The sequence below is a fragment of the Mercurialis annua genome, linkage group LG7, assembly GCF_937616625.2.
Source record: "Mercurialis annua linkage group LG7, ddMerAnnu1.2, whole genome shotgun sequence".
NCBI lineage: Eukaryota > Viridiplantae > Streptophyta > Magnoliopsida > Malpighiales > Euphorbiaceae > Mercurialis > Mercurialis annua.
The window spans coordinates 45503792-45642479 of NC_065576.1; the positions used below are offsets into that span (position 1 = coordinate 45503792).

The 138688-nt window shown below is 32.9% G+C and overlaps 19 protein-coding genes across 25 annotated transcripts; 10 read left to right on the plus strand and 9 right to left on the minus strand.

Moving 5' to 3' along the window:
• The first annotated feature begins 7533 nt into the window (after positions 1-7533).
• Positions 7534-15101, plus strand: LOC126654924 (auxilin-related protein 1). The gene is made up of 8 exons (XM_050348927.2): positions 7534-8558; positions 9774-11472; positions 11554-11689; positions 11775-11875; positions 11975-12040; positions 13542-13631; positions 14013-14189; positions 14591-15101. The coding sequence occupies exons 1-8, from the start codon at positions 7864-7866 to the stop codon at positions 14627-14629; spliced, it is 3003 nt and encodes a 1000-aa protein (XP_050204884.1). The 5' UTR covers positions 7534-7863; the 3' UTR covers positions 14630-15101.
• A 204-nt stretch (positions 15102-15305) lies between these two features.
• LOC126654743 (uncharacterized) lies at positions 15306-18655 on the minus strand. Of its 2 annotated transcripts, none has more exons than XM_050348707.2 (6): positions 18373-18655; positions 18156-18248; positions 17850-18075; positions 17272-17363; positions 16054-16161; positions 15306-15596 (listed from the first exon to the last, which is right to left on the minus strand). In XM_050348707.2, the coding sequence occupies exons 1-6, from the start codon at positions 18493-18495 to the stop codon at positions 15417-15419; spliced, it is 822 nt and encodes a 273-aa protein (XP_050204664.1). In that variant the 5' UTR covers positions 18496-18655; the 3' UTR covers positions 15306-15416. The 2 variants fall into 2 exon arrangements, with proteins under 2 accessions (XP_050204664.1, XP_050204665.1); XM_050348708.2 differs by having other exon boundaries at positions 15306-15578; positions 18373-18648.
• A 686-nt stretch (positions 18656-19341) lies between these two features.
• On the plus strand, positions 19342-28559 carry LOC126655415 (homeobox-DDT domain protein RLT3). Its single transcript, XM_050349597.2, has 18 exons — positions 19342-19447; positions 19617-19752; positions 20407-20766; positions 20988-21046; positions 21161-21391; positions 21543-21605; positions 21682-21898; positions 21991-22091; positions 22792-22878; positions 22991-23122; positions 23488-23628; positions 23769-23891; positions 23997-24464; positions 24894-25313; positions 25452-26069; positions 27221-27325; positions 27409-27634; positions 28239-28559. Exons 2-18 carry the CDS (start codon positions 19695-19697, stop codon positions 28283-28285), a joined length of 3456 nt encoding a protein of 1151 aa, XP_050205554.1. The 5' UTR covers positions 19342-19447; positions 19617-19694; the 3' UTR covers positions 28286-28559.
• An 815-nt stretch (positions 28560-29374) lies between these two features.
• Positions 29375-32623, minus strand: LOC126656551 (glyoxylate/succinic semialdehyde reductase 1). Its single transcript, XM_050351141.2, has 7 exons — positions 32347-32623; positions 32148-32258; positions 31778-31879; positions 30843-30944; positions 30268-30383; positions 29915-29993; positions 29375-29841 (listed from the first exon to the last, which is right to left on the minus strand). Exons 1-7 carry the CDS (start codon positions 32449-32451, stop codon positions 29587-29589), a joined length of 870 nt encoding a protein of 289 aa, XP_050207098.1. The 5' UTR covers positions 32452-32623; the 3' UTR covers positions 29375-29586.
• A 1159-nt stretch (positions 32624-33782) lies between these two features.
• Positions 33783-38552, plus strand: LOC126657548 (adenine DNA glycosylase). The gene is made up of 8 exons (XM_050352254.2): positions 33783-34319; positions 34387-34446; positions 35012-35131; positions 35201-35298; positions 36052-36593; positions 36790-36896; positions 36978-37061; positions 38440-38552. Exons 1-8 carry the CDS (start codon positions 33933-33935, stop codon positions 38473-38475), a joined length of 1434 nt encoding a protein of 477 aa, XP_050208211.1. The 5' UTR covers positions 33783-33932; the 3' UTR covers positions 38476-38552.
• LOC126657549 (2-hydroxyisoflavanone dehydratase-like) lies at positions 37091-39084 on the plus strand. The gene has a single exon (XM_050352255.2). The coding sequence runs from the start codon at positions 38099-38101 to the stop codon at positions 39005-39007; it is 909 nt and encodes a 302-aa protein (XP_050208212.1). The 5' UTR covers positions 37091-38098; the 3' UTR covers positions 39008-39084.
• A 664-nt stretch (positions 39085-39748) lies between these two features.
• LOC126655370 (uncharacterized) lies at positions 39749-41466 on the plus strand. Of its 2 annotated transcripts, none has more exons than XM_050349526.2 (5): positions 39749-39965; positions 40254-40332; positions 40484-40707; positions 40814-40883; positions 41174-41466. In XM_050349526.2, exons 1-5 carry the CDS (start codon positions 39870-39872, stop codon positions 41311-41313), a joined length of 609 nt encoding a protein of 202 aa, XP_050205483.1. In that variant the 5' UTR covers positions 39749-39869; the 3' UTR covers positions 41314-41466. The 2 variants fall into 2 exon arrangements, with proteins under 2 accessions (XP_050205483.1, XP_050205484.1); XM_050349527.2 differs by having other exon boundaries at positions 39752-39965; positions 40257-40332.
• Positions 41467-41516: 50 nt separating this feature from the next.
• Positions 41517-46574, minus strand: LOC126655371 (uncharacterized). 2 transcript variants are annotated; one of them, XM_050349529.2, is made up of 6 exons: positions 46307-46574; positions 46193-46224; positions 44025-44174; positions 42657-42707; positions 42019-42083; positions 41517-41933 (listed from the first exon to the last, which is right to left on the minus strand). In XM_050349529.2, exons 1-6 carry the CDS (start codon positions 46402-46404, stop codon positions 41826-41828), a joined length of 504 nt encoding a protein of 167 aa, XP_050205486.1. In that variant the 5' UTR covers positions 46405-46574; the 3' UTR covers positions 41517-41825. The 2 variants fall into 2 exon arrangements, with proteins under 2 accessions (XP_050205486.1, XP_050205485.1); XM_050349528.2 differs by having other exon boundaries at positions 44025-44216.
• A 690-nt stretch (positions 46575-47264) lies between these two features.
• LOC126657255 (uncharacterized) lies at positions 47265-50036 on the minus strand. Its single transcript, XM_050351922.1, has 4 exons — positions 49965-50036; positions 48443-48531; positions 48368-48389; positions 47265-47594 (listed from the first exon to the last, which is right to left on the minus strand). Exons 1-4 carry the CDS (start codon positions 50034-50036, stop codon positions 47265-47267), a joined length of 513 nt encoding a protein of 170 aa, XP_050207879.1.
• Positions 49983-53042, minus strand: LOC126656012 (uncharacterized). Its single transcript, XM_050350447.2, has 4 exons — positions 52655-53042; positions 52234-52450; positions 51784-52102; positions 49983-50626 (listed from the first exon to the last, which is right to left on the minus strand). Exons 1-4 carry the CDS (start codon positions 52996-52998, stop codon positions 50142-50144), a joined length of 1365 nt encoding a protein of 454 aa, XP_050206404.1. The 5' UTR covers positions 52999-53042; the 3' UTR covers positions 49983-50141.
• Positions 53043-53138: 96 nt separating this feature from the next.
• On the plus strand, positions 53139-56314 carry LOC126656013 (geranylgeranyl transferase type-2 subunit beta 1). Of its 2 annotated transcripts, none has more exons than XM_050350448.2 (9): positions 53139-53264; positions 53341-53491; positions 53590-53706; positions 53930-53996; positions 54103-54251; positions 54877-55010; positions 55095-55193; positions 55293-55368; positions 55995-56314. In XM_050350448.2, exons 1-9 carry the CDS (start codon positions 53211-53213, stop codon positions 56087-56089), a joined length of 942 nt encoding a protein of 313 aa, XP_050206405.1. In that variant the 5' UTR covers positions 53139-53210; the 3' UTR covers positions 56090-56314. The 2 variants fall into 2 exon arrangements, with proteins under 2 accessions (XP_050206405.1, XP_050206406.1); XM_050350449.2 differs by having other exon boundaries at positions 53157-53242.
• A 23245-nt stretch (positions 56315-79559) lies between these two features.
• LOC126655322 (photosystem I chlorophyll a/b-binding protein 3-1, chloroplastic) lies at positions 79560-81323 on the plus strand. The gene is made up of 3 exons (XM_050349447.2): positions 79560-79798; positions 79931-79992; positions 80601-81323. Exons 1-3 carry the CDS (start codon positions 79652-79654, stop codon positions 81214-81216), a joined length of 825 nt encoding a protein of 274 aa, XP_050205404.1. The 5' UTR covers positions 79560-79651; the 3' UTR covers positions 81217-81323.
• A 371-nt stretch (positions 81324-81694) lies between these two features.
• Positions 81695-85278, minus strand: LOC126655321 (elongation factor Ts, mitochondrial). The gene is made up of 9 exons (XM_050349446.1): positions 85176-85278; positions 84764-85015; positions 84517-84689; positions 84327-84416; positions 83658-83832; positions 83286-83470; positions 82775-82900; positions 82591-82679; positions 81695-82135 (listed from the first exon to the last, which is right to left on the minus strand). The coding sequence occupies exons 2-9, from the start codon at positions 84993-84995 to the stop codon at positions 82090-82092; spliced, it is 1116 nt and encodes a 371-aa protein (XP_050205403.1). The 5' UTR covers positions 84996-85015; positions 85176-85278; the 3' UTR covers positions 81695-82089.
• Positions 85279-88468: 3190 nt separating this feature from the next.
• On the plus strand, positions 88469-91426 carry LOC126655451 (transmembrane 9 superfamily member 12). The gene is made up of 2 exons (XM_050349647.2): positions 88469-88658; positions 89125-91426. The coding sequence occupies exon 2, from the start codon at positions 89183-89185 to the stop codon at positions 91154-91156; it is 1974 nt and encodes a 657-aa protein (XP_050205604.1). The 5' UTR covers positions 88469-88658; positions 89125-89182; the 3' UTR covers positions 91157-91426.
• Positions 91427-94651: 3225 nt separating this feature from the next.
• On the minus strand, positions 94652-97513 carry LOC126655042 (cell wall protein AWA1-like). The gene is made up of 5 exons (XM_050349044.2): positions 97443-97513; positions 97261-97309; positions 96451-96526; positions 96256-96331; positions 94652-95598 (listed from the first exon to the last, which is right to left on the minus strand). Exons 1-5 carry the CDS (start codon positions 97488-97490, stop codon positions 94831-94833), a joined length of 1017 nt encoding a protein of 338 aa, XP_050205001.2. The 5' UTR covers positions 97491-97513; the 3' UTR covers positions 94652-94830.
• Positions 97514-106372: 8859 nt separating this feature from the next.
• On the plus strand, positions 106373-115624 carry LOC126655039 (uncharacterized). Its single transcript, XM_050349038.2, has 22 exons — positions 106373-106533; positions 106649-107209; positions 107328-107551; positions 107639-107728; positions 107914-108048; positions 108162-108283; positions 108599-108763; positions 108873-108978; positions 109439-109544; positions 109640-109750; positions 110083-110246; positions 110326-110443; positions 110792-111016; positions 111138-111328; positions 111657-111824; positions 112093-112198; positions 112268-112405; positions 112751-112909; positions 113132-113338; positions 114727-114921; positions 115010-115081; positions 115273-115624. The coding sequence occupies exons 1-22, from the start codon at positions 106486-106488 to the stop codon at positions 115429-115431; spliced, it is 3570 nt and encodes a 1189-aa protein (XP_050204995.1). The 5' UTR covers positions 106373-106485; the 3' UTR covers positions 115432-115624.
• A 328-nt stretch (positions 115625-115952) lies between these two features.
• On the minus strand, positions 115953-123013 carry LOC126655040 (flowering time control protein FPA). 2 transcript variants are annotated; one of them, XM_050349040.2, is made up of 5 exons: positions 122853-123013; positions 122399-122776; positions 117914-119094; positions 116955-117286; positions 115953-116876 (listed from the first exon to the last, which is right to left on the minus strand). In XM_050349040.2, the coding sequence occupies exons 1-5, from the start codon at positions 122853-122855 to the stop codon at positions 116122-116124; spliced, it is 2649 nt and encodes an 882-aa protein (XP_050204997.1). In that variant the 5' UTR covers positions 122856-123013; the 3' UTR covers positions 115953-116121. The 2 variants fall into 2 exon arrangements, with proteins under 2 accessions (XP_050204997.1, XP_050204996.1); XM_050349039.2 differs by having other exon boundaries at positions 115953-117286.
• Positions 123014-124658: 1645 nt separating this feature from the next.
• LOC126655043 (vacuolar cation/proton exchanger 5-like) lies at positions 124659-130266 on the minus strand. Of its 2 annotated transcripts, none has more exons than XM_050349045.2 (12): positions 129822-130266; positions 128975-129235; positions 128600-128667; positions 128270-128298; positions 127916-128112; positions 127578-127790; positions 127103-127237; positions 126657-126773; positions 126523-126576; positions 125928-126044; positions 125652-125748; positions 124659-125248 (listed from the first exon to the last, which is right to left on the minus strand). In XM_050349045.2, exons 1-12 carry the CDS (start codon positions 129879-129881, stop codon positions 125223-125225), a joined length of 1374 nt encoding a protein of 457 aa, XP_050205002.1. In that variant the 5' UTR covers positions 129882-130266; the 3' UTR covers positions 124659-125222. The 2 variants fall into 2 exon arrangements, with proteins under 2 accessions (XP_050205002.1, XP_050205003.1); XM_050349046.2 differs by having other exon boundaries at positions 127103-127234; positions 129822-130264.
• A 5438-nt stretch (positions 130267-135704) lies between these two features.
• LOC126655044 (60S ribosomal protein L5-like) lies at positions 135705-138680 on the plus strand. Its single transcript, XM_050349047.2, has 9 exons — positions 135705-135812; positions 135928-135997; positions 136096-136187; positions 136280-136406; positions 136502-136581; positions 136670-136786; positions 137465-137599; positions 137693-137862; positions 138402-138680. The coding sequence occupies exons 1-9, from the start codon at positions 135810-135812 to the stop codon at positions 138505-138507; spliced, it is 900 nt and encodes a 299-aa protein (XP_050205004.1). The 5' UTR covers positions 135705-135809; the 3' UTR covers positions 138508-138680.
• The last annotated feature ends 8 nt before the right edge of the window (positions 138681-138688 follow it).

Here is a 138688-nt window from a genome sequence, read left to right on the forward strand (position 1 = left end):
TGAAGTCATCTATAAAGATAATGAAATATGAAGCACCATGTCTTGCTCTAACATTCATTGGTCCGCAAATGTCTGAATGTATAAGTTGCAAAGGAAATTCAGCTCGTTTACCCTTTCCAAAAGGTTTTTTAATTGTTTTTCCTTGTAAGCAAAACTCACAAGTGGGCAAAATGAATTTTATGTTTGATCCTAAAAGACCATCACGTGCCAGTCTATTCATTTTCTATGTTGCCCAATATATCCTAATCTAACATGCCATAAACAAGCATCCATATCATTATTGCTAGACTGAGAAAATAATGAAAAACGAACATCACTATTATTATAATAACATTTTGTGTTTAACGCCATAAAACCATCCACAATGAATCTACAACCATAATACAAATTACCACTAGAAATCTTAACATAATCATCCTGAAATTATAAACCAAATTCTAATTTGAACAAAGCAATAACGGAGATCAAATTTCGTTGGATTTCAAGAGCATAAAGGACATCATGTAGATAAAGAATTCGGCCTTCTTGCAAAATCCATTTGCATGTACCAATTCCTTTGACTTCAACTCTTGCGTTGTTGCCAACATTATCCATTTAGAGCGACTCGGAATTCGATGAAATTCCACAAATTTATTTTTGTCTCTAGCTACGTGGTCAGTTGCCCCTGAGTCTACAGTCCACATAGGATGAGATTCAGTTAGCAAAACAAAACTAGAAACAAAAATTTTAGAAATAAAATTTCTTTAAGAAGAAGTAAGATAAGACATTACATTTTTAGGCTCAATGCACTCACGAGCATAGTGGCCCATTTTCCACAATGTAACAGGTCGACTTAGTCTTATCCTTTTTTCCACCGCGCTTTCCTCTTATTGCGGTTTGGTGCTTGTTTCCACCTTTAGGTCCCGATCCAGCTACATCCATTTTGCCTTCAATTTCCAACTCCTTTAATACCACTTGCGCTTATTACCATCTTGTTTGAAACTAGATTCCGCAACATATGCTTATATTAGGCTTAACAGCCTCAAGGCGCTCATCCTCAAGTTCCAAATGGCGCGCGATGTCACCAAAAGTCTTAATATTTTCATTATGAGTCATATCCACTTTCATGTGATACCAATTATTAGGCAAAGATCGAATGACTGTTTGGACTTGTTATTCATTAGTGAGGTTATGTCCAACTGATTTCAGCTCCATTATCATATTCGACATATCCCTCAAATGTTGTTTCATTGACTTATTAGGGACTTTTTTTATAAGTGCCGAATTTGATAGTCAGCTGCCTAAGTCTGGAGACAGTAGTTCCTCCAAACTTCTCATGCAAAGTGACCCACATGGCATTAGCAGTAGAATACTGCTGATACTCATACACCAAATCATCATTCATGGAACTGATAAGGATTCCTCTTGCAGTTGAATCCTTTTTCTTTCAAATAGTGTATGAAGCCATGTCGCGCCTAAATTGCGCATCGTTGACATTAACCTCATCAGCCGTTGGTTCATCTATTGCATTATTAGCAGCATCAAGAGCTTCTTGCTCTTCAAGAACATAATGCATTTTTAAATGTCATATGTTATAGTTGTCACAATTAAGTTTTTCACCCTTATTAAACTCAGATATGGTGTTTTTCAAAGCCATTTCAATTCAATAATAACTACAAAGAGACAATATTTAATACAAAATTAATTTATTATGCAATCATACACATCATTATATTAATCTAGTCGCAATTTCAAACTAAGTCATTGAAAAAATATTCATATGAACTAGAACCAAAAGTTCACTATGTTCCCAATCAAATTCATCATTAAAATGTTAAATTTTCTTAAACTTAATTTAAATTTGCGTCATTTATTCGTAGACGAGAACAACAAATTCTACCAATCAAAAAATGCCCATTTCATAAAATATTTATTAGAATAATACTACAAATAGTTCACATATATTTCAACAAACATAATAAAACAATAATAACAAATACATTATAGGCGTAATGCCTTAAAAACCCCCGACATTTTAGCCCCTTCTCAATCCTACCCTAACGTTGAAAACTTTTCAATTTTACCCTATTTTGTATTTTTTTGTGTTTCAATTGTACCCTGAAATATTAAATTACCATCTTTTTCATTTGGAAAAAATTTAAAAACATTCTCCATGTCTAGCATATATTAATTGTATGTTTTTAAAATTTATTTAAATTTAGTTAAATTAATTAAAAATTAAATGAGTGTTAATTTGATTATGGGGTTTAGTTAGTTTTTAAAAATAAAGGATTTATTTATACTTTTTTGAATAAAAAGGAATATAATTTCATATTTAGATTTAGTTAATTGAATGATTTCATCATTTAAGTAAATAAATTAACAAAAATTAAAAAAATGAGGCACAATTGAAAACGGAAAAATCAAAAGTGGGTAAAATTGACAACTTTTCAATGTCGGGGTGGAATTGAAAAAAGTTTAAAGGTGAGGGATTTTTGAGTGATTGTGCCTACATTATACTATCCATATTTAACTATTTTAGGAATCGATTTTCAACCTTTTTTATTTTTAAAATATTAGAACTCATATTCTTTAGGTAAGGAAAGCTACTAAATTTCTAGAAGTCCTTAAAGTGAAGCTAACAGACAAAGTCGAAGACTTGTTCAAAATCTTCCAAGTATAATCATCTAAAAATAGATAGACCAATCTTTCATAATTGTTAGTCTTTCCATTCAACATGTCTTTAGAATCATTACGAAAATGATTTAAATCTTTATTAAATTCTTATGACCAAAAACTACAAAGTTTCTGTTGAAAATACTCTGGAAGTGTCTTACGTAAGTCTTTATACTTTTGTTTGTCACTTAAAACTTCTCCACTATGAGTTATGGTCCGAAGCATTCCATTAACAATTATGATATGATTAATGTCGCTTTTTGGTCCCATATTATAGTTTCCGAGATTAATTTTAATATGCAGTCTATTTTTTCCCGTTTGAAACCTCAGAACTATAAGAGTTCTTTTAATTCTGCTCATGCCAGGAACTCATTTGTTCCGATGATCTCTCCTATACTTTTCGAGTCCTGCAAATCTCCTCAAACGAGACATAATTCTCATGAGAGATATGAGGAAAATAGACTTTTTATTAAAACAGATTTCAAATTCCAATTTAGAATTTATACACACAATAACTCAAGAATATTCACCAAAAAATAATATTTATTACTGTATGGGTATAAATCAAGTTTAAAAAATTACATTAAATAATTTTCCAACACTTATATATAATTTTTATAATTTTCCAATTGAATTTTTTTAAAATTTCCATTTAATCAATTAAATGATTATAAAAATTCAAAACACATAGGTAGAAAAATATTTTTCTCCCACTAAAACTCAACATTATTTAAAATATTTTCTGAAATATATTATATTTTTCTATATTTAATTTCTGTTAAAAATAATTTATTTTGAATTTTTAACTAATAATCAATAATAAATCAAAATTAAACAATCTATACTTTCGAAAAATATGAATAAATATATAAAAAAATTCAGAAATTAATTTTAAAATTTTTCAATGGTTTTTCAGATACATTTCACCTCCGGAGTCATACGCACGCGCTGCCACGCGCCTCTTATGCGCGTTGGGGCTGTTCGTTGCACTGATTGCATAACCACGCGCGGAGGTGGCGCTTGTAAAGCACGCGCTGCCTACGCTTCTTTTTCTGTTTCCAAGATTTTTTCTACCCCCTATTTATGGTTATTCTGAGTTCAACGGTGCAATCAGATTTAAATTCCGATATTGTTAGACAGGTGTTTGAATATTAAATCCAAATAAAGAGAGTGTATAATACACTTCATCTTCCACAATAAGAACCCTAATCTGAAAATTTCCAGATTTTGTTTTTAAAGTAGGCATGTTGAAAAATCGTAACTATCACAATATATGTCGGTTTTTATGATCTCTATGATGACATAAAGATGACATTAGAAGTTTTCATATATATAATTTATCAGTCATGTAAATAGTCCAAAAATTATGCCAAAATTTCTGAAAAAGTCAAAACTTCAAAATTTTCAGAGTTGATTTTTCAACTACCCAACTTCAAATAATCATAACTTTCTCTATATTAATCCAAATTTTGTGTTATTTCTACCGTTTTAAATCTTGAACAACATACTTTAAAATTATATGAGTTATATACTATAAAACACGATATTTAAATATTTAAAATTCACACAAAGTATAGCGAATTATGATGCATTTAATATAGAAAATTCATTTTTCAAATATCATGAATAATCAATCTAAGCATGGAAATCAACATTATATGGTCTGATACTAATGTTGGAATATGCAAAAATAATATAGAATCATTAGACGTACTTCTTGTCGATTTCACTAGTTTGAATGATTGATTATTTCACTAAGTTCAAGTATTATTACTATGAATAATACTTATAATCCACCACCTTGTGTACTATCTCTATTGTATATATTTTGGGAGGGTTTAATTATGAATCAAAAGTTATTTTTTTTTCAAAGCTAGAATTCATTTAAGAAGATGAATGTACAAATAATGAAAGGCATATCACAAAGGAAAAAATGTGATCTTTCAAAATTAAAATACTAAATACTAAACAACAATCCAAGATAAGCAAAAAAATTAATCGAAAGTAAGAAAAATCTATGACATGGATCCCGAAAAATTAACTCAACAATGAACTACGTTCCCGTTGGATGGGGTACTTGGATAATTCTTCTTCCGATTTGACAAACAATCCGCTCTATCCGATGGAGTCTGGTATTTCCGATTTTCATCTTCAACAAGATTCTAGAAAGAAAGATCTACAAACCTCTTAGTTTTATTAGATCTAAAAGAATTTGGATCTAAAACTCGAATGAACGCTAAAGTTTCTTGAAAGATCTAACAAAATCAAACATAAGAGGATAAAAGACCATAGAAATTATTCAAACATGATAAGCAAAACACAAATCTAAGGATAAACCTCCTAACAAAGACTTTATTGAATGAGAAATATTAAAGATCTATAGATCTACAGTATATAGTATTATAAGCGGAGAGGAGATGATCATTTTCTGGCTAAGGCCGGTAAAATCATCTTCTCCAACCTTTAAAAAGGATGAAAAAGAGTGTTTTTTACATAGAAGTGAGAGAAACAAGTTTTGGAGAGAGAGAGCAAAGAGTTGTAGTTAGTTTGCTATGTAGTATCACACATATACATAAACATACAATGGGTACCATGAATAAGTGGAACTTTCCAATAAGTTACCACTTTTATGAAGTTGCAACCTAACATGAAGTTGCAACCTTTCATTAAAGGTTGCAACACTCTTCCATGAAAATCCGTATAACTAATTGGGTTCGGGTCAATCCGTCATGGGTGACCCGACCTATATACCGATATTTTTCATTAAATCAAAAAAGTAATATTATTTATTATTGTTTATTTTGAATTTTTGAAAAAATAGTTTATTTATAGTATTATAACATTAAATGTTATTTAGAAAACATGTTATGAAGTATTTATTTTGAATGTTATCCAAATAAAAGAATTTCAATTTGATGTTTTAGAGTGCTATTTAAAGTCAAAAATACGAAAAAGATAAAATTGACGAAATTATAATATCAGAGTGCTATTCAAAATAAAAATTAAAGGTCAATGATTTTTCAACCTATTAGCCAATAAAAAAACATAACTCAAGTGTTAATCCCTAGAGTTTAATTACACCTAATAACAAAACCACAACAAAAATATTAAAAGAATTTATGGTAAGATGATTCAAATAAAGCAATTTATCTTAAATAATATCATCTTCGTCTTTGTTCTTTAACTTCTTCGATGTTCTTGTTCATGGTGGAAAATTAAACTAAATAATGTAAAACTAATAATAAAAAGTGGTATTGGCGAAACAAATCCCAACGTTTCATTCTTTTTAGTGATTTAAGACTAATGTTTAAAACTTTACAAAACAAATCCTAACCTTTTCAATTTTAGCAAATTGTAGCCCACGTTCTAATTACAGTTAGGATTTGTTTCTCAAAGTTTCAAACGTCAGGATTAAATCGCAAAAAAAGTGAAAAAGTTAGGATTTGTTTTGCCAATACCCCTAATAAAAACTAGCTTACACTCTATGCCATTAGCCTTTGTCTTATAAAATTAGGAGATTTTCTAGAATAAATGTGGGGTTCTGCTTCTGGCGGCAACATGCTATGGGGTGGTGGTTCCGCTTATCGGTAAAATCAATACGTCTAGGAACGCACCGTTCTTATATAGAAAGAGAGGCGCTTTCACATCTTTTTAACCCGAAATGAAATGGATTGGAAGAGGAAAGGTTCCTCTGCTTCTGGCGGCAACATGCTATGGGGTGGTGGTTCCGCTTACGAGGTTAACTCAATACGTTTTAAAAAGCCATTTTTGAATACCGAACTATATTTGGGGATATTTTTTGTAAATTTTATTTAGAACAAGAGCCTCGAGCCAATAAAGACTGAGAAGATTGACTCAAAAATAAATTTAATTAGAGACTCCATCTTAAAATTAAGACCTATTCTTTAATGGAAAAACAATGGAAACGAGGAGACCTCTAAATACATAAGATTTTACTTAAAACAAGCCTTAATGATTTATTAGAGGGGATAGCGAAAGGAACGAGAGGACAACCCATTTATTTTGTATTCTGAAGATATAGTGTTACTTCACCATTAATTTCTTAAAGTTCTTTTACTAGTGTTTGAACGAGGCATTCTTTTCTTATACAAACCTGTTAGAAGTCTATAAGTATAGCAAAATCGTCAATTACTGCATACGGGTCAAAATCACAAGTATGAAATTGTTCTGTCGGTATCTATTTTCTTCATAAATTCGCATGATTTTCTACTATACTTCAATTATGAAGTCGATGACTTGCATAATGCTCAAAACTCCTCGAATTGCATCCATACTGTGTCTTACATGCTCAAACATACAATGATTTTAAAAATGTCTAAAACAAACACGTACATGAAATATTTTTACTAAAAGAACATAAAAAAATAGGAGTAATTCAACTCCTATAAGTGTGTTGATTCGCTAAAAGTTGAAGGTCAATTAATTTTGCTAAATTTTAAAATTTATTTGTAACATATTCTAATCGTAAAATACGTTAAAATTCATAATTGTTTTTAAAATTAATATTTTAAATATTATGATCTAACTAATGTAATCATCATTACCTCATAAATTAATATTTTTGGAGGGAAACTTATTCATTTTCACTTAATTCCCATACGAAAATTGTCGGTATTCATTGCCGATGGAACATTAATTTTGAAAATAAAAATAAAGATTCGTTGCTAATAATAATACTTTGGAGCTATCGGTAATTCATATATTCGATTTATTTTCGACTAAGCTATCATTAATCTTATAATTAAGGAGACACCTTTTCTTGAATTTATTTCCAAATTACAAAAATTCACCAATTTTGTGGGTCCTTTTTTGTACCACCAAAATTGAAAAAATAATAAAAAAGAATTTCCGGCTCCGCTGAAAAGCAGAAACATAGATAGAGAGAAGAACAAGAATAAAATAAAATTTGCAGAAACTTAAAAATTTCAAGATTTAGATCTTCTCTCTGTTCTTCATCTCTGTTAATTTTCATAATATTTTGTAATTTTTTTTATTATTATTACCAATTTTTTAATTTTTTTTAAAATTAGTTAACACTCTTTGATTAATTTTTTTTTTATTTTTCCATTTCATAATTGACTAGTCATCTCTTCTTCTTCATTTCTCTGTAAATCTGTTGTCTGCTTAGATCTAATCTGAGTGAAAATTACTAAACGACGTCGTATTTTACAAAACCAGTGAAGATCTATGGATGATGATTTCAATTCGTTATTAAGCCGCGACTTTGGTTTCAAACCACAAGGCAAATCCGCTCCCATGGCAGCACCTCGTACCAGCGGCGGCAACAGCTTCGCTTCTTCCGTTAATTTCGGACTCGGATCCGGTCCGATTTTCGACGATCATAACGGAAACGGTAAAGGAACCGGCGGTTATGGTAGTAGTAGTGGAAGAAGTGAGAATAGTTTGTTTAACGATGTGTTCGGTGGTCCACCTAAGCAGAACCACCACCAGCAGCAGCAACGATCATTGTCGTCGGATTACGACTCGGTTTTTAAAACGACGTCGTCGTCTTTGCCGGTTTTTGATAAGCCGGTGTACGATGATGATGATCACGATCACGGTAATATTGATATATTTGATGGATTGCCAGGGTTAAGAAGTGCATCTGTAGGTCCACAATCTTCTGCTAATGATAACAGTTTTAATAATGTGTTTGCTTCGATCGGAACTAGTTCTTCTTCGCCGCCGAATCATCGGCCGGTAAATAAGAACAGTAATGATAAAAACAATAGCAGAAGCTCGCCGTCGCCGCTTGATGATCTGCTGGTGAATTTAGGTAAAAAGGAGAAGGAATCGTCTAAGAGAGAGACCGGTACAGATTCCGCGGCGTTTGATGATTTGCTTTCTGGTTTTGGTCGGAGTAGCTCTCCCAGTATTAGCAGGTATTGCTAAGATCAATTACTTTTTGTTTTCAGATATGTTTACATAATTTTAGGAATACTAACTAGAATGGGAGTAATTGATTAAATTAGCTTTGATATATTGCTTTGTGTGCATTTTAGTTTATGTTTTTAGACAGTTGATTTTGATTGAATTATGTAATGAATCCAATTTGGTTTAGATGTCAATTGTAACTTCATAATGTCGTAGAACTAAGGATCGTAGCACACAAATGTTTCAAATTGTTGATAGCTTTGATGTCTGTAGTAAAGAGATTGAAGAGTTAGAACTTTATGTAACTTGTGTTGTGTGCGTTATGCTGGGATTTTTGATCATTAGTGAAGTAATTAGGTTGATTTGGTTAAGTTCGTTTAGCTGAGACTGCATATACATTGTCAAGATGTTACTTTCCTTAATGCTGTTGTGCCTCTGAGTTTTCTGTTGTGGCCTAAAATTTAGCTGAATTGACCTTAAATCTGGTGACAAATTGTTTTTATTATTAATCGATAGAAGATGACAAGTTGACAACACCAAAAAGAAAAAAGGAAAAGAAAAGAGAAAGAAGTGGTTTGTTGCTTATGGTGTTAGAAGAGTCAGAGTTGAACTAGATTTATTGTGTGTTGTGGAAGTATCATGTAATGCATATAAAATAGGTGACAACTTTAGCTAGTGCATTAAAATGAAACCTTATTCTACTTTGGCTTTGTTTATAAGGCTAGTAATACGTGCATATGTATTTCAAAGATGAACCCAAATGATCATGACAGTTGGCACATTTTTACTTCTGATTTTATCTTTTTAATGTCAACCGCGCACAATTCTTAACTCAATATGCCCGAATTTATGTCTTCTGGTTTTCAGCTAGTTGCTGTTTTTGTTATTGGAGTTTTTCTGTACTAGTAATCAGCCTCCTACTTGTATAGTTTATTATTGCTCACAAGCAAACATAATAATGAGATGTTGTGTGAACAAATATTTTAAACCTATTTCTTTTTCTTTTTCCTTTATGTTCTCTAACATTGTCTTATCGATCCAAATGCTACTTCTTAAATGTTTTTCATTAGCAAAATTCTTGAGCTACTATGTGTCTTGTTAGTTATAAGAAGAGAACTTTTATCCACATTAATTCCAATGGATTGGTTAAAAAAATTGGATCCTCTGCTGTATTGATTATACAAATGTCAGATGACTTTTTTTTGTATAAACTGCTATCCCAGATCAACTTCAGAGTCTAATCGGCCCCATAAACCATCTACAAATTCGGCCAGGACAACCTCCAGTATGATGGATGACCCCTTTGCAGACTTAGGCACAACCTCAGGCCCTACAGCTTCATCATCAGGGTTGTATGCTGATCCATTGGAAGAAATTAGCAAATTCAGCAGCACTGGAAGCACAAAGGCTGATAATAGTTCATCAATAAATAGGGGATCATATGATGATGCAGACTCCTTCGATGATCTTGGAAAGTCCATACCTCCATTATCATCAGGAATCAATAAGAGAGGAAAAGATAAGAGCCCTTTAAGAACAGGACCAACTACAGGTGGCGCTTTTTCTGGTGCTAGTAAAGAGTCGGTTGACAATGTTCATGCGGATGAAGCTGAATATCCCTCACAGAAGAAGATGGCTAATGATAATTTTCGGGAATCTCAAGAAACCTATTTTGATATGCCTCCTACAACAGATTTTCATAGATCTATGGGTCAAAATGTCACTTCTTCTTCATATGTCAATGCTAGTCCTAAGGAGGGAAATTCACCTCCTAGATATGAAGATATTTCAGAAGCAAATGATGATATATGGCTTACTGTATCTGAAATCCCTCTTTTTACTCAGCCCACAAGTGCTCCACCTCCTTCAAGACCCCCACCTCCTAGGCCACCTAGGATTTCGAAGTCAGAGATGGGTTCTTTTTCATCAACAAGCTCAAAAAAGAAGGCGAATGAATATTCTTTCTCTAACTCAACATCCTACTCTCAAAGCCCTAGATCAGCTCGTGCAGGAAAGAGCTCAACGCCTTCACAAATTGACGAACTTGAAGATTTTGCTATGGGTAGAACCCCAGGTAATGCTAATGAACATGCAGAGGTTCCTTATGGGGAAGATATGGATGCGAATGCATCTTCTGCTGCAGCATCTGCTGCTGCAATGAAGGATGCCATGGACAAAGCAGAGGCTAAATTCAGGCAAATGAGAGAGAGGGAATATATAAAGGCTGCTAGAAGTAGAGAAGTAGATAAAGATATGCAAGAAGTTCAGCAGAGAGAATTACGGGAAAGACAAGAAAGATTGGACCGTGAGAGGCTTCAAAGGGACAGTGAAGAGGAAGATAGAGAACAGAGGAAACTTGAGAAAGAGAGGGAGAGAGAGGAGAAGGAAAGAGAGCAGAGGAGGCTTGAGAGAGAGAGGGAACGAGCAAGGGAGATTGAGAGGGAGAGGGAAAAGGCCAGGCAAGCTGTAGAAAGAGCCACCCGAGAGGCACGTGAAAGAGCAGCAGCTGAAGCCCGCCTAAAAGCTGAAAGGGCTGCTGTAGGAAAGGCATCTGCTGAAGCTCGAGAGAGAGCAGAAAGGGCTGCAGTTCAGAGGGTGCAAGCTGAAGCCCGTGAAAGGTCAGCAGCAGAGGCAAAAGAAAGAGCAGAAAGGGCGGCGGCAGAAGCAAGGGAAAGGGCAAATGCAGAATCAAGAGAGAAGGAAGCTAGGGAGAGAGCTGCTGTTGAAAGGGCTGCAGCTGATGCAAGACAGAGAGCAGAACGAGCTGCTGTTGAAAGGGCTGCTGGAGAAGCGAGGGAAAGGGCAGCTGCTGCAGCTAGAGCTAACCAACAAAGGAACGATAGCCAACAAAAGAACGAAACTGATTTTGATTCATTCTTCACTTCTCGAGCAAGCAGTGCGCCAAGGCCTAGGAACAATTCGGTGAGATCAATGGCTGCCAATATTGTGTGATTCATTGACTTTCTGTAGTGCAAGTGGTTAACTCCTTAAATTACAATGCAGGATCCTCTATTTGATACCCAGTCTAAAGGAGGGTCTGAAGCTGCTAAAAGGACATCTGTTGGACCTACATCTAATAACATTAAGAAAGCATCTTCAACTACAAATATTGTTGATGATCTATCTTCAATTTTTGGAGGTAGTGTTTTTTTGGAATGATAGTTGATAACCGTGTGATTAATCATTCACTTATATGTTGAGTTATCTTCTTTTTGCTCTCAAAGGGACTGCTGGGACAAATGAGGATTTTAGAGAGATTGGAGGGGAAACTGAGGAAAGACGGAGAGCTAGGTTGGAACGCCATCAAAGAACTCAGGAGCGCGCAGTAAGCTTTTTTGGTTTTTGATTTATGAGTTATAGTATAAACTTTTAACAAATTGCTCATTTGATTGGCATCTTTAATAGCTAAATCTGATGTATGCAGGCAAAAGCACTGGCTGAGAAGAATCAACGGGACCATCAAGTACAGATGGAACAAGCAGAGAGACATGTAAGTTATCCACTGTAACTTAGTTTGGATCATTTCTGTTCTGATTCTTTTAGTACTTTTCTTTTTTGTTTTCTTGGTTGGGAAAGGGTGCAATAAGCTTGTTAACTACCTTTAGTTTGGGTTATCATCTTCATCTGAATAAAAATACTGATTATGTTACTAAATCAAATAGAGGCATATTAGTTTCTTACAGGAGTATTTTTACTTTAACAAGTAGAATTTTTTATTTGGGGCATAAAAATGAGGTGCCATCCATTTGGATTCAGAGTATAAGATATTTCAGGAATCACCCTAAACGGCTATCAACATCTGAAAGCTGTAGCTAATCAATTTACTATTTTAGAGTATTATTTATAATTTCATAAAGCTCTAAGTTTCTTGTTTCTATTTGTGCATGAAATAGCCAAAATAAGAGCCTTACTTTCTCGTTTTGTCTTGCTCTACAGTGATAACCTGCTTTGAGCAGTATGCTCTTATCTTTTTCTGGGCAGTTCATTATTCAATTTCTCTCTACTGTCTAGAGCTGCATATATCTACTAGGAAAAAGCTTGTCGCCCATATATATATATTGACGCATCTTTCTGGTTTAGCTGCTTGCCAATGCAAAAAAGATATATGCAAAAAGCTCAAGAGTTTAAAAAGTATTCATTAGAAAAATTGCACGAGTTATGCAAGCTGCATTACGATTATATGTATTTTGTGTATGTTTGTTTAGCATGTTGTTCACTTTGAACTGAAATAGAACTGCAATAGGTTATTATCAATATTAATTCCTTTTTTGAACCAAGTCAATGAACTTTATCTGATCTAAATTACGTTGTAGTAATTTATATCTCCAGTAAATTGGCAAATAAATTCAATGCAACTGTGATTCTTATTACATGGAGTTGGGTGTTTCCCCTGAATGATAAAATTACTGTTGATGCTTTTTCATCACCAAGCCTCGAGTTGTTTCGGAGCATGAGTAATTATATATAGCTGATTGTATTGTAGAAATAGGCATATAATTACGGTTCAATAGACATAACTTAATCATGTTTTCTTAACTACTGAAAAATGAAATTGTTTGTGCTCCTTTGATATTATACTTAGTTTGATACCCTAGTTTATATGTGCTACTTCATTGCTTGAATTCGTTCACCCATATCAGATGTTGTCTTGAACTATGCCGTGAACAAACAACAAATACTACGGGATATCCTCTTGTTTCAGCTCAAGGCTTAAACCTGGTGTAATCCTATTCTTCTTGTCACCTCTATTAACCCACGTGCGCCCATGTTGCGACTGGCTTGTAGCTAATATCTTATTAAACAAATAATTTTCTTCATGAAAATGAATATTTATCTCTTTCCATTTATTCAAAGTCTCAAATGATGAATATTTTAGTTCAAAGGCTGTGCTTGCCTTTTGTACGGGTTTTAATGTGGAAATGATCCTTGGTTAAGTTGCTTTCTTACCTGTTGGCATGCCGATATATAATATATTTGGATGCTGATTTCAGAGAATTTCCGAAACATTGGATGCTGAGATCAGGCGCTGGGCTGCAGGGAAAGAGGGGAATCTACGTGCTCTGCTCTCAACAATGCAATATGTATGTCTCTTTATATGTTGCTTAAATGCGTGGTGTCTGCTCTTAAGTGATACATATACAGGCTATTGCTGTTGATCTGTATCTTTTGTGGTTTTATTGCATTGTATTTATCATGGTAATTTTTGTATCACTCGTGCATTTCTGGATTTGTCTTTAATCATTTTGGAATAATAATCCATGCATGGCCGAGTTTATTATTTTTATTTTTATTATTATTTGAATGCCGTAGCAGAGTTTTGGGACAGGCAAAAGTTGACATTTTTATTCAAAATTTGGACAAACATTGACATCAATGATTTGTGTTGACATTTATTATATCCGTCTTAAAGTTATTTATATATTCACTTAAATCCCTTCTAAAGTTTATTGTACAATGTTCAGGTGCTGTGGCCTGAATGCGGTTGGCAGCCGGTTTCCTTGACGGATTTGATTACTGGCGCCTCTGTTAAAAAGTTTTATAGGAAGGCAACTTTATGTATCCATCCTGATAAAGTGCAACAAAAAGGTGCCAATCTTCAACAAAAGTATATTGCTGAGAAGGTGTTTGACTTGCTGAAGGTAACGCTTCATTCAGTTTTTTAAAAACTAAATGGCCACCTGTTAACGATTCAACAGGTTCATTCACTGGTTCAACCAGTTACTTTATATATATATATATATATTGAAAATTAAACATATATATAAAACTAAAAACTCTAATTAGCAAATAAATTTAAAAATTAGTTAATGAATCAGATTCTAACTTGGAAGTGAAGAACTGAACCGTTTAACCAGTTCAATGATTTTCTGTTTTTGCGATACTTGCCTGTTCAAAGCGGCTGAATCATATTCTTAATTTTTAAGGAAGAATTGAATCGGACCAACCTTTGGTTTCTTGTTGAACCGACTGATTCGGTTCTGAAAACACTGATTTCATTATTGATGCCACAGAAATGTAATTTATGCTTGTGTTGAAATAGGAAGCATGGAACAAGTTCAATTCAGAGGAGCTATTTTGAGTTCAATAGGGTGGGAAATATTTTGCTACAAACAACTACATGATTCGGTTATAACTGTATTCGTCGGGAGTGGAAAATGCACCACTATTCCAGCAAATGTACTCTCGTATGTGCTGCAGGTTGTATTTGTCGTCTTCTCTGATAGAATAGGCCCGTGCCGAGGAGATCGAGATTCAGATTCGTAAATGTGAAGCTCTCCTGCTGTAAACCAATGTTTCATCTGCACAGGGCATCAAACCTGGAATTGCTGCTCCCTGTAGAGTATAATTCTGTATACCCCATTTACGTTGGGTCTTTTTTGAGTTAATTCTTTCCTCTAGTTTATATTATTTTTTTGGTGGTGGTAGAGCATGATATTATATGATGATTTAAATACAAATATGTTTATTGATTATCAAAATGACGGTACTGGCTTTGTATGATTGTTGAGCTGATTGTAAGCTTCATACATAAATATAGTTCTCTTTTCAAATTTTATGTTTATTTTTTTCCTTTAGGTATAATACTGTAGATTTTCTGTTTGTGTATTTTTTTAAAAGTGCATATATTGCAAGGATTTATTGTTTATCTTCACTATTTTACATTAAACCATGAATGATAAATATGTAGAAGTTATGTATATATAAAGATTATGAATATCCGAATTAATAAATCAAACAATAACAGCTGAACAATATTGGAAGCTTAAGAAAAATTTGACTCTCCCACTCGTCATTTCGTGAAATTGAAAAAAAATAAAAAAATGAATAGTGATGTATAATGAAAATCTGTCTGGTGATGATTAAAGCTACATTACTATCTCCAATATTCTGCAAACCTCACAAGAGATGTATAATGCAGTTAAACCGAATCTAGTTTCCAAACAAAACTTTGGTTTTACTTTACAACCCCGATCGAGATGTTCTGTATGGACTTCCGCTAGTCGAGTCTCCAATGTCTCCAAATTAACCTGCATCGGCCAACCAACCTACATATCAGCTATCGACCATGATTAGTAATGCTCTTAAGAATTTCAGCTGTTCAGCCATGCAAGATGGGAAACATAGACATGTATATTCTAACCTATGAGAAGAGTCTAACACAAATTACAACAAATTATCAAAATGGTAAGTTTTTTTTCTGTTGGAAAGCAGTTGGAAATTGTTGTACGGGTCATCAAAGGCGATTTTCTTTAAATGATGAACACAAATCAGAGAAAAAATATCAGGTATCTGGTATACCACATATCCTAAATATCTACAAAAATGACATCTAATTCAGGATTCCAAGAACGTTGTTCCAACAATTTCTACAAACAGTCACTTAGGCACTTCGGTCAGGTATGTGGTCGAAATGATAAATAATTTCAGTGTAAGGTGAAAAAAGTAATTCAAAACAAAAGGTAAAAAATGTAATGTGAAACAAAAAGTTATCTGCATAACAACCTCATCGCCTTTGCTGAGTTGAAGTTTACAAAGGCTACAATAAATGAGTTGGTGGTTCTCTTGCAACTGTCCTTGCTTGCAGATGGGACACCAGGTCTCCTTGCGCACCTACAAGCAATATCATAAGGCTTCGACAATTTCATGCGAGAGTATAAAAAAACCTTCAAATATTGATATCCTCATATTTTTCTGTTACATGTTTCGCCATAGGATGTCTAAAATTTCTTATATCTTTGCAGACAAGTCATGGACGACACAACTGAGTAAGCATACATCTCGTATTGCAAACATAAAAAGCGCGTTTGAGACTAATCTCATCATTCTACTCATGAACTTCCTGTCGCATAGTGAACGTGATAGTACCAAAGTCATTTGGTAAGCTCTTCGGATTATTTCGGGTTAAATGCAAATTAAATCATGATCTTTATCGTGTTTAGCAATTATAACACGAACTTTAAATCTTGGAAATGTCAGACATGAACCGTCATTTTTTTGCAATTCGGAACACCAAGCTATTTTCCGAGAAAAATGCAAATATGAATACTGGAATGTACAGTGTTCCGACATCTACATCAGTATTTTATATCAAAAAATTGCTCGGTGTTTTAAATAGCAAAGGAAGTGATAGTCCATGTCTTGCATTACCAAAATTTAGAGTTCATGTTGTTATTGCAAAACATGCGAAAGTTGATTTTTGCAATAAACCAATTATTTCATCAGGTTTTCCTTCAATAAATTCCGCTTTTTACTCATCTTAGCAATTTCAAGGCTTGGTAGACAAGCTGAATACCAAGTAATAAATCCACACATAAAGCAGACAGCTCGGGGCTCCTCAATATACATGTGCCCATTTAGGTGTAAGTGTGTGACTTACTGAAACATGTTTTCTAATTGGGGAAATGCTGAAAGCTGACGAGTTCTCCAATTCTAATTCTACCTCCAAATCAAATCTATTAATGCATTTAAGGTCATGTTTGGTTCATGGAATGAAATAACATGGAATGGAATGACTATTTCCTTTTTGAGAGGAGTGTTTATTCCACAAAATCATGGAATAACAATTTCATAGAATAACCATTCCATGAACCAAACCCAAGAATAGCCATTCCATACGGAATAACTATTCCATTCCGCACCTATTCCATGAACCAAACATGGCCTAAGTCATGCATTTTCACTGGTTTGGATCGAGCAAAATTCTAACAGGGTGCATATTACCTGCTTATCATTCAATTGCAAGTTCTCGAAAACCGCTTGAGCCAGATACTCATCTAATTCATCCTCCCAGATTTGAATATGGTTTTCAGATTCTGCAAAGAGCTAGAGTAAACATTGAAGCTCAAAAGGGATGATACAGTTAAATTTAAACTAACAAAGATTCTAAGAACTTCTCAATTAGTAATAAAAAATTTGCACTTTAGATGGACAGCAAAAATAAGAAAGCCATGGTAAAAAATCCTTGCCAAGAGAACAAGCACACAAAAAAAAAACACAACTAATTTCCTTGAACTAATCGACTATGTAGCATGGACTCGGATACGGGAAAACGGGACACTTGGACATAAACACACACGTGGTAAACAATGTTATTTTAAGGTTTCCTATGTTAAAAATGAAGTTCCATGTCTGGAATGCCAAGTTTCCAACGTATTTCCAAAACGGGAAACATTGATTGAATGAAGTGTCCGTGCTAATTGAAAGGTAAAACTATTGGTTGAATGAAGTCTCCGTGCTAATTGGAAGTTAAAACTAAGAGTCACTAAATAGAATCTTAATGAACAACATACATTATATACCTTTCCGACCCGGTTCGTCCCTGAGATCCTCATAGAAAATCCTCTGCATTTCCAACAACATCTCCTCACGATCACCTTCGTAAGCATCATGAACACCATCATATTCCCATAATATATCAATCGAATGAGGTGTCGAAATTGGCATCAAGTCATCATCTAATGATTCACACTTCATTTTTTCCAGTTCATCAGAAAATATATCCTGGAATGCAGATTTCATAAAATCCTGCAACACACAAAATAATATTATTAACCAACAGATAATAAAATTAAGAATTATAAAACAAACAAACAAAATTGAAGGACCTTATCATTGATAGATTTTGAAGAAGGTAATCTCATTTTCCAAAGCAATCGATTTCTATCCTCTCGAACCCTTTTATAACAATTTTCCCGCAACTATACATAACATTAACACCAAAATAAATCGGAAATTCATACACAGAACTGGAAAATAACAGCAAAATATAATTATCAAACGAAGAACAAAGAAATTGAAGCAAACCGTAAAATTAAATCAAACCTTGTTTTTCCAGAGAGGGTAAGTATTGAAATGGGATTGCGATTTAATTGACTGTCGTTTTGGTGGCGGTGGTGTCGTTAATAGCTCATTGTTCTTCTCCATTTCCTTCTCCTTCTCCTCCATTTTTCCTTCTCTGTATGTAACCGCAAAGCTTGATTTGACTACGAAATGTAAAGTAATCAGTTAATTGATAGAAATCAACCCAAACCGAACTGAACCATGGTCTGGTTCAGGTGGGGCAAGGTTGCGCCTAGGGATGTCACCGAGCCAACCGCGAGCTACTCGGGAATGATTTGAAAAATATCTGACATCAATTCGATCATATCGAGTCGAGTTACTCGAGCTAATTATTGAATCGAGTTCGAGCTCTAAAATACAAGTGAGTCTTAATTAATTTACTTTTTATCCTTTATATCGATATATATGTTTACAACAATATTTTTATTTTTATATTAAAATAAATAATCACGTCGAGTTTCAATTATTTATTGAGTTCGAAACGAAGCTCGATCGCGTTTGGGTCGAGTTTCAAACTTCAAATATTTTACCCTTTATATTTATAATTAAAATAATACCTTTGTTTTATATTAAAATTTAATTTTTAAATATTTTTATGGATAACCGGATAGTGTTCGAATTATTATATCGAACTTGAGTTCGAACTTCTAGAATGAAATTCAATTTAACTTGAGTGAAGTTTTAAATTTCAGATTTTAGAGTCGACTCGAGCTCGAACTTAGCACCGGAGACTCAGCTCGACTATGGCGCCTACTACTCCTAATTGGCGGGAGAATTAGTTGGGCTGTAATAAGCTAAACTTTGGGCTGCATTTTGAAGCCCGTAATTGCAAAAAAGATTGAAACTCTAATTTTTGAAAAGCTGAGATATTCGACGGTAGATATTTTTAGTTTAAATTTTTAGTGAATGAAAAATAAAATAAAATAAAAATAGAAAAAGATGATAAACCCCAAAACCCTACAACTGACTAAAATCTGCTAACCCCTTTATTTCTTCTTCTTCTTCTTCTTCTTCTTCACTACTTAGCTTCCATTTCCATTTCTTCTAATCAAATTCAGTAAGCCAGCCATTTTTTCTCTTCTTATATACACTCACTCCACGCAGCTCAAATCTCGGCTTTTATTAAAATTTTCTAGTCTTTGAATTTAGTGTTATCTTGCTGATTTTGCGGTTTTTTCATTTGTTTAGCTTCAGGGTTTTGGGTAATTTGATGTTTTTTTTTGTAGATTATGGATAATCCAGTGTTTTTGGATAGCTGAAAGTACAGTGGTGACTGGTTACTTCATCGGTTGGTTGGAAGGGGAATGGAAATGAAGAGGAAAACACCACTTCAGCTTCAAGCCCTCGACAAATTCTATGCTGGTAAGCTTTATCATTATGTTTTTCGCCTTTTCTTTTTCGTTTTTGTCGATGTTTTCCGATAAAATTTTAATCTAGTAAATCCATGGTTACCTTTTTGATAAGGATATTATGATAACTACTTTCATTGTTTGTCTGAAAGCTGAACTAGTTGAATTAGGGAAACACATAGTTAATCATGATTGAAAATTATAATTTATTATGTTGTTTTGAAGGTCTGAGAAGTAATTTAAATATATAGTTACGAATTGCATGTAATTCGGTTTAATTAGGGAAACAATTAACTGAATCATTGTTGCTGATAATTTCCATGGAGTCACTTATTGAAAGGAATTGCCTAAGTAGTTAAAATGGCACTTACTAGTGATGAGTAAGAATAGAGTGTTTATCTCATGCACGGTTGTGTCATGTCATATTTATAACAAGCCAATGAGCATTTGAGATAGGAAATCCTTAATTACTACATACCTTTTTTATCATTAGATATTCGAACATTGAACGTCTCATTGGTTTGTTGCACAAATGACATGACAAAACTGTTGTGTTGTATAATCTTCTGTAAGAATAACATTATTCTATCATTTGAATTTTGATATTGTAATTATTATGTGTTGCGTATTATTCGGTTTTTAAGGTGGTTGTGTTTTTGTGAAGCAGAACAGAAGTATCCTTCACATGCAGTTATGAAAGAGCTTGCGTCCGTTTTGGACTTAACATTCAAGCAGGTGAAAGGATGGTTTATAGAAAAAAGGAGGAGGGATAGAAGTAGAGATATATTGATTACACCACCTAGTTTGAGCAAGAAAGTCTCCTTTTTTAAAGGGAGGAATTGTGTGGACGTTTTGACTACGACTAGAAGAAATAATTGTAAGAAAAAGAGAAAGGAGAAGAAGTTGATTCCTCGGCAGACTGTTTTGCCTGCAAGTTATATTTTAACTAAGATTTTCCGGAAAGATGGTCCTTCCCTTGGCACCGAGTTTGATTCTCTTCCTTCTAAGGGATTTCAAAATTCTGAAGGTATGGACATTCGGTTTGATATGATTATAAATATTTTTTAACTGTTAAAGTAGTTGTTGCCCATTTGAAATCATATTAGTATCAAGATGGTTTAGCTTAGCCAGAGCTGTCTTCTGTTCATACCAAAACATTGTGCTGTTGGATTTTTTTTCTTGTTCCTATGCTTGTAATTCACTTCATTTTACATGTTCGTGGCACTAATACTTCTGTCTGATATTTAGATTCCAGAAGTTCCAGTTATGCAAACCAGGAGAACCAAAGAGCAAACAAAAAGAGAAAGGTACTGAGACAAATATGTGCGTGCTAGAAAAGTTTGAAATGTAACGAGAAGTAGAGCCTTTTTCAATCTTGGGACTTTGTTTATGTTCACATGCTTTTCTTTCTTTGTCGTAAGGTGTCCAAGCAGAGCATCTCAACTTGTCTGGATCACAATAACAGTGGTCCAGCAATAAAACATGGAATGGGAAAAGGTTTGATGACAATATGGCGAGCAACAAATCCAAATGGTGGAAATTTCCCTACAGGGATTTCATTTGCTGAAAAGGAAATAGTAACGCAAGTACCAACTCCTGTTCCACGAAAACCGCAATGCAGGAACAGAAAAAGACCATCTGCTGCTGTTATGGTTAGTGTAGATTTCTGAATTGTCTCCCTTAAGACAAATATATAGTTTCTTGTATATGCTTTACTTGAGCATATATTCCTCTGTCCTTTGACCTAATGATTCTTAAATTTGGGATGTTGTGAACCACTGCTGACTTGGTGTACTCATTCAGAGACACAGACGGTTGAACGATAAAACTCATCAAAAGCGGAAGCCTTGTCTTAAACAGAGAGAGGTAATTGATTGATTATTTCATCAGTTTAGTTCAATTTTTTCTATTTAAGCAATGTTAACTTTTATGTTACTTTCAGGTGGAATCTAAAAAGGAGGAGTTCCATGAGCACTCACCCAGGGAAAAATGTGAACTTGCTTTGAAAGAAATGATATCTCAAGAACGTATTAATCAGTTTGCAATGCTAGCAGATGATGAAGACCTAGAGCTGAGAGAGCTACAAGCTGGACAAAACCCACATGCGTGTTCTGATCATTGTGCAACAAACAGTCAGCATGGTTGTTCACTTTGCAAAGGTTTGGTCTTTCTGCATTGCTTCAACAGATCGATATGCATTTTATTGTAAGTATGCTGAAGTTCCTTTTACCATAAACTCATGATTTTTCAGATTTGCTGCCTAAATTTCCTCCAAGTTGCGTTAGGATGAAACAGCCGTTTGCTAAGCAGCCTTGGGATTCCTCTCCGGAGACAGGGAAGAAACTTTTTAAGGTACATAGAGCATTACTAACTTTTCCATTACATGTGAGGTGCATCATGCATGAGAGGCGTCCTTTTATTTTTGGCGGAGAAAAATTCAGTTTTCCATATTAAGGAAGAAGTATCTTGCAGTATTTATCTAGAGATAAATCATTACTAGTATGTTGGACAATTATATTTGACAGAGCTCTCATTTTGTTAATTTTACTCCTATAAGCCTATTTCAATGTGTTAAATTGTGTAACCTTTAATTAGAGTCTCTAAACCTCGACTTCATAAACCTCGACTTCATTGATTCCTATCAAATAAACATTTCACCGAAATTAGTATTATCTTTAACACACACCCTCGCGTGAATGCCCATTGAGCTTGAAGTATGAACAAACAAACAATTGAACAAACATGCCCACCTTATTTTGTACTCAAATATTTTAATTGATCAAATGGGGGTTGCCAATAATCGAACTCTAGACTTTTTGATCATAGTGCTAATTTGGCTATCATGGTTATAAAAGCTGCTAAAACCGATGATGATTTTTCTTCTTCTGCTACTATTGGTTTACATTTTATTGTGTTGGGAGCATACTAGAACCTTATTCATCATGTCTAATTGCAAGCTTAGGTTTTTTTTTTTTCCCTTCCATATTCCTCTTTCCTCAGTCTTTCAAGGATTGTAAAATTCATGCTGAAGTTATGCCGACATATTTTGCAGGTTTTCCATTTTCTCTACACTTATTCAGTAGATGTTGATATATGCCCCTTCACTCTTGATGATTTTGCTCAAGCATTCCATGACAAGGTAGCGCATGTTTTTTGCTTATCTTGTAGTTTATCTTAGTCAATTACAATTTTGAGGTGCTCTGCACTTTGAATTCTCGCTGTTACATTCATCTTTTTGTGTTGGTCTTCAGGATTCTTTGTTACTTGGAAAAATTCATGTGGCCCTCTTGAAGCTTCTCCTTACTGATGTTGAAAAAGAGATGAGTAGTGGATGCATGCCTCATTTGAGTGTGTCTTGTAAATTTCTTGCTCTTATTCATTCGGTGAGTACATGACTTTGCAACTAGCGGCTATTAGCATAAATTTTTTCTTGTGATTCTGATACTGTCTCTAAACATTGCCTATTTGCAAACCTGAATTATGCAAATACCAACTTTCTGTGGGCCTATGGCCTATGCAGATCCTTATGTCATATGTAATGACATCAGGAATATTGTGGCGAAGAAGAAATATAGGATTTGCAATTGTTTTATTTCTACCGGACTATTATATATATAACTTTTCCTTGTCTTGGGGGAGCTGATGGGGATCACAAAATGCAATCTCCAACTTTCTTGATATTATAATAAGAAATGATCACATGCTTATATGATTATCGATCATAATCTCTGATCTTTACTTTTTGTAGGTTGAAGATCAAGAGTTCCTTGTGGAGTTTTGGAAAAAGTCTCTTAACCCTCTTACATGGATTGAAATACTGCGTCAAGTTTTGGTTGCAGCTGGTTGTGGTTCAAGGCAAGGTGCACTGCGTAGGGAAGCTCTTAGCAAGGTAATAATTGTTTAGGGTTTCACTATTTGTACTTCAAAAAATCTCTATATTAATCTGCTACACTTGACATGTACCTTGTTGCTATTTGTTCTTTGTATAACAACGTGCTGAAAAGGTATCTTATTTTTCTTTCCCTTTAGGAGATGAGCGTCATGGTGAAATATGGTCTACACCCTGGAACTTTGAAGGGCGAATTGTTCAAAATTTTGTCCAAGAGAGGAAACAATGGATCAAAAGTTCCCGACCTAGCAAAGTGTTTGCAGGCAAGTAGCTTCTATTAAAGAGACTTGCTCTATTGTCTTATTGGCAAAAAAATTATGTTGTGTTTCTACTTTTTGTATTGATGAGTTATGGTTTTTGTTTTGTAGATTGCTGAATTAAATCTCTCAAGGACAACTGAGGAACAGACAACTGAGGGACTGGAACTTCTAATAAGTTCTACTCTTTCAAGTGATATCACTCTATTTGAGAAGATCTCGCCATCTGTTTATCGTTTGCGCATCAGTACTCGTTCAAAGGAGGAGGAGGATTGTCTATCTGACACTGAGGATTCTGGAAGTGTTCATGATGACTTCAACAGTTGTGGAACATGCAGCAGCAGCAGCAGTGATTCTGAGATTGAATCAGAAAATCCCAACTCAAGAAAATCTAAGCTATTTAAATCTAAAAAGAACATGCTTACAGTTCAAAACGAAATTGATGAGAGCCATCCTGGAGAAGTGTGGTTGCTGGGACTCATGGAAGGTGAATATTCAGATTTATGTGTCGAGGAAAAGTTGAATGCTTTAGTGGCTTTGATTGATCTAGTCAGTGCTGGGTCCAGTGTTAGAATGGAGGTAATACAACTACCGAGCATAGTTATACATTCTGGGTCCTAGCATTTATATATTCAGGTTTAAGCAGTTCCATATCTCTCTTTCTTTCCCACACACTCAAAAAAATTCCAGCATTTTACACTTTTCTGCAAGGAGATATTAGATTATTTCTTTTTCAAACGTTGTTGGACAGGCTGTTGCATTTGAAGATATTAATCATTAATCTCCATTTAACTTAGATCGTCTTATCTTCTTAAGCCAACATTCTATTGTCTATGCATTTATTTCTTAACTTTCTATGATTTGCATTATCCTTAATTTTGGTAATTGTGGTCTTTGTAAGTGCTATATAAGACGGATAATCAATCACATGTGTCATAATTTAGCTTGTACAACTTTGATTTTGTTATGTGATTCATGTTTCATTCTGCTATTTCTCCCTATTTTCAGGATGCAACAAGAACCACAGTCGAGCCTGTTCCTAATACACGACATTATGGTTCTGGGGCAAAAATTAAAAAATCATCATCACAGCAGCATAGTCTGCCCAGGCCATCTTGGGTACATGTTGGACAACTCAATGCTACAAATGAAGCATACACATTATCATCATCTCGCCCATTTGATTCTTCAGTGTCTTTCCTGAAGTTGAATCAAACGCAAAATTTGTCCAGCCAAAGGAAGGACGCACAAGGGACAGAACATGAAAGCTATTTGCATCCGATGCAGTCTATCTTTTTGGGTTCTGATCGTAGGTACAATAGGTATTGGCTTTTCTTGGGCCCATGTAATTCACATGACCCTGGCCACAGGAGAGTTTATTTTGAATCCTCTGAAGATGGTCACTGGGAAGTCATTGATACTGAAGAGGTATCTTTTACAACTTCCTTATGATACCTATTTGAATGTTGACCTTTAGGTTGTAGTCAGTAAAGAAAATGTTTTACTTTGTAGATTCTTTCTTTTTTCTTTTGACACCCTAATCATTGGATGCTTATTCAAATACAGGCTTTACGTGCATTGTTATCAGTTTTGGATGATAGAGGAACACGGGAGGCTTTTCTTATCGAATCCTTGGAAAAGAAGGAAGTGCTTCTCTGCCAGGAAATGTCAACTAGCGTCGCAAATGATGCTGAAAATAGGCAGTTAAGACCATCAGATCATTCTGAACGGGAAATAGTGAGAGAAGTTAGCACTTCTCCAGTGTCTGATGTCGACAACAACCTAAACCTGACTGGGATCACAAATGATTCTTCCCCTCTGTCCGGTGCAATAGTTCTTGCAGCAGGAAAGAAAGAGGAAGATGAAAATCGGAAAAGGATCCGTCTTCAAGAGTTTGATGCATGGATATGGAATTACTTTTACTGTCGTCTTAATGCTTTCAAGCGTACCAAAAGATCTTATTTTGAATCGCTAACTAGATGTGAAATTTGTCATGACTTGTTCTGGAGAGATGAGAAGCACTGTAGATTTTGCCATACAACATTTGAACTTGATTTTGATCTTGAAGAAAGATATGCTATTCATTCAGCAACATGTAGACACAAAGGAGAGCATGAGATGCGAAAATATAAAGTTCTGTCATCGCAATTGCAATCACTAAAAGCTGCAGTTCATGCAATTGAGGTGTGCTGTCACTGTCCTTTTATAACATCTATTATATGTTATTTTTTAAATTAAATTGCACTTTTAACATTTTGTTATAATACTAGTACAACTTAAAATCAAACTATTTTCTTTGTTTCCGTTATGAGAAGGATTTGATTGTAAGACTCTGTTGATACTCGCACAGAAACAGGAACACATTTTAAAATATCACCTTAAGTTTGATGTATGTATCATCTTTCCAAGTCTTGTTAAACAACCAAAATATTTCTTGCATGCACCCATCCCAGACAGAGGATAGCATTTGTCTGATCTTGTAATAACCAGTGCTTATAAGTATATTGCTTGCAGTTTGGTGGTTGAATCTTGAAAATGAGAGTATTTTAGGCAGGATGAACCGTCAAGTGTCATTATGTGCCTAGTGTTCAACTCATGTTTTTCTAACCCTGAAAATGACCAAGAACTTGTTTAATGAACATTAGGGTATATTTCAATTAGACTATTGTTAGATAAGAGTATAAACATATAGGTTTTTGTATAGTCAGAATATTTTGAATAATTGAAACTGTCTGGAAAGTCGGAAAAATTAATGTAAATTATACTTTTACCGATTGACCAATTACTTTTGAGGTGGAAAAATCACAAAGAATCCTTATGATACTAACTAATGCTTTGTTGTCATGGTTGGAAATATTATTTATATTTTGAGTTCTGCTTCAAAAATTGGCAGTCAATGGTTTTTGAAGAAAAACTAAATCCAATCGCCCGTGTCTGCGTATGGGTATCTCAATGTGAAGTTGATTCCTATGTGTTTGCATTTTACCTCTTCTTTTCATTCTAAATGCTTTGGAAGCCACAGGTCAACTTTAATAGCCTATAATATGAGTTTAGAAAGCATGTCAAAACAGTAAGCATTAATGCTACTGTAGATAGATTTCTCTTTCCTATTTCTTATCAGGAGAACCAGACAGTGCCCATGCATGCTAACTCAATAGGTTATGTGATCCTCTCAGAATTTCTGGTTTTCTGCTATGATGTTTTCTTACTTGATAAGGTGTTATTTTGCGTGCTTAGAGTGAAAAATGTCCGAAAATTATGCATAATACTATATTAAACACCATGTGCTATCATTGTCTTTTATTCATGAATATCTTCTTTGACATCACATGCAGTCAGCTATGCCCGAAGATGCATTGCTAGGTGCTTGGACAAAATCTGCTCATAGGTTGTGGATCAAACGGCTAAGACGCACTTCATCTTTGGCAGAGCTTTGGCAGGTAGCACGAGTAAATCTTGTTGTGGCTCTGTTTTGATTCTGTTCAAACCAGAAGGTTAACATACATCTTAATTTTATTTGCAGGTTGTTGCTGATTTTATTGGTGGAATAAATGAGGATTGGTTATGCCAATACAATGTTTCCCAAGGTTCCAATAACTCTTTGGAAGAGATTACTGCTTATTTTCCAACCATGCCGCAAACATCATCTGCACTCGCTCTGTGGTTGGTGAAATTGGATGACTTAATTTCTCCATATCTCGAAAAGGTTGAAGGAGAAAACAAGCAGAACGATACAACTAATCATACAGGTATCCTTCTATCGTCAATAGGTTAATTTGCTTTGTTTAAGATAACAATAAATATAAGCTTTATTAGTAGGACATGTTTTTTCCTTTGGCTATGATATTTTACTGTAGCACGTAGTTGATTAACTTTTGGTTTCATGTGATTATCATGAGATACTTCTGAGTAGATGTTATGTAATTGTGATGGTAAATAGCATGAGAAACTGATTTCATCAACATTTGCTGAACAACAAAAGTTGCCTAAAGGTTATATAAGTAGTTAGAGGTGCTAACGGGTGCCTCGGGATCTTATTTCTTTTCTCTATCTATTATTAAAGAAAAGTAATTTGTTTTTCTTTGGGACAAGATTGGCCTAGGGATTTACATTTATATCAAGTGACTTGTTGTTTTATTGTATAACGAGGAAGCATTAAATTTCATTTTGTTTTCGTCTTGAATGGCTTTGTGGTGTTGCCGTGTAATCGGAATACAGTTTCATGATTTCATTCTCTCAAGGGATTGAAAAATTGCATGCCTGTTAGTATGTTACAATTTTCAAATTTATGTGTCGGAAAATTGCATGCGTATTTGGTTCAAATTAAAACGTAATGGTTGCATGCTTTTTCAGGTACGCAATGCTCCACGGTGGATCTGACCCTCGAAAGGAGCTCATAACATCAGAGCATTGGAGCGTTATAAACCGGCGCGTGTCAACTGTTAACTGCCCCTGTCGAAGAAAATGGTGAAGCAATGATCAGTTTCACCATCTTTTGATTTTGATTCCGAGTAGAAGGCATTAGATACAAGTTTGTATAGAGCAGAGCTTTGTTAGTTTTTTCAAAATTCTTTGAGCTCTGGTTGTACCCTCGAGAGAACTATATGTTGTACAGCATTTGATAGGACATTTAAATTCAGGAAAATTAAAGTTTCAGTACATATTGCAAAATAATCTCCATTCCTCTGTTTTCTGCTTTTTTTGAAGCTGGAATATTCAGCTCAGCTTACAGTTTGGGTGGGGCAGAATAAAATGTTGATGTACACTATCAAACTATACAAAACCTGGAATGAAATGAAATGAGGTTTTTGTTTTTTCCCTCAGCTAGTTTTTTTTTTTTTACTTGACTCTAATTTATCAGTTAGTCTTTCATTTGCTCAAAATAATAACCTGGTTTGGCTCATCTTTATAAGGATTATAAAAAGCTCAAATCAAACAAAATTGGCCACTCGAATCGGCCGGTTCAACTTTGGTTTGGTTTATATTATAAGTGAATTGATTTTTTTTCAAAAAAAATTGCTGCCAAAAACTATCTTGTACCCTTTTGATACAAATTTTATAGGCATAATGATTTTAAAAAATTCAAATGTTTAATGTTTTTATTAATTTTAATAATAAAAATAAATCTTATTAATTATAATTTATTTAAATTCCACTTTAATTATAGGTAAATTCACTCAACTATATCAATTGTGTTTGTTATCTTTAATTCAATTGGATGGATTTAATTTCAACACACCACCATTTAATTACAATTGCATGTATTTCAAAAAAAAAAAGAGTTACAATTGCATGAACAAAATCATATTTAATTTATTTAATTAATAATAAAAAAATTCAAATCATGTTTGCTAAAATTAAAAAATTTAGTTAAAATTAATAGAACCGGTAACTGTTTAGATTTTCCTATTCATATTACATCTACCATTTTTTAATCAGGAACTTGAATTCACTCTTCATGCAATTGCCAATTACAAGAGAGAAAAAAATGCATATAAACGTATAGCTTGATAGCACCTTTCATAAGAGCTACTGAATGTTTATTACTTCTTCAACAGAGTTTCAGGTTTATAGAGAATAAATTATGCAGAATAATTCTACTTTATCACAATGGGCAGCTGACGATGATAGGTATGTTCACCACCTTGACACACTGCTCTTTAGTCGAGCGAAACTCGCAGACAAATTGCCCTAAGCGAGCTTAATCTTTGTGCATCTTCACAGTCTCGTAAACAGCAGAAAAGTCGAGGTCCCCTAGTCCAATGCTTCTTGCCTTCTTGAAAGCCTCGTTTGCTGCAGCTGCAACTGGCATTGATACGGCATTTTCATCCCCGAGGGAAAGAGCCAACCTCATGTCCTTCTGTTGATGTTTTAATGGGAATGCCGGAGAGAGATTGCCCTTGAGCATATTGGGGCCTTTCCCCTTAAACATTGGATTGGCAATTGCACCGAGATCCTGCAATCGACATTGACAGTTATCTCCGATGTTAACACAAGTTAGCTTAACATTTTTGTTTTTGCTATCTCACCACAACATCGAGGAGGTCGTAAGGGTTGAGTCCACTCTTTTCTGCCAGCACTAATCCCTCAGAAAATGCATTCATCATACTGCCAAGGGCAAAAAACCATAATTTATTAGCCTTTCCAGATCTTCTTTGTCAGCTCATATTAACTAATATACAAAGGTATCTTAAAGTCACTTTATCACTTAATTAAATCAGGAAACTGCAAAAATGATAATACTTATAATTTATTATGATAAAAACAGTCTCAATGATGTGTAAAGCAAACTGTTAAGGAGCTTAAAGGATCACATATTCACATCATATTCTCTCCACGTAATTTAGGCCATTGAATGTTCAATTCAGAAGGCAACAATTACCTGCCCATTATCATGTTAACCACAAGTTTCATTTTTGCTCCATTCCCAATCTCCCCTAAGAAGAAAGACTTTTTCCCCATGACGTCAAAAGCTGGGATTGCAGCGTCATACAGTGCCTAACAATTGAAAAAGAGGGGAATATATTAAGCAGTCAACAATAGAGGGATAAAAAATTCTTATGCAGTTTTTGCACAATGATGCAAATATATTATATTAACAAGATAATTACAGTGTAAAGCAGGTAGCGAAGAAGATGATGAAATCATATGAAAGATGAAACTCAACTTTCTGCAATCGGTTTATAATTTTATATGCAAAGCATTGAACATGTGTTGGCCAATAACATGTTATCCATGCAGTGTTTATTTGATGCAAATATTAAGAAATCCTATGATCTTCCGATGAAAAAGAAGTACCAAATAGCATTGTAACATGCCAGAGAAAGCGAAAAATTATGCTGTCCTCAAAATCTAAAAAATGCGTCCAGCCAAAATTAAGTATAAAAGCTAGAAAAATAGGTTCACTCCATATAGATATGAGACGACTCAGCAATATAAACTTATTTGTCAGTTTACCTTATCTCCAGCAGCAAGGATTACTAGTTGACCAGCTTCTGCAGGCTGCTTGCTGCCTGAAACGGGAGCTTCAAGAAATGAACCACCCTTTGCTGTAATTGCCTGTAGATATCAGCAGTAGATCTTAGCAAACAATATAATTTGGCTTTAAAATTTTGTTTAAAACAAAAGAAGCTACCTTTTCCTTATACGACATTAACAATTTATAGATATTATGGAAAGAATTATCAGTTTAGATCTTAGCAAACAATATAATTTGGCTTTAAAATTTTGTTTAAAACAAAAGAAGCTACCTTTTCCTTATACGACATTAACAATTTATAGATGTTATGGAAAGAATTACCAGTTTATATCAATAGTAAGACAAAACGGAAAACGGAAAAAGTCGATAATTCAAATACATCTCAAAACCTTAGATTGTAATTTCTTCACTCGAACAAATCATAGTATGGCATTAGCCTAAGAAGATATGGTCAAATAGATGAAACAAGTATATTATGATTGCCCTATAATCCTCTTCTCAAGGTTCAACTTTGATGCGAAGTTATAAACAAGATAATGTACAAAAACATAAGAACAATTTATTTTGTGCCATTCATTATTTAGTTAAATGAGAAAAAAGCAAATAGAGGGAAAAGATTCATCTCAAATCTACTAAAGATGCTATATTATTTCCACATAGACAAATATGAGTAATTTGCATCTAGCCGCCTAGTCAACCATTAGATGATTGGACGCATATTGTAAGTGTTTTACACTTGGAAAATAAGAAATTAACATATATTCCACTACCTAAACTATGCAATTTACCCTACATATAGGTATACCAAGAATTATGCATATCTCTAAACTAAGGCACCATTAAGATTCAAAGATTTTAATGATTAAGACTGATCTGCAATCATACAATAGAAACTAGAGAATTGACTACAAACCTCACTTATCTTGATAGAAGTTTCAGGAGAAACTGTTGACATATCAATATAGCCTTTCCCACTGCCAATTTCTTCAAGAACTCCATCTTTGTCCAAAACCACCTGAACCGTTAATCACCCATTTCATAAACCCGAAAAATATAAATCTTTCGACCTTGACATAATCAAAAGGGAACAACCAAAGTGCAAGATTGAATATTTTCACACAAACACGCATATGGTAAAACGGAACACTTGGAAACAGATACAACGAAACCGTGTTATTTTAAAGTTTTCTATGTTAAAAGTTTCATGTCTGAAATGCCAAGTTTCCGACCCCTTTCGGAAACGGAAACATCGATTAAATGAAGCTACTTAGATTCACACTAACCGAGAGAGCAGCAGAAGGATCAGACAAAATAGCAATGGTAATCTGACATTTCTTAACCACAGCTGCTGGAGTTTCTCCAATGGAAGCTCCCAACTTTACCAGTTCATCACACTGCAATTTCAAGCACAATCCAAAATTTTAAAACTTTAAAATACCCATAAAAAAACTAACCAATAACAAAATATAAATAACAAGTTACCTTAGAAAGAGTTCTATTCCAAACAGTGACCTTAAATCCACTTTTAATTAAATTAGTGGCCATGGCCTTCCCCATTATCCCTATTCCCAAGAACCCTACCTCCATTGTTTTTCTCTGAAACTCAACTTCTATCTATGATTGGTGGTGTTCTTCACAGATTTACTCTCAACTATTTTATTAGCACAATACAAATACAATGCCTTTGTTTTGTTTTGAATTTATTTAGCTATCAAGTAATAAAAAATGTTTATTTGTTTGGTTTTTGTTGGTTTTTAGTGCTACTTCAAAAGTTCACTCTCTATGTCAGCTTTCAGCCTAAAAGTGATCTAAAATTAAAAACAATTATTCCTAAAAAAATTTAAAAAAATATTGTATTTTTTAATTGAATTGATTAAAAGTTAAAAGTGAATAAAATAAAATTGATTTAATTAAATTAAAATAAATATTACTAATATGAAATTAAACCGACTAAATTAACCGACTATTTCAATTAAATTTATAAGTAAAAACAAATAAAACAATATTTTTAATTGATTAACTTTAATAAAAACTATCATATAAATAAAAAAGTTATTAATTAAACTAATTAAATTAACTGAATTAACTAAATGTTTTTTACTTAATTTAACTGAAATGAATAAGCTAATTGTCCATAACCAATTTTTTGCTACCACAAAGATGCACCCTCTACTCAAACTTTATCCACGAAATTATCCAAAATTTGATGAATTTTAATTTAATGACAATGACATTATGTCCAGCTATAATAAAATTTTAAATTCAACTTGCTTTCCTTTTTATGATGGAAAAAATGAATGGCATCTGAAACTTTTAAGTTAAATTATAACATCTCTATCATTGATTTATGCCTACTTATAAAGTAAGCAACATTTATTTTACACACTTATTAAAAAATCAACCTTTTTGTTTGAATTCATCAAATTGAACATGGAACAATTAGATTTATAAAAAAAATTCAAAAATTTAGACCGGCAACTTAAACACGATATAGACATTTTTACGCTAACACCCGCTTTTTAATTTGTATATCTACTTAGTAAATTATCAATTGTCTCATTAATAGAATGTGGCTCTCTAACACTTATAAATTGATTTATAATATCATAAATTACAGTTATAATTCACCGCCTCAATAACTCTTTAAAGAAAAATAATATTTAAGAAATGAGATAATAATTCAAAATAATTGATGGCAAACAATTAGAAAACAATTACCCATTCTGTCCTATTTTTCTAATTTTTATGAAATTAATTTAGCAATGTGAAAAGGAAAAGGTAATATAGCAAAGGAAACTTTGTACTTAACTTCTTACAAAAGAATCAGTGGCGAAATTTAATAAGCTTCGTTCAATTAGACATATAGAACAAAATAGTTGCACCAAAATGTAACTTTATCCAAACGAATAAGAAAAGGCAGAGAATTAAAATCTTATTTCCATGTTCACTCTCTCACAACCTCCAAACTCGAAGTGCGCGTATTTTGTAGATTCAAATTCTCAAACCCAAAACTCCTCCAAAACCAAACCTTCACCCAAACCCCACAATTTTCTCCAATTTCTTCAACAATGGCGGAATTAAAAGACCCCAAGAACAACAAACCCAAACCGATTCTTCAACCAAGAAAAAAGAGAAAAACGACCCAAGAAGAACCAGACCAAGACCAAGAATCACTCCCCGACATTGAAGATTTATTCAATAACCAAGAAACCCAGAAAATCAGAGACTCACTCCTCCAATGGTACGACAAAAACCAGAGAGTATTACCATGGAGAAAACCAAAAACAACAGACCCATCTCAAGCAAACGAAGAAGACAAAGAAAAGAGAGCTTATGGGGTTTGGGTATCTGAGATAATGCTGCAACAAACAAGGGTTCAGACTGTCATTGATTACTATAACCGTTGGATGTTAAAATGGCCCACTCTTGGTCATTTAGCTCAGGCTTCTCTTGAGGTAGTATTTGGTAAAGTTTGAGTCTTTTTTGTTTTTTAATGATTTGGTTGTTTGATGGGTTTCGCAGGAGGTGAATGAGATGTGGGCTGGTTTAGGGTATTATAGGCGCGCTCGTTTTTTGTTAGAGGTGAGCTTTGTTCGGGGAAATTATGAATTTGAATTGTATTTGAATAGAATGTGTAATTTCATGTGGTTGAATTAGTTTCAAGCTTGAATCTTTATATTTTTGTTTGTTTATGTAGCACGGGAACTTATCGGTTTCTTAAGTTTTTAGCAATTTATTTTTCGTTTTCGGAAACATTTTTGAAACTTATAGCTATTCTTGTAAGTTTCGGCATTTGCGTTTTCGTGCTGCCTAATATTTGCTTTTCTTAACCATCGTCTGATTCTAATTGTTTAATTATGGGAAAAACTTTTTGGCTGTTGTGCTGTTTATTAGCTTCTTGGTTGTTTGAAACTTTGAATAACTTGGTTCATAAGAATTTTTAAGTAATTGAGAAATTAAAAGGCGAATAAGTCGAGTAAAACGATAATAAACTGAAAAAGGCATGTGCTAATTCATATTTACTAACACTTTATTAAAAGATATGGAAAGTATTGTCTTGGTGGGGAGATTAGAGGCTCCGGTCTCTTCTTCTGCATTACTCTTGTAATTATTAGTTTAAGATGAGTGAATTCTCGTTGTGTATTAGGGAGCTAAAATGATCAATTGCCGGGAAGACGGATTTCCAAATACGGTGTCTTCCTTGAAGAAGGTTCCAGGAATAGGAGATTATACAGCTGGTGCAATTGCTTCTATATCATTTAATGAAGTGAGTAGGTTCTGCATTTTGTGCTTATGAATGATGCAAGGGGCAGTTTTTCAAGGTATGCTATGCCAGGTCGTGCCCGTTGTCGATGGAAATGTAATAAGAGTGCTGACTAGGTTGAAGGCCATTTCTGCAAATCCAAAAGATTCTACGACTCTCAAGAACTTATGGTGAGCCTTTGTTTTTTCATAAATTCTTTTGCTTCAATTATAATTTTAGCCTTACATTGGATTTGAAGGTACAATGCTTTATACTAGTAATTTTGGTGCACCGGAATAGAATGTGAGTCGCACAAAAATGGTAGCTTTAGAAGGATTTTTTATGCATAATATAAATTTGCTTTACTTAATTTGGTGTTTTTCAAAAAACATCATTTATGACGAGTGGGTTTGAATTAGGAGTGAAATCCTTTTATCCTAATTTAAAATAGAGAGAAAAAGAAATGGAACATCATTTATAATTTATTTATGCATGGATTTCGAAAGAACTTGAGTAGATTAGCAACCATCCAACGAAGTGATTACGTTATTAGAAGTACTGACACACTTAGAAAATGTAATTGTGTAATCACCTTAATCTCTCTGTATTTATCTAGCACTTGTTCATAAGATACGGAGGTCTTAGCTGCCGAGTGGAGTGACTATCTGGCCAATATATTCTTGTTCAGCCTCATTACTGCAACTTAAGTATTTTGAAGTAGGTGCCTACCCTTTTACGGAATTACGGGGCTTGCAGTTACATTCAAAACCTGTAAAGTTTTTTTGTAATTCAATTAGGGTCAGATTGTAACAGTTTTGAGGATTACTTGTTAATAATTATCCATAAGCTTCTAATGGGGTTCTTAATTCAGCTAAATGTGCTTATCTTCGTTAGTAGCGTGTTTCTGCAACTGCTGTACTTAGTTTATGGACTCTCCAAATCAGGAAATTAGCAGCACGACTAGTTGATCCATTTCGTCCTGGTGATTTCAATCAGTCTCTGATGGAACTCGGTGCAACAGTGTGCACTCCATCAAATCCAAACTGCGCTTTATGTCCCGTTTCCAGCGAATGCCGTGCACTTTCAATTTCCAATCTGGACAAATCAGTTTTGGTTACAGACTATCCTATGAAGGTTGCAAAGGTGAAACAAAGACATGACTTTTGTGCGGTTTGTGTGGTGGAGGTATTTGGAACCCAAGGTTCGGTTGAAGATGAGCAAACTGATAGCAGATTTCTTCTTGTAAAGAGGCCAGATGATGGTCTGCTCGCTGGTCTTTGGGAGTTCCCGACTTGCATGTTGGACAAAGAAGTTGATTTATCGAAAAGGAGAAAAGAAATCGATCACTTTCTAAAACAATCATTCAAACTTGACCCGGGAAAGACGTTTAGCATAGTTCTGAGAGAAGATATTGGAGAATTTGTTCACATTTTCAGTCACATCCGTCTCAAGGTTTACGTGGACTTCCTCGTAATACGTCTTACAGGTAAGATTCCTAACCTACTATACTTTCTTCAATTTCTCCCAGAAACCGTAGAGACTCGAGAGGCAAAAATGTCTCCGAGTCCGACTCATTCATGCGGCGTCTTTTATGTTTAAGCTGTGCATTATTAAAATCAGGCACTCTAATTCTTGTTTCTGAGTAATATTGTATCATTTAATTGCTCTTTTTCGATGTGAAGGCGGGATGAGTCGAAATTTTTATAAGCAAGAAAAAGAAGCTATGAATTGGAAATGTGTGGACAAGAAGACCCTTTCAACTTTGGGATTGACTTCAGGAGTAAGAAAGGTAATTACAGTATGATGATTTAGATTAACATTATATGAGCTAATAAAATGTTAGTGCTAACATTGTGTGCACAAAGTGCAGGTCTACACAATGGTTGAGAAGTTTAAACAGAAGAAATTGTCAACTGATTCTGCTCCAGCAAGAAAAAGAATTAACTCCAGGAAAGTAAAGTCTGCAACTGAAATTTAGCTCTTTATTTGGCTGTTATTTAAATTCATCAAACAAATATTAATTTATAATTTTTTTGACATTTTGGGCTAAACTATGACATAGTATTAGTTGAAACTACAATTTCTCCGTGACGAAAATTCTTAAACTAAAGGGAGAAAAGCTAGATTTCCTTATATTTTTTGTTCTGTTGTTAATGAAGAAATAGTATATTGTGTTGTTTTGTTCAAAATGTCAAGGATATTGAAGTTGGAACGGTAACGGAAATTCCAATTTCAACTAGTCTACTGTCCAAACATAGGAAGTAATTTCCTTTTTCTTTTCTGTTTTGTCTATTTGTTTCCCTCCATATGGACAAAAGTGTGTCAATTTCTGCAGGTTAGAGTGATTCATAATTAACCAACTACCACCAGCAGTATAGTTAATATTATTTTCGTCCTTTTTAAGAGTTTTTTGGATTAGAATTTAGAACCTCTCGAGTTCATTTGAACATGAGAGATCATATTCGGTGAAATATCCTTGTAGAATAAAAAGTGCAGGTCGAAAGAGTCTAAATTAACTTAAGTGAATCTACACCTTTCATTTTGCAAGGAACAATGTAAGTTCCATGAACATGATGACCTTTCATGCTTAAATGAATTTGAGAGTATTGTAATTCCAATTTCATGAGAATTATCCCAATTTAAATGTCTTTTTCCTATTTTCCGTAACATTATAAATTATTTTTTTACTTATACCTCTTATTTTTACAAGTAAATTGCTACTACTTTGAATATTATTCCGAAGAAAAAAACAAGTATAAAAAAAAGAAAAATAATTGTACACTTATATTCTGTTTAAATGTCTATAAAACACAATGGCTCTTCTAAAATATGTTGTTTGTTGGTAAATTAGCCTCACCCTCCATAGACTTTGAGTGTACTCATCTTTATTGCTTATATATCGAGTTTTATCTCTCAACTCAACCATCCTCCTTCAAATAGCTCACACCAACAAACAACACTTACACAAAACACCTCTAGTTTCTTCTCCTTATGGATTCAAGCTCTAATGAAATAACCCTTGATTTCCCACACTTTTTCAAAGTCTTTAAGGATGGTCATGTAGAACGGTACATGGTCATGGACTATGTTCCTGCAGGCGTAGACCAAAAAACCGGGGTCCAGTTCAGAGATGTTATGGTCTCAAGTGACTCCGATTTGAAGGTCCGAATCTTCCTCCCGAAACTCGAAAGCTCGGGTCAGAAGCTTCCGGTTTTAGTCCACTATCACGGTGGAGGTTTCTGCGCTGGATCATCCTTAGACATTCTAACAAAAAAGTATCTTGTTTCCATGGTTGTTCAAGCTAATGTAGTTGCAGTTTCGGTTGACTATAGGTTAGCCCCAGAGCATCCCCTACCGATCGGGTATGATGATTCATGGGCTGGGCTTCAGTGGATTGCGAGTCACTCCAACGGGCTGGGACCTGATCCGTGGCTCAACGAGCACGTAGATTTCGGGCAGGTATTCTTGACGGGCGAGAGTGCCGGAGCGAATCTTGCTCATTATGTTGCAGTTCAAGCTGGTGTTATTGGATTGAATGGTGTTAAGATTAAGGGTGTACTAATAGTGCATCCATTCTTCGGAGACAAAGAGGAAGATAAAATGTACAAGTATTTGAGTTTGTCGAGTTCCGGGCGCGACGATGACCCGAAACTTAACCCAGCAGCGGATCCGAATCTGTCAAAAATGGAGGGTGATAGAGTGTTGGTTTGTATTGCAGAGAAAGATTGGTTGAGAAACAGAGGGATAGCTTATTATGAGGCTTTGGTAAGTTGTGAATTTGGTGGTAAAGTGGAATTGTTTGAGACTAAAGATGAAGAACATTGTTTTCACTTGTTAACAACCAATAAAGAAAGTGATGTATTAATCAAAAAAATTGTTGATTTCATCATTAAGGAGTAGGTTTATTTGCTTGTTATGAGATACATGCTATATATACTTTGTACCTAAATATAATGAAATAAAACATTATTAAGATATTATATATATATATATATACATTGGGGTAATTGATTTTCAAAATATTTCATACTATCTAGACACGGGTTTGATATGTAAAAGGGATACTCAAACTATTACCTTATTGCATTTTAATGACCGAATTTTAATTTGTCTTATTTTAGTTATTAAATTTTAATTCTATTTCAATAGACAATTTTTCAGTTAAAAATGCATGGGTAATAGTTAATTTTTTTAATTTATTTTAAAAGTGGCTGAAAACTTTAATTTTTTAATTTTAATAATAATAGAAAACAAATAAATGATATTTTCATTAATATTTCATTACACTCAATATTGCATTCTTAAGTTTTAAATTTAAAATAGTATATCTAATAAAAAAATAATAAGATTTTTATTCAACTCAATTTTCTTTTGTATTTTCATCAAATTGAGTAAAATGTATGGAAGTTAAAAATAAATTGGTGAATGAGGGACCACCAGGAATCATAAATTTTATTTTTCTCCAATTTCTCTAATTAATTATTTTTGAATTTATATATAGCAAAAAAGAGGCAAATAATAACAAGAAACCAGTGGCATAAATTTGTCCAAACTGTGTGTGGATTAGAATACTAGTTAGTCTCTTCTCTTGCCATTCTAAAGTTGTATTTTTGTTTACTTTGCTTCTTATTGTTTCACTCTTAAATTGCAGAAAAAAAACTTAAAAAAAGTAGTGACTGAAAAGAAGAGAAAAAATCAGTTAAATTTTGGAAAATTTAAATTAGAGTTATCATAAAAAAAAGCTCAATCAAAATATAAAAAGATGGCAAGTAGAAGTGGGACTATGGGAGTTTCAAGTTTCCCTTCATCACCTTCTCATTTTAGTAGCAAAGCAAGAGCCTCTTCTTCCATCTCTTTGGTATGTAGTACAAATCTTTATAGTTTACGTATCGGTTATTCGATATGGTATCATAGTCTCTATTATCGAATCTTGCTAACCTTCATTTTTGCCAACATAATCAACATTAAAACACACAATCAAATGGATGAATAATCCGTGTTTACGCTTCTAGCAGTTCGATTTTAAATATATAATTTGGGACAAATTAAATTAAATTAGTGTCTATCGATTTTTGACGGAGGGAGTAATGGACTCTGCCTGAATTAATTGCGAGTTTTTATATTGTAATCTTGTGTGTGTATGCAGCAGATTCCTAGTAGGTTGACCACATCAAGAAGAAGTATCACATGTTGTGTGCAAGAGTCATCTACTTCCACTTCCACAAGTAAGTTCATATGGGAAGAAGATTCGGGTAAAACATACACTTCTCGGAAATTAAAAAGAGCGATTTTTCTGGTATTTCGGTATTTGCATTCTTAGTCACTATTAATTCATAAATAAATATTACTAACAATTTTTTAATTTGGACTGTGTAGTTGCTGCTGATGCAAAAGAAGTAAAGAGCGTTGAAGAAAAGGCGGAAACACCACCGTCATCACCACCACCGCCGCCAGCAAAGGCTAAACCGGCGGCAAAAGCGAAAGCTGTTGTGAAGCCTCTGCCTGAGTTGATGGAGGAAGATGTAATTCCTTCACTCAAAGCAATTCTTGAAACCGAGCAACATCTTATTCAACTTCAACTATCTTTCAATGACAACACAGTATGTTAATTTTTTTTTCTTCTCTCATTTAATCTGCCGTAAAATATTACTCAATCATTTAAATTTTGCCTTTGTTTTTGATTCAAATTATATAAAAAAATTACAGTTGGAAGGCTCCTTTAAAAAGAATGAGATTCCATACTCCTTTTGGGCATTCTTCCCAGATGGACTTGCAGGTATTGCTGCTCTCTTGATAGCTTGCATTAGGGGTAACCAAATTTTTTCCTTTTTTTAAAAACCGAACCAAAATTATAAGGACGTAATTTCTCCAAACCAAGTTAGTTGGTTGTTGATTTTCATAGTTCGACTCAGTTTGCACTAAACTGAAAAACCATATTTTTTATATTATCAAACCAAATTGAACTTTATTTGCAGTTTTAGTTCGATTTTTGCTTACTCTGCATTTGCCTGCCCTGATGAGCAAGAAAATAGATTTGTTTGATTGTTGTGTTTAAACTTTGAACAGGTCCAAAAGGGTTTGCTACATCCGCATATGGCTCAGAAGTGAGCACGGTCGAACCTTTTCTTATTGACGAGAAGAAAATTACAGGAAAACTTATCGTCTTCTGGGTGCAAAAGCGTTTGGCAGCTCAAGGGATCATCTGATACATAGTGTAGAATTTTCACATTCTTCCCAGACAATGTCAACATAATAGATAACCATTGTAACAAACCCTTTGTCAGGCTTAATCAATCTCTTGATTACATGAAAGACAAAAGAGCAAAAACCGAAATAAACCGTCAAATTTAGTTTGAGCAGAGTACGCATTCTTAATTTTTCGTGCTAAACAATAAAAATTCATTCGGCATGAATTAAACCCCGTTGAGTTATTGTATTACTATATCACACAGAGGTAATAATCTGAATGCAATAAAATACAACACAGGAGATTTGATTGTTTGTTTGTTCACATTTGCATTCTTAAAAACCTCTATGACATAAATTACATGACTATGCAAGTAGATTATCTTGGGTCCGAGTAAACTGTCACATAAATCACTGTTTTTTTTTTGCATGAGTTACACATTTTCGGTTCTAACACAACTAGAACATGCAATCCAGACTCTCATACTCACCAGTTTAAGATACATCATCAATCTTCAGTAGAGATGCCTAGTTAGTGGTCGGGATTGGCATTGGCACTCCGCATTGCACGGCGAAGTTCACTCAAGAAATCCATTTGTGGGCCAGATGATGGTCCGCCGCTGTTTGCCTGTGGCATAAACTGAAAACACAACCAGCAGAGAATATAGTGTGAGAAAGCAGGGGGTGAGTATATGAAATAAGGAAGAAGAAGATTATGTGTTCACCTGATGAGGAAGCTTAAAGTGCCCCCATGCCGCCGCACTATTCCCCGAATACATTAATGGTCTTTCTGAATAATGAAAATTCAAGATTAATGATGTGGCAAACAGATACTGGAATAAGCTTGGTCTCACAGTTCTATATAGCTTGCAATCTAGAAGACAAATCTTTCCTTTCGTTTCTTCATATTGATATCACAGGTCAGATGGTCCATTGGCAGGAATTGACGGAACGGTTAAAAAGCAACGGTAGGGATATTAATGTTACAAAATTGAAATTGAGGGATTTTCTAGTGCATATTAACGATTGAGATGGTAATGTTAGTAAAAATGACCCAACTTTAACCATATACCATACGGTTTTCACTACAACCCTAGATAAAAAAAAAATCATTTTCCAGTTTTTCTATTCTTGCTATGAGATCTTACAGTCTTCATAAATGCAGACTACATTAGAATGCTTTTCGACATTAATGAACATTCTTAAGTTATCTACACTTGCTTGCCATACAGAAGCAACCATGCCTACTGCTTTTGCACAAGCAAGCAGTTCAATATAAGGAAAATGAAAGATGCCCATGCGTCACAGGAGAATTACTCAAGTAAATGATAATATCAAAAATTTCAAAGGCAACTACACTCACCTGATAAATCTACAGATGTATCATTGTAATTATGCATTGCTAATGCCCAACCTGCACTTAAAAATGAAATATATAGGTAAATGGATCACACAATAACAATATCATAAATGGGGGGCCTAGGATTTCTCAAAATAAGTCCAGCCTATCTTATCATTAAGTCGACAAGACAGAAACTGACTAAGATGCCAAACAAATAACCAGGAACCTCATATAAGTGTGCAACAAGAAAAGTCATATAACACTGTTTGAACAGAAATTCGAAAAGAAATAAAACAATTAATGAATCCCAAGTTTTCACATTCAAACCGAAATAATGGAAAAATCTCAGTTCGGTTCAGTGCGGTAACCAATAGATAATAAATCTAATAGAAAGAAACACTCCGCGTCTTTAGCACAGTGGAACGGAGAACTGTGAGTTATAGGATTCATACCTTGGACCTATATGTGCTTTAGAAGCATCATCTACCACTCAATCACCACAATAACTTGTCTATACGCTGGACTGTTTGATATATATATTATAATTGGGTCGGTTCGGTATTCCCGAACTTCCCAACACAGAAATCGAACTGAAATTTAGAACCGAACCGAACCTATATATTCAGTTCGGTCCGGTTTTTCAGTTCCGGGCGGTTTTTGCACACCCCTAATTGCAATCCCAATACCCGGTCATTAAATTGGCTAAATCTGTTACCATTTTGTTAAGTTGGATTAATTTTGACAAACTTAAAAAAATATTGCCTAGATAAAAAGAATTAAAAAGCATACAAAAAGTATGGGTAATTTGACTAGCAGCTAGCTTCATATTTATTTATCATTATGCCAAACTTATACTTCGAATGCAACTTCAACATATTTTTTCTTAAATGACCAACATAAACAAGCTCTACTTTGCCTATGTTGAGTAAATTCATTCCCTAAGAGCCTGTTATTGTAACTATTACTCCCTCCGTCCCAATAGAGTTGTCCACTTTGAGAAAAAAAATTGTCCCAAAACTCTTGTCCACTTTCAAAAAATAACAACTCTTACACTCATTTTTCCTATATTACCCTTATTTAAAATCCACTAATGAGTAAAATTGAAAATAAATTGCTAGTGGACCCTATATTAAATAAGGGTGTGGCAAGAAAAGTAAGAAAAAAATTTAAAAAACCCATAACAATAATTACTTTTCTTAAATTATGTGATAAAGGCAAAGTGGACAACTCTATTGGGACGGAGGGAGTACATAAATTGGTATTTCAAAAAAAAAAAAATGGTACTCCAACCATTTAACAACATGATTCTACCATAGCAACAAAGTAATCAGTATAATTTATTCATGAACATAGCTAAATCCTTTTAAAGGAACTATAGTATGCACTTACGATCATTCAAAAGCTGGGCCACCTCACTGCGAGAACACCCTTCTAAAGCTACTAAGCATGGACGAGAGTTCTCATTCAGGGGATTGCCGCCCCCTACATCAAAATGATCTAGACCAGAAGCAGTTCTTGAAGGAACATGTTGATTCTTCTCTGCATCATTTGCAAAAAGACTGTTACTTCGATCTAATCGGTCTGCAAAATAGAGAAAAGCTTAATTCCTATACTGTTTAGGTCCAAAGCTCTAATAAGCAAATATATATAAGGAATTTTCTACAATTTGAAGCCTAGTTGTGGATAGAATATTCATTTTGGCCTCTAAAACCATTATACATATGAAGCAGGGTAAAGATATTCAAAATCAAGAATGTGAAAATGAATAAGTAATATGATAACCAGCAAGCCGACCAAAACAGAAATTGACAACAATCTTAATAAACAACAGAAAATTTAATAACCAGAAGCACGCTTCAAATTATCCAATTTCAGAAGAAACAAATGTATGCAAAGGGAGCATAACAGAAATACTTAATATCTCAGATCTAATAAATACTAATTTTAGGGTAACGCCTTTTCTTCAAGAGCTTAAAAATGTCAAAAGTTAATAACCACACATGAATGGGAAAAGGGAAGTGAGACATGACCCAACGATGGATGAATTACTGATAGAATGGCCACCATGACAACATATTCTGCTCTATCTAATAATAATATTTTTCATATAAAACAAATAAATAACATCCAGAGCTTTGCAATATCACTAATTATACAACCTTTCTCTTCCAACCTTGAACAAATTTTTAATAAAAAAACTTTACCACTGTGGGAGGAGTTCCTCCTAGAGCAATAGAATCTGTATCCTCCTCACATCTAAATTTCAATGCAGCCGATACAATTTTAAAGTATCTATCCCACACCATTAAGTTCCACATATGTTCATTAATATATATAAGCCACCTTATAACAATCACAAGCCAGTGAATGAAACAAAGAAGAGAACAATAACTATTGTACTGTTGCCTGCCTGACAGAGACTTCAGCTACTACTAAACGGCCTCTACCAACAACTAAGAAAACGAGAAAGAGAAAGCATAGCTATATAGATGCCATAAGGTTATGTCTTTAAAAAAAAGCAAACTCCTGCACCTTTCAATCCTTCTGAACAACCCACCCCTTTTCAGATTAATCCACAAGAACTCAATCAATTGCTTTGAACTTCTCAACTTGACTGCCTATGCATACTAACCTGTACTTTGCTACATCCCTCTCTCAAACAGCTACCCCTTTCCTACTCTGGAGTAATTCCCACAACCCCGACTCTATATGGCAATCAAAATCAGTTGAACCTTTATAGGCGAACAAGAAAACAGAAGCCAAACTATCGCTATTCAATAGCCATGTAAAGTTCAACACATTGACTTTGAAAATCTTTCCAACATCTAAAGGAAAACTCAAGAGTCTTACCTAAGTGCTAAGACGGCACAAAGTTGCACACCGCCAACAGAGTCATCTTTAAGCCACTCTATTCAATGAAAATTGCTTGTGTCATTAATACTGTAATTCAGTAATTCTAAATCAAATGAACAGTTCCGCGATTGCTAATGCATCCATCATGTTCAACACAAACCCATTCCTTCAAAACCAAAACAGTGTCTTCCTTTCTTCCTTAACCTCCTAGCACACTTCAAAACCAAAGGGAATGGATAACCAATTCAAATTTGGTCTTCTGGAAGAGGACTAACCTACTTAATCAAGTTAATTATTATTATTGATACACACCTATCCTCCGAGAACTCACAGACAACAACTCAGCATAAATACAATCCTTATCCAGATTGGTCTCTGCAATAACTTTGTTTTCTTCTATTTCACTCAATTAAGACTTGCACTTCTGCGCGAAAACTCAAAAAGAACGCAGATCCTAATATCACATGTGACATATCCAATAATGACCGACTGTAAAATTTCTTAAAAGTAAATAGAGAACATCATTCTTTCAAAATCAAACAGGTAAATTATCAAGTGAGATAAATGAATTCTGGAGGACTTCAAGCTAATTTTTGCCTAAATTAATACTGAAATAAATGCATTTAGAAGAAAATTTACCGCATTTTAGACAACAGTATCAAAAATTTGAAACCTTAAACATAAGATAAAAGAGAGAGACAGACCTCCAGATTTTCTCCGGTTAATTGAACGATTCCTGCAATTTTTTCAAAAAAATCAAGGTCTTTGAATCCAAATCCAAAGCAAGGAAACAGTATTAAAAGCACAAAATAGGATACCTCTGATTGGGAGGAGCATAGCGCTTGACGGTAGCGCTAGAATCAGCAGGAATAGGAAGAGCTGCCGGAGCAGGAGCAGGTGTAGGGTTTTCCAGCATCTTTCTCTTAATTGGAGAATGAGAATCTACCGCTACACCGCGGTGAGTCGGAAGGTTGTTGGTTCCGGTCGGTCGGTTGATCGACGATCTACCACCACCACAAGGCAAGGCCGGTGACGCTGAGGAGTCGCCTTCCTTCTACGCGCCTTCGCTGTACAAAAAGAATAGTTTAGCCCTTTAACTAGCCCGACCGGTTCATCCTTTAAACTTTTAAATTGCATTTACACCCTCTTCTATTTTACTATTTTCTACTTTAGTCCCTCAATCGTTAAAATTTTTCACAAAGGTAACGTGGTTTTTTACGCAGACATACCGATCATCTACTGCAAAACTATTATTACAATTATTAATTGTATTAATTAAATCAGATTTGGAAAACTAAAAGTGTTTTATAAATATTTAAAATATAAGTAATAAACTTATAAAATGCGTTGCAACCCGAACGATGAATAAACACAACATTTTACTTAAAATATTCACTTTAATATCATTAATATTTAATAAAAAATAAAAAATGAATTTAAAATTATATAATAAATAGAAATCTGATAATTAAAAATGAGACATCTAAAAGATGTTACTGTTTAAATAGAAATATAAGAATATATGTTTATTTATTTCATTTGTACATCCGATGAGTGAAATCGCTACCTCGGACCTATTCAGGCGACAAAGCTATTTCGAAAGGATTTTAAAGTTGTTATATACCCTGGTTTCGATCCTAAAATCTGAGAGAGCTTGTGCCATTCCATCTCAACCGTGGTAATCCATTTTTTTCATTAAAGCATATACACATTAAAGCTAAAATTTAAAGATATAATAAAATAGAGAAGGCAAATATAAATAAAATAGATTTTTAACTATTTCACTAGATGATGATCAAAGCTACATACAGCTTGTAAAACATCATAACCTTCTAAGCTATCAAGCAAGATAGGCTCAGTTTCATCAACAAAACTTCCTAGACCAAGTCTCCCATTCTTACCGCAGCCCCAAACCCACACCTCGTCTTTAAATGTGATAGCAATGGAATGTACTCGTCCCCCGGACACTGAAACGGGATCTTCCTCGTCTAGACCCTCGACCTCCGATGGGATTTTCCCGGATCCTACCTTTCCGAGCTGAGATCTTTGATTCCATCCCCATAAAACAACGCGTATGGCCTCTCCTTCAGAATCCAACAATGCAGCCTTGCAAATTGCAAAAGAGTGTACGAGGCATGTTCTTAAACTTCATTAGTTTGAATTATAATGTAATCCTACGTTGCATACTATGCATTATGATTATATACAAATATAAGTGACTAACATTTAAAAGAGGGTTTTAATTATTAAAAATATTGTTCAATTCTTCTATTCTTAAAGATTAACAATTATATCTACATTTATAAACAAAATTAATAATTTTAAGGAATTAACAATAAAATACTTTTTATATAATGTGTTACTATGATAAATACTTTTCATGCTATATGTATGAAATTGCAGTTGTATGATTGCATGCAAATTGCACTGTTGATGATGTTAATACATAAATGTTTTGAAATATTAGTGTTTTAACTTTTCCTTTTCTTGAGATTTTGGAGTAAACTAAATTATTTGTTATTGGGTTATTTTTTATACTAGTTTTTATTATGAAATACTTGTTTTTAGAAAGGTAATATTTCTACACATGTAGAAATTTATTGTCATTTTTCTTAATTACATTATTTTGTTAGAAATCGTCAAACCTGATACTGCCCATACAATCACCACCTCTTCAAATCGTATGGTCACTAATCTTACGTTTCAAAATAAACAGTTTCACTCTGATCTTTCAATTGAAAGAGTAGTCAATCGCAGAAGAACTATCACATCTCCAAGAAGTTGAATGGAGCATATCATGAGTCGTCCATGATAAGTACAAAATGTAATTTTTTAATAAATAATAACTATTATTACTTAAATGAATCATGAAAACAAACCTGAAGATCTAGATTTGAAAGGCTGGATGAAGAATACTCAGACAAGACTAGTGAATACAATTACTTTTTGGTTACGGTCGGTCGGTCGGTAGGTCGATCGATGATCTATCACCCCCACCGCAGCCATAGGGCAAGGCTGGAGGCGCCAAGGAGTCGCCTTCCTTCTACGCATTGTCCAAAAAGAACTATAGATTAGCCCTTTAACTAGCCAGACCCGATCACGATTCTCTCATCTCAACTTTTAAATTGCATTTACACCCTCTTTTATTTTCCAATTTTCTACTTTAGTCCCTCAAGTTTATCGTCACATCAACGTTGGGTTTCTTATGTCCACAAAGATAACGTGGTTTTTATGCAAAAATACTTATCTTTTGACGCAAAATTAATTATATTATTACTATTATTTATATGAACAAATTAGATTTGAAAACCGAAATTGTTTTATAAATATTTTAATTTAAAGTAATAAATCAATACCAAATTTTACTTAAAATACTGACTTTAAAGTTAATAATTCATAAGGATAAAAAGTGAATTTAAGAATATTTATTTATTTATTTCAACCATTTTATACAATAACCAACATACATTATTTTAAATTTAAACACTGACATACATGTTAAACTTTCGATACTATACATACACATAAAACATGTTATGAGTAAAAAATTCAAGATTTTATTTCAGCGATCTATTTTGAAATTTTGTTTAATCTATTTCCGATGTGTTAAATTACTACCCTAATTAATTCTGACCGAGTTATTCAGGCGACAAAACTCTACCGAAAGGATTTTAAAGTTGCTATATATCCCGAATTCGAGCTTGAAATCTCGAAGAGCCAGTGTCACTCCATCTCAATCGTGCGGAATCAAGCTTTTTCATCAAAGCATTTACATATTGAACCCAAAATCCAAATAAATAATAAAAAAGGAAACAAAAGAAATATAAATACCAATAAAATAGATTTCTAACTAATTCACTGCCATCATTGTGATATCAAAATTAGATTTTTCTTAATTAAATTATTTTGTTAGAATCTGTTGGTTTGTTTTAGCTTAGTAGGAATGAAGATATTCTAGACATATAATAGAAGAATCTCGCCATACGGCACGAGCTTAGAAATCGTCAAATCTAAAACCACCCATAAAATCACTACCTCTTCAAATCGTACGATGACTAGTCTTATATTTAAAAATAAACAGTTTCATTCTAATCCTTCAACTTTACCCTAGACTTGGAACACAATTCTCCGCCCTTTCAACACTACGTTCCAATTCTCCGCCCTTTCCATCTTAGAGCTTATAATAAGGAAGGATGAATAACTTCATATGCAGATCCTCAAACTTTGTGTTTCTCACATTATAAATGAAACTTAATAATATTTTAACTTTTGATATGATATAGCTTTGTGATAATGGAATGGAAAGAATAGTAAGTCATCAACTTGAGAGCATCGATGCCATTCAGGGTCTCTCTACGCATATGAGGCTGGCATGAAAAGAAGCGATGAAGCTGACAGAAAAAGGCAGGCCACATCAAATTTAGTTGACCAGAGGCAACAAAGCTCTCTCGAAAGGATTTTAAAGTTGCTATATACCCGAATTAGAGCTTGAAATATCAAAGAGCCAGTGGCACTCCATCTCAACCGTGCGGAATCAAGCTTTTTCATTAAAGCATTTACATATTGAACTCAAATTCCAAATAAATAATAAAAAAGAAAAAACAAAAGAAATATAAATACCAATAAAATAGATTTCTAACTAATTCACTGCCATCATTGAGATATCAAAATTAGATTATGATCGAAGCCGGACACAGCTTGTAAAACATCATAACCTTCTACACTATCAAGCAAGACAGGCTCAGCTTCATCAACAGAACTCCCTAGACCAAGTCTCCCATTCTTGCCGCAGCCCCAAACCCACACCTCAAGTTTGGATGTGACAGCAATGGAATGTACTCGCCCCCCGCACACTGAAACAGGATCTTCCTCGTCTAGACCCTCGACCTCCGATGGGATATTCTCGGGTCCTACCCTTCCGAGCTGAGATCTTTGATTCCATCCCCATGAAACAATGCATGTGGCCTCTCCTTCAGAATCCGACAATGCAGTCTTGCAAACTGCAAAAGAGTGGCCGAGGCCTGACGCTATAGAGAATGGATGAAATTTTACATCGACGGGAAACAATCCTATTTCTTGATTTGCTCTGCCTAACTGGCCGTATATATTGCTTCCGCAACTCAATAATGTTCCATCACCTAAATAAGATGAAAGCCACAAAAGTTACTACTACACGAATTTAGGTATAAATCCAATTATGCAAACAACCTCATTATTAATGCAGAAAATACCATAAGGAAACCTAAAAATTTACATATTTGTACTTATCTATTTAACCAGTCAAAAAATTTACTTATCTATTTAATCTGTCAAAAAATTTACTTATCTATTTAATTTGTCAAAAAAATTACTTATCTATTTAATCTGCCAAAAGAAAGCTTATCTATTTAATACTCTCAACAAGCTGTTAACCATAAGATAACTAATTAAATGCACCATTTCACAATTTATTTGCTGAACATTTAACTAGCTCAGATTCACAACTAAGCTTATCTAGTTCTACCAACTAGGCTCATTATTTACCAAATTTAGCTTAAAAAATACTATCTTTACCTACTTCACGTCTAAGAATCAATGACATCAATAAGAAAATGCTTAAAAAGCTCAAACTAAGACAAACTGATAGCAAATTAAGTTCAAAACGTTCTGTTTATATAAGTAATTTTAACCAGAAATATCAATTTACCCAGCTAAAACAGCATAAACTAATTTATACTCACTTGAAATAATCAGAACCAAGATGGTATAAACAGTTATCACTGACATATTAGATCTCTTTAAATATTATTTTGAGCATTTATAATTAGTATTATACTTTTATTTTTGTGCTCCAACACGTCTTTTTAGCATTTTTTTGTCTAGTAGACTAAGGTTCTTAGAGAAATATTTGCGCCAATTCATTTCATTTGCTGTTTTCACTTTCCTCTTTGCTTGTTTGTTTTCTCTTCCAAAAATTACATGTATCAAAGAACTCATTTTGATATCTTTTAGCAGTCCACAAAATGGGTAATAATAATTACAGTCACTTTACAAAGTGTGGTATTTCTTTTTATAAATTAGCTCATTTTACCTAAATAAACTAAACTTTTTAATACTTGTGTTTGTCTTAAATTGCTTATCCATTTCAGAGAAGAGGAGTAACTTTTTAACAATGATTGTAATTTTGAAAATGTTAAGGCTATAATTGTTCTGCCATAATTTGTTCATAATGATCTACTATTTTTAGTATATTTGCTTAAATAACTTGGTGAGGTAAAACTAAACATTGACAACAAGAGTATGACGCATTACTTACGGAAAAGCACCAATGAATGATCAAGCCCACAGGCAATATCTACAACTTCAGTTCCTTGCGATTCTTCCACTAAACAAGGATCCCAAACTATTGGCATGTCGTTTTCCTTTTCCATTCCCTCCAAAACCAATCTTTCAGTAGCTTCCACCGTTGATCTTGGGACTTGTTGGTTATCTTTGACTAATGCTGAACTAGAATCCAGTGCTGAAACATCTACACCTCCGGCAATTCTTCCCAGTCTACCATCAGCTGAATAACCCCAGCCAAATAGTTTTCCGTCGTCTGTCAGAGCAAGTGCATGCCCCCAACCAAACGATACCTGTGGAAGCAAAAAGGTTCTCCATTCAATCGCCTAATATAAAAGACTTCAGACCCATCACATTTGCATCAACTTAAACTGTAAATCTGATGTCGCTTACTATAAGATTATCTACCTTTCCGAGTGTCTACCTTAGCTATCTTCTCTCCAGCAAGTGCTTCGACTTTCGAAGGTACCAACGCCTCTGTGATTCCTTTCCCGAGACCAAGCTGACCCCTCTTAGACCTTCCCAAAACCCATAAAGAACCATCATCTGCAATGGCTGCAGAGACAACCCCGGACGCAAATGCGGAAATGACATGAACTTTATTTAACCCTTCAACTCTCATCGGCTCATTCCATGTATCTCTGCAAAAACCAAGACTCTCTTGTCAATTACTCGCACAAATATAAAACTCAATTGAACTAATTTTTTTGTTCACAGCGGCAATAAAACAAACACTTAACGAGCACACAAAAACATAACTTAAACTCACCCCAAAACAAATTTAAAAAAAGTTTGAGCAATCTATGGCTAATCAAAGTCGAATAAAGAACGTAATTCGAGCCAACCTGGCGGCTAGAACGTCACGGCCGAGCTGGGCTTCATGGTTACGACCCCATGCCCAGAGCTGACCAGAAGAAGTGACAGCAAGAGAGTGGTAATGGCCAGCGGCGAGTCCAACAACATCGGCGGGAAGTCCGGGGACAATGGTAGGCTCGTAGGCGTCGGTTCCGACGCCGGTAAGGGAGGTGGGTAATCCAAGAGCTCCGTGGCTTCCATCTCCAAAGCTCATTACTCGTGTCACATTATGATTGGCAGAACGCTGACTGCTCATAAATCTTCTGATCGTATTAATGGCTATCTGATTCAGAAAATTCTGCTCCTTCTGCAAAAATTCTCGAACTCTCATCATTAGGAGGATTCAAACGGGTCCTGTTTTTTTTTTTTGTCAGATATAGCTAAGATTAATACTTTTTATCTTTAGTGTAAAGTTGAAGGGGCAAACTGACCCTTTCTCCAAATTGAAATTATTTTTCTAGACGAGTCATTTGAGAGACTCTCTCTTCTTCTATAATCGTCACTGCCACTTGCCGCCGTCTCTGCTTCCCGGCGCCGCCTCTTCAGATGGGGGAGTTGGCTGTTGATAAGCATGTTCTGTATATTTCCTCTCTTGAAAAGGTTTATTCTATTAATTTTTTTCTCTTTGCATTATGCAGTTAGGGTTACTGACTTTTTTTTTAATGATCAACTGAAGAAAAAGGACAGTTTTGAATCATTGGTGATGGAGCACTTAAGAATGAGTGGAGCCTACTGGGGATTGACTGCATTAGATCTTTTGGGGAAGCTTGATTCAGTTGATTCTGATCAAATCATTCAGTGGATCATGCAATGCCAGCATCAGTCCGGTAATTCTCCGTTACGAACTTGATTTAATCATTCGAGTTAACCAACAATTTTACGATTATCGGAAAAATAAATGATGATTCATTTTAGTATTGCACAGGTGGATTTGCTGGTAATGTTGGACATGACCCTCATATTCTGTATACCCTGAGTGCTGTGCAAGTTCTTGCCCTTTTCGACAAGATAAATGTTCTCGATGTCAATAAAGTTTCAAATTGTATCCTTGTTATATCGTATGCTAATTAGTTAGATTGGTGATACTTCAAGTTTGTCTTAGTTTGAGATTTAAAAACTATAGGTTTGGGGTCGGAGAAAGTTCCTATATGTCATGACGGGAATTTCCGTTAAGTGAGTGGAATTGACTAACTAATTAACTAAAAATCCGTATCAGTTTACGTTCATAGGTTATTTGCTTCTTGTTTTACTTAATTTTCAGCTAGATGTTGCTGAGCTACAAAATGAAGATGGATCTTTTTCTGGTGACATGTGGGGTGAAGTTGATACAAGGTATATTTTTAGTTACATTCCTGTTTTTATATCATGTATTTGGTTGGAAACAAATAATGAATTTCTTATTTATTATAGTAACAACGTTATTGATTTCTTGTTCCAGGTTCTCTTATATTGCTTTATGTTGTCTCTCTTTGTTGCATTGCCTTGATAAAATAAATGTGGGGAAGGCTGTGAACTATATATTAAGCTGCAAAAATGTGGATGGTGGATTTGGAAGTACTCCTGGTGGGGAGTCTCATGCCGGACAGAGTATGTTTTATCCTGCTAAAGAAATTCTGTAGAACATTTTTGACAGTATAGGCATTATATACGTCTTTCATATTCTTTTGACTATTGCTTGCAGGATGGATAATCTATTTACTCTTTTGAAACCAAACTCACTGTATTCATCGATCTTGACTAATTTCCACCAGCCTTTTTTAGTTTCATATTGTACTTCCCAGTTTATACTCACATGGTTGGCAGAAAATATATTCGCTTTGTTTGCTGAACAATCAGCTGTAGTTCATCCTTGCTTTGAGTGTAACACAAACAATTCGAATTGCTTTTTCATTTTAATTATATAAAGGCTCTCTGCATATGCATAAAAGTTAATTGAGTACTGCAGCTTAAGTATTTCAATTACATCTATATCCTCCTTTTTGGAGTTTACCTCCAGAATCAGTAAATTTCACTTTGTTAATGACAGTTATTTCATTGTATTTAATTTTCTCCTAATCTGATCTTACCTTAATTACTTACCTAAACTTCCTGCCTTAGAAAGTGCCCTGTCGTCTCTCTTCAGTTTCATTTTTGAGCCACTGAACACTCAAATTCGTCAAATTCGAGAAACTATCAATTCACTTCAGTAATGTTCTGTTTCTTTTCATTGCAGTTTTCTGCTGTGTGGGAGCGCTTGCAATTACAGGGTCTCTGCATCATGTTGACAAGGACCTACTTGGGTGGTGGTTATGCGAACGTCAAGTCAAATCAGGAGGTTTAAATGGTCGCCCTGAGAAACTTCCTGATGTTGGTATTTTTCTCAAATATAAGTTGCTTTATCTAAATATTTATGGAGAAGATTTTAACTATGATTAGAATTAACCACTCCAGGTTTGTTACTCTTGGTGGGTTCTTTCTAGCTTGATAATGATTGATAGGGTTCATTGGATTAGCAAGGATAAGCTTGTTAAGTTTATCTTAAACTGCCAGGTTAGTATCAACTTTTTGGAATAAACTAGAGAACTTTAGACTTTTTTGTCGCCTTTGAATTGTTATTTAAAGACTTCTACTCAATTGCTCGCATTGCAGGACACAGAGAATGGAGGAATTTCCGATAGACCTGATGATGCTGTTGATGTCTACCATACATATTTTGGAGTAGCTGGTAAGCTACATAGTTTTCATTAGATTTTTATTTTTCGTTTCCATTCATGTCCTCCATTGCTGACATGTCAGTCTACTAGAGCCCCTGCTCGTATAGAGGCAATCGTTATCTTTGTTTCAGTGTCTTGAACAATTCTATCAATGTGTATTTTTGCGTTTATTTATGTTTTATTTTTCCGTCTCTCCAAACTGAAACTTCTTTTTCTCTTCTGTTCATTTATTATTTATTCTTTATTATCATTCTGAAGTAAGGGCAAAATGGTTGATGACTTGATGATGCAAATCAGATGTTCTTTAGTTTTCGTCGTCTAAAAATGCATGCTAGCATCTTTCTCACCCCTACTACCCGATTAGAATAATTTCTTCTTTTGTATGAAAGAATTTGCGTTGAACTTGGAAGGATATTGAGTGTTTTGTACTCTTCTCGGAAAAATAAAACCTGACATGAAAAATGGTGAAATGATTCTTTTTAATTGTAAAAGTAGGTTATACATATGATAAATTAAAAACTAGAATTCGATAAATTTCCGTGTAACATAGATGATACTTCCAATGGCTAAAAACTTAGCATAATCTACATCTTTACTGGCTTGCTTCCTTTTTACATATCTCTGCTATTTTACACAGGTCTTTCACTTCTTGAGTATCCCGGATTGAAAGCCATAGATCCAGCTTATGCATTGCCGGTTGATGTTGTGAACCGGATTTTCCTTGATCGGTGATTTCTAGCTTGATTTTCACTATATTATTATTATCAATATTACCGCGACTGAAATTCTCAGGTTACTCTGTGGACAGACCTCTGCTATGTTCTTAAACTTTATTATTTTGAATGATAATATAATCCTATGTGCACACTATGCATTATGATTATACACAGGGATCAATGACTGACATTTAAGAGAGGGTTTTAATTTTTTTAAAGTATTCATCACACTTTTGAGTTATTCTTCAGTTCTTAAAGATTAAATAGTGGCTATCGTCCTGAATTTCTATGTGCATTATATCTACAAGCATAACTGGTTTTATGTTCATATCAATATGTCTAGTAGAATTTATTAATATAAACAAAATTAAAAAAATTATATAAAAAATACTTTTTATATGATCTATGATGCCATGATATATACTTTGCATGCTATCTGTATGAAATTACAGTTTTATGATTGCATTCTACATATATGAAATTACAGTTTTATGATTGCATGCTATTTGTATGAAATTGCAGTTTTATGATTGCATGCAATGTTTATGATGTTAATAAATAAATGATTTGAAATAATAGTGTTTCAGCATTTTTTTTTATCTTGAGATTTTGGAGTAAATTAAATTATTCACCATTGGGTTATTTTGAATTATAGTATTTAATATGAATAAATTTTTGAGAAAATAACAAAAATATCCAAAAATGGCTTGCAATTTTACACATTATCATCCAACTCACCTATTTATCATTCCTATCAGAAAACACACAAAAGTTTACATCACCACCATTCCAATAAAATGAGGGCACGTACGCGTATGACATCATCACTCACAGAAAATTCTCTGAAGATTCCAAAGAACCAATTCCCTTATGACTCTTGGCTGTCTTCAGATTCATAACTAATAGCATGAAATTCTTTCCTTTTTAAAAAGCTCAAATAGAAAAGATCTCACATACCTAGTGATAATGTAGTCATAAATCACCCACCAGACTCCGTACTCCGAGCTACCTGATTCATCAGAAAACAAGGACCATATTGAACATCGATGGGAAAATGAAGCCTTTAATATTTCTCCATGAATGGACCCAGTTTCAATAAATTCTTTAAAATCCCCTAATCATCAGTTTGCTTATCATCTTTCACTTCTATTTCTATTCAAATTGAAAAACAAATCTAACAGCTGGATTTATTTTGAGAATCTCCCAAATACAATGTCTATTTATTGTGGGTCTGTTTTTGCTCTCCCTCAATTCATGGCTTCTCCAATACTCTATGGAGCTGGAAATCTATTTTTTGTGAGCGACCATACGCCGGAGGAGAGTAATGCGAGGGTGGTTGTAGAAGAGCTGAGATTCAAAGCTTTGGGTAATGAGTGATTATGGTAGTGAGAGTTAAGGAAAGAAAGAGAAGAAGTTAGAATACTGACACACGGAAAGAAAATGGTAGTTGTGAAAAGATCTGATGAATTGTGGTATAGATGATAAATTAACAAAAAAGATGGTAATTGATGTAAAAAAGTTACATATTTTGGCTTTTCTTGTTATTTTCTCAAGAATTAATATGGTATAATTTTCATAAAAAAAATTATTCAATAAACTTTTATATTTATATAAAAAAATAAATGGTATTTCTCCAAATTTGATTATTGGCCTATATTTTCAACCTGTGATATCAGATAGACATTAAAATTTAATTTCATGCGATTTTACGGGCATAACGTATATTGTATTTTTGTCCAAAAAAGGATCTAAAAATCAAAATAGATTAGTATATAGACTAGATAAATACAGAATTTTTAAAATTGACCGTATAAATAAAAATTTTAAATTACAAGAACATAAAGATTGGTTTGGCCTTTTAAATATTAATTTTATAATAAAAAGATCAATTCTTCCCCTCAATTTGGCACAAACTATCAAAAAAGTCATTTTAAAAAAAAAATCGGTCAAAAACAACCAAATATTTTACCATTTTGTATCAGTTCACCTTTCTGCGAAGGAGTGTATTTCACGCACTAAAAAAGAGAGTAGACATTTGATTAAAAAATTAATTAACCCTAACCAAATTCCAATTAAAATCCTAACTAAATTTAATTACTACTGCATTTCTAGCACCATTTTCCCTTCAGTGCCTACTTTTCTTCAAAAGTGAACGATCACTACTACCATAATTGAAGAACTTAATAGCAAGATTATCTAATGTTACATCAGCATGACATTTATGCTCTCCTAGGATTGAGGAACCTCCCTCCAGAAACTAGCGGTTCATCGGAAAAATCGTCATTTAGAAATCGTAGATCACTGTACCGACGTAGGTCATAGATTGCTGGTGTCGTAGGTCGTTGCAGCTCCACCTAAAGAAGATGGTAAATTGATAAAGAAAAAAAGAACGTAAAAATATTCCTAATTTTTACTTTAAAATTGATTTGATTTTTAATTTTACTTTCAGATTTTAAAAATGTAAGGATTAAAATTAATATTTTATAATTTTAAGTGTCAGTTTGAAAAATAAAATAAATATTAAGAATATTTTTGAATTTTTTCTATATTTTATTGTTGCATGGATTAAATATATGGACGTGCAACTCGTAGGGGGGGATTTGATACAAAATGCAAATATTGGATTTTTAACTGATTTTTTTGCCTAATACCTTAAAAAAACCCGGCCTTTTAGTCCATTTTCAATATTACCCTAATGTTGTAAATTGGTAACTTTTATCCTATTTCGTATTTTATTGTTTCAATTGTATATCAATTTTTTAATTTTTGTCAATCGTTAAAATGATAAAATCATTCAATTAACTAAATTTAAAGATAAAAATAAATTTATTTTCATTCAAAAAAGTACAAATAAATCATTTATTTTTAAAAAGGCAAAAAGTACAAAAAAAAAACTAAGGTTTCTCCAAAAAGACAGTTCAATCCTTTTTGATATTTGGGGTACAATTCAGCCCCTCGGTTTTTTTATTGAACAAAAAAAACTGAGGGGCTGGATTATATCCCAAAAATCAAAACGGGCTGAACTGATCTTTTGGAAAAACCTCAGAGTTTTTTTGTACCTTTTGCCTTTTAAAAACTAACTAAAAACTATAATTAAATCAAAACTAATTTAAAATTCTTAATTAATTTAACTAAATCTAAATAAATTTTAAACACATACAATTAATATATGTTAGACATGGAGAATGTTTTTGAATTTTTTTAAATGAAAAAGACGTCAATTTAATATTTCAGAATAAACACAAAAATGTGAAATATGGTAAAATTGACAAGTTTTCAGTATTAGGACAGGTTCGAAAAGGTACTAAAAGTCGAGATTTTTTAAGGCGTTAGATTTTTTTTATTCATTTTGTGACAAGTTGGGAAGGTGAATTGATCCTTTTGTTCTTAACTTTATGGCTATCATCTTGAACTTTTTCAATGTGCTATATCTAAAAGTTATAAGTGTTCCTAATATGTTTATATGAATATTTCTAATAGAGCTTGTCAATAAAATAAATAAATAAATAAATGTAAAAACAATAAAATAATTTTTATATGATACAAGTTGCTAAGATAAATACTTTGCATGCTATAAGTATGAAGTTGGAGTTTCATGATTGTATGTGATTTTTATGATGTTAATACATTAATAATATAAAAAATAGTGTTTCAGTATTCATCTTTCTTGAGATTTTGGAGTAAATTAAATTATGTACAATTTGGTTATTTGAAATTTTAGTATTTATTATGGAATTTTTTTTTCTAAAAAAAGTAATACTTCTCAACTACAATTAATTGATGCTTATAGCATTGTTTTACAAGAATTTAGTGTGGTGTTTTCAATTATCTAATTCTCAACTTCTATTATATTTTACATGATTTCTCTCAGCTAAATTTTCATTTAAATTGATTCTCGTGCAACTAATTTGTGCTATTGATGGATTTTACACTAAAATGAAATTTTCTTAAACTAATTGTACTATTGATTTTTAAGATCTATTAAAGAAGTCGATTTTTGATTTATTTTGAGTTAATAATTATTGATTTTTAATATTTTTTTAAAAAACAAGTGGTTAATATTAAATTTTTAAGATGTCGTTTAGAAAAGTTGAGATTTTTGATTTTTTAAGTTGTTAATTTTCATATATTTAAGATTATGCATATCTTCATATATCTTCGATTATTGATTTTAAGTAAAAAAATTGAGATTTTTTTTTTGTTACAAGGAAGTTGAGATTTATGGATTAGGCTAATCCTCTAAAAATCCCCTCACCTTTCAACCCCCTTTCGTTTGCACCTTCACTTTTTAAAATCTCCAATTTTACCCTAATTACCACCTTTCACTTTCAATTGCACCCTCGAAATATTAAATTGACCTTTTTTCATTCAAAAAATTTCGAATCAATATTTTTTATTTTTACTCATTTTCTAAATAGTACTAATGTTAAAATTTCAACAATAAAAGCATCTTCTCTAAAAAAATATTTCAAAAATTACTAAATTTCACATTCACTTTTATTTAATTTTACCGTTTTAATTCCATAAAATTAATTAAATTATATACTATTTATAATATTTGTTGAAATATAAAGTATTAATTTGAACTTTTTGCAGTAAAAATAAGTCAATTTAATATTTATGGGTGTAATTGAAAGTGAAAGGTGGAAATTAGGGTAAAATTGGGATTTTTAAAGGTGAGAGTGCAAATGAAAAGAAATTGAAAGGTAAGGGGTTTTTCAGAGGATTAGCCTATGGATTAAGGTAAAGAAAAACTCAAAAGGAAAACAATAACAACATGTATTTACTTGTTCAACTAATAATTAATGACAAAAATAGGAAAAATAACTCACGAAAATATAAAAACTTATCATTTGATGGTCTTTTCTGTAATAGTCAACTTATTAAGTAACTTTTCTAGTATAGTTAGGAAGCCATTTCCACTGAAATTTACTACTTTTAAAAGAGAGAGTTTATTGATATGAGACTGCCCAGTGCACCAATTAATAGCGATTTGAAAGAGATGATTTCGAATAAAGTTTATTGATCCGAGAATGCTCCACCATTAATCCAATGTAGAAAAAGCCTACAATTAAGAATGTGAATCTGGTTTCAGATTGATTAATATTAAAAAATTTCTTTTTGCAATATCGAACAGAAATTTTAAAAATGTCAATTTTTTAATCGAATCATTTTGATCGGTCTTCAATTTGATTCGGTTATTTTAAAACTTATTTATGTCTAAAATCAAATCAAAAAATATTTTATAATATTAAAAGTTAAAACATACTGAACTGAACTAAATTTATCGCTTTATGAGTTATCTTAGGCGCTATTACTTGTGGTTTCGTTCTTGAGCTATGTAATATGGAGCACTATTGCCATATTACATTGCTTTAGTGGATCTCAACAAGTTTGAGCCATGAAAATTTACCAACTGTGTAAAATCTGTTAAAATATGGTTTTTTGTTTATTTTTATCAAATTTAATTGTTTAAAGCTGTGGGTTGTTGCAGAGAGCTAAAATGAGGAAAAAGAGAAGTTGGTGAGCTTGGCGTTCATGGGTTTAATTTTGACAGTCTCTGAAAATAAACATGTCAAATAAAGAAGATGATGGCAAAATGACATGTTTACTCTATATATTTTGTTTTTCACTTTTTTTATCAAGTTGTATTTTTGTAATGAAATAAGTTCTCAAAATTGATGCCATGTAAATCTTAATATATGAAAAGTAATGCCACGTCACGATTTTCTATTAAATAACGGAGAGTGGAATTCACTTGCCACTTTTTCGTCAGTGTAAGGGTGTCTAAATACGATTTTTAAAGTAAAAGGACCCAGACGTGAGTAATTTTGGAGTAGGGACTTATCGAATAAAAACGGTATAGTAGTCTTAGCATGGGTTTTGCCTAAACGAAAATAAATGTTATAATTAGACTTTTCTTGTTATTTTCTCTGAACCTTTCTATTATAAAGGTAATACTTCTCCACATGCATGATAATATTTTTTTTGTAAGGAATTGAGTGTAGACTGTGTAGTATATGTCTTAAAATAACTGAGAACAATTAGGAATTAGATAAGTGAAAGAAACGAAATTTATGTTATATTTTTATTTTGTAAGTTATTGAAGAAAAAATTGACTATTTTAAATTCTTAAAAGTATTTTAGTTTCAACAAATAAGAAAACAATAAATTTGCATATTTAAAGTAAATATAATAATATTTTGATTTTTTTATGTTTAAAAGTTGTTTTTTTTTTTAAAATTAAAAGACATTATTTTGAAGATGCATCAAAACTTTGGCATGAAACAAGTTTGTAATATTTTGAAAATCCATTATTATGTAATTAGTTCTTTGATCATTGACTAGTTAATTATAAAATTAAGATATTTTCAATTAGTAAAGGCATACTACAATTAAAATACTAAATAAACATAACTATCACTATTATTTAAATATTACTAGAGGACTAAATACTAAATTCATCATCAGTACATTAACCAAAGAATTAAATACATTCTGTTTTTTGGCAACTGGTTAGAGTTTCTTCAGTCTAATGGGTTTTTTTTAGTAATTTTTATAAAACAAATCAAGTTTTAAATAATATAAATATTTATAATAACAAATATTTAATAATATTTTATTTTATAAAATTTAATTAATATTATATATCAATTGGACTAATACATAAAAATAAAGTTATTTTTGCGGACTGAATTTTCTTCGATCGGTGATTGGTTGCTTGATTTTCACTATATTATTATTTTCAATACTACCACCACTGCAATTCTCAGATTATTCTGGGTACAGACATCTATCATATTCTTAAATTTTATTATTTTGAATGATAATATAATCCTATGTTGCATACTATGCATTACGATTAGATATAGGGATAAATGACTGGCACTTAAGATGCCAATAGGGTTTTTATTCTTAGAAAAACGTTTCGTGTAATTCTTCTGTTTTTAAAAATTAACTTTAAGGCCTAATTACTTAAAAAAAAACCCACCTTTAAACATTTTTTCGTTTATATTCCGATTTAAGAAAAAGTTTATTTATACCTTTTTTTTTATTTTTCGTTTTCAACTGTACCTAAAAATTTCTTTTTTGACAATTTAATTAATTAATGGATGAAAACATTAAAAATAATTAAATAGAAGAATTATATTTTTTTTTATTTGAAAAAATACAAATAAGTCCTTCAACTTTAAAAATATTTAAATAAATTCAAAAAATAACTTATATTTAATTTTTTTATTAAAAAACTAAATAAATTAAAAAATACTTCCGACAAACCACCGTACCTCTTCCAATTTATACAACGCTACGGATTTTTTTATAAAAAAAATTAATTTTTTTTTTCGGATCCCTCGAAAAGAGGAGCAAACTTGCTCCTCCTTCACATGGAAGGAGGAGCAGCGCGCTCCTCCTCCGGACGGAGAATTCAATTTTTTAAAAAAAAAAATTATATATTTTTACGGTTTTATGTTTTAAAATTATTAATAATTAATATAAATTAAATAATTATTATAAGTTTAATTTTATAAACAAGAAGGTATTTTTGTACTATTAATAATATTAAAGTCTATTTAGAATATAGGTTAAAAAATGAAGGATTATTTTAAACTTTTTTTAAACAAAAAAAGTTCAATTTAGTGCTTTAGGGTAGAATTGAAAATAAAAAAATCAAAAAAAAGGGTGCAAATGAAGTTTTTTTTAGGTGATGGTATAAACGAAAAAATATTATAAGGTGAGGATTTTTTAAATAATTAGGCCTAACTATATGGCTCTCTTCTTGAATTTCTATGTGCATTAATATGGCTGTTTCTAACTTTCTATTATGTTTATATGAATATTTCTAATAGAACTATTAGTAAAATAAATAAATAATTTTATGTAAACACAATAAATACTTTTTATATGATATAAGTTGTTCATGATCATGATAAATACTTTGCATGCTAACTGTATGAAGTTACAGTTTATGATTGCATGTGATATTTATGATGCTAATATATTAATAATTTGAAAAATTAGTGTTTTAGTATTTCTTTTTCTTGAGATTTTGGAGTAAATTAAATTATATAGTATAGAATTCCTTTGAATTTACGAGTTTATTATGTAATTATTTTTTCTTAATGGCCAATATCTCTTGTCAGCACTTACTAACTGAGATATTATGTGTGGGTATTTTTTTTGTAAGAATGGTAGTTTTTTTGTAATAAGAAATGAGTTGCACTACTATTATAGAAATTTTATTCTTATCTCAGTGGTGAAAGTATATACTATTCTAATAAAACTTTTGACCTATACATGTAACTGAATTTTTACTATTTTAAAAAGGTACCCAACTTTAATTTATTTCTTAAATATTACTCAACTTTAATTTTATTAACACCGGGAGGTTTTTTAATATATTCCATTCATCCGAAGCACATATGGCAAATTTTAGTATATCGCCCGCCAACTAAGCTCCATATCATAACTGTTAACTGATGTATTTATTAATCAGTTAGAGTTAGTTAGCTAGTTAGTTAACTTGTCACTGATGTGGCTAATTTGTTAGTTAGTGCTGATGTGGATAGTTAGTTAGATGAGCTGTATATTAGCTGTCACACACTATAGGTGTGTTTTCTTCTTCTTTGTAGCTTGTATAAATACTCTTCACTGTTCTTATCAGTGACGGTTATCAATAATAATTCTTCTTCTTCTTCTCTAAATTTCTGATTCAATATGGTATCAGAGCTCTTAGGTTAATGATCTTAGAGTTTCAAAACTTCTTCAAATCGAAGAAGAAAGAATTCAGAAGTTGAATTAAAAGTATTGATCAATCAAAATGGAGAATGCTCCATCTAGCAACAGCACAAACAATGGAGCGAATCAAAGCTTCGGAAGAACTTTCAATCTCTACAATGGAGATCCTCTTCTACTGCAATCATCTGATAACCCTAATATTACTCTGGTGAGTACTCTTTTGACTGTGAACAATTACTTCAGCTGGAGTAGAGCTGTAAAAATCGCCCTAGGTGCTAAGACCAAATTAGGGTTTATAAATGGAAAATGCCCGATGCCTGATGAAGATTCAGATGCTTATGAGCAATGGATTAAGGTAGATTGCATGGTAATATCATGGTTGCTTAATTCAATGTCTAGAGAGTTATCTGCTGCATTTCTTTGTGCATCATCTGCTAAAGTACTATGGGATGATCTGAAACAGAGGTTTGGTCAAAGTAATGGTCCAATGTTGTATCAATTGAAACGAGAAATAGCATTAGTTTCTCAAGGAAATGATGAAATTTCAGTTTACTTTACTAAATTGAAAAGATTGTGGGATGAATTGAATTGTATGATTGTAATGCCTGTTTGCACTTGTGGAGCAATTAAGAACTGCAGCTGTAATTTGGGAAGGGCACTTACAGATTTTAACTCTCAAGACAGATTGGTTCAGTTTTTAATGGGATTGAATGAGGAATATGAATATACTAGAAACCAGATTCTGTTGATGGATCCTTTGCCTAATGAAAATAGAGCTTATTCTATGCTCCTCACTGTTGAAAAACAAAGACAAGTAATTGGGCAAAATACTTCTACTGTGGAAAGCACAGCTCTTTTGGCCAATCCACAAGGGTATAACAAAAATAATTGGGATAATAAGAAAAGATATGGTCAGGAATACAAAAGAGATAACAAAGATAAGGGACACTGTGATTATTGTAACAGAGATGGACATATAAAATCAGGTTGTTTCAAACTTGTTGGGTATCCTGAATGGTTCAAGAGAAATAAAGCAAAGGGGCAGAATCAGAACACCAGGATGGCAGCACAAACTCAGTGTGAATATGATGAGACTACAGAAAACAAAGCAGAAAGTTGGGAGGCACCAGAACATTTTACTAACTATGAGCAGCTGGGAAATACACTTGCAGGAATGTTAAAATTCATCAAAGGAAAGTCAGCACTGGATTCATCAAATTCAGTTGGGAAATTTGCTGGAACAGTGGAAAGGGCATATGGAGATCCACTCACATTTGCAGGTATTTTTCCATCTTATGCTCTTAGTGGTTTTGAATTATGTAAATATGGTTCTTGGATAATAGACACTGGGGCCTCAGATCATATGACATTTAACCCTAGCCTACTTTCAACCAAAACCAAACTTCTTAACCCAATCAAAGTCTGTCTACCTAATGGAACAGTAAACTCTGTTAATAGTGTTGGTAATGTTGTTCTCAATGATAAACTTACTCTTAAAAACACTTTACTAGTACCAGATTTCAAATACAACTTACTCTCAGTTAGTAAGCTTGTTGAGCACAATCCTCTCAAGGTAACATTCTTCTCTAAATGTTGCCTTATACAGGACCTGAAGACTGATGCAATACTGGCTCAGGGACACCAGATTGCTGGATTGTACAAACTAGATTCTACTAGTTTTTCACTCAAATCTGTTCCAGCTGTGTTTAATACACATGTTGATACTTCTGTTGCTTTATCCAAATTCAATAAAGATGTTTTTTTGAATCCTTTGGATTGTTCTCTTATGAATGCTTCTTCTACTGATAATTTTACAATCTGGCATGCTAGACTTGGACATGCTAGCATTTCCACTCTTAGTCATATCCCTTCTGTCATTCATAAGATTCCACAAAACTCAGACTGCATGATTTGCACAGAAGCAAAACACCATAGACTTGTCTTTCCAAACTCTGAAATTAGAACCACACACTCCTTTGAATTGTTACATATAGATTTATGGGGACCTTACAAAACTACTTCAGTCCAAGGTTCTCATTATTTTTTAACTATTGTGGATGATCACACAAGGGTTACCTGGACTTTTCTTCTAAACCAGAAAATTCAATGCACACAAACTCTCATTACTTTTCTTAAAATGTGTTGCACTCAGTATCAAACAACAGTTCAAATTATCAGAACAGATAATGGACTGGAATTTCTTAACAGTACTCTTTCTTCATACCTACAAGATCATGGCATCATTCATCAACACACATGTCCCTACACACCACAACAAAATGGTGTTGTGGAAAGAAAGCATAAACACTTACTTGAAGTAGCTAGAGCATTAAGATTTCAAGCTCATTTGCCTAAAGAATTTTGGGGTGATTGTATTTTAACTGCTACCTATCTCATAAACAGAATGCCAATGAAAATTCTCCATTGGAAAACCCCATATGAGAAATTCTTTTTCAAACCACCTGATTATAGCAATTTGAGAATTTTTGGCTGTCTTTGCTATGCCAAAAATACATGTCCTTCAAAAGACAAATTTGACACCAGAGGTATTAAATCAATATTTCTGGGATATAGCTCTACACAGAAAGGTTACAAACTACTTAATTTGTCCAATCATCAGTACTTTGTCAGTAGAGATGTCAAATTCTTTGAAACTCACTTTCCATACTCTACTATCTCAATTCCTTCTTCTGATAATTTTGTCCTTCCTTCCATTTCTTCCAATATTGATAACTCTTTGTCTGACACAAATTCCTCTCCTCACACATCATCTGATTTACAATCTCTTCCTTCTAGTTCATATAACCCACCTGCTACTACTGCTCCTGAATCAAATGATACTGTAATCACTCCCAATCCACCTAGAAAATCTACCAGAACTATAACAAAGCCTGTTTGGTTTAAAGACTACCAAGTTAATGCTGCTACTCTTTCAAAACCCCCAAGTGGCAAACCTTATCCCATTCCAAAATTTTCTTTTCTTACCAGTTCTTCTACCCTGTCTAATGATCCTGTAGGCCCCTCTAGTATCAAAGAACCATTTTCATATAATCAAGCTCACAAAGACTCTAGATGGGTAGATGCAATGCAATTAGAATTAGATGCCTTGGAGAAAAATGAGACTTGGGTGTTGACTACTCTACCTCCCACTAAGACTGCCATAGGATCTAAGTGGGTATACAAGATTAAACACAGACCTGATGGGTCTGTAGAAAGGCTCAAGGCAAGGCTTGTAGCCAAAGGGTATAATCAGATTGAGGGCTTAGATTACAAAGAGAGATTTTCTCCAGTAGCTAAACTTGCTACCGTCAGACTTCTAATTGCTCTAGCAGCCTCTAAAAATTGGTTTCTAGAACAACTGGATGTGAATAATGCTTTTTTACATGGTACATTAGAAGAGGAAGTTTATATGTTGCCACCACAGGGTTATACTAAAGCTCAATCTAATCAAGTTTGTAGGTTGGTGAAATCCCTATATGGTCTTAAGCAAGCATCTAGACAATGGAACATTAAGTTCACTGCTTCTCTTGTTTCTATTGGTTTTACACAATCTGCTCATGATCACTGTTTGTTTACAAGGCAACAAAATGGTCATTTCACAGTTTTAGTTGTATATGTTGATGATGTGCTGCTTGCAGGAGATAACTTTCCAGATATTTGCACAGTTAAACAGTTTCTTGATTCTCAGTTTACAATAAAGGATCTTGGTCCTTTGACTTATTTCTTAGGACTTGAGGTTCATCGTACTTCTAAAGGGATTTCATTAAACCAGCACAGGTACATTTTGGACATCCTAGCTGATTCTGGTCTCACAGGAGCAAAGCCTGCTTCTTTTCCCTTACCTGCTCATGTTAAACTCTCAGCTTCAGATGGTGATCTGTTAAATGATCCTAATCAATACAGAAGACTTATTGGCAGATTATTATATCTGAACATTACAAGACCTGATATCAGCTATTCTGTAAATGTTCTCAGTCAGTTTTTGAGTTCTCCTCGTTTGCCTCATTGGGAAGCTGCACTTCATGTTCTGAGATATCTCAAAAGTTGTCCAACTCTGGGACTTTATTATTCTGCTACTTCTGATTTAAAGCTTCTGGCTTATAGTGATTCTGACTGGGCATCCTGTGTTGATTCTCGCAAATCAGTCACTGGTTTCTGCATTTTCTTGGGTGATTCACTTATTTCATGGAAGAGCAAAAAGCAGGTCACTGTGTCTCGCTCCACAGCTGAAGCAGAGTACAGGTCTATGGCTTCAACTACATGTGAATTACTATGGCTTCGTTATCTCTTGACTGATCTACAGGTGTTAGTTTCCTCTCCAATTCTGCTACACTGTGATAATAAAGCTGCTCTTCATATAGCTGCAAATCCTGTTTTCCACGAGAGGACTAAGCATCTTGACATTGATTGCCATTTAATTCGTGAGCACTACAAGTCTGGTTTTATTCTTCCCACATTCACTCCCTCAAAGCTTCAGTTGGCAGATGTTTTTACAAAGTCTCTTGGCGCACAACCTCATCAGTTTCTTGTGTCCAAATTGAATCTTGCTATTCCCCAAGATCCAACTTGAGGGGGGGATGTTAACTGATGTATTTATTAATCAGTTAGAGTTAGTTAGCTAGTTAGTTAACTTGTCACTGATGTGGCTGATTTGTTAGTTAGTGCTGATGTGGATAGTTAGTTAGATGAGCTGTATATTAGCTGTCACACACTATAGGTGTGTTTTCTTCTTCTTTGTAGCTTGTATAAATACTCTTCACTGTTCTTATCAGTGACGGTTATCAATAATAATTCTTCTTCTTCTTCTCTAAATTTCTGATTCAATAATAACATCGCCAATTTAATTGAATACCAATTAAAAAAATTCTATAGTTCATATCCCAAGAACGTAGTTTCTAATCGCTCTCACGAACCATGTTCTCTCTCCTTTTTCTCCATCTCCTCAAGCCTGCTCCATTCGCCTATCTGGTCACCATTGTTCATTGATAGACTGAACAACTTTATCATGATTAAAGGTGAAGAAATGATAACTTTTGTTATGTACGTATAGAAGACAATGAGAATGGCCAGAAAGATTTAGAGAGTTAAGGATTTCAATTAGATTAGGGCTTTTGGATGGCATTTGTGATTTTATTAACATGACGTGGAGCTTGGGTGACGAAATATAATATTATAATTTGCCACATATGCTTTTGATGAACGGAATATTATTAAAAAAAACTTGCCATTGAAGATAAAACCAAAATTTGATAACTTTCAAGAAATAAATTGAAATTGGATATTCTTTTTGAAATAATGTGAAGAAGTCGATCATATTGAGATTTAATCAATGTCTTACAATTTGATTGGATTTTTGCACAATTTGAATAAATTAACCTCTTAAATAAAAAGAATTGAACAATTACTTTTAGAGAAGATTAGGATAATACTCTATTTTCTAAAGTAATTTGATTTCCTACCTCAATAAGGAAAAAATAGAGAAAATACCTCATCATTCTAATACTTTTATTTTTTTACTCTAAAGCATGTTTATATTATGATTATACCTACTTTTTATTGATTTTTTACTCTAAGTATATATTTTTACTCTAACCATATGACAACTGTCATATTTTTATATTTCTTTCTTTTTTCTTTCTCTCTCCTCTCTCCTCTCTCTTCTTCTTCTTCTTCTTCTTCTGTTCTTCGTCAATTTTTTCTTCTTTTTTATTTCTTCTTTTCTTCTCCATTTTTTTCTTTCTTCTCTATCGTTCCTTCATCGCTCCACCGTCGCTCCACCGTCGATCCACTGTTCTTTCATTTTTTTTTATTTTAGCGAACTTTTCTTTAATTCATGGCGATTATTGCGTTTTTTTAACATTCAGATATAAATAAATTACTCTTGATTTTTTTTTTCAATTTTAGATCTAAAAATCTGCATGAAAAAATAATATTATGATGAAAAAAACGATTTTCTGCACAAAAAACGATTTTCTGCAAAAAAACAGCATCTGATTATCATATGATTATCATAACACTACATAAAAAATGATTTTTTATAAAAAAAAACTCTCAGATTATCATATGAGTATCACTGTATTATCATAATGTTATCATAACACTGCATAAAGAAAGATTTTCTACAAAAAAAATTGATTATCATGTTGTTATCACTGTATTATCATCTCGTAATCATAATATAATCATATGGTACCGGGATGATAATGTATTATTGTACCTAAATGATAATGTTATGACAACGACATAATAATAAAATTATGATAACAGTATGATAATATGATACCTATAAGAAAAAAATTACATAAAAAATATGATAACGAGATGATAATGTGAAGAAAATAGTATTACAATGAAGTATAATAAGGTCATGTTATCATACTATTATCGCCACCTTATCATTTTATAATCATAATTTTTTTGTAATTGTTTTTTTCATACATGTATAATATTATCATACTGTTATCATACTGTTATCTTCACATTATCATCTCGTTATCATAATTTTTTTGTAATTATTTTTTTCATAGATATCATATTATCATACTATTATCTTTACATTATCATCTCATTATCATAATTTTTATGTGATTTGTTTACATATAGGTATCATATTATCATACTATTATCATAACTTTATTATTTTATTATCATCTGGTTATCATACTGGTGTCATGAATCTTTTTGTAATTCTAATTTAACGTACGTTATCATCCAGTTATCATAAGCTTACCATAATTCATTATCATCTAATTATCATACTCCAGTGTTATGATAACGACATGATAATCAGAAACTATTTTATCATACATTATCATAGATATTATCATATATGTAGCATAAATATTATCATCTCGTTATCATATGATAAAACATTATCATAGGACACTATTTCTGTAAAAAAAATTCCATGTAAGTATCATATTATCATACTATATAAGCTTATCATTATATTATCATAAAAACATTATTGTACTATTATCATTATCGTACATTTCTATTATCATAACCTTATCATAATCATATAATGTTATGATAACGATATATTAATACAGTGTTATTCATACGATAATCAGACACTGTTTTTTTAGTAAAAAATTAATTTTCTCTGCAGTGTTATGATACTTACATGATAATGCAGTAATGATACTCATATGATAATCAGAAGCTGTTTTTTTTTGCAAAAATCGTTTTTTTTGTGCAGAAAATCGTTTTTAATACAGATTTTTAGATTTAGAATTGGAAAAATTCAAGAGTAATTTATGTAGATCTGAAAGTTAAAAGAAATCGTATTAATCACCACGAGTTGAGAAAAATCGCTAAAATCAAATATGAAAAACGGCGGAGCGACGGCGGGATGATGGCGGAACAACGACGGAGCGATGAATTAACGATGAAGAAGAAGAGAATAAAAATGAAGAAGAAATAAAAATAAAGAAGAAGAAGAAGAAGAAAAAAATGGCGGAAAAAAAGAACAGAGAAGAAGAAAGCCAATGGAGAGGAAAGAGAGAAAGAGAAAAAGAGAGAGAAAAAAGGAAAAAAAATGACAGTTGTCACTTACAAATCCCTAATAATATAGTTAGAGTAAAATAATAATAATGAATAGGTATAATTATAATATAAATAGGTGTTAGAGTAAAAAAGTAAATATATTAAAATAGTGAAGTATTTTTTCTATCTTTTCCTTGTTGAGGTAGAAAATCATATTATTTTTAAAAAGAGAGTATAATTCCTAATTTTCTCTTACTTTTACAAATCAGCCTGATCAATCACCAATTTAATTGACTAATTTAGCATTTTTTAAAATCAATCTGACATGGCTATCTATTCAAAGTTCAACTAGTTTAATCACATGTTGAACCGTTTAAATAAAAAAAAAATTATAATTTTAACACTATAACTACACCAATGAATTATAACTGATCAAATGATATAGGTGTTAGGCAGCAAATTGTTATGTCGTAAGTTTAAATTCTCCCACAAATGTTCCTCAGGCAGCCCTTCGGCTCCGATTATATATATAAATATAACATTATAACTGTAATGAAAAAATAATAATATTACCCAATTAAATGTATTGTACATTATAAGACTGTTTTAGAATAATAAGAAAAGAGATTATACATCACCTTATACATGAGATTTTGTAGTTTAAAATAAATAAAATTATAATTAACGTTATAAAAATCAATCGTTTTTTATGGTTTAATCTATTCAATGGGTTGCCAATTTGTACGGTTGTATTTCGTTTAAAGTGGTTGATCACAATTGCAGTTATTAAGAGGAACCAAACCAAACACTATTGCGCAGTCGCGCGGTCAAGTGGTTTAAAATTTTTCATGTTAAACATGACAAAAAATTAATATGGTATAATTTTCGAAAAGCAAATTATCCAATAAACTCCTATACTTATATAAAAAATAATTGGCCCTTCTCCAAATTTAATGATGTGGTCTATATTTTCAACCTGTCAAATTAGATAGATATTAAAATTCAATCTCATGCATGTTTTACGAGCGTCCTCTTTGTTGTCTTTTTGTTTAAAAAAGGACCTAAAAATTCAAAATAGATTAGTATATAGACTAGATAAAAATTAGAAGTTTCAAAATTGACCATATAAATAAAATTTTGAAATTACAAGAACATAAAGATTGGTTTGGCCTTTTAAATATTAATTTAATAATAAAAATATTAGTTCATCCCCTCAATTTGGCACATACTATCAAAAAAATCATTTTAAAAAAAAATCGGTCAAAACAACCACATACTTTACCATTTCGTATCATTTCATCTTTTTGCGAAGGAGTGTATTTCACCCACTAAAAAAGGGAGTAAAACACTTGATTAAAATATTAATTAACCCTAATTAAAATCCAATTAAAATCCTAACTAAATTTAATTACTACTGCATTTCTAGCACCATTTTTCCTTTAGTGCCTACTTTTCTTCAAAAGTGAACGATCAGTACTACCATAATTGAAGAACTTAATAGCAAGATCATCTAATATTACATCAGCATGACATTGATGCTCTCCTAGCATTGAGGAACCTCCCTCCAGAAACTAGCGGTTCATCGGAGAAATCGTCATTTAGAAATCGTAGATCACTGTTGTACCGACATAGGTCATAGATTACTGGTGTCGTTGGTCATTGCTGCACCACCTAAAGAAGATGGTAAATTGATAAAAAAAAAAGGGAATGTAAAGACGTTCTTAATTTTTACTTTAAAATTGATTTGATTTTTTATTTTAATTTCAGATTATAAAAATGTAAGGATTAAAATTAATATTTTAAAACTTTAAGTATCAATTTGAAAAATAAACTAAATATTAAGAATCTTTTTGAATTTTTTCTATATTTTATTGTTGCATGGATTAAATATATGGACGTGCAGCTCGTAGGGGGATTTGATACAAAATGCAAATATTGGATTTTTACCTTTAAAAAAATCTGGCATGTTAGCCCCTTTTCAATCCTACCATAATGTTGAAAACTGGTCACTTTTACCTTATTTCGCATCTTATTGTTTCAGTTGTACTCCAACTTTTTAATTTTTATCAATTTTTTTTACTTAAATGATGAAATCATTCAATTAATTAAATTTAAAGATAAAAATAAATTCATTTCCATTCAAAAAAATATAAATAAATCATTTATTTTTTAAAAAGGCAAAAAGTACAAAAAAAAAACTGAGGTTTCTCTAAAAGGACAGTTCAACCCTTTTTGGTATTTGGGGTACAATTCAGCCTCTCAGTTTTTTTATTGAACAAAAAAAATTGGGGCTGAATTGTATCTCAAAAATCAAAAAGGGATAAACTGTTTTTTTGGGAGAAATTATTAGATATACTCGGTCCACCACGTTATCTATAGACTAAACCTATCATATTATAACACGTCATTAAAATAAGGATTAATTACATATAAAATCACCACCTTTACATGAATATTCAAAAATAACACGACCTTTAAAACGTGTCAATCAGGGCATCATCTTTCATTTCTTTTCAAAAACAATATGGGCATGTTTTTTGATAAAATTTTTCTGACTTGGACACCCGATGAGAGTGCCACGTGTCACGTCACGTTAGTAAAAGTGCCACTAAAAATGTGCCCGTGTTATTTTTGAAAAGAAATGAAAGGTGATGCCCTGAATTGCCACGTTTTAAAGGTCGTGTTATTTTTACAATTTCGTGTAAAGGTGGTGATTTTATATGTAATTAACCCTTAAAATAATGGCACTATCATAATATTACTATTTAAAAGTGTAAAAAAGTAATAAATAAATTACGATAGTGCCACTATTATAATGACGTGTCATAATATAATAGGCTAGTCCACGAATGACATGGTAGACCGAGTCTACCTAATAATCTCTCGTCCTTTTGGGAAAATCTCAGAGTTTTTTTGTACCTTTTGTCTTTTAAAACTAACTAAAAACTATAATTAAATTAAAACTAATTTAAATTTTTAATTAATTTAACTAAATCTAAATAAATTTTAAACATATACAATTAATATATATTAGACATGGAGAATGTTTTTGAATTTTTTCCAAATAAAAAAAACGTCAATTTAATATTTCAGGATAAACATAAAAATGTGAAATATGGTAAAATTTATCAGTTTTTAACGTTAGAGTAGGATCAAAAAGGTACTAAAAAGTAGAAATTTTTTAAAATGTTGCCAAGTTGGGAAGGTGAATTGATCCTTTTGTTCTTAACTTTATGGCTATCATCTTGAACTTTTTCAATGCGCTATATCTAAATGTTATAAGTGTTCCTAATATGTTTATATGAATATTTCTAATAGAGCTTATCAGTAAAATAAATAAATAATTATTTTATGATGTTAATACATTAATAATGTAAAAAATAGTGTTTCAGTATTTATTTTTCTTGAGATTTTGGAGTAAATTAAATTATGTACGATTTGGTTAGTATTTGAAATTTTAGTATTTATTATGGAATTTTATTTTCTAAAAAAAGTAATACTTCTCCACTACAATTAATTGATGCTTATAGCATTGTTTTTACAAGAAATTAATGTACTCTTGTCAATTATCTAATTCTCAACTATTATTATTTTTTACATGATTTTTCTCAGCTAAATATTCATTTAAATTGATTCTCATGCTACTAATTTGTGCTATTGATGGATTTTACACTAAAATGGAATTTTCTTTAACTAATTTGTACTATTGATTTTTAAGATCTATAAAAAAAGTTAAAACATTTGATTTTTGATTTTTTTGAGTTAATAATTATTGATTTTTAATATTTTTTAAAAAACAAGTGGTTAAATATTAAATTGTTAAGATGTTATTTAGAAAAGTTGAGATTTTTGATTTGACTCATGAAAATATGAAAACTTATCATTTGAGGGTCTTTTTTGTAATAGTCAACTTCTTGAGTAACTTTCTAGTATAATTAGGAAGCCATTTCCACTGAAATTTACTACTTTTAAACGGGAGAGTTTATTGATGTGAGAATTCTTACTACACCAATTAATAGCGAATTGAAAGAGACGATTTCGAATAAAGTTTATTAATGTCATGCTGATGAATTAAGTTCCACCATAAATCCAATATAAAGTGTACAATTATGAGAGTAAAACTGAATAATTTATCTGATGAATTAAGTTCAATATATAGAATTATAAAAAAGAATACAACATAGTGCAACTCGGGTCATTATAAATTTTCTAGTTAGGACTGAACGAAACCGAACTAATCCATTAGTTTGAACCAATTTACCAAACTAGTATTTATTTTAATTTAGTTAAAATGGTTAGGAAGATTGGGTTTAATGTAAATAATTAATTAAGAAGTGTGGTTATTAGTTTTGGTTTGATTTTATCATTAATTAGCCGAACTGATATAAAAACCAAATTTTAAATTGATATCATTTTTATTGATAAATAAAATATACGTGTGCATATATTTACAAATAAATTTAATTATTGTGTATAATTTTTATTTAAATCTATATTAAGCAAATCAAATCAGACCAGACCGACAATAAATTCAATGAGCCGAATCAAAATTTTATATAAATTGTTTATATACATTATAAATTAATATCAATGAATATCAAACAAACAACAATATTTTAATAAATTAGACAATAATAATTAAATTAGAAAAAGATCGATAGTTTAGTTATTTTATATTAAAATAATGTAGGATTAATGATATAGTATATAAGTAATATAGTGATGATATTTTTTTAGAGTTAGATATATAGTTTGTATTTTGAGAAAAATTTACTTTCTGTGTAAAATAAAGTTACTAAAAAATAGAGAGGTTGAAGATGGCATGAAGCTTAACATAAAGAAGCCCTTATAGTTTCAACCTTTTATTTGTTTGGTCCCTTTTAAGTTTATTATTTAATAAGTTTCTATAATAATTGTTTTCTATTTAATGAATCTTTTGTTAGATGAAAATCGCGAGCGTGCATGTTGCTCAATCACTGTTAGGTGATAATTAACAATTTTCACGTAGAAGATGACGAAAGACTTAAATATTTTTAATTTTTATTTAGCTAGTCTATCTTCCAGTTTTATTATTCAATAGACCTCTGTATTTTTTAAATTTCTGTTTATATGACTCTTCTCCGAATTTAATAATATGAATCATTTTGCCAAAAAAATTGAGTTAGATAGATAATTAAATTTGATCATATTCACGTTTCATGATGAGTGTAATTTACTCTTTTCCGTCCAAAAAGAAGACCTAAAATTTCAAAATAAATTAAACATGGAGACTAAATAAAGATAAATTTTGGAAAAAAAAAACTAAACAGAAAGTTAAAGTATAAGGGTTTAAAAACGGATTTAGCCTATTCTTAATCATTTTAGTTTTTAAAAGCATTCATCACAGTTTGTGTAATTATTAATAAGAGATATAATTCTTCTCTTCTTAAAGATTAAGTAGTGGACTTTCTATGGGCATTACATCTAAAAGTTAGAAGTGTTTCTTTTATGTATATAAGAAAAGGCTTAATATGCCTTAAAAAAATCCGCCATTTCATCCCCTTTTCAATGCTAACCTGACGTTTAAAATTTTATCAATTTTATTCAATTTTTTATTTTTTTTCATTTCAATTATATCCTAAAGCATAAAATTAACCTTTATTTATTTGACAAAAATTCAAAAAAGTTCTTAAAAAATGGTCAATGTAATATAAAAAGTTAATCTATTGCAAAAAGAGTTAATTTAGAGAATTTTTTACAAATAAAAAAAGGTCAATTTTATGCTTTAGGATACAATTAAAATGCAAGATAAGATAAAATTGACTGATTTACAATGTCAGAGTAGGACTGAAAAAAGGATGAAAAGGTCGAGGTTTTTTAAGACATTAGGCCATAAGAAAATTTCAACAAATTTATTTATTATTTTGTTTTTATGAAAAACCTAATAAAATACTTTAAATATAATATAAGTTGACAGGATAAAAACTTTGCATGCTATCTCTATGAAGTTACAATTTTATGATTGCATGTGATATTTATGATGCTAATGTATTAATGATTTGATAAATTAGTATTCCAGTATTTCTCTGAGATTTTGGAGTAAACTAAAGTATATACAATTAGGTTATTTTGAATTTTAGTATATACTATGATAATAGTTTTTTTGAAAAATAATAATTCTCTACTTCTATCAATGGTGATGATCTAATGCCATATTTTTCTTATAATAATTGAGTGCAGTGTTTTTCTAAAAATAATTATGAGTAATTGAGAATTAGATAAGTGAAAAATAATGGAAGGGTATCTATCCGCATTTAGTAACCGCGAAGAACTATATATAACTGTTTTTATTTTGTGTAACATCTCAGGAGTAATAATTAAAAATAATAATAAATATAATCATATTTAAAGTAAATATGGTAATATTTCAATTTCTCATGTTAAATATAATAATATTTCGATTTGTGCGGTAGAGGCTTTTTGCACAAAAGCGATAAATTATAGAGGTTCTCGTGATGGATTTAGCCAGTTTCATTTTAATAGTTTAGAATTATTACAATGTCAAAAAAAATACTATTGAATTTTATGAGATTTGTTTTAAGGAAAGTGAATAGTGGATCACACTATTTCAATGGTCATCAATTTACGGTTCAATCGATTTACTCACGGCTTAAACTGTTCAGATAGAAGTAACAATATTTATACTTTTGTAGTATAAGTGTATTATACATTTTAATTGTCTTAGAACAATTAAAAATAGCATTAAACCTTATGTATTCGTTTTTATAGTTTCAAAAAAAATTATAATCAGATTTATGAAAACTGGTTTGTTAATCGAACCAAACTGACCACTGATTTCCAATTGGATCGGTCGTTTCGATCTGATTCTTAAAATATGAAATTGAATTATAAGCTATCCCCTCATACAATTTGACCTCCGGTTCGATTTTTTTTATATAATTGAGGAGGAGAAGCGCTTGTATGAGAAAAAGAACCTACAATCTTGACAGTTTCCTGTCAAGTATTTATACCATTTGAGCTACAGCTCGTTGGTGACCACCGGTTCGATTCTTAAAACAATTTACATGAGGAAACCAAATAAGAAATACTAGTGATAGATAGTTAGCCATGTGGCAAATGAGATGATTAGTTCAATTAAATATCAATATCCTTTATCCAATACACAAAGAGAAATGAGCCAGATGTGAAATCCTAGTTGGCCAATCAGATCCTAACCTAATCTGATGCCTCCTCTTCATATCAGCCAAGATTCACAACTAGTGGTTCACCTTTGCTTTTAATTCTTCCCATTGACATAACTAGCCTGAAGCACACAATCAACCAGATTTCAAACACAGAAAAAAAAAAGAAAAAAATGGCAACACAAGCACTTGTGTCATCTTCTTTGATTAGTTCCTCAGTTGAAACTGGTAGACAAATTTTAGGTGCTAGGCCTATTCAATCTTCAAGGAAGAATAACTCCTTTGTTGTTCGAGCATCGTCTTCGACTCCGCCGGTCAAGGTATTAATAATAGCTTTTTTTTAATTATAAATAGAGTTTCGAAGTTTACTTGTTTTTAATCGAAAAGTTTCCGTGTAATGTATAGATGGTACGGATAATGTTGTGTGCTAACTTGGTTTCTATGTTTTTCAGCAAGGAGCAAATAGGCAGCTATGGTTTGCTTCTAAGCAAAGTCTGACTTACTTGGATGGCAGGTAATTCTATAAGAGTGCATTTACTTAGAGAGAGAAAATGTTCTCGTCGCATAATTAAATAGTTTTAGTTTAAAAAATTAATGTTAAGTAAATCAAAAGCTTTTTAAAATCGGATCAAATAGTACTAAATGATTTAAAATGAGATGGAATAATATTTTAAATTTATATTCATTTGATATGAAATTATAAATTTATTAAATCTATTGATCTTAATGACTAAAATCGAACCTAATTAATCACGACATACAAATTTATCCGTCTAGCTGACGCTTCCCTAGAATTTTTATGAGAATCGCATAAAATTTTGAACAAAGGTCGTCACAGTTTCTAAATTTGTTGAGCCGGAATCAGTTTCACTGTAATTAATTAGAAATAATACAATCTAATTACAGTACAGGTCAAACAACTCTCAAATTAGATTATCACGGCTCTAGAACTACAATTTAGGGGTTATTTGACCTAAAATTAGAGAGTATTTTTCATAAGTGATTAAAATAAATAAGTATGAGTTAATAACCCCTATGCACAAATTAAGAGATTGTATTTGCTCTAATGTTTTTCCATATGAATCCTTCATCTATAGTCAAATTTGGTTTCCATGAATGCAGCCTACCAGGTGACTTTGGATTTGACCCACTCGGCCTATCAGACCCAGAAGGCACAGGAGGTTTCATTGAGCCAAGATGGTTAGCCTACGGTGAGATCATCAACGGAAGGTTCGCCATGTTAGGAGCCGTAGGAGCCATAGCACCCGAAATACTCGGAAAAGCCGGTCTAATTCCTGCAGAAACAGCACTCCCATGGTTCCAAACCGGTGTAATCCCGCCAGCAGGAACATACACTTACTGGGCTGACCCGTTCACACTATTTGTATTTGAATTGGCACTCATGGGATTTGCAGAGCACAGGAGGCTCCAAGACTGGTACAACCCAGGATCCATGGGCAAGCAATATTTCTTGGGTGCCGAGAAATTTTTGGGCGGGTCAGGTAACCCGGCATACCCGGGTGGCCCACTGTTCAACCCGTTAGGGTTCGGCAAAGATGAGAAATCATTGAATGACTTGAAGTTGAAAGAGGTGAAGAATGGAAGATTGGCTATGTTGGCAGTTTTGGGTTATTTTATACAAGGTCTTGTGACTGGTGTTGGACCTTACCAAAATCTGCTTGATCACTTGGCTGATCCTGTGAACAACAATGTGTTGACTAGCCTCAAGTTCCATTAGAAAATGGTTCAATTCTTTGTTTCTCATCATGCTCATTGTAATCATCATCCACTGAAAATTCCCCATCTTATTGTAATTTTATGTAAGAAAGGATATTTTAATATTTAGATAGACCTCTTAAATGTTACTATTTCAACAAAAGTTCATTTCACCCCTCCCTTCGACTTACCACGAAAGCTCAAAAGAGTTAAATTTGTGATTTTGGACAAAGGATACCTACATTTTGATAAATTTTGGTCGGTTTACATCCTAATCTGACACTAATCGTGAAGCTCAAAAGTTTAAACTGGTCCAAAATTGACATACTGTGGAAGTTTTTATTCAAAGCCACGAATTTGAACTCTTTTAATCTTTTGTGAGATTGGAGAGGTGAAATGAACCTTTATTGGTTATATTTCCACATTGTTCCTATGATGTTGCACAGAAAATAAAAATGTTGAAATATAAAACACTAAAATAAAAATAGTGAAACGACAAGTTTATTTTACAAGAATGTATTATAAATATAAAGTTTCAAAATTTCAAAAATATTTTTGGGAACTCCCAAAATGTAAGACTCCACGAGTTTCGTACAACGCAAATTTCTATAAGAACAATCAGACATCTTTATGAATGTTTTATTAGAACTGGCCGAGCAGGATTAAAAAGAAATTGATCATGATTTTCAACCTGTTCTTTTCATGACTCCTCTTAACTAACAAAAACAGTTATTACAAAAAGAATGGGTTGCGCATTGCAATACCTGATATATGTTCCCACAATGTCTTCCTGAAACTATCAACTGATAGATGATCGTCCAAAATACGCCCTCCATTTTCTAATGATATCTTAGTTAAGACGCTAAAGTCGACTAAAGAGCACAATCACCTATGATTAAGCAGACTGGGCTGCAGGTTCGTCCGCATTTGATGACTCTAGCCTGCAAACCAAGTTTATCAGTAATATACGACAAATTGATGCCTTCTAATGAAAAAAATATAAACAAAAACTTTCTTTGTGATGGCTGTTATGCTTGCTCAAATTGTTGAACTGATAATACTTGCTCAATGATCAATCAGCTACATATTTTACAACCACGATCAAGCAAAAAAACAAGATAAACACTACATAATATGCAATCACAGCAAGTGGTAATTCAGTACAGCAATAATTATATTTTAACATGAAAAAGCTGTGAGACTCATCACTTGCTGAACATGTTTTAGGACTGAACTGGAGATTTGCCTATCTTCATCACGGTTTGTTTTTACTACAGAAACAAACTTTTGTTCATTCAGCTACCACTAAATCGTTTCGTATACTTATGGAAAGAATTACAACCTGTTTCTAGATCTTATCAATTATTACGGATGAAAAAGGTTTGCTACTCTTTACCTTTGAATGCCTTCTCCAACTTCCATTCTAAAAAAGCTTCGTATCTTCACCGGTGAGCCCACGTCCTTGGATAGATTGTCTAACAGTGTCTGTAATTTCAGCAGTGCATAAGACAAGACTTCTATATCAGCAGTAAATATGTGAAGCGTGCAAATAGGGAGAGTTGCAATGTTTTCAAGCTTACCTTCACGTTTATCGCATCATTTATTATGAACTTTTGCTCCATAAGAACAACTTCCTCATAGTATTTACGCAAACGACCTTCTACCATTTTCTCTATTGCCATTTGAGACTTCCCTGTACTTTCTGCCTGCGTAATAGAAAACCAGAATAATGATTGAAATGCTAACATAATGTTAATACAAGTAGATAGACAGCAACACATGGCACAATCCCCTTCCCCGGAAAGAGAAAGAATGAACTAAGCCTTGAGCATATTAATATCATTCTTCAGAGCTATCTAAGTAATATTTAACAAAATGACCCAATAAATTAAAATCAGCGCCAGTCCATCTAAAATTAGCACTAGAATTTGCGAGGTTATTCCAGGCCAGCATAAAGCATAAATAGTGAACTTGAAGCTACATTGAGAGGCCTACACCAATAGACTATGTTGATAAAGTAGTCTTTGATTTTTCAGCACTTGTCTTTAGGTAGCATAAAGTAACTAACAGCTGAATTGAGCCTTACTGTACCTGAGACTTAAGAACTTCACGTTCATTTTCTAATGCATCAGAGGAAACTAGTTCCTTAGTTAAAAATAATGGTTTTGCTGCCACCACATGCATTGCCAATTGCGATCCAGCATCGTGGAGAGTATCTAACTGGGAAATTCCATTCTCTATTTCAAAAGAGACAAGTCCAGCAATACGACCCAAACCTGCATCAAGACAAAATCAGCGGTGTAAAAAAGATCGGACTTTTCTTATCAGCACCATACCCTCTGCTTAATAAAATAAGATAAGGTTTCCCTTGTACACATATCATTCAATGAGCAGTGAACTAACTGTAAGCAAATGCCTGCGTGCAAGATAGAGAGAAATAATACAGATCTTGAAACTGTTTACCAGGTTGTGGACTTGTATGCAGATAGGTGGATAGAACACCAGGGGAAGATGTAGACATAACGAAGCCCCGTCTGAGTTTCACATTCTCGCCCATTATTGCAGCTACTTCAGTAATTGCATTCTGAACAGTTGTTTCTCCACTTAATTTTGGATGATTGAGATTAAATTTTAAGTCCTGGTAAACATAATTCCATCAGAACACAACTAACCAAGAGTTCCAATTTCAGTCAAATTTCCCAAATAGTTCAAAATATAAATGCCTGGTTGCATTAGCCTCACTGCAATTTCACCAATACAAGTTCACATATTATGTAATGACCCATTTCATGATTTTCTCTATTGCAACTTAATTTGTACCACTTCTACAGATAACACTAGGAACCGTGAAAAAGAGCTAGTGAATTCTTATAATCTAATCAAATGAATAAAACACCTGTTCGTTACATTTGAAACAAATAAATGAGATTCAAAAGCTCCACAATGAGGAGATAATACGTGTTTTTCCTAGAAGGGTTCAAGTAAAAAAGAAGCCCTCAGTAAGGCATCTAAAACATGACTAGATCAATCAAACAGAGCAATTCTCATCTAATTCTCTTGGTGACATCAAATAATAGCAGTTAATGCATAGACAAAGTAAAAGTTAGAACTACAGAGGAAGAGTAATCTCACCTCCAAACACTCAGGTCCGACCGGATAAATCCCAGAATCCGTCTGAGCAGTATTCTCGACTAGCAAAGCTTGCTTTGCCAAAGATAAAGCCTGCAAGAATAAAAACAAATTGATTCCAAAGAAACAACATTAAGAAACTTGGATGAAAAACTAGCTAACATAAAAGAAAATCCCATATCCATCCACTAACCAAAAGCTGAAATATTTCATTCCTAGCAACAAAATCAGTTTCACAGTTAAGCTCAATAAGCGCCGCCCTCCCTTCAGTCTGCGCCAAGGCAAGTAAACCTTCGGTAGCAGCTCGACCCGACTTTTTCGAGGCCAAAGCCTTCCCTCTTTTCCGCAAATCCTTCTGCGCCGCCTCTACCCAAAACACCATATTAAACAAAACTACAAAATCCATAACTTAAAAAAACAAAAACTAATTAATCCATTACCAATGTCCCAATTGCAATCAACTAGAGACGCCTTAACATCCTTAATCGGAGCACTGGTCATTACTCTCAACTGCTTAATGAGATTCATTTGCTCCGCCGCAGCTGGGGCGGAAGCTTCACCACTAAACTGCCGTGAAAACAGTCCGAAAGTAGAGTAACTTTGCCCGTAGTTACTTAATTTGGTAAATAGCATCATTTGAAGCGGAGACTTTGCTTTTCTAAATAAAGCCATTGCTAATTAAACAGAGCTCTCTGTAAGCAAACAGAACAAGAAATCAAAGAATTTATCAGTAAATTGAAAAAACAATACATGGCATAAGTAGAGTTACTAGGGTTTAGTAAAGGTTTAGTGAGACTGGGAAATGAATTATGGCTAAGAAAAGCTTCGAAATGTTTGAATTGAGAAGCTTGCCTGAGAGAATTTGTATCAGTGAAATAAATAGTGCGAAGGCTTTGATGATTTGGTTTTTCTGATCTTGATGTTCAAGCGTCTCCGGGGATCGGCAGGCAGCAGTGGGGTTTATGGTTGGGCTGGTCTGATCTGGGCCGGTGTCATTGAAACTGTATAATCAGCCCATTTATGCCACAACAAGGAGAAGTTTTTGTTCAAATGTAATTATTATTATTATTTTTTAATCCCGAAAGAACTAGATAACATAGATTATAATAATTAATCAGCCTTAATTGATTAGACCTTTAATTGTGTATTTTTATGCTCCATCTAATATTATTATGGCAAAAGGTACAAAATACCCATCGTGTTTTTTCAATTGGTACAAATAACCCATCATACTAAAAAAAGTACAAATAAACCCCTTTACTCGATTTTTTGGGACGAATAACACCCTCGCTAACGGAAGTGTGTAACTCTATTAACTTAATGCCACGTGAGCAGCGCCACAAAAAAATAAAAACTAATAATAATAATTGCACCCACATAGGTAGTGCCATGTCATTGCCACATGGATATTAAAGAAAAATAAAAAAAGTTATACATTTTTTTTTTGACGATAAAAAAAAAAAAAAATCGGTAAAACAATTAAAATTAATCAATTTCCTGCAAAAAAACCTTCTACATTTGAATATATCAATCAATCAAAATCCACATTCCACACCTCAACAAACCTTAATCTACATCTGAATATTACAATCAATCAAAAACCACATTGAACGGACCTATGAACCTATATATGAATTTCACCCCCTGATAACACCACTACCACCATAAAAAATTTAGAACTAATGATTTCAAGCCAAAAAATTTAACAAATTAAAATCGGCAGAATACGATTGGTGCAGAGGACAACATTTGGTGTAGGGCAACGACGAAGATTGAGAGGACGACAGAGGCACAGAGGAGGGACGACGGAGATCAGAGGAGGTAGATCGGTTAAAAGATGGCGGGCTAGTTCGAACGACAGAGCAACAGAGGAGGCGAAGGCGTTGACAGACGGCAGAGGTGCAGATGACGGGCATGTTCGGACGGCGGAGCAGCAGAGGAGGCAGAGGCATAGGCGTTGGCGAATGGCTGGTGTAGAAGATGTCGAGGTGCTGAGGACCGCGATTGTGCAGAGTGCGGCGACGGCGGAGGTAGCAGGGGTGAATATATGAATTTTTTAAAATACGATTAAAGAATGGTGAAGAGAAGGTGTTTATCTGTTGAAGGAAAAGATAATTTTTTAGGGTTTATTTTGTGAGGAAGAAAGTGTAAAGATGAGAGAAAATATTAAGGTGACATGGATATTAACGGTAACATGGATATTAATGAGACTATAATTAATGCTTAAGTGGCAATCAGTTAACGGAGTTGCACATTTCCGTTAGCAAAGGTGTTATTCGTCCAAAAAATATTAGTATAGGTGTTTATATGTATGTTTTTTAGTACGATGGGTTATTTGTACCGAATGAAAAAGCACGATGGGTTTTTTTGTACCTTTTGCCTATTATTATCGTAGTTATTTTGCTTTAATCCTTTCATATTATTCACTAAAATGTAATATTACTTTTAGAGAAAAGCTCACCAAGAAAATAATTAAATAAAAACTAGAATTAATTCAAATTAAATTTGACCATCAACTAAAAATAATTTAATGCGATAATTCTAAAATAAAAATTATAGAATAACCAAAAAATATTTATATTTACAATTAAACTAAAAACACATTATATATTAGAGTATTATTATGAGTTTACGAAAGGAACCAATATAAAATAAAAAAATACATTTATTTTCAATACCGGAGTTGATGGCATCGACTCTTTTTTAATCTATTTAAGATACCGAATATTTTCAGATTTATTATCAAATTATTTTAGTTGCCATATAGTTTTAGACTTAGAGTAATATAACTCTAATGTACTCTAAAATTAATTATCTACGCCTAACAAAAAAAATTATGTGACCATAAAAATAAATATTTTTGGGGTTCAAGATGTGTTCTGACCCTCCTAATAAAGCAGTACTCGGGATATGGTTAATTATTTTTGGACCATTACTTAATTAAATAACAGACTAAATTATAAATCTTTAAAACATTAAGTTAAAGAATTTCTATATTCTTCCTATTAAACCAGATTATTTCCTTCCTTTGTAGGATAGCACTCCATAACTAGATTCAATTAATATTTACAGGTAACATTTAACAATATGTTCATTTTTATATCCAAAAAAAAAAAATTAATTTTGTCTCATATTCTCTGAAAAATCAACATTTCTTTAAGCAAAGTCGGAATATCTACATATATTAAAGATTAATACATAATTTTATAAATGGTAAATCCATAAGATATTCCTCAAATACTTGTATTGTTAAGGTGATTTTACTATTTTTTAAAATAACATTAATTCCTTTTATAAAATAATTCGATCTTAATAAAAAATTATTTATTATACTGTATTTTTTAGCTTAATAAATAATTTAACTCTTAAATCGTAGCACTCTAACTCATAACACCTTTTAACTATATTTTATAATCACATATTTAGAATTTTATCTATTATCAATTTAATTTCTCAAAAAGTGTGAATGACGCGGACGCTAATGTGAGAATACATGTCAAATTATGTTGATTTCGTAGATAATATAATCTCTTAATAATGCCACTTTAATCTTTAACATCGAAAAAAACTATATTTTTTTGCTATTGAATTTTCAAATTTTCATCTATCGTCAATTTAGCATTTAAACAATGCGTTAATTTAAAAAAGATAACAATTATTCGTCGTACTTATACTAAGGAACAATGTCATTTTATATCGTTTTGGGCTTATAAATTCATTTATAAGCGCTGGGCAGCAAAGTAATAGTTCGTGTATTCAAATCCTCCCACAAGCGCTCCCTCTCTTCGTAATTATCAAAAATAAAATTGAGTAATCTGTTTCTTTTATAAACATCATTAACAAAAAAAACAATAAACATTATGCTTAAATAAATATTTTTCTAAAAAAATTCATACCAACATATATAAATTAATTTCACATGCTTTTAAACATTTAGTGCATGTATTTAGTCCACACTAGATATAACATTTTTTTTTGAAACTAGATAAAATATGATTAAAAATAAATAATGTATTTTTAGTTATTTTTCATGCGCTCCTAAACATTTAATCATTTATTTTATAAAAAAATAAAATAAGTGATTTATATAATAAATACATCATAAATTTTACATTTTTAAACTAATTTTAGAAAGTATATTTTAATTATCATCACTCTTTAAAACCATACCATCTTCCGCTCTACATCTTCATTTCATCTCCCTGCTTCAACTACAAATCCTTTCTACTTTCTCCTGCTTCTTCTGCACGCTTTTCCACCGCCTTTACCGGATTCCGGATCCGGCTCTTTTTCCGACCCGAACCGTTCTTCGCGTTTCCTCTAGATCTGAACTAGGTAATCTCCTTTAATTTATCTGTTTTGCTTTAATTTCAAATTAACTAATTCGAATACACATCATTTTACTTCTTTGATCTGTTCTTGCTATGTTTTTTTTTTTCAATTTTAAATTTCTGTATAGATACGTTTTTATTGTTTACTAATGGATCTATTGATTTAGAGTTGCATTTTTAATTTTTGATTTGAAATTTGATTTAGTTTCAACATTAGTTCACTTAGACTTATAATTTAGGTTTTTATTTTTATTTTAAAATTTATTGCTATTTATGCTTGTTTGTTAACGGATCTTTAGATTTATATTTATGATTTTAATTTTATGGAAACTGTTAGTTCATCATGTGTGTAAGTAATGCATTTTAATTTACTTGAGAAATTTGTTTACTCAGACTGATACTAATTTTTGTCAATTGATTGAATAATTTTGTTTTTGTATATAGATTTGATGTTAATTATGTGATTGTAGGGTGAGGTTAAATTAGACCGAGCTACCGATTTGATAGATCTGAGCGGTTTGCTCATTGATGTTGAAAATGAGGATGCCCACGGTATACTGGGCTTCCATTTCCATGCTTCTCTTTCTGCACGCTTGCAATGCGTTTTATCTTCCCGGTAGCTATTTGCACACATATTCAAATGGCGATAAGATTTTTACTAAAGTGAACTCGTTAACTTCTATTGAAACGGAGCTTCCGTTTAGCTACTACAGTCTCCCTTACTGTAAGCCATCTGGTGGTATTAAGAAAAGTGCTGAAAATCTCGGAGAGCTTCTGATGGGTGATCAGATTGATAACTCTCCTTATCGGTTTAGAATGAACATGAATGAGTCTGTTTTCCTTTGCACTACGCCTCCATTGAGTGAACATGAGGTCAAGCTTTTGAAGCAGAGAACTCGTGATTTGTACCAAGTTAATATGATTTTGGATAATTTGCCTGCTATGAGGTATGCGAAGCAAAATGGGATTAATATTCAGTGGACTGGGTTCCCAGTTGGGTATACACCGCAGAATAGCAACGATGATTATATTATTAATCACCTTAAGTTTACGGTTTTGGTGCATGAGTATGAAGGGAGTGGTACGGAGATAATTGGTACAGGGGAAGAAGGTATGGGTGTCATTTCCGAAGCTGATAAGAATAAGGCATCTGGTTTTGAGATTGTGGGTTTTGAAGTTGTGCCGTGCAGTGTTAAGTATGATCCTGAGGTGATGTCTAAGCTTCACATGTATGACAATATCTCGTCTGTCAACTGCCCCTTGGATCTCGACAAGTCTCAGATTATAAGGGAACAAGAGAGAGTTTCTTTTACCTATGAGGTCGAATTTGTGAAAAGTGATATTAGATGGCCATCTCGTTGGGATGCTTATTTGAAGATGGAAGGTGCTCGTGTCCACTGGTTTTCAATTTTAAATTCTCTTATGGTCATCTTTTTCCTAGCTGGTATTGTTTTTGTCATTTTCTTGAGGACTGTGAGAAGGGATTTGACAAGATATGAGGAGCTAGACAAAGAAGCTCAAGCACAGATGAATGAGGAGCTTTCTGGGTGGAAGCTTGTTGTGGGTGATGTGTTTAGAGAACCAGAATGCTCAAAGCTTCTCTGTGTCATGGTTGGAGATGGAGTTCAGATTACGGGGATGGCAGTTGTCACGATTGTTTTTGCAGCCCTTGGTTTTATGTCTCCAGCATCACGAGGAATGTTGCTGACTGGAATGATTATTCTTTATCTCTTCTTGGGTATTTCTGCAGGCTATGTTTCAGTGCGGATGTGGAGAACCATGAAGGGAACTTCTGAAGGGTGGAGGTCTGTTTCCTGGTCAGCTGCATGCTTTTTCCCCGGAATTGCGTTTGTTATCCTCACCATTCTAAATTTCATTCTATGGGGAAGCAAGAGTACTGGTGCTATTCCCATTTCCATGTACTTTGTACTTCTAGCTCTCTGGTTCTGCATTTCAGTTCCTCTCACCCTCTTGGGAGGATTCTTCGGGACACGAGCTGAGGAAATTAAATTTCCAGTCCGTACCAATCAGATCCCGAGGGAAATCCCAGCTCGCAAATATCCATCATGGCTTCTTGTTCTCGGTGCTGGAACTCTTCCATTCGGAACCCTTTTCATCGAGCTGTTCTTCATCCTATCTAGCATTTGGCTCGGCCGGTTTTATTACGTCTTCGGTTTCTTGCTTATAGTTCTTACCTTATTGGTAGTCGTTTGTGCTGAAGTATCAGTCGTACTAACCTACATGCATCTCTGCGTGGAGGATTGGCGGTGGTGGTGGAAAGCATTCTTTGCTTCCGGTTCAGTTGCTCTCTACGTGTTCTTGTACTCCATCAATTATTTGGTTTTTGATCTCCAGAGTCTGAGCGGCCCCGTATCCGCCGTACTCTATCTCGGCTACTCGCTGCTGATGGCAATCGCAATCATGTTATCTACCGGCACCATCGGGTTCCTTACGTCCTTCTATTTTGTGCATTATCTTTTCTCGTCAGTAAAGATCGATTAGAAGCAGTTGGTAGACTGGTATGTTTTAACTATCGCAAGTGCAAAGAGGAAAATCGTATTTTGGTTCGACAATTCACAATTTTTTTATAATTTTGTTTTTGGCATATGTTAAACTTGTTATGATAGATGATAGTCTTGCTGTGCGCTATTGAAGACTCGGATTATATGTTAAAAAATGCATCAATGCCTGTGTCCTATTTTATTTGCTTATGAGTTTTAGGACATTTACTATATAGCTTTGAGCTTCATTCCAAATCACTGGGTTATCATAGATTCTGTACTGTTTTGTTTTTCTACTTTCATTTTTCACTACTGAAGAAGAAATGGTAAAATTTGCATCTTTTGTTATTAATGTACAATAAATGTTCATGGACTAGAGTCTCCTCTTCTCTTCGAACCGTCCCTATATTTTAGTAATCTGTATTTTTTGTCTAAATTTTTTGTTTTAAAATTTAGCTGTCTCGTTGTTACTCTTGCGCCATTTTCGTCCATTTTACTAATGCGATGTGCCAACTATAGTTCTGTATGTACGTCTAAATTGCCACGTGACTGCATAGTATTAAAAATTTAGGTATTCATATAGGACTCTAGTTGACATGTCATGTTTTTAAAATTGACAAAAACAATATGTTAAGTAATAGCAAAGACAATTAAGTTATTAAATTATAATTTAAGAACAATTTAAGTCCAAATTAAAATTTAAGGATGATTTAGAGAGAGATGATATAGCACGGAGACATTATAAATGAATAAAATTATCCTGCTGCGAATTCCTTCAGTATTCCTTCGGTATTTCTTAAGTATTTTCATGTCTCAGGCGAACCCAGACAGAGACAGATTCGCCTCAGACGCCTCTGGGTTTGCCTGAGACAAACCCAGATCCGGCGAGGAGGAGCCTCCTCGCTGGAAATCAGAAAACAATTTTTTTTTTAAAGTTTGAAAAAGCCCCTGAATTAATTTTTTTGGTAAATGATAGTTGAATTAGCACAACCACAAGAAGTGGAAGGCAAAAAAGGATTTACAACAACTGAAAACCGGAAATAGAATCAATCTCTAGAAAATAAATCTAAACTCCTAAAAACGTCATTACCATCATAAGCGAAAGAAGATTTGTGATATTTATAAAAAAATCACACTCTTCTTTATACAAAGAAAAACCAAGTCCGTATAATCTGTAGCCTCATTATTGAAAATTCTTCTATTCCTCGCTTTCCAAATCTCCCAAACGCTTATAAACCAAATCGTTTCCCAAAGCTTCCTGTATTTGCATTTTACTAAAGACATCCATTGAAAATAGAAACTCTCAATGTCAAATGGAAATGTCCAACCCATTACCTTCATCTGCCGCAGGTAAGTGCACCAAAAGGTCCAAGCTGTTTTACAATGAAGAATAATGTGGCATCCAGTTTCTATTTCAGACAAACAGCCCGAGCAAAGCAATCCTACCTCTCTGATAATTCTTCGCTGAAGTAAGAATAAGTTCGACGCAATGCGCTCTTGACAAAGTAACCAAACAAAAAACTGAGTTCTCGGAGGAGCTCTTGTCTTCCATATTCTGCCCAGAAACGTGTTTGCAGGAGCTGAGAGTTCAGGAGTAATCTGAGAAAAGCTTCTTGCTGAATAACTACTGTTCCTGCATATCCAATAGGCTGAATCACGAGCAGCGACAACAGGTAAGGCTGAAACATGAGCAGCAACAGCAGGTAAATCAATAACCGCAGCACGTTGGATCTGATGAACACTATTCAGCAGGTCATGAAACAAATCTAATTCACCTATTAAGAGTTTAATTTTAGTTAATTAGAGTTTAATTAGTATAAATTATGATATTTATAAAACTCACTCTCCAATTAAGGTGCCACATCAGTATAGGGTTTTTTTGAGCCGGTTTTGACAAGTTCGGAGTAAAAGTGATCCGATTTTGTCAATTTGGACGTTTTTGATATTTTGTACCAAGTTTAAGGGGTAAAATGCTCCTTTGTTCAATTAAAAAGCATGAAACACTTCAAAAGCTCCTACGTTACCTAGGCCTACACTGTACGGAAATTCTTCAACAACATTTCCATTTACCATTTTTTAATTTTCAAAACGCTTTAAAATTCTGTAATTTATAATTCTTATAAAAGATACAAATTTATCATTTTTTATTTTGACACTAACAGTGTTTCCTTGTTATATGGTTGGGGTTGCGCCCAAAGGCGGAACTAGGGTTGGAAGTCGCCCTGCCCCGGTTTCAAAATATTACAGATCATTGAGTACTCAATTATTATTTTAAAGAGGGTTGAATAATTTTAAAAAGATTAAGCCAAATAACATGTTGTTTAGTCTAAAAAGAACTAATATAAAATCAAACATATAGCTCGGTCTAAAAAATATCATTCAATCTATTTTTTTTGTAAAAACATTAATCAAATTATTGTTCGGTCTTAAAAAAGTAGCCGAACGACATAACGTTCGATAAAAAAATCCACCCCACCTGAATAAAATTTATAATTCCATCATTGGCTGTATGTGTAATTTCTCACAGAAACCAATTGAAAGCCAAACCTCCAATTCAAAAGAAAGGAGATTCAGCTCTAAAACAACATTCAAACACGTAAATGAACCGAGCCGAGCCGAGCTTTGGAGTGTTCATGTTCGGCTCGTTTAGCGAACAAGGTGTTCATGTTCGGTTCATGTTCAGTCGAGCTTTGAATGGAGTGTTCATGTTCGGTTCGTTTAGATTTTATAGTGTTCATGTTCGGTTCATGTTCAGCTCGTGTTCGTTCGTTTAGTCGCTAAATGAACAAGTTCGCGAACGAGTTCACGAACAAGTTCGATAAGTACTAAACGAGCTCGTTCACGAACAAGCTCGCGAGCGAGCTCGATAAGTACAAAACGAGCGAGTTCGCGAGCCCGCTCATTTAGCGAATAAACAAACGAACACGAGCTGTTAAACAAACAAACACAAATATGAGCTGAATAAATTAAAAACAATCTAATCGAGCTCGTTGACGAATATGAGCTAAATAAATTAGAAACATAATTATATAAATTAATTTAAATATTAATTAGTTTGCGAACCCCTAATCGAGTTTCTAAACGAGTTTGTTCGTGAACTATATACGAGCTCGTTCATGAACTTGTTCACGAACTCTTAATCGAGCTCATGCACGAGCTTGTTCACGAACTCTTATTCGAGCTGTTCGTGAACGCAAACGAGCCGAACACCACTATGTTCATGTTCGGCTCATTTATATTAACGAACATAAAATCAAGCTCGAGCTCGGTTCGTTTAAAATACGAACGAACATGAACCGAGCTCTTATCGAGCCGAACACCGAGCTGCTCGCGAACGGCTCGGTTCGTTTACACCCCTAGCCGGCTACCACCAATGCTTTAATTGATCACTTACTTCCATAACAAGTAAGCAAAAAACAGCCTTCTTAAAATAAAGGCAAAAGGCAAAAACAATTCAAGCCAGCTTTATGAAAATTCTGCATTAAAAACACTCACATAGAAGTCAGGACAGAAGTAAGAAACCAGCGAAAAACCCGCTGCTGAAAGTTTCGGAAAGGAAACTAAAGTCTACTGTCTTCTTTTATTCAACACACATACTGAACTCTGAAGGAAAACATAGATTTTTTAGGGGTAAACCCCTAAGCGAACCTGCATAGGTCGATTTTGTTGCGTCATTTAGAGTTCCCGGCCTGCGCCTCTACCATAGTTGGAGGCACCATAATTGTTATTCTGGTTGGTTGGAACGATGTCGTCAACATTCAAAGAGGGATGCACAATGTCACTGCCTGATATCTGCAACGCATTCCTTGCTCGTGCTGGGGTTGCGTTAAAACCTTGCTGAGATAAACCCGGCAAACGCATAACTGAAGGAAATTGACTTTGAGGACGAGCAGCGGGTACCGAGTTATTAGCATTTACCTGATCGTGAGAGAAATTTTGCCCTGGCGCCATTATTCCGATGCTAGACGGGTTCTGCACAAAGTAGCTTGCACTGACAGCAGTTGTGTTAGTTCCAACACTAGAGGAGTTCGGTACGAAGTAGCTTCCACTGACAAAAGTTGCATTAGGTCCAATGCTATTCTGGTTCTGGTGGAAGTAGCTTTGGCTTGCGATACTTGCATTATTTCCAACATTAGTGGGGTTTTGCCCCAAGTAGCTTCCACTAGGTACAGTTGAACTAGTTCCGAAACCAGTCGGGTTTGACCCGAAATAACTTCCACTAGATAGAGCTGCACCAGTAGAGTTTTGCCCCAAATAGCTTCCATTAGATATAGCTGCAGAGGTTCCAGAAACAGTTGCATTTGGCCTGAAGTAGCTTCCGCTGGATATAGTTGCACTAGTTCCTGCAGTATTGGGATTTTGCACGGTGAGGCTTCCGCTGAGGCTTCCGCTAGGTATATTTGTATCTCCAGATGACTGATTACCAAGCTTCTCAGATGCATTCTGCATTGCAAATATATTAGAAATTACTTTATGCTTTCTGAAGCTTTGTAATATTCTTTCATACTGCACAAGTACGGAAGTACATGAACTTTTCGAGTTCATTATTACATTCAAATTGGTCAACTGAATCCTATTTTTCCAAAAAATGAAAGATCAAACTTCTTCTAGTGGATAAACTGAGTAAATTTTGTAGTCAACAAAGGTTCATTTCACTCCTCCAATTTGGAACAAAAGAATAAAAATGCGTGGTTATGCAAAACAAAAAAAAAATCATAGCTTGTCAATTTTGGATCAATTTACACGCTAATCTAACGCCAGAGTAACATTGGTCTTGATGGTCAACAATGTAAACTGATCCGAAAAGTTTAAATTTGTGTATTTTTGTTCAAAACCACAAATTTCGACTCTTTTAATATTTCGTGCCAAGTAGAAGGGGCAAAATGAACCTTAATTGATTTCGTAGTCCTCTTTTACTGAGAGAAAACAGCTCCCAAAACTACAAAAGCCTGGAAGAAGTTCCGATTTTTAAATATTTAATCATTAAACATTCAAACTTAGAGAGCAACTCATAAATAGAACTGTTTTAATGCAGAAATGCCGTCTTTCAACTGATTTTAAATAAAGGGGAACTTCTCATACTGACTGAAAGAAGGTTACCGGCATTTTCTTTTGACGGCTGCCTTGTTTTTTCGGGCCGGCTTTTGCTTTGCCTTTTGATTTCTTAGGCTTGGAGCTGCAGAGTCAAAAAACAGGAAATTGAAGCTCTTAGCTTGATTCTCACTTCAGAATAAAAATCTTAAGCACTCCTGCAAACAATCTGCTTCAATATATGTAACGAAAAATCTGTCTTACCAATTTCCATTGCGTGGTCGCAAGCTCAAAGGTTTTCTTGAGCCTACTGGGACTCCAGCTATTTTGGTGCTTTTACCTAATGCAATTAAAAATACCAAATCAACTTTAAAACATAATGTGTCATTTAGAAAAACACAGTTCTATGTCTATATATATGACCAAGGTAAAAAAACATAATTTTATTTCATCCATCAACTTCTCAGTCTTCTCCCCAGCATTCTATCATTTTCTCTATCCCGTTTTCTTTAATAATCTTTTATATTTTTAAATTTGTCGAATGTAGTTGTAACACATTCTACTCTTAATGTTTCTAGTTGTTTTCTTCACTTTTTCTATAATCCATTATATTTTTCGATCTTAGAATATATATATATAGATAAATTCTGTTGTGCCCAAAGAAACTTGTTGAAGATTTATGCAATTTGGAATCTACAAATGCACACAATATTCTGCCACGGTTAAAAATAGTATGGAGTTCCTATATTTGGATCTATAGCAGGTTTTACAATTTTCAGTTGTCAAATCCGGGTTAAGAAAGTTCGTGGTTACAGAACAGTTGCCATCTATACTGGATAGTGGATTCTAAACGTTAGAAATCAGTGGTTCTACGTTGCTTTCAATGATTACGTTTCCTGTTTCACCAGATATATGTTTGTTTACGATCTAGTATCTAAAGCTTTCAGTTCTCTTATGTTATTTTTTGACTCGGCATTACGCCTTATTTTAAGAGCAAATACAAATGCTTAAAGATAAGCTAAGATGGTTCTTTAATGTATATGCTCTGAATAGGAATAAGTAACAAAAACTAACCTTTTTTAGCAATCCCAGTCTGCTCCTGTGCCAGTCTAGATCTGTATTTCTGCAACATGTCGCAACATAAAAACAAGTTAGTGCTGCAAAGAAAATTTCAACTTTTCAGTTATTTTTGAACTACTCACGATTCAGGATTTATTCTAAAAACGGTTATATTCATGCCAAGATTGTAAATAGACCTGGAGGTGGCTCTTCACATGGTAAAGGTTTATGCCTCTAATCCCCATTTTATATTGAATACACTTCGGAGTTGCTTCTGCGAACACGCGTTCAGTCATGATAAGAGAAGCTTGAGTTACTATATGGGAATATCAAAAAAGAAAGTGTGCATTCCATGGAAATAAAGAGTGAATAAATATATGCTCAAATGTCATGAAAAAATCGCTTGAAACAACATAATTCATTAGTTATATAAGACTTCTTTCCTGGTCAGATATATTTACTCGAGATTCAGTAAATTGCTAGATAAGAACAATAAAATAATGCACGTCAACTACTGAATGAAACGCTAAAATAATTTGTATCGCTGATAATGCATATGAAGAAGATGGTGGAAAAATAAGAAGAAAAATAAATGTCTTCGTCTAATTTGTGTCATTAGCCTGTCATCTACATTACATTTCTAATTACGTTTGCATTTTCAGGTTTTGCCTGTAAGACATTCTGATATTCCGGGGCGGAGACTACTAAGACCAAAATAAGGACGAGCATATCCAGACAATGCTATTCCCTGAAGAAAATTTAGTGAATTGCACGATAAAACACACATAGTAAGATGACTTCTTTTACCATCTCAATGACACCACGTATTTCAATTCATAACGGTATTTCCAAACTAAATTATACTCGTTGATGACTCATCTTTGCCTTGAATCAAATTACAGGGACCAACTAGTCTAGTGGTGTATTTCATCTCTTAATATCTAAGTCCAGTCATTATAATCTATTGCTGATTTTATTTTCTCGCTGTATCGTTATAGGACAAAACTTACCAATATAAACAAATCCTATTATGTTTATTAACATTATTGGCTGAAAACTATAGATTCTGGAAAAGGAAACTTGTGATTTGCACAATAAATAACTGCACCCTAAGCAAAAATTTACAGATAACTACATGACAAACAAATTTAACACAAGATTGGAGAAAGATAAGAGATGATCGGAATTTTATATAGATTAAAAACAAAATTTGGACTAAAAGTATAAAGCTGAAACTCAATTGGTCAGAATGCAAGAGCAAAAGGAAAAAACGAGAAAGTTGTGCATGTGCTAAGTAATTAAAAGATGACAGAAATCAGACCAGAAAGTTGTGGCCCTGCCTACTGATCCGATATAGAAAATTGTCGTTTTCGCAATCACTTGACAAGTTATTCTAGCATAATATCTAATGGAATGTATACCAGATTTTCGCCAAAAGAATGTGTCACGCAATAAAAATCGACAAATGTACAATAAATATCTAAAATATACCATTTCAGATAGTAATTTCCTTATATAATTCATGTACAAGAACATGATAAAGACTTGAAAAGGAAAAGAAAAAATGTGTAAAAAATAGAAGCCGGCAAATTTTCTCTACGTGCATGACAAAGAATCAATAATGTTAGGGGAATGTAATATTGCAAACTATAAGAACATTCAAAATCCACAGATGCAGGTCCAAAACTGTATCACAAACCTTTTAAACATCCACAATAAATGACATTCAGCAACTAAAAACTACTAAATTTGGACAAAAAGTATTAAGCTGAAACTCAGTTGGTCAGAACGCAAGAGCAAAAAGAAAACACGAGAAAGCTGTGCATGTGCTAAATAATTAAAGAAAAGGGGTGGGAGCCTACTGATCAAATATAGAAATTTGTCGTTTTCGCAATCAATTAAAAAGTTTTTAAAGCATAATATCTAATGGAACGCCTATCAGATCTTCTCCAAAAGAATGTGTCACGCAATGCAAACCGACAAATTTACAATAAATATGAGAAAACAGCTTTTCATATAATTCATGACAGGAACACGGCAAAGGGCTTGAAAAGTAAAAGAAAAGATGTGTATAAATAGAAACCGAAAAATTCTCTCTACGTGCATGGCAAAGAGTCAATAATAATATTAGTAGAACGTAATACTGCAAACTACTGCAAACTATAAGAATATTCAAAATACACAAATGAAGGTCCAAAAAACTGCTTTACAAAGCCTTTAACATCCACAACAGATGTCATTCAGCAACTAAAAAACTACTAAATTTGGACAGAAAGTATTAAGCTGAAATTCAATTGGTCAAAACGTGAGAGCGAAAAAACCACAAGAAAAAAGTGTGCACGTGCTGGGTAATTAAATGATGACAGTAATCAGATCAGAAAAGGGGTCGCCTGCCACTAATCCAATATAGAAAATTGTCGTTTTCGCAATCAATTAAAAAGTTTTTATAACATAATATCTAATGGAACGCCTATCAGATCTTCTCCAAAAGAATGTGTCACGCAATGCAAACCGACAAATTTACAATAAATATCTAGAATATAGCTTTTTCATATAACAATTTCCTTAAAATTCACGACATGAACACGACAATGTGCTTGAAAAGTAAAAGAAAAGATGTGTATAAATAGAAACCGACAAATTCTCTCTACGTGCATGGCAAAGAATCAATAATATTAGTAGAAAGTAATACTGCAAACTATAAGAACATTCAAAATCCATAAATGAAGGTCTAAAACTGCATTACAATCCCTCTAAACATCAAAACAGATGACACTCAGCAACTAAGAAATTACTATATCGCTGAATGCTGATCATAGTCAAAGATGAACATCAATCACACGGCATGGTTTAAAAGTATGAAAGTGTTGTGAAAACTGATGAATGTGTAGCATGTTTAAAGAACTCAATAAAGTCATATAGGCAAAAGTATGATAATGGATAAAGAGAGACTACCAATACCCGTTGCTGAATTAAAAATTCTATCATTTTCTGAAGAATGATAAAATGCAATTAAAAACCATTAGGAGAGTACAGAAACTAATTAATCATACAATATATAATTAAAAAAAGGTAACAATATTTGATGCCATAGATTGTATTGAACTAATCTGCAAAAAATGAAGCTGAAGCTCAATACTAACAGAGCATTAAACAGTTCAAACACATAAAATATTATCACCGGCATGGAAAACCAAGAGCGAAAAAAAGATTTCATGATCTCAGGAAACTAAAAAGTCCAAGAAAAGTAAGATCTCTTTCGATCTATCACCTGATTATGGAGTCTCCTACAAAGAGCTAAGAAAATGTTAAGATAATGACCTGCATGCAGTTTTTCCTCTTAAATTATAAAAGAACAGCATGCAAAGGAAAGTTAAAAAATTCACCAAAAAATCAAACAACACAACTTCACATTTAGATACAAATAAATCCTGATTCCAATAGTTAACATCTAGTCCTAAACTCATATCCGCTAATCAAAGAAGAACATGCATTTTCAAATTTCACTCGATCAAAGTACCTTTTTAAAACATCAGATCTAGTGATCCATAAGCAATCATATCGAAAATTCAATTTTAACGTCTCTACTTAACCTTCTGCTATAAAGACGGTTAGTTCATCAAAGATAATAAAAGTTCAATTAAACTTATAAGAGGTTGATTAGTTCATCAATTCAAATGAATGAAGAACAAAGGATTACTAACTTATGGATCCACCAAGCTGTTGGACAACTGTAACAAACCATTCATGAAGATCAGGACCCCATCGAAGACGAGATTTTGGATTCCTTCTCAAAGCAGAATTAGAAGGAAAAATCCTAAGGTATCCGTCATCATCCAACTCCTCATCATCCAACAACTCATCAACCAGTTCAGAACAATAAACACGGTAAGCCGTGTTATTAGTAGGATCCTCCACCGCCACCAACTTCCCTTCATCATTTGGAGCACCAACATTGTTATTAAGACCTAAGGTATCCATCTTTTCTTGAAGTTCAAGTAAATCAATCTCATTTCTCGATCCCTCAACTGATGTAGAGAAATCCAGTTCAGGATCAGGTGCAACTTCATGTTGCACCGGAACCTCAACACCATTGGAATTTCCAACAGTGTCTAAATTCTGTTGGGAAGCCATTAGAGCTTCCCAAACTCCTCCTACTCCTCCTTGAAATACCATTACTTTTCCTCTCAAACACTCATTACTCTAAAAAACTCAGTGCATAAGTCTCTAAAACACAAACAACCTGATAATATATTTACTGAAACTAATATACACCCAAAAAGGGAACTGACAAAATTAGACCCCAGCCCCACAGAAATTTCTATGGGGTCCATCCAAAATTAACATATTAGCCATAAATAAAAAAACTTACCATTAAATTAAAGCAAACAAAATGCCAAGTCCAGACTCAACAGCCAATTTGTAAGCATTATAGAATGCAAATCTGAACAGTGCACCCATTATTACTACTACTATTACATTTTTTTTTGTGACGAGGACTCACTTCTCCCGAGTTGAAGCCCATGATCACTGTCAAACCTCGGAATGTGGACTACCCACAAGCCCACATACCCGGCAGTTCAGTGACTATAATAGCTAGCAGTCCAGTCTCAACCACTATTTTACGACCATAGCGCCCAGATGGCCGAGACTTTGACCACTAGACCAAACCCGTGCATGCAAATTACTACAACTACTACTGAATTACATGGAGATGAAATCGAGGATGACCGGACTTACAACGGGGAGACTAATGAAGCGGCGTTGCATGGTTGTTTCCGGTGGTGATACAGAGGGTGGCAAAGGAGACAACTTTATGGATTGTTCTGCTGCATGTAACGAAACGTGGATGGCGACTTTACTGGGTGTTTTTGTCTCATTGTGGTGATGGTGATGTGGGGCTTCTTTTTTATTTTTGGCTTATTTTGGGATTTGTTCGAGGTTGATGTTTTTTGCTCAACTCTCATTTTGCCATTGTTTTTCAGAGGCAACAAAATCTTTGTGCTACTATCGATTCTGGGTTCTTCTCTTTTGCTTTTGCTTTTTGCATGAGTTAAATTGCAGTTTGCTCCATTTTTAAGAAAGAATAGTCGTTTAGCCCCTTAAATTTTCAATTGAACTCTTTAAAATGGCTTAAAACCGGTTTTAAATTTTCAAAAAGATGTTTTTAAAAATAATTCATTTTTGCAAGCCTCATACAACTACTAGATGAATTTTATTGTTTTTCTTAACTCCTCAAATTTCATGAGAACGAATTAGAAATAGTTTCACAGTAATTTTTTTATAAAATTCACAAAATTAAATTCAATAGAACGAACATTTTGTACAAAAATGCGATGTATAATTCACATATTTACTTATGAACATAAAAAATTAAATTGTTTCGCTGACAAAGTTTAATTCTTCATCAATTTTCTCCATAACCCGCAATGTTAAATATTACAGCTATCACATTGGTTTCAACCACCATCTTACAAATTCTTCAAGGAATCAAATAAATTATTGGTAAACTACAAAAAAAAAACTAAAAAACTATTATAATAATTTCATTCTTTATTGTTGAAAGGTTTTGAATCTATTTTAATTTTTGATTCGCAATAAATCAAAATTTATTTGTGCTTCGTCAATAAATTGTAATCCGTCGAAATAACAAAAAAAAAAGTTCGCTATTTGTTATATTTTATAAAATTAGAGTCTAAACTGATTTTAATATCGGAGAGTTAATCGAACAACCACCGTCCAGTTAGCTTTTATCTTATTTTGCAGGTTTCATCACCGGATTAGAAAGTAGACTCTATCACTAATGGTTTGAGATTTTGTCGGTACGTAGTAAGATCTAGTTCAAGTGGTTAATGCTCTCTAAATGCATTATTAAGATTTATGTCTCGAGCCACAATAAGTCTAGTGGTTTTATTTCAATTTAAAAAGAAAATCTAATAGTAACACTAACAACTAATTATATCTTCGACAAAAAATTCTTAAATTTTTTCAAAGCTACTGGAGAAAAAATTTATAAAAACATTGATAAAAAAATCAAAATGTTACGAGGTAGTGGAAGCTTCTTCTCTTTAAAAAAAATACATCAAAAACACACTAACACGTACATATATATAAGAATTTTTTTTTTCAAAAAAAAAAATATAAGAAAAAAATATCAAAACACGCCAAAAAACGAAAAAAAAACAACCAATTAAGACCTTAAAAAAATACTTACGAAAATAAAAATAAATTATCTAACTGTTTCGCCAATAAAGTACCGTTCTTCGCTCAATCTTCACCATCACCCGCAAACTGATTTATAAAATCAGAAACTACAGTCATAACATCAGATACAACCAACACATGAAAACCCTTCATAAAAAAAGGACAACAACTTTTCACATAGAAAGGACAACAACCTTTCAAAACACATATATAAGAACCAAAAAATATAAACTAGTCAATAGTTAACATATCAGGTGTTCATTATCTATTGATCGAGTTGTTGAGCATCTGTTAACCGTGTTGTTGAATACCGTTACGATAATTTTTTTTGTCTAAATTTTTGTGACCGAACTCCAGCGATGTTTTTCTTGTGTTTTATATGTTTTTAAATACAATATGAAAATAGTTCTTAAAATTTTACAATATTTTTATAAATAAATTTTTAAAAAATAGTATTCTCATTTTATAAAAAAACAAATTATAAAGGTTCAATTCACCATTCCAAATTATTATAATTTTTAAATGTACAAATAGAAAATAGTGTATTTTCATTTTTTTTAAATGAATAAACCTATAATTTAGTAAAGTTAGATTATGTTACCATATATTGATAAACAACAAGTACATGAATTTACAAACAAGATTATGAGAGAGAGTAAATCACTCAATTAAAGTGAACCTTCGTAATTTTTTGAACATTGTCGGAAAAGTGAGGATTAATCACAAAATTACCTCAAAAATAATCTAATTTCAAAAATGTTTTCCAAGTTAAAATATTTCAATTTTATCTAAAAACAAAAATCTTCTTACATTTTACATATTCATTTTCAATACATCTTTGATACTTCAAAAGACGCATTACTAATAAATTTTGATACATCTCTAATATACATTTTTATACGAAAATATATACATTTAGTAAAAATAATTAGATATTATTTATATCAAAATTAAAATTGCAAATAAAGCCTAAAATAATAAAGCAGATGTTGAAATCACATAAGCATATAACTGAAGATCTCCAATTTTAACACGTGACGACAGTTTATCAAAATGACAATTTTTTAATATTTAAAAAACATGCAAAATTGGAGAATGTAGGCAATTAAAAAAAAGTGGGTCTGCGACAGTTTTTTGAAAAAGCAATATAGAAAAAAAAAGACGACGATTACAACTCCAGCAAAATCAACCAAAAACTCAAAAACTATTATAAAAATATTAATGTCAAACATTTTATTTTTTGTGAATTAATTTGTACTGCAGTTTATGTTTTCTTATTTTCAGTCTTATACTCTCGACATTATTTTTAATCGTAATTTCAATTACAGCGTTGATTTTAGATTTTAACTACAAAAACTTTCTTTCATTTTTAAACTGTTCTCAGAAGTTTTGTTTAAGAACTTTTAAGGCTTTTTATATCATTTGAAAACCGTCTACAATTACTTGATTTTGATTCAAAATCTTAAATTTGAGGTATAATTTTGGCACGCTCACACATACAAAGCACCAACTATTTTATTTTTTTTGGATAATTCACAGAAAACAAATACTAAATGAAATTTTCTTGGAAAGAATACGGTTTTAAAATTTTTTCTATAAGTTCATCAAAAACAAATTATAAAAAATTAGCGGATTATTCTAATCTAAGACCCTTAAACTATATGTTTTTTGTTTAAAAATCCCATCAACTTCATATTATCTCTTTCTGGCCCTTATTTTTTTCATTTTCGTATTTATAGGTCCTTCAATGCATGTCTTATTGGCGCAATACGAGAAAAGAAAGAGATGATTTAAGTTCAAAATATGCTAAATAAATAAATTTTTACATCAATGGTCAATCATTTTAACATTTTATTTATATACATCAAAATCGACATTTACATACATTAAATATTCAATATACATTTATAGTGGAGAAATATTCAATTTATTCGCTAAATGTTTTCGATATAAAATAATTGTATCCATCCATAACTATGATCAAAACTAACAGTATATCCATAAATTATATTTCAATAATTACAGCCAAGATAAATAAATAAAAACGAAGGATCAAATAAATAAAATGTAATATAATTTTTTAGTTTATTTGTATGATAAATTAGTCTAGAATTAAAGGAATAAAATGTAATTTAAAAAAAAAGTATATTTAAATTATAAAACTGATATATTATATATAAAATATACTATGCGACAATAAATTGTATCTAATTTAGCAATTCAACTTTTTATTTAATTTATTTATAGTAAGTATAATGCTTATAATTCGTAAGATTGACAGATCATATCGTCAATATTATTTTTATGAATATTTCTTTTAATTTAGTCAAATTTTAGGCTAATAATCACCCATGGCCCATGACTTTAGGCGTACCTTACGACAAACCCCCTGATCTAAAAAATGATCAGTAAACCCTCTGATTTTTGTGTCGGCGCTCGCTAAACCCCTTTTGGACGAAAATACCCCTGACGCCGTCTTTTTTGGTCAACTGACATTTAAAAAAAAATCTGACATGTCAGTTGACACTTCATCAACAGACAAAAAAAATTAAAATACCCAAAACACCCTAAATTACCCACAACCCAAACCAGTCCTAAACAACTCAAACCGACCAAAATCCAACCACCCGAACCAGCACCCGCCCACCCATAAACTTAACATGTATAAAATATTTTATCACAGAATTGTAAAGTTATTCTAAAATCAAGTAAAAGTCATAAATATAAATATTAAATTAGATATGTAATTAATTTTGTATCAAATATGATATCAAACAAAACTTTCTTGACCAAATTGATCTTTTATCTTTGCCTTAGTGCTGAATTGATTTGTCAAAAACTAGCCGTTAACTTAATGCGCTCCCCATTCTTCTTCTTCTTCTTCTTCCTCACTTATTTTCCATCAAAACTCTCTCTCTTCAATTCAAACAAAAAATAATTATCTATTTCTCCCTGAGTTTTTAAAATCTTACATTTCAAAGCTTTAAATAATTTTTCTTGCTCAATTGAGCTTCTCTTGTAGCCCTAGTAAAAAAAATGTTCACAGAAGGTTTAGATGAAAATGCAATCAACTGGATCAAGCAGGTAATCTCTTAACTCAACTCATTTTATTTTAACTAATTGATCCATTTATTTAGTTTTAAGTTTTTTAATTGAGCATCTGGGTCCTTGTTTTTATTTTGTTGTTGACAAAATACAGGGATCAAATCAGTCACAACAAGAACTATTAAGAACTAGATTGCCGTTATCTCCGTTATCGTCACCGCACGGTGACGATGATGATCGTCACCCATTTCAAAATTCTCCGGTAACAGTTAACCCAGTTCCTAAATCTCCACTTTTGTACAATTCAACCCATAGTTTTAGCTCTAATTATGTATTGCCCCCTCTTAAATTCCACTCTGGGTTGCTAAACCCTCGGTCTTGTTTAGTGAAATCATCTTGTATTGGGGATGATGATGATCATAGTGATGATGAGAGTGTCGGTTCGGTCTCGGATTTTGTTGGGGGTATTGATACTGAGGGAGAATTTGATGAAGATGAGGTGTTTGATAATAGACATGTGAGAAAGTTGAATAGAGGGTTTTTGAAAGAAGATTTGAAAATTGAAGTTCCGGATAGTCTTAGAAGGTTTACTACTGGAGGTGAAGTGGGGTTTAGGAAAGGTTTGATTAAGGATGGTTATTCAACTACTCCTGTTAGTTGTCCACTTAGAGACAGAGTTCAGCTACATAATAATGCTCATGTTGCAGCGTTCTCTGTAAGTTTCGTTTTAAAATATTTGTGTTCAAATTCGGTTTGTTGTTTTATGTTTTGAGGTTTTAGTTATGGTAGTGATTTTGGAAATGTGAGATTGTATTGGACATGATTGATTGCAGGGTGGTTCTAGTAAGTTTAAGGAGGTTCAAGATTTGGGAACTCCAAGTGCTCCGCCGATTATGGAGACTGGAGGAGAAGAAAAGAGTTTTGTACTTGAACAGGAACTTGAGGATATGGAAATTGAGGTTTCCAACTCAAGAGACAGTGAGAATTTTTATGCAAGCAATGAAGGTGGTTTAGATCAAACATTGCAGTCTTTGCCTAGCACTGACTTTGTTGAAAGGTATTGAAGCCCTAGCCCATTAGGTGGTTTTGCTTTCTGCATTTTGTTTGTTATATATTGTAGTTAGAGTCTGCTGAAATTATGCAGGTCAAACAAGACCATGGCCAGAGATATAGAAGAGAAGATGCCCTACTGGCAGACAAGCTCTTCGGATCACACATCTTATCATAACACAAGGTATGAGTCACCGAGTGGTAACTTGTTAGCATCAGAAGGATTACTTGTACCTTTTTTATTGTCTACATTATGTCTGTTGACCCTTTTTGACTGAATGGACGAATGACGAATCCTTGTTGGTAGATTTTTCTACAATATAGAATTATATACTGAATAATGTATTCATGCTCCCAATTTACTTGCAGTGGTCAATATTCTTGGCAAACTCTAATTGCCTATGATGCATGTATCCGCTTATGTCTCTATGCATGGGCTAGGGATTGCACTGAGGCTCCTGAGTTTCTGCGAGATGAGTGTCTGCTTCTTCGAAGCGCCTTTGGGTAAATTCCGTGCCCCTATCTGCTAGTTGTTATTGAGCTTCTTGCAACAGGTGATTTTTTTTAATTAAGAATTAATTGTAACTCTGAATGTTATTTTCCCTTGTTTAAAATAGGCTAGACAAGTTTCTGTTGCAACCACAAGGTGTACGAGCTGTAGAAATCACAACCACCAAAAATGCTGAACAAATATGCCCTCTGAAGGTAAAAAAGGTGGTTGGGAAGATAATGGTGGAAGGTAAGCCTTTCCAATATGGCTAACTAAAAATTGACAGTTTAAGTAATATGTCATAGCTGTAATACAAGCTAATACAAGAATACCATGTGCTCACTTCATAGTTCAAATCTTTCTTAAACTGAGAGATGTGTTTTCTCTAAGTTCCACTATTTTAAGCTATTTACGTGCACTTATATGTGAAAATGGTAACAGAAAAGACATTTGTGCTGAATATATAGAAAAGAAACATTGAGAATGATTAACTATTAACTGAAACTGAGATACTGAAGTACTTTTTCACTAATTAAAGTAAAGTGTACTTGTCTGTCTTGGCAGTAAGGAAACTTCGAATAATACCTAGGCGGAGGCTTAAGAGCACTTACTCTCAACGCAGTGCAATCTACATGCAGGTGGGGAAAGAATATGTCCGGCATGTTTCCTCATTAATGAAAACTGGAATGAATTCTCTTAAAATTGCTTCATTTCCAGTGTCATCAGAAGGTTTGTGCTTTGCGTCATCTATATTTGCTCCAAACTGATTGGATCTTTTAAATGCTCAATGGTAGTGTCCCTATGTTCACAAGAAAAAGTATTTTTGTCATTTTTGCAGAACAACTTTCATGTTCATTCCAACTAAAGAGCACTAGTGATGATACTCATGTCGAACCAGGTTCCAACGTTTGCTTACGCCCAGGGAGTGGGGAATATCATGTCTTGTAAGTGTCCTATCCTGTTATTGATTTTGGTTATTGCCAATGCCATGCTACTGGCTTCTGCTAATGAATTTGTGCCACTTGATGAAGTCATAACAAAATGCTATAGTATCAGTAAAAAGAACCCCAACATGGAGAGGATCAAGATCATAAAACTTCTAAGCAGTATCAAATATGAATTGCTTCAATTGTAGATTGTTTTTGGCATTTCTCTACTGGTTTATACTTTATTTTATTTTTAAGTTTTTTTATCATTTGGGGAGGGGGAATTTTTGGTGCTTGTGGGAGGATTTGATCTCAGCAGAATACTGCTAAGCGCACTTACCATTTGAGAATTTCTAAGTTATTTACAAAATAAACACATACATCAGCTTAACGTTGAGACTACATACAGTTTAAGATATACTTGTTGGTAGTTGATCCATGATTTGATGGGAAAATTTTGCATGCAAATTTTGCTCAGTTTTCCAGAAAGTGAAGGTGATGCCCTTTTAGTGGAAGTCCAAGATGTCAAAAGATCAGTCCAAGGCCGAGCTACAATTCAAATATCATCGTTGAATGACAACCTTGTATGTACATTTTGTATTTTCTATTAGCAAGTATTTTTGGCATTATTTTCTACAATCATTATTTATTGTTTTTTGTGCTTGTCCAAATTATGTAGAGTGATAGAAGTAGATGGTGGCCCTTATACCATGACGATCAAGAATGTGTTGGAAAGATACTGCTTTCAATTGGCAGTACAATTACATGTGATGAGACGAATAATATAAAGGTTTGCATGAAACTCTTCAACCATTTTAGCTGAACTTTCAGAATCTAAATTTTTTATTTTAATATAATTAGTATTTGATATATTATATAGTGAGTGATAACATAACTTGTGGATCTTCCTCTTTGTTTGAAACTGGTTTGTGATATTTGCTTATTCCTTTTCTTCAATGAATCTGTAAAATTGTTTTCTTTTTCTAAAATATTGAGGGTATGAGTACTAACTTAAACATTTTGGATCATTTGATTTTAGTATATTGTTGACTAATCTATAGCATGATTGCATTTCTAACCAGTTTTAAAAAATTCATATTTTTCCTGGTTTACATCATGCAGAGTGCCCCTGTTGTTGAAACTCTAGCTTACGACATACTGTTGGAGGCTGCTATGCATGCTCAACATTTTCATTCTCGAAATTTGAGATTGCATGGACCCTGGAAATGGCTGTTGACTGAATTCGCAGATTATTATGGTGTTTCTGATTCTTATACAAAATTAAGGTACTTGAACCAAATTTGTTAAATTTAGCCTAATAATTCATTTTTCACTTCATCTTCACCTGTCCAAATGTCTTTGTAGATATCTTTCACATGTCATGAATGTGGCGACCCCAACAAAAGGCTGCTTAGAGCTGGTCTATGAGTTACTTGTACCCATTATAAAAGCTAGGGGAGAGAAAAGTTTGACCAGACAAGAGGTTGGTCCTCCAAATTTTAGATGCATTCATTACATTCTAATTTCTTGAACAAAACATATGTGTTTTTACAGTAACATTAATATTAAAGCAACAAATGATGGATAACCTTTTTATTAATTTTCATTGAATGCCTTCCACTATCTTGTTTTCATGTGGCAAGACATAATAATGCTTGTAACAATATATGTAAGTACTAAGTAATGATTATTAGAAATCTTTGGTAGCACTAATTGTTATCAGTATGATTGTGATAACAAGAGGGTTTCTTAAAGCTTTTGGCATCATCTGTATTCTGTTTACATGAATTATGCTGTGCAGTTTAAGGGAATGTCTCTTGTGCTTTTGCAGAAAACTTTACTGTTAGATTGTGAAACACAAATTGAGAGCCTCTTAGCAAATGTTTTTGAGAACTATAAGTCTCTGGATGAAACCTCTCCCACGGGGTTGGCTAATTTGTTTGGTCCAATTGAAGAATCTACAGCACCAGCTTTAGCTCCAGCTGTTGAAGTTTACACACTTCTTCATGATATACTATCTCAAGATGCTCAAACTATGCTGAGAAACTATTTGCAGGTTAGCTTGATCTGAAAGCAATTATATTAAGAGTTGATTGTGTTCTCTCAACTTGTAAGACAGAAGCATGCTATAGCATCTTGATTATAACTTTCTAGATAAAATTATCTTTGTCTTACAGACTGCAGCTAAGAAGCGGTGTCGCAAGCACATGACTGAGACTGATGAATTTATGTCAAGCAACTCTGAGGGCTTTATCATGGATTCTATTACAATCTCAACAGCTTATTTGAAAATGAAGAAATTGTGTGTTAGTATTGGCAAAGAGATCCAGGCAGACATCAAGATCCATAACCAGCACATATTTCCTAGGTATAAGAAGCTTACATATAACTTTTGTTACCTGTGACATCAGTCATCAGCAATATAAGACAATTTCAGTTTTTAACTCATGATATGATGATACTACATAACTGCTCAACGTAATCCTTAACACATATGTACGAAGGACATATGATTAACTCCTGTAAAATTGAGTTCCTTTATCAACAAAATTTACATATTCTTCATCATCTTAGGTTAGCAAAAACTGTCATCCTTGAATTAGTTGCTTTATAAAGAATGTGAATGCTTTGAACTCATAAATGAATTATTTCCTTTTTAATCTTCTGAGTTCTGATATATGTTTATCCATTTTCAGTTCAATTGACTTGTCAAACATCACAGCTGCTGTCTACAGCACCGAATTGTGTAATAGGCTTAGGAGCTTCCTTTCTGCCTGGCCTCCATCTAGTCCACAACCACATGTGAATGAACTTCTAATTGCAATCGCTGATCTTGAGCGAGATCTTGAGTTTTGGAATATAAGGTTTGCATATACTAATAGAGATTGAACTGCTGCTATTAAATTATCTGTTGCACATACACAGAAATACTGAAATTAAAAACGGAAAAACAATACTTTTACAAGAATAAGTAACAAATATGAAGTTTCGGAGTTGGAAGCTTTTCAGAAACAGAAACGAAATACCAAAAGCAGGACTCGACAAGTTTCCTTATAATTTAGATCATATTTAATCAAATTGACTAGCTGTAACAGTTGAAGCTTTTCTTCTGATGTTACATTTCTCTCTCAGCCCGGTGCACGGTGGTGTAGACTCTAGGGGATTGTTCCACACTTACATAATGGTGTGGGTGCAAGAAATGCAGCTTAATTTACTTGAGCAGTGTAAAGCAGAAAAGGTACATTTTTCTCGGTCCTGCTATGCTTTAACTTGAAATATTTCCATATTTAATAACCACCATTTGCAGGTGCCATGGGCTGGAGTAACAACAAATTATTCCACCTCTCCATTTGCTGAGGAAATGTATGAGAAAATCAAGGATTGTCTTATTGGGTATGAAGTGGTGATCAACCGATGGCCACAATATTCATTGATTTTGGAAAATGTAAGTTTATCATGTTAGTAGACTCACCGGCTGTTTCTCTCATGCATACCTTTTCAAATTGAACTCAGTTTAGTTCATTTTTTGGTTAAAAGCATAAGTGAATGACATTTTTATTTCTAAAACCGAATCAAACCCAAAAACTAAACTTTTTAACCCCAAAACCAAGCCGAACAAAACACAAACCGATTTTAGTAATAACTTAAAACCAAAACCAAACCAAATCCGTCGATTTTGTTCAATAATTCGGTTTAGTTTTATTTTTACACACCCCTACTCGAACAATTTACATTTTTATGCTACCTTCATTTGATGCAATTTTTTATTTTTTTCTTATTCTATCGGAAGGCTGTTTCTGATTCGGAAAGGGCAATCATCAAGGCATTGGAGAAGCAATACAATGACATATTAACTCCTTTAAAAGATAGCATTCCAAAGAGGCTTAATATGCATGTTCAAAAACTGACTCGAAGACAATCAACAACACATTATTCTGTACCCAGTCAAGTGAGTAAACTTTCCATACATAGGCTTCTGCTATGTTGCACGGAAACTTGACGAGTACTACGTTTAGGTGTTCTGTTTTATTTTTGAAAACCCTTGTGGAATTTTAAAATTTTACATTTATATTCTTCTTAAAAAGATATTGTTTCGTCATTTCCTGTTTGAACATGTCTCGTTTTCAGCGTTTTTGTTTCCGATATCTTACTGTGAATTTTCTTGTACCAGCTGGGAGTTTTTCTGAATACTATCAAGAGAATTTTGGATGTGTTACACTGTAGAGTGGAGGATATCTTGAAATCTTGGGCATCATATATACCTCTTATGGGAGATAAGAAATCACTTTTTGGAGAGCAGATGAATGGAATCACAGTTCTGCTGAGAACAAAATACAAAAACTATTTGCAGGCAACAGTTGAGCAGCTTCTTAACAATGTAAGCTCTATCTTAAACTACTTCCTTTCCTTTTTAGAGTTAATTGCAAAACAAATAATAAACTTTAGCTTGTTTTGTAGTTTAATAGAACTTTCAATTTTAGCAATTTATAACACAAACTATCAATTTTTTGAATAAAAATACTGATGTGGACTATTCTGTCATCCACATCAGCATTTTCTGATCCAGAAACAGTGTTTCGAATTGCAAAAAAATAATAGTTGGTGTTTTAAATTGCAAAAATTGGTATTAGAATTGCAAAACATGCTGAAGTTTATAATTTACTTTTCACCCCTTCCTTTTATTATTTTAACAAAACTTCCTTCCAAAATTATTACTTCTACTGCAATTTGTAGTAATCACATACTTAACCAATGCTTTTATGCTTAAGAGCATCTCCATTGCAATGCTAAATCAATCTTAAAATGCTAAAAGTTAGCATTTAGGATGAAATGCACATCTCTATTACAATGTTATCCTATGCTAATTTTGGCATATGGTTAAGCATATGCCAAATCTTTATATGTATGTGAATTAATTATATAATTGCTATTAATAATATTATTTAGCATAATTCTACTAATAAAAATTACTTTAAATTAATAAATTACAATAATAATAATAAATTTGTTAATTTTTATTTAATTATTGTATTAGAAATAATTTTATAATATTCTATAACATTTCATTTTATTTTTATTATATTATATTTAAGTTTAAAATAATATTTTTTATTAAGATTATTTATTAAAAATATATTTTAATATTTAATTATTGATGAGATTTAAACATTAAATTAATAATAATTGGAGTGAATTTAAAATATGTGTTTTGTTTATAGCATTTTTTTTTGAGCTAAGAATTGCACAATAGCAAATGCAATAAAGATGCTCTAATACACCGTGCCAAGATGACTGAAAGCTACTTGAAATGAATAATGATATGGATAAGCCTGTACTTGTTTGCAATAAAATAATAGCCTATGAAGTATGAACGAAGAAAGACATGAGAGAAAAGCTAGTGATTGTGAGGCCTGACCTGTTTATTCCAACATTTTCTGGCTTTATCAATTCTGACCCGTTTATTCCAACATTTTCTGGCTTTATCAATTCTAACTAAATTTTTTTTAAAAAATTTGATTTTATCCCAATTCCAAAGATGATTTTAGTTGTGATCCCTATTTTATGCGAACTACATTGAATCGACCTTGTCGGTCTGATCCGATTCTGACGATTCAGTACCGGTTCTAGCTCGACTCATACCATAGAGTCGATTCATTGTACTTATCAATTCTGACTCGTATCATCCCTCTAAAGTGAACACACTAAAGTTTAGGAAGCAAATAGTAAGGAGAAAAAAGAACTGAGTTGATTATATACTGATTTCAGATGCAAGGTAATCGGAACACACGACTGAAAAAGATTTTGGAGGAGATAAAGGAAGAAGACGGGGAGGGTGAAGTACGTGAAAGAATGCAGATATTAAGTTCGCAGCTCATTGATTCCATTTCCAACTTGCATGAGGTTTTCACCAGCCGAATATTTGTCGCAGCCTGTCGTGGATTCTGGGATAAGATGGGACAGGTGCAATAATCAAACACATTTCTCTAGTTCTATTTTCTATCTTAATGATTCACAAGACTAACATTCGTTACGTTATGGTTCATGTCAGATTGTTTTGAAGTTTCTTGAAGGAAGAAAGGAAAATAGAGTGTGGTATAATGGCTCTTGTTATGCTCTTGGGGTGAGTACCGTCCCTATTGTTTATTCTCAACATTCAAAGGATAATCAAAATGTTGGTTCGGTTAAATAACAAACAATTTAAAGAAATCATATTAACCAAAATCAAACTGATTCTGTATTTGTTATGATGTTGGTTTGAGTAGCAAAATAGCGATGTCTCACGATTTCCTTTGTTTTGTCATCAATATACAGATACTTGATGACACTTTTGCTTCCGAAATGCAAAGACTGCTCGGAAACTCATTGCAAGAGAAGGATATAGAGGCACCTCGTTCCGTAATTGAAGCTCGCTCTATTCTTTGCAGAGATACAGCAAATACATCTGACACTTCCACGTATTTCTATGTTTAGTTATGGGTTATACTTTATGTTATACCAAGTCCCCAATATCAATGTCTATAATTTGTCGCAAGGGGGATTTTGTTACAGGCCAAGGGGGATTTTCATCTTTAGTTATAGGCTTATACGGACACATTCAATCAATTCCATCATATTCTTTTTGTAAATGATTTCAAATGTGAAATATAATTTTACTATTCTTTCATTTATGGGTTTTAATGATTGGAAGAGAACAAAAACGAGGTTCCGACTCCATTTTTCTAGGCATAGTTGCTTTAAAATCAAACTATAAACCACAAACTTATTAGCAAATTTAACACGGACTTTTAATTTTAGATATGATAGTTTATGTTTTAAATCGCCAGAAAATCTGTGCTAAATTGCAAAAAAACGTTAAAGTTCGTGATTATTAAAGCAATAAAGACTTTTTCCATTGCAAACTCAATTATATAGCAAAGCTGCCGGAAAGAGGCACGTCGGGGCAAAAGAAGCAGAGTCGCTCCAATTTCCCCGGATTCTGACAAAAGAAAACAAAAACAAATTAGCTAGTTGATATTTCCATAGATTAAAGACAAAAATGAAAACTGCACAAGTTTCACATCAGCAGAGAAAAATTGCAGCAACTCGGTGCACTGTTTGTTGGATATTGTGTTCCATTCTCCGAGGACCATTTTTAGGTCGCTTCACCGGCATATGGGATCATCAAGTTCCTTTTCCTTGTTGGATCTGCTGAAGAAGTGCTGCTGCGAGCTGTAACGTTGCTTGGAGACGTTTTTGTGGATCTCCATCTGCATCTTCTTGTGCACTATTAGAATTTTGCATCTGAAAATTCGAATTCCCATTATGAACAATGTCTCTTTGATTAGGCATATTATTTGAAACCTGAGCCTGCTGTTGCTGCAATTGTTGCGGTTGGCCAAACTGAGACGATGAAATATCAGAACCAATGCGATTCATCTGTACAGCCCCCGGTGCTGTCCTGAACTGGTTCTCGAACTGGTTCATTGCATTTGTTTGCCGAACATCTTCACCCAAAGATACATTTTGATTGCTTTCCGATTGCCTCTGCTGCTGTCCGAGAAGAGATGATGCTAATTGTGCAAGTTGCCTCGGTTGTAGGCCAGCCATCGGCAGAGACGAAGGAACTGAAGATTTATTTCCTTCCGAATGCCTGTTTCCGGTATAATGAGGAAACCCATCTTCTTGTGCAACAGAATCATTGTACGCCTGCAAGGATTCATTTCTATTACCGGAAAAAGAATTTGGTGGATGGTGAGAAGACCAATTGGCTCCAGGCATCGGGTTTCGCTGCGGGATTGGATATTCATTATGCCTGTTGTCATTATACGAATTGGATATCCTACCAACACCATGGGATGAGCCTGAAAATGCTGCCTGAGCACCGGATTGAGCCATTTCCCTAGAAAAAGATGGATCACCTCCTGATCTACCCAAATCTGTAAAAGGTGGCATTGAAGAAAAATGACCTGAAGGTGTCGATGGTGCATCTACATGGAAGGGTAATAAATTTGTACCTCTTTGTCCATTTGGATGGTGAAGAGGGCCCATATCTGGACCGGGAAGTTCTAACCTCAAAACAACACCGGAAATGCACAGTTTTCCGGGTACTTTCAGTACTTTCTCTGAAAATTCAGATGGCGGTACAAGAAACAAGGTGGTCTTATCGTCCAATTTAGCCACTGCAGCACGCTGCTTCTCCCCAAGATAATGCATGAATTCATTGTAGTATCCCATGTCACTATCACTAGCAGGGGCAAAGAAAACAGCAAAAGCAGACGCTGCTTGATAGTAGTGCTTCGCAAGCATGTCGAGGCCAGTCCTCGCAGTGCAGTCAAGAAATTCCGGCCTGAAAGCATAAATATGAGTGTTAACGATGATTCTTAAGTCCACTAGAGAAGAAAATGAAATATTAGACAGCAAAATACAAGCCTTGCTGTAGAAAATTGCAAAATACTCTCAGAACTGCACTAGCTCCCCTCATGAATATACATGTTCAAACACAATATATTTAACAACTATTTTAAGATTATGGAAAAGTTTATAATCAGATTAGATTCAAAAATTGGCATTAGCGTATACAAATAGCACGATAGGAATAAAAAAATGGATAAGTTGCATGTCCAAATAAACAAACAAAATAATGATATCATTATCAACAAGATAAAGGGAGTCTTCAAGGTCAAACATTCTTGGATAAAGACAGCCTGCCAAATCATATAAATAAAAGAAAATAGCCTGCCAATTCACCATCTTAACCACAACATATAGAAGAAGGGATCATTTTGCTGATGTTCAGAATTCCTGACACATCAGTCACTTTGATCCACCTTTGCTTTCGAGCAAAAATCAAGAACAGAACAAATCAATGAGAACACAGTGCAGTCAAGAGAAATTGGATCCCTTTGCTGACGTAAAAGCAGCCATAATAAGCAACTGAAAGCCAAAATTAAGGATATAGATATACACTACTTACAACATGATGTCCAGGGCTTTTCCTACAGGAAAAGCGCGAGCATGACAGACAGGAGTTCCACCCTTTGCAATAGTTCCTTCCCATTTCCACAACTTCAATGAGGATGGTTCTGGCTCAGGACTAAATATTTTCCTCTCGATAGGATTTGAAGGCACAGCAGCCGACATGGACTGGAGATTTTCATAAGGCGCTTTCCAGAGGTCACTCCTTTCTGCATGAGGATGAGAGAAATTGCTTGGGCGCTCCTGGTTTGGCTTATACCCGTAGTTCTTCTCATAGACCTCAGGTTGGCTAAAGTCAGAAAAGGATCTTGGGAAAGCACGTTTCTCCTGCTCATTGTCAGAGTAAGGATACTCTGGAAGCTCTTTGTCAGGAGGAAAGGAGTCGGTCTTCAATTTCTTGGCTCCATGGAATACATAGGAATCTTCTGATGAGTCCCACGGTTCTTCATAGTATGAGGCCTTCTGAGGATTTTTTTGAGGAAATTCATCAAAATGAGAGTCCCTTTCTCTGGTAGGATTATCATGGCGTTCATACACATTTGGTGAAGGTCCTAGATCTTCCCCAAACCTCCAATTATCACCACCAGGATGCAACATGCGCTTTCTGTTAACGCCATATGCATCAGAATCTGGATCCGAGTTTGCCCCAAAAGAAGATCTGGAATCTGCAGTTAAGCTTCCAAAGTTCCTATCCCGCTGAAAGTTCTCAGAGCCACCTGGCTGACCATTTGATTTGAACTGTGGAGAGTGGGGGGTCCTTCCACTACCTGATGAGCCACCTTCATTCCTGGCAAAACAAATATGCACACGAGGATTTCCAAATAATTTACCCTGAAGGGTTTCTTTTGCCCTGCAAGCCGACGTTACATTCCTATAGCGAACAAAAGCATAACTACGACCTGGAAATGCAGTAATCTTTTCAATATCACCAAACGGTGAGAAGGCTTTTCTTAAGATCATTTCATCTACCTTCAGTAAGGCTGGAAAACCTATCCATAACACCTCACTGGGTTCTGCATTTTTATCATTCATCTTGGATTTGTCAGCATAAAAAGGTTCAGGACTAGCAGTACCCAGTCTAGAGTCCCTCTGTGAGAAAGGGGATCCTTTCAATGCAGAGCGTTGTTCATCTCGCCGTTGCAAATAATCTTCATCACGTGATGGTGCCAATGCCTTATCCTGAGATAAGAATCTCATCAAGGTAAGAGAACGCAATCCTTAAAGTACTCAAATGTTATTTTTGATTTCGATTTTAAATGTAATTAAAAGAGTGGAAAATTTGAGTTCAAGTAAGCTTCATAGCATTTGAAACTGTAATCAAGCTACGCACAATCACAAGTAAGACTTGCTAATATTTATGATAATTCAGATAATTAGTAACGCAATCTTCTTAATCAATATACTGTAGTAAACAATGGCAAGCCAAAGTTGCTCATGGAGTGGTTACCCCAATATGCCACTTAGAATGATAATTCACAGCTTTAGATATCCTGAAAAATTTCAAAACCTGATGTTGCACTGTAACCAATTTCATACTTATAAATATGCCAGATTCTCATCTTCATGTGAAAAAAAGACTGATTAAAAGAGAACAGCATATGGTGGTTAAGCTGGCAAGTGATTTGTTCACCGCTGAGTCAACCCTCAATAAGAGATAATGCAACTGCCTGAACCCATAGAATTGATTACAGAGATCAATAAAGCTGCACACTCTAATTCTAGACTTGTAGACTTAATAGCTGTATCAAAAACTAAAGTAATTGGTTGAGAGTGCCATAACTCAAATTGCATAATGCATGCCTAATTATAATGCAAGCCTAATTCAACATTTACATGGCTTTATCGTACAAGATAACCTTCAAATTGGTATTACAAACTAGTGATAGATAAGCCGACTAATCAACTTAATGCTCCAAGGTTTCCATTTAAAAAGAAAATAAAACAATACGACCTGATGTATGCTCCAACAAGCATAACAGGACACAAGTTTTAGATAATTAATATGTCAACAACATCATAAACCTATTAAAATGTTGTAAGCTTACATGATTTAACATTCACAGAAATGATTAAACAATCGGAAAGACTATCCTCAACAGGCTATAAACCAAGCACTTTAATATTTCTCATACATATATATCATAGCACTAACATGACTTTTGCATAAGTACATGCACATGTGACATTACTTCTTCCAGAAAAGTGATTTAAAAGAAATAAAGACACTCATCTTTAAAACTCCATAGAATGAGTAATTCAGCTAGAATATATAAAATTTTGTTAGTGCAGCTATGAGTCATGACCTATACCGCTTCATATCAATTACCTTATGCAGAAATTAATCTCTCCATTTAACATCACATCCGATTCACAGCATATTTTCCATTCATCTAATTAGTGGATCCCAACAAAGCTATCATGAATATAACACCTGTACAATAGATCCATAATCATCGGCACCCAAGATTTCTTATGAAAACATCACAAATCCTGAAATTTATCATTTTAGTTGCATTGGTAGTTGATTATGCAGTATTAGAGAAGGTAAAGGAACTTGAATACTTAAGCTAAACACTGTTCTTAATTTACCCTTTCATAAAATGTGATTCGATCAACAGATCTGAGGTACTTAGAGAAATAAATATGGCATGAATGTTGTTAAGGCTATGAACCTTTACTTTATTGTTGGGCGCTCTGGGAATTGCAGCCTTTATACACAGTTATAGTATTTCTTTATTAAGGTTACCATTATTTAGACTTGGAATATTAACAATTCTATCATACTTGCATATCATAGCTCCAGTTTGGCTTATAATGGCATGAACAAGCACTGGGATTTTGCTTCATCTCTTACTCTAAGAATAGTTGTCTGATTGACATTGATACACATGAGGATAGTAAATTTTCAGGTAAAATAAATGGCTTGGCACTCATTTTGAGAGATTTTGCTTATGTTCTCACTAAACAGTGGCAATCTGATTGTTCTGAAATGCACATGGGAGAAAAACAATTATCTTACTGTATATCCTTGCAAATCAATTTCGACATAATTCTAATTGGAAGTTCTCATGTGCTGCAACTCCAATATTAACTTAGTCTTTCTTGTAATTACGCATTTAAGTCATTTTGGGGAATTCATGTTGTAAATATTAAGCTTGTGTTGTTAGCTTGGCCTAAAGGCTAGCTAGATCGCAATCACTTCATTCGTTGGTGGAAACTGATTGTTTAAGTACTAAATCTTAATGAGATTGACGAGGTTGATGACGATCATCTAGCCAGTCTACTCTGCATAAAATATGACACTTCAAAAACTGGATTAAGAAATGATATCCGACGACGACGACCCATGATATAATTGATTAACAAAATATATAACTGCATGTCAGTATATAATTCAGCCGCTAGAAATATAAACCAATAAATTCTCCACTGCCAAAGCTTTTACATTGGTGCTTAGTTAGAAAGCTGAACCATAGAAAATGGAACTGAAACGGTTTAACATTAGTTGGCTAACGATCAATGTTTTCGACACACCAAAATAAATGCATTTTCTGATATTCCTTTTTGGCAGAAAATCTTGAAAATGCTAGAAGTGAAACTACAGTTGAGACATGTAGCTTGGGAAAACCTAATGTATGATTGTCTTTAAAGCTTATATACTCTTATGATAATTTTCATTTTTCGATAGACATGGTGATTTCACAAAACAGTGAACCATGCTTAAACAGTAAAGATATACTTATCCAGCTACATAAAATTGCATAATTTTGCATTACGTCATTTAGGAGAGTTTACAAGTGGTATGAGCAATGGGGAAGAACAGATTAGCAACTGTAATGGACGATAAAAGAAGCTGCAAGCTACTGCTAGATTTACTTACAAAGAAAAAATCAAAAAACCTGCCGACTTAACCACTAATAGAGAACAAAATGTTGCAATTGGTGGTTGTAATGCCTCGACAGTGAAATTCATAAGAATTGAGTGAGCAATTGAACATGAATGCTAACACGAAAATATGGTATACATCAATCTTAACTGCAATAACTTGTGTGAATTGGAAAATGTAACTACAGTTGGATCATCAGTAATTTTGCTGCAGCTTTTATTTGACATTACCGGCAGTTTTTTTTTTTTGAACTTGATGGCGCATTATTCATTATTAAACTACAATTCATATGTCCTGATATCTAGGGTTTTTAACCAGTAATTATCGTAACGAAACCACTCTAGATGCTGAAATCATAGTCCATTTGATTTGAATTATTAATTTAAAGTTAAATACATTATCATTATTGATCATCATTATCGTTTTTTCTTTATAGTATCATTAAATAATTATTAAGCTCGGTTTTAGAATTATTAAATTGTTGCCATAGAATTGTAAAATACGAACAATTTGCAGTAATAAAACATTCAATTGAATTAAACAAACAAATATGTACTCCAAAATAATACAGAGAGTTGAAGGAATTGCAGCACTAACCGCCTTGGCAAACTCAATCCTAAGAGGATTACCGGCGAGAGGAAAACCTTGAAGCGCTTTCAGAGCGGCAATTGCGTCGTCGTCATTTCTAAAATTAATAAAAGCATAGCTACGTCCTTCCTGGAAAGCAACCGTCTCCAGTTCGCCGAAGTGTAAAAAATGACGAGTTAAATCGTTCTCCATTATACTATGCGGTAAATTTCCCACCCATAGATGTCTTGACGGCGGATTTTTACTGGTTCGCTTACCGCCGGTGAAATTAGTGTTACTGTTATTATTACTGTCTTCGAATCGAGGAGGATAAGATGATGATGATGACGTGAAGTCCCGTCGGAATCGGTCTCTGCTTCCTCCTCCGCCTCCTCCGGCTCGGCTACCCTAAAAAGTTGAGTTTAAATTTGAGAAAAAAATTAAAAATTAGAAGTTGATTAGTGAGTTCGTGTGAATGACTGACCATGGCGGCGGTGACTGCGGTGGCTGCGGTGGTGATGAGAGTAAAATTGAGAAGATTATCGGACGATAAAGAAATTAAATGGTTTCTAAAAAAGATTCGGTTTATTCCTTTTTAGGGTTTTTATGGTTACATCTCCGGCTCTACTGTACTTGATGTGAATCATGTATGCAATCTTTTAACTGGCTGACGTGGTACTTGATAAATTTTTTTGAGCAAATTACGCTAAGATCCCTGAGGTATACTTTAATTAATAGTTTGATACCTCTTATTTTAAAAGTTTATTTAATGGTCTCTCAGTTTTAGTTATATTAACTATTAGGTCCCTCCGTTAATTTCGACACTTATTTTCAAACGATTTCGTACCCCACTTTTAATTTTGTGAACAATTTGGTTTCTCACTTTTAATTTTATTAAACGATTTGGTCCCTTACTTTTAAACGATTTAGTCCCCGAGTTTTAATCTATTAAACGTTTTGGTCCCTCAAAATTAACAGAAGGATCTCTCAGTTAACGGAATTAAAAATGAGGGACCATTAAGTTGACTTTTGAAACAAGAGGTACCAAACTGTTAATTATGGTATACCTCAGGGATCTTTAAGTAATTTGCTCTATTTTTTTTTCTTATTGCCAATAATATATAAAAAAATGTTATATAATGCTCTTTTTTTAACTTGCTTTTTTTAACCCACCTGGACGTGTCAATAAAAAAATAAATGAATTAAAAATTGGTCCTTAAAATATACACTTTTAGAGAAAAATTGGACGAATAAAATAGGTTACAAAAGATTGGTTAAAATGGTGTATTATAATGCAACTTTCTTAAAAAAAATATATACTAAAAGTTAAAACCAATACTCACGTGGGGCATTTTTTTGACGTAAATAAAGTCGTAAGTTCAAACTGTACCCATATATGCAACAATTTTAAATTTGATGATATAGTTTTTCTCTTATAAAGAACTACACGGCTAAAGTGGAATTTAATCTAAACAATAAGGGAAAGGGGTCATTTATGCCCCTATGATTTGTCTTTAAAATCAAGTAAGCCCTCAACGTATAACAAGGTTCAAATATGCCCCTAACGTCTTAAAAAATGAACAACCAGGCCCCTGATTTGGACAACCATACCTCTAACAGTTCATTTATCATTTATGCGTCAAAATTAGGGGCCTCGTTGTCAATATTTTAAAACGTTAGGGGCATATTTGAACTTTTCCGGACGTTATGGGTTTAATTGATCCTAAAGCCAAACTATAGGGGCATAAATGACCCTTTTTCCAAACAATAAAAGTGAAAAACTTCAATTTTACTTTCAGATTTAACTTATTATAAATAAATTTATTTATCAATTTATTAAAACAAATATTACCAATTTTATTAAAAAAATCAAACGTTATGAAATAAATAAGAGCAAATTTTGTCAGGTATATTTTTTAATATTTTGTTTTCAACTTTACATTATTTTCAAATAACAAATTTATAATGATACTCTATCTTTCAAAAAAACACATTTACGTTGAAAAGTAAAAGGCATAATTAATTTTTATTTCACTTGGCCTTTAATAAAAAAAAATTGTATTTAGATAGTTCTTTAGCTATTTATTTTATACACATGTGATTTTGTTATGGACAAAATTATAAAAAACATCTTCATTTCATGACAATCAGAACGACGTAATTTCATGCAAAAGAACTACATACATGCAAAATAAATAGTCAAGGACTAATTAAATGCAAAATATATTTGATAAGAATTAAGTGAATAAAATACAATAAATGGATCGAGCCAAAATAAAGATAGGAGAACTTAGATGAATCTCAATCTGTTTTTAAGTATTAGATAAATAAAATATGTAGTCAGAGACCTGGAGATACATTTTGCCTATATTATCCAAGAATATCACAGTATTCATCTTCACCCTCAACGTCAGTAATTTTCGAGTCTGGTTTACAATACCGGAGCATGGCGGAATGTGTTAATGTAACACTACAGTAAACATTTCTGCACCTGACTGAATTTTACGTAAGGTTTCATTTACAAAGCAGGGCAGATCCTATTACAAGAGTTAGTAGAAACATGTTCTTTTCTTCAATTTCCTACATTTTGATTTTCACTATTAATCTTACAGTCTAAAATTTTCAAGAAGCAAGCTAAAGCCTGTAATCCAGCCATCTTCTCAATGGCAGCTGCCACATCAAAGGCATAAACACGAGTTTAAAGTACATATGTGTAGTATGATCGAATCCAAATCTATATTTTACAAAAACACCTGACAGAACTGTTGATCGAAAGTTCCATCGAGCTCCCTCGCTTTTGATGATGTATCAATGTCCTCAAACTCAAGCATGTCTTCTAGTTAGTTCATTTTCTTTAATTACCAGGTTTTGGTGGATCCGCTGCAGAATCACATAGATGAAATGCTGTTACTTGTATCATAAAACCATGTTGTGTCTTTGAGAGATGTTTCAGAATCACTTAAAGCTCGAACTCCAGCTACTCAAGTCGAATTGCTGAGTTGTCGAGTATCAAGATACTCGACTCGAGCTCAAACTCCTAAGATAACACTCGATCAAGTTTGAATTAAGAGTTGAGTCAAGCTTGAACTCGACAGTGGTTCGACTTTTGACTCGACTCGATTACACTACTCTGTGTGGATGTTTTATGACAAGCTTAATTCATATAAACTATGTTAGTTTTTTTTCAAAATCCTAAGCGTAAATAGCAGATGAAGATAACTAGATTTTCGATAGCCATAAACTAAAACTACCATATACAGGAAAATGATAAGACATCCCGTACCTGCTGGAATAGGGTCCATATGTACAAAGAAACTTGCAGAAACTATTAAGTAGCAGAATATAAGCATTAGTCCTTTAAAGTAATTAGAAGTTCCCTCCTGCAAATACAATGAATTGTACATATTAAAAAAACAGAGAGGATAGTTCTGCTTATTCAAGTTATTTATTTCACAATTGCCACACTTAAACTGCTAGGTGAGGCTGCGACTATAATTTTATTATTATCTCTAGCAGTATTTAGTAAAACCACAAATAATGAAGGGTTTCAACGGCAAACCTGCAACATGAAGGCTACGACTATAACAGTTATAAAAAGTGTTGCTGTCTCAAAAAGCTGAAAGTTCAAGTCCATGGGATGCCCTGTTATCCACCCAATAATGACAAGAATGGGTATCTGCAGTCATTAGCCGAACGAAAAGTGTTAGAAGATAAATATCCCAGAAAGGTACTATGAAAGCCGCAAACTTGCAGCAAGAAAACATTATAAATAAAAAATGGGACTAATGCACTAAATATAATCGCGGTAGAAGTACTAATATAATTCATACAAATACATAATGATGATATAATAAAGGATATTTAGTAGAATAAGAAGGAGAAAATGTTTTTTTTCTTCACAATCTTCTGCTAATTCTCTTTCATATATTCCTGATTCTCAAATCCATACATTTTTCGACCTAATGAAGTGGAATATGCATATGATCATTGCCAAAAAGAGATTTTTTTTATATTAGTAGCTACTAGCTACCAATATATTTCTCACATTTATGAAACACATACATACGCATTGTAACAAGACGATAAAGGTTTACAAGCCGATATCTATATGAAATCATATACTGGTGAAGCCCGCATTTCACTTAGGTACTCACCCCAAACATAGATATCTGAGTTGATGAGCCTATCGCCACTCCCAACGAGATATCCTGCATCCGATTGATTGAATCAGAAAAAAAGTGATAGCAATGTGAAGCAATTGCATGGCAGCAGCAAAATAAACACTTACAAGCTTGTCCTTCATGGCAAATATAACAGCACCTGCATGTTCTGCTGCATTTCCAACAATAGGGAGCAATATAACGCTGATAAATGCAATCGGGATCTTCCAATCCCTGGATGCCCCCTGAGAATAAATTATATTGCATAAGAAATTGCAGAGAGAGTCTCAAGTAGTATTAATAATACTCTTCAATAAACAAATTTCAGCAAATAAAATAATGAAGTGTCCCTTTTACGTGGCTAAGATAAGAGAGGCTTTACTGAAGGAGAGTAAGAAACACAATTGAAGTTTTAAAAAGCTAATCTTTCAACAAAAGAAAAAGGTAAATAAAAACGATGGAACAAACATCGACAATTATTCTCGTCATTATTTTGGTAAAAAATCTTAAGATATGTGTATGACTATGATCACTCAGCAATAGATAATTGTATAAATTAACAAGCTAAAGTTACCTCTATGGCATTAACTAAATATTCTGAGAGGACAGATATCCATGTAGTTATAATAAATAGCCAAATGATTGCTTCCCATTTTGAGATCTCAGGAGCTTCATCTTCATCTGCATTCCATGTTTGACTGTCTCGCTGCTTTTAAGGTCATCAACATAGCAAATGTTTATTAGCTGATAGAAAAGCTTTGAAAAATATCATGCTCAGTATCTATAGATAACAGATAGAATTCAAGAGGCACGAGCAAATAAATAATAGAAATGCATTAACAATAATGCCATTTATTTTGTTCATCGGACAATTGAAGTAGACTTTCGCAGATAACAAATCCTAAGCGACTCTACTCTCATGTGATGAAAATCAAATGAAGTAAAGATAACTCGGGTACTCTGCTAAATAGCACATACTAAAAAACATACATTTATGACAAGGTACGTGAACATGTTAGCTTGTTGGAAATAATATCGAGGAGACTAACCTCATTTACTTGGACATACAGATTTTTCTGGCTCTTCAACTGAAAATAGAGATATCCAGCATATGCAACCAGCATGATGCAACTACTGAACCTTGAAAGAGCCAATTCAGACTTTCCGAAGTGCAATTCCGTTCGTGTAGAATGGAGCACGGCAGGAAATAGAAGACCCATGACTGCCATTAATAGTAAACTAGAATTCATTGTAGCACTTCCCTGAAAATGATTTGAGCAATTAGAAGTTTATTATCAGTCAGCTTATAGACTTATAGTAATGCAAAGACAGAATAAACAAGATAGCACAAAATACATGCCTCAGCTTTAACTTAAGGTGATTATACCTTGCTAAACACTTGTTCCCTATCAGCAACCACAATTCCACCACTGAAGAATGCACATCCAAGCACCAGCAACATGTTCGACAAGATTGATCCAAGTAATGACTGTTGAACAACACGTATCATCCCATTTTTCAATGCATAAATTGATATTATTAGTTCTGTTGCGTTTCCAAAAGTAGCATTTAATAGACCTCCAACTGCAAGGATTAATGAACATATTAGAAAATAAAACATTATACTAACAAATTGACGGGTACTACTAACACTATACCAGCGCACTAAAAGCTCTATGCTAAAATACAAAGATGCACATGCATATAATATAAAGTTCAAATCTGCTAAACCAATATGTACCTGTAGGTCCGGTAAAATACGCCAGCTGCCTGCATCAAACGCAAGCCAATGCTACATTAGTTACTAGTCAATCGACAGAAACGCTATAGTAAAGAAACACAATTAACTCATATGTAAAATCCGTAAACACTTTGGCCTATGTAACACGGAACCAAGAAATGCCGAAACACAAAATGAAAAAACGACATTTCTCATAAGAATAGGTAATAACTTATAAATATGGAGTTTCCGCGCTTCATAGCCATTTCTCAAAATGAAAACGCAACACCGAATGCAATTAAAAATAACATATTATTGCTAAAACAACTACAAAAATGCATGAAACCTTACTCTGTAGCAAACCCCAAGCGCTCAGCCATAGGAATAATTCCCACCAAGCTGAGAAAAAAAACCCAACCCTGAATACAAGTAAAATTACAAATTAACAAATGAAACAATATTGAAACCAACAGATAGATCATAGGCCATGTTTGGTTCATGGATCGGAATAGCATGGAACTAAATAGCTATTCCATTCTTGCTATTCCATAAAGAATGGAGTAGCTATTCTTGAAGGAGTGTTTATTCCACAAAATCATGGAATAACAATTCTTTAGAATAACTATTTTCATGAACATTTTATACAGAATAGCTATTCCATTCCGCATGAAGAAACATGGTCATAAATGTATAAAACAAATGATAATAGAACAGAAGCTAACTCACATGACTACCAGTAACTGCACTGATCAAGATTGCCAAAGGCCCAAAAGGGATCAGCAAATTGATTTTGGTGGAGAATACAACAATCTTAATACTCCCAAGAATAGTATTTCTTGGTACATCAAAATTACTGGTCAATTCCAAAGCAGATAATGATCTTTTATCAGAGCCATCAAATGATTGTTTTTTGCTGCCAATTGAATCTTTACTACTTAGATTCTCATCCTCAAAGTCAAGCACAGCTTTATCCTCTAAAGATTCCAACTTTTGAAGCAAACCCAAAAACAAATTTTCAAACATCAATAACAGATCAAATGAAACACACACATATATAAAATATTAAAAAAAAAGAGTTATTTGTACATAAAATATCAATGTCTTTTTTTTTTTTTTGATGAAGAATATGCCTTTTATAGTTTAAGCACATTATTTAAACTTTGACATTGAAAATCTCAGGTTTCATATGTTGGCATAAAACACTCAACTTTTCATTTTTTGACATATTATGGTTCTCATGTTCAAAGTTTTATAGGATATCATTTTAGTCATTCAAAATGATCAATCTCAAGCTCCATTTTCTAGCATAAAACACTCAACTTTTAACATTTTTAACATTTTAAGGTTCAAAGTTTTATCTGATGTCGTTATAGAATTAAAAATTTGAAAATGCCATTTCATTTTAGTCCTTCAAAACGACCAAAACAAAATTGTTTTTTTCATAAAATATGTCTAATAAGGGATTAAAAATTTGAAAACATTGGGACGTAGTACAGATTTTAAATACTATGCTTGGATCGTTAAAGAAACTACGAAAATAATCAAAACAATTATATAATTAAAGAAAAAAAACCTCGATATTTGAATGGATTCGAATGATGGGAGGGTCGCCATTAGATTTGTGGGTATCCATTTAAAAGTGGTTCTAAGCAGCAATAACAATCCCATCACCAAGAACAGGCATATTACGGCTGAATTAAATACGCAAATTCTCAATTAAATGCACACATAACACACACGTATATGTGTATATAACCCAGATCTTTTCTCAAAGCCGGTGAAAGCATGCAGAAAAAGAAGACTTTTTTATGTTTTTGATGTCTTTGTAACTGCAAGAAAAATTGGGGAAATTTCCGAGAAAGTGAAAGAAAATTAAAAATGGGAAGTCAATGAAGTTTAAAGATGCAAAAAGAAAGTGGGCGCTACGAAAAAAAATCAATGAATTTATGACCACTAAAAGAAGCGGCATCGTAGGCGATTTTATTTCTCTCCTTTCTTTTCTCAGTGAAAGAGAAAGAGGCGGGAGAGTGGAAGTTATTTTCTTCTTGATTTTATTTCTCCCCCTTTTTTAAAAAAAAATCTCTCAAAAAATTTAAATCTCACAAAAAAAAATATCATTCTAAGAACTCTCACTTTTATCATAATTCACAGTTTAATACCTTTTATTTAAAAATCAAATAATTTGATACCTCTTTTTTAATTATGTCAATAGTTTAGAGGCTTCTGTTAGTTCCGATAATAATTTGGTATTCACTTTTAAACGATTCGGTAACTCACTGTCAATTATGAGAGTGTTTGGTTCAACTTTTTGGTCTAATTTTTTACTTTTACTTTTCAAAAAACTCCAACAAAGTGTTTGTTGAAATTTTTTTTAGAGCTTTTGAACCTCTAACACCTACCGTTTGAAAAACATCCATTTTAAAGCTTTTTGCCAACGACTAATAGCTGTTTCAATATTTTTAATTATTTAGACAAAATTACCCCTATTAGAATATATCGTTTTTTTAATATATGAAATTATTTTATTTTTAAATACTCTAATCATTTTTAAATTATATAAAATTATTTTATTTACATTAAAACAACTACAGTTTAATAATTTATTTGAAAAATTTATTATAAATTTATCAAAACAATATGTAAATAAGTTAAAACTAAATATTTCTTGTTATAAAAAAATAATTATTAATATTTTTACTAAATAACATATGATATATTATATTTATAATTTAATAAATAAAAACAAAAATTATGCCCTTTACGGTCATTTTATATACTAATTTCGCATTACGTGCTATGCACGTGACTCGTAACGTAACTCGTCAATGTAATATTAGTAAATTTATTATAATTAAATAATTAATAATAATAACCATAATTAAATAATTAATTTAATTTTATTAATAATATCTTTAAAAATATTAAGATTGAAATTTAAATAATAATATTTTGACAAAAGACAGTGTTTTAATTTTATAATTCAATCAAATTAAAAGATAGGTATTCCTACTAATTTGAAGACAATTTTGTTATCTTTTACATACTAAAAATTAAATTAGGGATAATTTAACTACCTATTCTAATTAGGACTTTAATTATAATAGTGATTAAGTAAATAACTAATTAGTTAATGACTATAAAACTTTTATTCAGTAATAAACTGAAAAATATTATTCAGTAAATTTGCTTGCCCCCCCCCCCCCCCTCAATCCGTGCTTTTATATATAGTATAAATAAACAGCTACAGCTAATTAAATCTTACCAAACGCTTATGGTCTATTAACTATCAGCTAACAGCCAACAACTAACATCCGCCAGTTACAAGAAACAGCTGAACCAAACAGGCTCATGTTAACGATTTGGTATCTCATTTTCAAATGGTTCAGTACATCGCATTTAATTTCATTAACAATTTGGTACCTATATTTAAGATAAAGTTATAAGTGTTTGTAAAATTAAAACTGAGGTACCAAGTCGTTTGATTTTCAAATAAGAGGTATAAAACTGTGAATTATGACATACGTAGGGGGGACTTAGAGTAACTTGTTCTTACAAAAATGACAACCATTTAAAATTTTAACATATCCTTTTTCATCAAGAAGATAAATAATGCTAACTCTTAAAATTTGAAGTCACGTCTTCGGTAATAGAGGGCCAAATCTGATTAAGAACATCTTCTATAATTACTGTTACATCGGAAACATATTGCAATTGCATGAGCAGATTTGTTGTTAGCTATATGACTATGAATAAAATTTACACTTGAACAAGAGAAGCTAAACATAGAACATCATCAATTACTAGGCCCGAATGGATGGAGTTCGAATACCTCCCACGAGCAACCGAATCACCGATAGAAAGTCGCTCTCCCCGATCAAATTCGAGAAGCCACAATTCAGAGCAAATGCTCATCCGTGACTTTACATCTTGTCAGTACCGCTCTTGTTGTTTATGTCTTTCCTTCAAACACTAGAGCATTGCTGGAGGCCCATATTTGCCATATAATAGTAACAAAATGAGCAAAATCGTTACTGTTAAGCCGCTTATACATCGCTTCAACCCTATAGAATATACTCGGAGCACAGGCGCCATCCGCCCTCAATCCGAGGTTTGAGCATAATCAAAGCCCTCGAACCTGATTACATTCTTTAAACACATACAAAATAGTATTAGGAGTTTCTCTACATCGAGTGTAGACATCGAAACAATTAACTCATATACCCTATAAAATATTATAACACAAAATAATATCCTTCAAAATTATCCACATAAAGTGCTTCACTTCATGCAAAGCTTGCATCCTTCAAAAGTCTGAGTATTTTTTTGTCTTTTTGAGTGTGTCCCAATAGCTTATATGTAGGCAACCTTGGGCTGATCACCATTTGAAGAATATATTCGGCTTTAAAAGACAATAATTAGACCTCAACCACATCCTAACGCCATCGTCGCTCCTCAAGGTTGATTAATGAGCTGACCTTAGCTTCCGAGTAGTTTAATTATTTTTAAAAAATTAAATAAAAAACTGTAAACTTAAGTTAACTAAATTTTCAATCTAATTATATTATATTTAATAAATTAAGTAGTATTTTTTTGGTACATGTCTATGAGGTTTTATGAACGGATTTCAACTATGAGACGTCGCTTTTAAGCCTTTCACATTCAGACTAATCCTCACTCGAGTAGTGTATGTTCTTTACAAGATGAATTTGGTCCTAAGTTTTAAATGGCCACATACATGAATATGGTTACAACACGCGACCTCATTTAAATTACCAACTCATATGCACCTTGCGGTTATAAATTGATAGCATTTATTGTAGAAAACATTCAAATGGTGTTAGAAATAACTTTTGTAGTATTTTTTTCAAAATAAACTAACTTAGCAGTTTATATACACTAAAAAATCAATAGATATCACTCTTTAAAAATAAAATAAAAAATCAATACTTATTAAATTAATTTTAAATTAAGGTATTTTAAAAATTAAAATTGTTATATATTATAGTCTTTGCATTTTCAAAGTAATATATTAGAACTTAATATGTAAGAACGATATCATTTTTAAAATGTAAAAATTTGTTAACATGAATTTTCTGAATATTGCATTATAAAAAAATAATTTTTCATATTCTTTTTTGTTTTGATTTAAGTTTGTCAATTGTTCGGTTTATTTTATATTCATATAATTTATAGAAATTGGTTTATGGCATATATCGTCGCACATACACGAACACATGACACTTTAACACATATATACAACGAAATAATGTATGGTTTTTCTATGTGAAAAATCAAATTTCGCGTCCGAAATATTAAATGTATGGAATATTTCCGAAATAAAATATCAATTAAATGAAATGTTTGCGATACCTAAATTATAAAAATATATTTGGAACATGACACGTCAAAGACAAAAGTAATGAGGTGTAAATGGTGCTTAAATTTTGTTTCTCTTAATATTGCACTGTCAAAAAAATAATTTGTTAGATTTTATTTTCTCGTTTCGTTTTGTTTAAGTTGATTAATAAACAATGAACTATAACTCATATCTTATAAGCATTTCAATCTGCTAGATCATGGGCTGAATTCTTCCCACAAGTACTCTTTCTTTTCAAATTTTTTAAATAAAAAGTTGACAATTGTTTGGTGATAATTCGCGAATCACGTGGGATGTCTTAAATCTGGTATGTCTTCAAGAATATCTGAAATCCACAACACAACTGTTAGAAGGAGACCGGAAGGTGATTTCGACAATCCTTTCCGACGGTTAAGTTAGTAACTATTTGAGTATGGAGAAGCAATAAGAAGTGAAAGTGAGTTTAGAGTTGAGAGAAAAATTAACATTTTCACCTACTTTTCATAAGTCTTTTATACTACCCCCTAATTTTTTATATTTTGATAGTGATATCATATGTTCTTGTATGCCTGACAATAACAAATTTATTTTCTTTGTCTGTGCAGAGGTGGCAGATGTTTGTCAGTGTACCTTTTGTCGGCTTCCCTTGTAATTAGGGAATGTCTTGCTCGGCGAACCGAGCAGATTTTTCATCAATTTATATGAAGTACTCGATTTGGGTTGCTCGGTTCGTCTGAGCATGTCTCTGATGAGTTTGTATTTGTCTAGCCTTGTTCGGTTATTCGAGTATGTTCTGAAGACTTGTTTGTTTGACTGATATGTTTTATTTAGGCTTTTCTGTTTATGCTCGGTTGTTATACTTGATTCGATTGTGCTTATTTTATTGTATGGTGCCTCATTTTGAGGTCGGTCAATTTGCCTTGTTATCATTTGGTTTATTTTATTTTTAGATTAGATATTTTATAATAGTAATTGTTTTACGATGTACCTAAGAAGCACGGAAACTTCGATAAAGTTGCGTTTCCCGTTTCGGAAACGTTTCGGAAACCGGAAACTCTTGGACACCCGTACGAAACGTTTCGGGCCGTTTCTGTAAATAATAAAAATTAAAATTTGTAAAAAAATTTAAAATTATTACCCACAAATAAAAAAATCTAACTAGTTACCCATAAATTTTACATTTGGATTGCCCACAATACAACAAATATACTTATTTGTATTGAATTGTATTATATTTTTTATATATTTATAAAATTTTAAATATTTAGTATATTAAATTGAATTATTTTGTCAATTATCATAAATATTTATATAATATTTTTATAAATATATCCCTAAATTTTTGTTATTTACACGTTTCCCCCACGTTTCGTGTCCTTCATTTTGAAAAACTTTCGTTTCCCCGTGTCCGTTTCGTATCGTTTCCGTTTCCCGTTTTCGTTTCCGTGCTACTTAAAACGTACAGTACTATATATAAGCTAAATATCAAATTAAAATAAATAAGAACACGTGTGTTAGTATGAATAAGGTTCACCATATAGAAAATATACTACACCACTCACCATAAAACCCACACTAACACTTAAAACCTAAGTAGCATGGAAACGGAAACGGGAAACGGAAACGATACGAAACGGACACGGAGAAATGAAAGTTTTTCAAAATGAAGGACACGAAACGTGGGGGAAACGTGTAAATAACAAAAATTTAGGGATATATTTATAAAAATATTATTTAAATATTTATGATAGTTAACAAAATAATTCAATTTAATGTACAAAATATTTAAAATTTTATAAATATATAAAAAATATAATACAATTCAACACAAATAAGTATATTTGTTATTGTGGGCAATGCGAATGTAAAATTTATGGGTAAATAGTTAGATTTTTTTATTTGTGGGTAATAATTTTAATTTTTTACAAATTTTAATTTTTATTATTTACAGAAACGGTCCGAAACGTTTCGTACGGGTGTCCAAGAGTTTCCGGTTTCCGAAACGTTTCCGAAACGGGAAACGCAACTTTATCGAAGTTTCCGTGCTTCTTAGCTTAAAACCCAAAAAATATTAGCCGTCGATTTAGATGACTGAGTTCAATTAGGGTTTTAGTATTTAATTGAGCAAACCAAAATTCTTCCATTTTCCTCTCCTTAACATCTCGTTCTCACTGGTGCTACTGCTACGGCACTGAAGCATCACCAATGGTAAATCCATGCCCTTAATCAAAAACCCATTTACTAATAATTCTTTTGCTGAGAATTGATAGTTTTGATTCTTATTAAAAATCATCTAAATTTTAAGTATTTATTTGAATTGCAGGCGTTTGCAAAAGCCCAGAAGTCAAAAGCTTACTTCAAGCGTTTTCAAGTTAAATACAAGAGAAGAAGAGGTGTGTTTTTTTTTATATATTTGTTCACGTTTTTGATTTGAGTTATTTTAATTTTCTAAGCGATAATGTGGGTTTTTGTTGGGTTGAATTTCGTGCAGAGGGTAAGACTGACTACAGGGCAAGGATTCGTTTGATTAATCAGGACAAGAACAAGTATAACACTCCCAAATACCGATTCGTTGTTCGATTTGTATCCTCTTATTGTGTTGATCTATTTATATTATTGATATGCAATGTGACAGCTCTTGTTATTTGTTTGTTGTTCTTAACTGGTTTCATTAGACCAACAAAAATGTGATTGCACAAGTGATACATTCACGCATTGTTGGCGATTTGGTTCTTGCTGCTGCTTATTCCCATGAGCTCCCTCAGTATGGACTAGAAGTGGGGCTTACTAACTATGCTGCAGGTATATATATTGCGTCTCATTTTGGATTGTTTGAAGTAATTGTTTCGGTGTATTCTTGAACTCTGTTGCTTTAATTGCTATTGCTATATATCCAGCTTACTGCACTGGACTTCTTTTGGCCCGACGAGTGTTGAAAATGCTTGAGATGGACGAGGAGTACCAGGGTAATGCTGAGGTATGTCATCTGTTTGAAATGTTGTTAATTGGAAGGCTCTACCATTCCTTATATGCGATTTTGTATGTGTAACTCGTTCTAATAACAGGCAACTGGAGAAGATTATTCTGTTGAACCAGGTGAGACCAGGAGACCTTTCCGTGCTCTTCTTGATGTTGGACTTCTGAGAACAACAACTGGGAACCGTGTTTTTGGAGCCCTTAAGGTATTTTCTAAGGCTCCAACTCCAAATATTGTTGTTTGTTCAAACTGTGTCGTGGTTTCTGTTGCTTATTAGTGTTATTTTCTATATTGGTAGTGGCTAACATTTCATTAGTGACAGTCACTGTAATTTGCCCCGTTCATATTTCAAACTAGTTTTACCATAATGTTGTGTGTTGTTGTTCTAAGTTTACCCAGTTCACCGTTATGCCACAAGATAAACATTCCAAACCAGTATGGGTACTTGATTCTCTAAATCTAAAATATTTATTTTAGCTTAAAGGTACTGATGTTGGGACATGGGAATGTACTGTTCTAATTAGTATTTCACACTTAATATAACTGATTTAAGTTGCTGGCTAATACTTTTTAGACTTGATTTCAACTTGTGTGATCAAAAGTGCATTTCTCTTGATGAATTGCCAGAATGAGACGTATGCTTCGTTAAATGATTATATAAACCCAAGTTTAGCTTAATATTTTTTTATCTTTTGCTATTCTGTAGAACTATAAATTACGGTGGTTATTCTATGTATTAATATTTGATAAAAAAAATCATTTGGCTTAATAAAGCATGAAATGATTTTAGTATTGATAAAATATATAATTAAAGTTACTCTTGAGTACCTAAATATTTTTTTATAATTATGGAAAATGTGGAATTGACCATTTCCTTGATTAGGGAGCATTGGATGGTGGACTTGATATTCCTCACAGCGAAAAGAGGTTTGCGGGATTCAGCAAGGACAATAAGCAGCTTGATGCTGAAATTCACAGGAAGTACATCTTTGGTGGTCATGTCGCTGCTTACATGAATGTGAGTTATATAGTAACAAAAATATTTGGTGATGTTTTAATACATATTAGTCTCTGTATTTGATTTATATTGGCCTTTGTGGGCTGCATGCAGATGTTGAGCGAAGACGAACCAGAAAAATACCAGGCTCACTTTAGTGAATGCATAAAGAAAGGTGTTGGACCTGATAATATGGAGGAGATGTATAAAAAGGTTCATGCTGCCATTCGTGCTGATCCTTTAGCAAAGAAGACCGATAAGGAGCCTCTAAAGGAGCACAAGAGGTTTGATTCATTTCTACTGTGTCATTCATAGTTTTTATTTCTCTTTGTTAGTTTTATGACGATGATTTGTGGTGAGCATTCTGTTGGTTTGGTTAAAAGTTATCCGAGTTATTCTTATAACTAACCAAATTATTTTAGCTCTTTAACCGAACCGACCAAATTAACCAAGTTAACCAAAATTTTGAAAATATCAATCCGAACCGACCAAATAAGCTGGTTAATTTGGTGAAACCGATAATAATATTTAGAGTAATCATAAAAACTAATGTTCAATTAATTTGGTTAACTGAATTTTTAGAACCATTTAACTGTAATTGATAATGATCCGAAAATTTTCACTAACTGAACCAAACTGACGGAATTAACCAAAAATCTTTAACCAAAATAAATTGGCCAATTTGGTTTCTGTTAATATTTTCTCATTCCTAATGTTGATTAAGAAAAGTCATTCTATGCCAAAAATATGCAAGGCATTTTGTATTTCTGGTCTATTTTCTGAAAGGGACATTGATTTGATAATTTTTGATTTGTCTAAACAGATACAACTTGAAGAAGTTGACCTATGACGAAAGAAGAACTAAGTTGATTGATAGGTTGCAGTCTCTCAACTCTGCCATCGCCGACTCCGACGGAGATGAAGAGTGAATTTCGCCTTTTTTCTTTGCTTATTGGAATTGTTAGGATGAGGATTAGTTATTATTTTTGGTGAAATTTTGTTGAGTCATTTTTGGATATTTGAAAGTGCTGAAGTGTATCAAATTTCTTCTATAATTTATGTACTAAGGAAGAGTAATGAAAATGGAGAGTATTTTTTTGAAGCCCAAAG

What these genes read in the sequence shown, in the direction of transcription:
- LOC126654924 (XM_050348927.2), top strand. Translation starts at nt 7,864, where the DNA reads ATGGATGATGATTTCAATTCGTTATTAAGCCGCGACTTTGGTTTCAAA. An exon ending in AGCTCTCCCAGTATTAGCAG is followed by an intron (nt 8,559 to 9,773) that starts GTATTGCTAAGA and finishes CTGCTATCCCAG; the next exon opens with ATCAACTTCAGAGTCTAATC. An exon ending in AAAGAACTCAGGAGCGCGCA is followed by an intron (nt 11,876 to 11,974) that starts GTAAGCTTTTTT and finishes TGATGTATGCAG; the next exon opens with GCAAAAGCACTGGCTGAGAA.
- LOC126654743 (XM_050348707.2), bottom strand. Translation starts at nt 18,495, where the DNA reads ATGGAGGAGAAGGAGAAGGAAATGGAGAAGAACAATGAGCTATTAACG. An exon ending in ACCCTCTCTGGAAAAACAAG is followed by an intron (nt 18,249 to 18,372) that starts GTTTGATTTAAT and finishes TGTTATGTATAG; the next exon opens with TTGCGGGAAAATTGTTATAA. An exon ending in CAAAATCTATCAATGATAAG is followed by an intron (nt 18,076 to 18,155) that starts GTCCTTCAATTT and finishes TGTGTGTTGCAG; the next exon opens with GATTTTATGAAATCTGCATT.
- LOC126655415 (XM_050349597.2), top strand. Translation starts at nt 19,695, where the DNA reads ATGGAAATGAAGAGGAAAACACCACTTCAGCTTCAAGCCCTCGACAAA. An exon ending in CAGGGAAGAAACTTTTTAAG is followed by an intron (nt 22,092 to 22,791) that starts GTACATAGAGCA and finishes CATATTTTGCAG; the next exon opens with GTTTTCCATTTTCTCTACAC. An exon ending in GGTCCAGTGTTAGAATGGAG is followed by an intron (nt 24,465 to 24,893) that starts GTAATACAACTA and finishes CCCTATTTTCAG; the next exon opens with GATGCAACAAGAACCACAGT.
- LOC126656551 (XM_050351141.2), bottom strand. Translation starts at nt 32,451, where the DNA reads ATGGAGGTAGGGTTCTTGGGAATAGGGATAATGGGGAAGGCCATGGCC. An exon ending in TCCTTGCTGCTGGAGATAAG is followed by an intron (nt 30,384 to 30,842) that starts GTAAACTGACAA and finishes TTCAATTGTTAG; the next exon opens with GCACTGTATGACGCTGCAAT. An exon ending in GTTAACATGATAATGGGCAG is followed by an intron (nt 29,994 to 30,267) that starts GTAATTGTTGCC and finishes TGCCCTTGGCAG; the next exon opens with TATGATGAATGCATTTTCTG.
- LOC126657548 (XM_050352254.2), top strand. Translation starts at nt 33,933, where the DNA reads ATGGCGGAATTAAAAGACCCCAAGAACAACAAACCCAAACCGATTCTT. An exon ending in TAGCTCAGGCTTCTCTTGAG is followed by an intron (nt 34,320 to 34,386) that starts GTAGTATTTGGT and finishes TGGGTTTCGCAG; the next exon opens with GAGGTGAATGAGATGTGGGC. An exon ending in GCGCTCGTTTTTTGTTAGAG is followed by an intron (nt 34,447 to 35,011) that starts GTGAGCTTTGTT and finishes GTTGTGTATTAG; the next exon opens with GGAGCTAAAATGATCAATTG.
- LOC126657549 (XM_050352255.2), top strand. Translation starts at nt 38,099, where the DNA reads ATGGATTCAAGCTCTAATGAAATAACCCTTGATTTCCCACACTTTTTC.
- LOC126655370 (XM_050349526.2), top strand. Translation starts at nt 39,870, where the DNA reads ATGGCAAGTAGAAGTGGGACTATGGGAGTTTCAAGTTTCCCTTCATCA. An exon ending in ATCTACTTCCACTTCCACAA is followed by an intron (nt 40,333 to 40,483) that starts GTAAGTTCATAT and finishes TGGACTGTGTAG; the next exon opens with TTGCTGCTGATGCAAAAGAA. An exon ending in CTTCCCAGATGGACTTGCAG is followed by an intron (nt 40,884 to 41,173) that starts GTATTGCTGCTC and finishes AACTTTGAACAG; the next exon opens with GTCCAAAAGGGTTTGCTACA.
- LOC126655371 (XM_050349528.2), bottom strand. Translation starts at nt 46,404, where the DNA reads ATGCTGGAAAACCCTACACCTGCTCCTGCTCCGGCAGCTCTTCCTATT. An exon ending in TATGCTCCTCCCAATCAGAG is followed by an intron (nt 46,225 to 46,306) that starts GTATCCTATTTT and finishes AAAAAATTGCAG; the next exon opens with GAATCGTTCAATTAACCGGA. An exon ending in GGCCCAGCTTTTGAATGATC is followed by an intron (nt 42,708 to 44,024) that starts GTAAGTGCATAC and finishes TTTTAAGTGCAG; the next exon opens with GTTGGGCATTAGCAATGCAT.
- LOC126657255 (XM_050351922.1), bottom strand. Translation starts at nt 50,036, where the DNA reads ATGAAAAAGCTTGATTCCGCACGGTTGAGATGGAGTGCCACTGGCTCT. An exon ending in GACCTACCGACCGACCGACC is followed by an intron (nt 48,390 to 48,442) that starts GTAACCAAAAAG and finishes TTCTTCATCCAG; the next exon opens with CCTTTCAAATCTAGATCTTC. An exon ending in TTTCAAATCTAGATCTTCAG is followed by an intron (nt 47,595 to 48,367) that starts GTTTGTTTTCAT and finishes GCAATTTGCAAG; the next exon opens with GCTGCATTGTTGGATTCTGA.
- LOC126656012 (XM_050350447.2), bottom strand. Translation starts at nt 52,998, where the DNA reads ATGATGAGAGTTCGAGAATTTTTGCAGAAGGAGCAGAATTTTCTGAAT. An exon ending in CGTGACGTTCTAGCCGCCAG is followed by an intron (nt 52,451 to 52,654) that starts GTTGGCTCGAAT and finishes TGGTTTTTGCAG; the next exon opens with AGATACATGGAATGAGCCGA. An exon ending in TCATTCATTGGTGCTTTTCC is followed by an intron (nt 50,627 to 51,783) that starts GTAAGTAATGCG and finishes CATCTTATTTAG; the next exon opens with GTGATGGAACATTATTGAGT.
- LOC126656013 (XM_050350448.2), top strand. Translation starts at nt 53,211, where the DNA reads ATGGGGGAGTTGGCTGTTGATAAGCATGTTCTGTATATTTCCTCTCTT. An exon ending in ATATTTCCTCTCTTGAAAAG is followed by an intron (nt 53,265 to 53,340) that starts GTTTATTCTATT and finishes GATCAACTGAAG; the next exon opens with AAAAAGGACAGTTTTGAATC. An exon ending in TACATATTTTGGAGTAGCTG is followed by an intron (nt 55,369 to 55,994) that starts GTAAGCTACATA and finishes TATTTTACACAG; the next exon opens with GTCTTTCACTTCTTGAGTAT.
- LOC126655322 (XM_050349447.2), top strand. Translation starts at nt 79,652, where the DNA reads ATGGCAACACAAGCACTTGTGTCATCTTCTTTGATTAGTTCCTCAGTT. An exon ending in CTTCGACTCCGCCGGTCAAG is followed by an intron (nt 79,799 to 79,930) that starts GTATTAATAATA and finishes TATGTTTTTCAG; the next exon opens with CAAGGAGCAAATAGGCAGCT. An exon ending in CTGACTTACTTGGATGGCAG is followed by an intron (nt 79,993 to 80,600) that starts GTAATTCTATAA and finishes CCATGAATGCAG; the next exon opens with CCTACCAGGTGACTTTGGAT.
- LOC126655321 (XM_050349446.1), bottom strand. Translation starts at nt 84,995, where the DNA reads ATGGCTTTATTTAGAAAAGCAAAGTCTCCGCTTCAAATGATGCTATTT. An exon ending in ATGAAATATTTCAGCTTTTG is followed by an intron (nt 84,417 to 84,516) that starts GTTAGTGGATGG and finishes TTATTCTTGCAG; the next exon opens with GCTTTATCTTTGGCAAAGCA. An exon ending in ATGATGCGATAAACGTGAAG is followed by an intron (nt 82,680 to 82,774) that starts GTAAGCTTGAAA and finishes CTGAAATTACAG; the next exon opens with ACACTGTTAGACAATCTATC.
- LOC126655451 (XM_050349647.2), top strand. Translation starts at nt 89,183, where the DNA reads ATGTTGAAAATGAGGATGCCCACGGTATACTGGGCTTCCATTTCCATG.
- LOC126655042 (XM_050349044.2), bottom strand. Translation starts at nt 97,490, where the DNA reads ATGGGGATTAGAGGCATAAACCTTTACCATGTGAAGAGCCACCTCCAG. An exon ending in CGACCACGCAATGGAAATTG is followed by an intron (nt 96,332 to 96,450) that starts GTAAGACAGATT and finishes TTGACTCTGCAG; the next exon opens with CTCCAAGCCTAAGAAATCAA. An exon ending in GCCGTCAAAAGAAAATGCCG is followed by an intron (nt 95,599 to 96,255) that starts GTAACCTTCTTT and finishes TTTGCAATGCAG; the next exon opens with AATGCATCTGAGAAGCTTGG.
- LOC126655039 (XM_050349038.2), top strand. Translation starts at nt 106,486, where the DNA reads ATGTTCACAGAAGGTTTAGATGAAAATGCAATCAACTGGATCAAGCAG. An exon ending in TGGGAAGATAATGGTGGAAG is followed by an intron (nt 108,284 to 108,598) that starts GTAAGCCTTTCC and finishes CTGTCTTGGCAG; the next exon opens with TAAGGAAACTTCGAATAATA. An exon ending in TGCTGAGAAACTATTTGCAG is followed by an intron (nt 111,017 to 111,137) that starts GTTAGCTTGATC and finishes TTTGTCTTACAG; the next exon opens with ACTGCAGCTAAGAAGCGGTG.
- LOC126655040 (XM_050349039.2), bottom strand. An exon ending in GGATTGAGTTTGCCAAGGCG is followed by an intron (nt 119,095 to 122,398) that starts GTTAGTGCTGCA and finishes TTCTTATCTCAG; the next exon opens with GATAAGGCATTGGCACCATC. An exon ending in AAAGCCCTGGACATCATGTT is followed by an intron (nt 117,287 to 117,913) that starts GTAAGTAGTGTA and finishes TTATGCTTTCAG; the next exon opens with GCCGGAATTTCTTGACTGCA.
- LOC126655043 (XM_050349045.2), bottom strand. Translation starts at nt 129,881, where the DNA reads ATGGATACCCACAAATCTAATGGCGACCCTCCCATCATTCGAATCCAT. An exon ending in GAATCCATTCAAATATCGAG is followed by an intron (nt 129,236 to 129,821) that starts GTTTTTTTTCTT and finishes TTGCTTCAAAAG; the next exon opens with TTGGAATCTTTAGAGGATAA. An exon ending in TGTATGTCCAAGTAAATGAG is followed by an intron (nt 127,238 to 127,577) that starts GTTAGTCTCCTC and finishes TGACCTTAAAAG; the next exon opens with CAGCGAGACAGTCAAACATG.
- LOC126655044 (XM_050349047.2), top strand. An exon ending in TAAATACAAGAGAAGAAGAG is followed by an intron (nt 135,998 to 136,095) that starts GTGTGTTTTTTT and finishes AATTTCGTGCAG; the next exon opens with AGGGTAAGACTGACTACAGG. An exon ending in ATGTCGCTGCTTACATGAAT is followed by an intron (nt 137,600 to 137,692) that starts GTGAGTTATATA and finishes GGCTGCATGCAG; the next exon opens with ATGTTGAGCGAAGACGAACC.